Source organism: Macaca nemestrina, chromosome 4, assembly GCF_043159975.1.
Source record: "Macaca nemestrina isolate mMacNem1 chromosome 4, mMacNem.hap1, whole genome shotgun sequence".
Classification (NCBI taxonomy): Eukaryota; Metazoa; Chordata; class Mammalia; order Primates; family Cercopithecidae; genus Macaca; species Macaca nemestrina.
This window is the reverse complement of record NC_092128.1, coordinates 127,671,206-127,815,384: the sequence shown is the minus strand read 5'-3', so window position 1 is coordinate 127,815,384 and position 144,179 is coordinate 127,671,206. Positions and strand designations below refer to the sequence as shown.

General features: G+C 40.6%; 1 protein-coding gene, 2 long non-coding RNA genes and 2 pseudogenes across 4 annotated transcripts; 4 read left to right on the top strand and 1 right to left on the bottom strand.

Annotated features, from left to right (window-relative positions):
- The first annotated feature begins 27,959 nt into the window (after positions 1–27,959).
- LOC105495928 (heterogeneous nuclear ribonucleoproteins C1/C2-like) lies at positions 27,960–29,217 on the top strand (annotated as a pseudogene).
- Positions 29,218–33,532: 4,315 nt separating this feature from the next.
- LOC105495927 (zinc finger protein 680) lies at positions 33,533–95,496 on the bottom strand. The gene is made up of 4 exons (XM_024797336.2): positions 95,316–95,496; positions 73,791–73,917; positions 73,193–73,288; positions 33,533–50,060 (listed from the first exon to the last, which is right to left on the bottom strand). The coding sequence occupies exons 1-4, from the start codon at positions 95,343–95,345 to the stop codon at positions 48,727–48,729; spliced, it is 1,587 nt and encodes a 528-aa protein (XP_024653104.1). The 5' UTR covers positions 95,346–95,496; the 3' UTR covers positions 33,533–48,726.
- Positions 79,631–88,288, top strand: LOC139362886 (uncharacterized). Of its 2 annotated transcripts, none has more exons than XR_011622419.1 (3): positions 79,631–79,767; positions 87,973–88,055; positions 88,159–88,288. It is a non-coding gene; the product is annotated as an uncharacterized lncRNA (long non-coding RNA). The 2 variants fall into 2 exon arrangements; XR_011622418.1 differs by lacking the exon at positions 79,631–79,767 and adding an exon at positions 80,655–80,792.
- A 21,040-nt stretch (positions 95,497–116,536) lies between the features above and the next one.
- On the top strand, positions 116,537–143,170 carry LOC112429218 (uncharacterized). The gene is made up of 3 exons (XR_011622416.1): positions 116,537–116,762; positions 141,380–141,504; positions 142,621–143,170. It is a non-coding gene; the product is annotated as an uncharacterized lncRNA (long non-coding RNA).
- LOC139362561 (glycine cleavage system H protein, mitochondrial pseudogene) lies at positions 122,431–123,091 on the top strand (annotated as a pseudogene).
- Positions 143,171–144,179: the final 1,009 nt, after the last annotated feature.

Genomic DNA, 144,179 nt, shown 5'->3' with positions numbered 1-144,179 from the left:
TTCAGGCACTTTGTGTCCCTTGGTGGCTAACTCTTTGAGTAAATATAGGCTATCTTCCTGAGAGAGAGACAGTGTGTCTCAACAAAGGAGAAGGTCATCTACTGAATTGAGTGTTGAGCCATGGGTCTTTCCAAGTAAAGGCAAACAAATACTGGCTGTCTGGATTTACAGGAATACTAAAAAAGGCACTACAGCGATCCACACTGAGAAACACTGGCTGGTAGTGGGTATAACTGGTAGAAAGGTATGTGGTTGGAGACTATTGGGTACCTGGGTAATACGACATGTTTATTGACCTCAAGTCCTGCACAAATCTCCATCCTCTCCCACTTGTTGTTTTTTTTTTTTTTTTACTGGGAATATAGGGTTGTTGCAGGGGCTTGTGCAGGAAATAATGAGCCCCTATTTCAGAGAATTGTGTATTATAGGGGCTTGTCCATCTATGGCTTCCTTTCATAGAGGATACTGTTTAAGTTTGGGTAGGGGTTTTGGGGGGTTTATCTCTACCTTTATTGGAGTGGCTCAGAATACTTTTTTCTATATCTGTATTTGACTGAGACCATAAGTGGGAAGGGACATCCTTGAGCAAGTGTTCCACTTCTGGGGGTAACAGAAAAATTAGAGAAGCTAAAAGGAGTTTTATTGTTTCCTGCTCTTTATTCCAATATTTTCTCTTATCCCCTAATATTTCCTCCTCTGTCTCATTTTTTATTTGCCTGGTTAAAAGATGATGTTTTAACATTACTAGTACTAAATTGTGGTACATTGTCAGGACAATTTTTGATTTGATATTTTTGGTCCCCTGGCTCCAATTATTTAAAAAAAGTTTACCTTTTGATGAAAAAGAGATATGGGCATCATGGATGTTGAGAATATCATAGCCCAAAAGATTGACAGAGACTGCAGAGCATATAAGAAACATATGCGGGGGCGGAGCAAGATGGCCGAATAGAAACAGCTCCAGTCTCCAACTCCCAGCGGGAGCAACACAGAAGACCGGTGATTTCTGCATTTTCAACTGAGGTACTGGGTTCATCTCACTGGGGAGTGCAGGACGATCGGTGCTGGTCAGCTGCTGCAGCCCGACCAGCGAGAGCTGAAGCAGGGCGAGGCATTGCCTCACCTGGGAAGCGCAAGGGGGAAGGGAATCCCTTTTCCTAGCCAGGGGAACTGAGACACACAACACCTGGAAAATCGGGTAACTCCCACCCCAATACTGCGCTTTAAGCAAACAGGCACACCAGGAGGTCATATCCCACACCTGGCCGGGAGGGTCCCACACCCACGGAGCCTCCCTCATTGCTAGCACAGCAGTCTGTGATCTACCGGCAAGGCAGCAGCGAGGCTGGGGGAGGGGCGCCCGCCATTGCTGAGGCTTAAGTAGGTAAACAAAGCTGCTGGGAAGCTCGAACTGGGTGGAGCTCACAGCAGCTCAAGGAAACCTGCCTGTCTCTGTAGACTCCACCTCTGGGGACAAGGCAATAACAAACGCAGCCGAAACCTCTGCAGACGCAAACGACTCTGTCTGACAGCTTTGAAGAGAGCAGTGGATCTCCCAACACGGAGGTTGAGATCTGAGAAGGGACAGACTCCCTGCTCAAGTGGGTCCCTGACCCCTGAGTAGCCTAACTGGGAGACATCCCCCACTAGGGGCAGTCTGACACCCCACACCTCACAGGGTGGAGTACACCCCTGAGAGGAAGCTTCCAAAGCAAGAATCAGACAGGTACACTCGCTGTTCAGAAATATTCTATCTTCTGCAGCCTCTGCTGCTGATACCCAGGCAAACAGGGTCTGGAGTGGACCTCAAGCAATCTCCAACAGACCTACAGCTGAGGGTCCTGACTGTTAGAAGGAAAACTATCAAACAGGAAGGACACCTACACCAAAACCCCATCAGTACATCACCATCATCAAAGACCAGAGGCAGATAAAACCACAAAGATGGGGAAAAAGCAGGGCAGAAAAGCTGGAAATTCAAAAAATAAGAGCGCATCTCCCCCGGCAAAGGAGCGCAGCTCATCGCCAGCAACGGATCAAAGCTGGACGGAGAATGACTTTGATGAGATGAGAGAAGAAGGCTTCAGTCCATCAAATTTCTCAGAGCTAAAGGAGGAATTACATACCCAGCGCAAAGAAACTAAAAATCTTGAAAAAAAAGTGGAAGAATTGATGGCTAGAGTAATTAATGCAGAGAAGGTCATAAACGAAATGAAAGAGATGAAAACCATGACACGAGAAATACGTGACAAATGCACAAGCTTCAGTAACTGACTCGATCAACTGGAAGAAAGAGTATCTGCGATTGAGGATCAAATGAATGAAATGAAGCGAGAAGAGAAACCAAAAGAAAAAAGAAGAAAAAGAAATGAACAAAGCCTGCAAGAAGTATGGGATTATGTAAAAAGACCAAATCTACGTCTGATTGGGGTGCCTGAAAGTGAGGGGGAAAATGGAACCAAGTTGGAAAACAGTCTTCAGGATATCATCCAGGAGAACTTCCCCAACCTAGTAGGGCAGGCCAACATTCAAATCCAGGAAATACAGAGAACGCCACAAAGATACTCCTCGAGAAGAGCAACTCCAAGACACATAATTGCCAGATTCACCGAAGTTGAAATGAAGGAAAAAATCTTAAGGGCAGCCAGAGAGAAAGGTCGGGTTACCCACAAAGGGAAGCCCATCAGACTAACAGCAGATCTCTTGGCAGAAACTCTCCAAGCCAGAAGAGAGTGGGGGCCAATATTCAACATTCTTAAAGAAAAGAATTTTAAACCCAGAATTTCATATCCAGCCAAACTAAGTTTCCTAAGTGAAGGAGAAATAAAATCCTTTACAGATAAGCAAATGCTTAGAGATTTTGTCACCACTAGGCCTGCCTTACAAGAGACCCTGAAGGAAGCACTAAACATGGAAAGGAACAACTGGTACCAGCCATTGCAAAAACATGCCAAAATGTAAAGACCATCGAGGCTAGGAAGAAACTGCATCAACTAACGAGCAAAATAACCAGTTAATATCATAATGGCAGGATCAAGTTCACACATAACAATCTTAACCTTAAATGTAAATGGGCTAAATGCTCCAATTAAAAGACACAGACTGGCAAACTGGATAAAGAGTCAAGACCCATCAGTCTGCTGTATTCAGGAGACCCATCTCACACGCAGAGACATACATAGGCTCAAAATAAAGGGATGGAGGAAGATCTACCAAGCAAATGGAGAACAAAAAAAAGCAGGGGTTGCAATACTAGTCTCTGATAAAACAGACTTTAAACCATCAAAGATCAAAAGAGACAAAGAAGGCCATTACATAATGGTAAAGGGATCAATTCAACAGGAAGAGCTAACTATCCTAAATATATATGCACCCAATACAGGAGCACCCAGATTCATAAAGCAAGTCCTTAGAGACTTACAAAGAGACTTAGACTCCCATACAATAATAATGGGAGACTTCAACACTCCACTGTCAACATTAGACAGATCAACGAGACAGAAAGTTAACAAGGATATCCAGGAATTGAACTCATCTCTGCAGCAAGCAGACCTAATAGACATCTATAGAACTCTCCACCCCAAATCAACAGAATATACATTCTTCTCAGCACCACATCATACTTACTCCAAAATCGACCACGTAATTGGAAGTAAAGCACTCCTCAGCAAATGTACAAGAACAGAAATTATAACAAACTGTCTCTCAGACCACAGTGCAATCAAACTAGAACTCAGGACTAAGAAACTCAATCAAAACCGCTCAACTACATGGAAACTGAACAACCTGCTCCTGAATGACTACTGGGTACATAACGAAATGAAGGCAGAAATAAAGATGTTCTTTGAAACCAATGAGAACAAAGATACAACATACCAGAATCTCTGGGACACATTTAAAGCAGTGTGTAGAGGGAAATTTATAGCACTAAATGCCCACAAGAGAAAGCAGGAAAGATCTAAAATTGACACTCTAACATCACAATTAAAAGAACTAGAGAAGCAAGAGCAAACACATTTGAAAGCTAGCAGAAGGCAAGAAATAACTAAGATCAGAGCAGAACTGAAGGAGATAGAGACACAAAAAACTCTCCAAAAAATCAATGAATCCAGGAGTTGGTTTTTTGAAAAGATCAACAAAATTGACAGACCGCTAGCAAGACTAATAAAGAAGAAAAGAGAGAGGAATCAAATCGACGCAATTAAAAATGATAAAGGGGATATCACCACCGACCCCATAGAAATACAAACTACCATCAGAGAATACTATAAACACCTCTACCCAAATAAACTGGAAAATCTATAAGAAATGGATAATTTCCTGGACACTTACACTCTTCCAAGACTAAACCAGGAAGAAGTTGAATCCCTGAATAGACCAATAGCAGGCTCTGAAATTGAGGCAATAATTAATAGCCTACCAACCAAAAAAAGTCCAGGACCAGATGGATTCACAGCTGAATTCTACCAGAGGTGCAAGGAGGAGTTGGTACCATTCCTTCTGAAACTATTCCAATCAATAGAAAAAGAGGGAATCCTCCCTAACTCATTTTATGAGGCCAACATCATCCTGATACCAAAGCCTGGCAGAGACACAACAAAAAAAGAGAATTTTAGACCAATATCCCTGATGAACATCGATGCAAAAATCCTCAATAAAATACTGGCAAACCGGATTCAGCAACACATCAAAAAGCTTATCCACCATGATCAAGTGGGCTTCATCCCTGGGATGCAAGGCTGGTTCAACATTCGCAAATCAATAAACATAATCCAGCATATAAACAGAACCAAAGACAAGAACCACATGATTATCTCAATAGATGCAGAAAAGGCTTTTGACAAAATTCAACAGCCCTTCATGCTAAAAACGCTCAATAAATTTGGTATCGATGGAATGTACCTCAAAATAATAAGAGCTATTTATGACAAACCCATAGCCAATATCATACTGAATGGGCAAAAACTGGAAAAATTCCCTTTGAAAACTGGCACAAGACAGGGATGCCCTCTCTCACCACTCCTATTCAACATAGTGTTGGAAGTTCTGGCTAGGGCAATTAGGCAAGAGAAAGAAATCAAGGGTATTCAGTTAGGAAAAGAAGAAGTCAAATTGTCCCTGTTTGCAGATGACATGATTGTATATTTAGAAAACCCCATTGTCTCAGCCCAAAATCTCCTTAAGCTGATAAGCAACTTCAGCAAAGTCTCAGGATACAAAATTAATGTGCAAAAATCACAAGCATTCTTATACACCAGTAACAGACAAACAGAGAGCCAAATCAGGAATGAACTTCCATTCACAATTGCTTCAAAGAGAACAAAATACCTAGGAATCCAACTTACAAGGGATGTAAAGGACCTCTTCGAGGAGAACTACAAACCACTGCTCAGTGAAATAAAAGAGGACACAAACAAATGGAAGAACATACCATGCTCATGGATAGGAAGAATCAATATCGTGAAAATGGCCATACTGCCCAAGGTAATTTAAAGATTCAATGCCATCCCCATCAAGCTACCAATGAGTTTCTTCACAGAATTGGAAAAAACTGCTTTAAAGTTCATATGGAACCAAAAAAGAGCCCGCATCTCCAAGACAATCCTAAGTCAAAAGAACAAAGCTGGAGGCATCACGCTACCTGACTTCAAACTATACTACAAGGCTACAGTAACCAAAACAGCATGGTACTGGTACCAAAACAGAGATATAGACCAATGGAACAGAACAGAGTCCTCAGAAATAATGCCACACATATACAGCCATCTGATCTTTGACAAACCTGAGAGAAACAAGAAAAGGGGAAAGGATTCCCTATTTAATAAATGGTGCTGGGAAAATTGGCTAGCCATAAGTAGAAAGCTGAAACTGGATCCTTTCCTTACTCCTTATACGAAAATTAATTCAAGATGGATTAGAGACTTAAATGTTAGACCTAATACCATAAAAATCCTAGAGGAAAACCTAGGTAGTACCATTCAGGACATAGGCATGGGCAAAGACTTCATGTCTAAAACACCAAAAGCAACGGCAGCAAAAGCCAAAATTGACAAATGGGATCTCATTAAACTAAAGAGCTTCTGCACAGCAAAAGAAACTACCATCAGAGTGAACAGGCAACCTACAGAATGGGAGAAAATTTTTGCAATCTACTCATCTGACAAAGGGCTAATATCCAGAACCTACAAAGAACTCAAACAAATTTACAAGAAAAAAACAAACAACCCCATCAAAAAGTGGGCAAAGGATATGAACAGACACTTCTCAAAAGAAGACATTCATACAGCCAACAGACACATGAAAAAATGCTCATCATCACTGGCCATCAGAGAAATGCAAATCAAAACCACAATGAGATACCATCTCACACCAGTTAGAATGGCGATCATTAAAAAGTCAGGAAACAACAGGTGCTGGAGAGGATGTGGAGAAATAGGAACACTTTTACACTGTTGGTGGGATTGTAAACTAGTTCAACCATTATGGAAAACAGTATGGCGATTCCTCAAGGATCTAGAACTAGATGTACCATATGACCCAGCCATCCCATTACTGGGTATATACCCAAAGGATTATAAATTATGCTGCTATAAAGACACATGCACACGTATGTTTATTGCAGCACTATTCACAATAGCAAAGACTTGGAATCAACCCAAATGTCCATCAGTGACAGACTGGATTAAGAAAATGTGGCACATATACACCATGGAATACTATGCAGCCATAAAAAAGGATGAGTTTGTGTCCTTTGTAGGGATATGGATGCAGCTGGAATCCATCATTCTTAGCAAACTATCACAAGAACAGAAAACCAAACACCGCATGTTCTCACTCATAGGTGGGAACTGAACAATGAGATCACTTGGACTCGGGAAGGGGAACATCACACACCGGGGCCTATCATGTTGAGGGGGGAGGGGGGAGGGATTGCATTGGGAGTTATACCTGATGTAAATGACGAGTTGATGGGTGCAGCACGCCAACATGGCACAAGTATACATATGTAACAAACCTGCACGTTATGCACATGTACCCTACAACTTAAAGTATAATAATAATAAATAAATTTAAAAAAGAAAAAAGAAAATGTGGCACATATACACCATGGAATACTATGCAGCCATAAAAAAGGATGAGTTTGTGTCCTTTGTAGGGACATGGATGCAGCTGGAAACCATCATTCTTAGCAAACTATCACAAGAACAGAAAACCAAACACCGCATGTTCTCACTCATGGGTGGGAACTGAACAATGAGATCACTTGGACTCAGGAAGAGGAACATCACACACCGGGGCCTATCATGTTGAGGGGGGAGGGGGGAGGGATTGCATTGGGAGTTATACCTGATGTAGATGACGAGTTGATGGGTGCAGCACACCAACATGGCACAAGTATACATATGTAACAAACCTGCACGTTATGCACATGTACCCTACAACTTAAAGTATAATAATAATAAATTAATTAAAAAAAAAAAAAGAAACATATGTGACCTACTCAGCATGTCACACTTAGAGCCTGCAGCAAGGGATCTGAACCCCATAAAATGATAAGGTATAGGTTTTGACTTAAAACATAAGATCCTTTATTAGACACACCTACCATGTTAATTCTTTCATTATCCAAGGAATGGGGTTTTTAAATAAGGTGGGATTTATCAGAGATATAGTCATGCCTGTGTAAATTAAGGCAGTTGTGTCAAAGGCCTATGAACCAGAACAACTTCATCTTAAATAAGAGCTAGGTAAAATGAGGCTGAGACCTACTGGGCTGCATTCCCAGATGGTTAAGGCCTTCTAAGTCACAGAATGAGATAGGAGGTCACCACAAAATACAGGTTGTAAATACTTGCTGGTAAAACAGATTGCAGTAAACGAGCTGGCCATAATTCACCAAAACCAAAATAGCAACAAGAGTGACTTCTGGTCGTCCTCACTGCTACACTCCCACCAGTGCCATGACAGTTTACCAATGCCGTGGCAACATCAGGAAGTTACCCTATATGGTCTAAAAAGGGGAGGCATGAATAATCCACCCCTTGTTTAGCATATCATCAAGAAATAACCATAAAAATGGACAACCAGCAGCCCTCGGGGCTAATCTGTCTATGGAGTAGCCATTTTTTATTCCTTTCCTTGCTTAATAAATTTGCTTTCACTTTGCACTGTGGACTGTCCCTGAATTCTTTATTGTGCAAGATCCAAGAGTTCTCTTGGGGTCTGGATTGGGACTTTTTTCCTGTAACTTATTCCTGGTGACCACAGAAGGGGCTATAGTGCAGAAACCCTGACCCAATGGCTACCTTTGGGTAAGTGTTGGGGTCCTGTAACATCTTTCTGGCAAACCTGGAAGGGACAATGCTGAAGAAACCTTCCCAACCCAAAGGAAATAGACTGCAGCACTGATTGGGTGACTTTGGGTTACCCGCATAAAGAATGGGTTTGGGTTAGAGGCCCAACTTAGGGGAGTTAGAGTCTCCCTAATACACAGTGGGTTAGAGGACCCTCCTAATAAAAGGCAAGGATGCTGGACTGACCTCAGGTTAGAGGCCTGACTTAGGAGGGTTAGAGTCCCTTCTAAGATTTAGGGAGTTAGAGGTCCTTTTCAGTAAAATTCCTCTCAGGTAAGAACAGGTTTGGCACTATAGGATGTTAACTACTATTCTCTTTGGATTGAACTGCAGTCTTTGCTGATGGCTGTGGGTGACAGGGTTAGGCATGTACAGGATTGTGGGACATAGGGAGCTTTTTCGTCCCTAAAAGGGGAAACTTGAGAGCTGATGGGACCGCTGGAAAACATCCCTTTGCTACCAACAAGCGGCTACCTGAACTTTTCATTGTCGACCCACATGAGTGGGTCTTTTCTCTGGCCTCCCTAAGCTGTTTGCCTTCCCCACCCTGCCACAGGCAATACTTTCCTTCTCTACTTTTCTTTTTTTATCTTTTCTGTTACTCAGGGCAACCTTCTTGTCCAGAGACCACGTGTTGAAATTCCAAGTTGGAGGTTGAATTAAAGATGATGAGGCCCATCTGGAGGAAAATTTAAGCCTTGTTAGTTGATAGCGGGCACTAAGCAGAATGGCTAATGGCTATTTTTATCACACGTATTTTGCTCTGGCCAGAATGAAAAAAAAAAAAAACTTGATGATGCGGCTTGGCCCCCAGGGCAATGGTACCACACGCCTGATCACTGGGGCCACTCAGGGTAAAGGAACCCAGAAGCCTGGCATGCCGGCAAAAGGGTAAAAATTTCTTACCAGATTTCTGGCTTCTCTCCCTCTGTGCAAATGGTTGAATGAATGGTTAAAAATAAAAATTAAAAATAAGTGTGGCTAGGTGCAGTGGCTCATGCCTGTAATCCCAGCACTTTGGGAGGTTAAGATGGGCAGATCACTTGAGGTTGGGAGTTCGAGACTAGCCTGACCAACATGGAGAAACCCCCATCTCTACTAAAAATACAAAATTAGCTGGGCGTGGTGGCGCATGCCTGTAATCCCAGCTACTCGGGAGGCTGAGGCAGGAGAATCGCTTGAACCCGGAGGCAGAGGTTGCAGTGAGCCGAGATTGCACCATTGCACTCCAGCCTGGGCAACAAGAGCAAAACTCTGTCTCAAAAAAAAATAAATGTGTGTTTATCTCCTCTGTAAAACTTTGACTAATGCAAAAAAGAATTCTAAGGCTAGTCTTAAGCTGGTGTATTTTGTGCTACAAATTTGTTTTTCTGTGTCAAGGGGTACTTCAGGATAAAACACGGGCTTAGAACACCTGGAAGCTGCTTTATTTTATTTATTTTATTTTTTTGAGATGGAGTCTCACTCTGTCTCCCAGGCTGGAGTGCAGTGGCACAATCTCGGCTCACTGCAACTTCCACCTCCTGGGTTCCAGCGATTTTCCTGCTTCAGACTCCTGAGTAGCTAGGATTACAGGTGCCCGCCACCATGCCTGGTTATTTTTATTTATTTATTTATTTGTTTGTTTTGTTTAGTAGAGATGGAGTTTCACCACCTTGGCCAGGCTGGTCTTGAACTTCTGACCTCGTGATCCACCTGCCTTGGCCTTTCAAAGTCCATGAGTCACCATGCCTGGACTGTAAGCCGCTTTTCAAGATGTGCCAGCAAGCTGGTCAGTAACAAACTCGGCTGCAGGTCCCTGAAACAAACAAAAAACTGGATGAAGTCTCCAACTTGTGTTTTGTCCTTGGGAGTGTTACCTTTTAATCATGTGGTGGTACTTTCTCCTTCCAGGGAACAGGAATTTTAGGGTTCACGTCATAGTTAGCTCTAAAAATCATATTAAATAGTTAAAAGCCTTTGCAAGCTCAAAATTAACTACTCTAGGCTCCTTCTGGGAAAGGTGATGAAGACTGCCTTGTACTGTAGCTCAGTAGCTAAGGTTTTTGCACTTTCACAGTGAAGGTCCGGGTTTGATTCCCCACTTAGGAAGTAAGTTGTTTTTGGCTTAATATCTGCATGCCCTTGTCTATTCTATTCTTCTCTGCAGACTGTCTTAAATTTTTCTTTGTCTAAGCACGTGGGCAGTTATCTTTGGTAAAGTTTAAAAAGCCAGAAATATCAGGCATTTAGCATAAAAAATTCTGAAAGGACTTTATTAAAGAGTGCTATGATTAATATCAGTTTAATTGAAAGTGAATGTTCAAGCTCTAACAGCCTGGACTCCTTGGGAAAAACAGGAGGCACCAGAGACCCCTTTCCTGGCCCTGTTCTTCCAAGGGCTCCACCCTAAAGTCAGTAATCCAATTAAGACTTAAAAACTGGCAAATGAAAAATCTTACAACTACTGTAGTAATCTTCTGTCTTTCTGTGTAGCTATATATGTGTTGTGTATAATGTTTATAAGGGCTGTAATTAAGTGGTTGAAACAAAAATAAGTGCTTAAATGCAATATTATAAAAGCAAAATAAAAACTGTAATGTCTTTTAGTTCATGTAACTTTAGTAATCTTTTGGAAATAAAAATTTACCAAATTTTTGTTTTTGTTTTTGTTTTTTGAGACAGAGTTTCATTCTTGTTGCCCAGGCTGGAGTGGAATAGTGCGATCTCCACTCACTGCAACCTCCACCTCCCAGGTTCAAGCAATTCTCCTGCCTCAGCCTCCTAAGTAGCTGGGATTACAGGCATGTGCCACCACGCCCAGCTGATTTTTGGGATTTTAGTAGAGACAGAGTTTCACCATGTTGGCCAGGTTGGTCTCAAACTCCCGACCTCAGGCGATCCACCCACCTTGGCCTCCCAAAGTGCTGGGATTACAGGTGTGAGCCACCATGCCCGATCTCAAATTTTTTTGGGGGGTGGAATTATTGATAAATAAAAATTATTGATAAGATAAAAACATTTAGTCTAAATTATGCCAGTCAGATATTGTTTGCTAAATGCTTTAAGGTTATCAACTGCTTCTTTAACTTTTAAAAATTGTTCAATTTACCTACCTTAAAGCCATTATATTCTCGATAAGGCCTGGGAACATGTGAAATTACCCATTCCCCCTAGCTATACAAAGAAGACTATAAAGAAAGAGATTTTAAAAGAAAGGGTCTTGTATAGTAAATTTTTGTTCTAAAGTAAAATGACTGCTTGTTTAAAAGGAGGATGTTTAGGGCAAGTCAAAAAATCCAAGAATGCCTCAAATAGTCTGTGTAACTCCTGAAAGGATTTGTGAAAGGGAATTTATGCAAAAAATGTTGTACAATTCAAAGGTTGTTAGGCCTCCTAAATGCTTAATAAAATGCCAATATAACTCTTACTGTACAGCTTGCCTGCTTAATTGAGATAAGGCCTGGGGACCTGTGGAGTTAGCCATGCCCCCTAGCTATGCTGGAGAGTCAGCCCTTATTTGCACTTCTGCCTGGTGTGTTCTAGGCTAGGATCCACACCTAGTACACAGTTAAAATCCCTTACCAAGGTTTTCACCAAAAATAAAAGCTCCTAAGAGTTAACATAATAACATGTAATTGAAACTACTAAAGAAACAATTCTACATACAAGGTGTTTTTGGTGAAAGACTATAAGAAGTCATGGAAATATGGGGTTTTTTTCTGCCTAGATTGAAGTGTTAAAAGATTGTTTTCAGTAAGAAAAAAAACTAAAGGTTTAAACAAGTTGTGGAAGATTTATAAAAATTAATTGTAAGAGATCCTGTGTGTGGACATATTGGCTAAAGTTAAAGGGGTATTATTCAGTTTTTCCATGAATTAAACATTGGAATAAAAGCACAATAGGTTTTTCTTAAAGTACTGATCTGCTCTTTCACACCAAACAATGTAAAGGTTTATAAAAGGTTTATAAGAATCTTACCTTATGGTTAAACATTAAAATTAGGTAAATATGTCTATAAGGTTTATTGGGTTTGACATTAATAGTACATTAATGTAAAGATGAAATTTGGCTTATGTAGTATAAAAATCTTACAGGAAGCATCAAATTCGAAATGGTGTTTTGCTTTTTTTGGACTATATTTGCATAAATTTGTTATTAGTATATGTTCCAAAGTTATGGGAAACTTCTATTATTCTAATATGACAGTGTATGTTATTAATAATTATACTTTTTATGTAAAATTTTGTGTGCCAAAGAGGTAACCAAATTTCCTTATCAGTTGTAGCTTTAATAGTGGCTATCCTAAAACTTTTTATTACCCATAGACAATTGTTTAATCCTTTTTAGAAGATGGCTTATAATCGACTATAGAACTCTAGCAGATGTTCTTAAATGCACGTTTCTAATAACTTTGGAAATTGTAACATTAGAATAAAGGAAACAACTTTTAGAACTCTCATTGAGAGGTGGAATGTTCATGAATGGAATGTTCAGTTAACAGCAGTTAACTGAATTAACTGAACCAATAGAAAACTGAAGTAATATTTTTAACTTTGATTAAAACACTTCTGATCTTTTGTTTTGTTTTTCAGAGTCAAGGAAACTTTTCTTTTGAGCTATTTATAGCTTTTAACAGTTGAGTTACTCCTGCGAACAAAATTTGGAACACATTTATTTCTGTCTACCTGATTTCTTCAGAATTTGGAAACTAGTTTTGAGTGCTCTTAACTTATAGCAATATAGTTATTTGCATAAGTGCAGTAAGAATTTGTTTTCTTTTACAACAGGACACAATTGGAGAAACTGGCTATTTTGCCAAGGCTTTGACTGGAATGATGTGCTTTCCCTTAAGGAATCAAACTTGACATGTAGAGCCAGTAAAAGCCCTTTGGGGAACTGGGCTGATACCTTGCCTACAACAGTCCCTGTACATAGTTTCTTACCTGTGGTAAGTAAATAATGTCTCTTTCTTACAGGTCCAGAAGCCCCAAGTTATCTTGGGACCCCAAGAGGAAAGGAATTTACTCAATCTAAGATTCCTTCTATGGAACAGAATTCCATCAAAGCCAATTTAAAAAGAGCCTATGTGAAAAATAATTATTCTTACTGCACTTCATACAAATAATCAGGCCAAGTATAATAAAGCAAATTAGTCTTACCATGATTTGTCTTTAGTAAAAATGGGAAACTGGAGAGACGGATATTATGTTTCAAAAACTATGGTATACTTGTTATTAGATTCTAGTCTCATTAGTTGTTTTTAAGTTTATTTCTGCAATTTAGGCTAACCCTTCTTATTCCTGTGAACCAACCAGTGATCTCTGACTGCTGTTCAGAAGAAACAAGAGGGATAGGTAATATAAAAATCTGGATCGGCCGGGCGCGGTGGCTCAAGCCTGTAATCCCAGCACTTTGGGAGGCTGAGACGGGCGGATCACGAGGTCAGGAGATCGAGACCATCCTGGCTAACACGGTGAAACCCCGTCTCTACCAAAAAATACAAAAAACTAGCCAGGCGAGGTGGCAGGTGCCTGTAGTCCCAGCTACTTGGAAGGCTGAGGCAGGAGAATGGCATAAATCCAGGAGGTGGAGCTTGCAGTGAGCTGAGATCCGGCCACTGCTCCAGCCTGGGTGACAGAGCGAGACTCCGTCTCAAAAAAAAAAAAAAAAAAAAATCTGGATCAATATTCTAATTCTGGGCACATTGCAATCAGCTAGCAACCCTATATAAGCTTGGTTTCAACAGTTGCCCAGTTCATGGAAAGCCTTCTAATGTAGTTTACTTGGAATAACTTTACTTATTTTGTCTCACTCCTATGAAATGTATTGCTGTTATACTCTGTGTAGAAATACAGGACAAGCTTACTGAGTGTTTTCTTAAACTAAACACTTCTTAATGTGCCAGATACCACCTTTTGTTGAAACTCAAGAGTTACGAAGGGATCTTACCATACTGATGCTTTCTTACTGAGTTCCTCTCTACCCTGAGTGCAAGAGACCCTCATAGTTAGGCAGGAATATTATCACCCCTGTTCAGCTGAAGAAGTTACAGAAGATGGCTCTTCATCCCTCTGAAACCCTTAGGGCTAACGGTTCTCTTATAAAAGGGAGGGGGGAAATATCAGAGGTGTGTGAACCAGAGCAACTCCATCTTGAATAGGAGCTGGGTAAAATGAGGCTGAAACCTACTGGGTTGCATTCCCAGATGGTTAAGGCATTCTAAGTCACAGGATGAGATAGGAAGCCACCACAAAATACAAGTCATTAAGACCTTGCTGATAAAAGAGTTTTCAGTAAACAAGCTAGCCATAACCCAACAAAACCAAAATGGCGACAAGAGTGACCTCTGGTCATCCTCACTGCTACACTCCCACAAGTGCCATGAAGTTTACAAATGCCATGGCAACATCAGAAAGTTACCCTGTATGGTCTAAAAAGGGGAGGCATGAATAATCTACTCCTTGTTTAGCATATCTTCAAGAAATAACCATAAAAATGGACAACCAGCTGGGCGCGGTGGCTCAAGCCTGTAATCCCAGCACTTTGGGAGGCGGATCACGAGGTCAGGAGATCGAGACCATCCTGGCTAATACGGTGAAACCCGTCTCTACTGAAAAAAAATACAAAAGAAAAAACTAGCCGGGCGAGGTGGCGGGCGCCTGTAGTCCCAGCTACTCGGGAGGCTGAGGCAGGAGAATGGCATAAACCCGGGAGGCGGAGCTTGCAGTGAGCTGAGATCCGGCCACTGCACTCCAGCCTGGGCAACAGAGCAAGACTCCGTCTCAAAAAAAAAAAAAAAGGACAACCAGCAGCCCTCAGGGCTGCTCTATGGAGTAGCCATTCTTTTATTCCTTTACTTTCTTAATAAACTTGCTCTCACTTTGCATTGCAGACTCTCCCTTAATCCTTTCTTGCACGAGATCTAAGAACCCTGTTTCAGGGTCTGGATCAGGACACCTTTCCTGTAACAGTTTAAAGCTCATGGTTTATTATTATATTAAGCTCTCATTTTGTTGGTCAGGATAAAATATTTGGAGAGATGAAACTTCTGTACTTCCTCAGAGCACCCCTAGTCTCCCTGAGTTGCATTTTACTGCCTTTTCTTTCATTTCAGCCTAAGAGAATCCCTCTTTTTTTTTTTTTTTTTTTGAGACGGAGTCTTGCTCTGTCACCCAGGCTGGAGTGCAGTGGCCGGATCTCAGCTCACCGCAAGCTCCTCCTCTCGGGTTCACGCCATTCTCCTGCCTCAGCCTCCCGAGTAGCTGGGACTACAGGCGCCCGCCACCTCGCCCGGCTAGTTTTTTGTATTTTTTAGTAGAGACGGGGTTTCACCGTGTTAGCCAGGATGGTCTCGATCTCCTGACCTCATGATCCGCCCGTCTCGGCCTCCCAAAGTGCTGGGATTACAGGCTTGAGCCACTGTGCCCGGCCAAGAGAATCCCTTTTAAGCTGTCCTGATCCTTTACAGTAGTAATAGACTGGGACAGAAAGAGTTCTCAGACCAAGGGAGCTTAAAATCTTTCTATGGCTGACAGCTTTGAGGACTTAATTGCTTTAGCTGTAAGTGCATAACTCAGGCACTCTTCTGTTTTTCTTTTTTTATCTAGTGTGGGATAATTGGTCAGCTAAGTTAACTAGTTTACTAGTTCTTACTGTGGCCCAGTTTGTTATGTGGCATTTTACAAGGCTGGTTAAATCATCACCTACTCCATTTAAGAAATTTACATTTAATAATGTATCATTTTATTGTTCTCAAAGCAATCAGCTCACATCCCACAATATTGTCTTAAATTTTTATCAAAATGTGTGAAATAATCTAAAACTGATTTATTTGGGTTCTGGTGGCGTCGTTGGATTTTATTCCAAACCACAACCCTTTGGAACACTGAAGGAATAACATTTAACAGAGCAGTCGCTCATTCCCATGCATCTTTACGCCTGTCTTCTGGATTTTGGGGGCTGGTTGCTGTGGCTCTGTTGGACCTTCAGGGGCCAAATCAGCTATAGGGTCTGACCATTGTGCTTTTTTCCAGCCATTCTTTACCTTTAGCTTCTGAGACCAACATGTGAACTAGCAGATAAAGGTCTGAATGACCTGGGTCATAGGTTCTGCTAATGGGCTCAAATTCTTGGGCACGCCTGATTGGAACTTTTATGGGGGTCAGGAAATTTTTTTTTTTTTTTTTTTTGACATGGAGTCTCACTCTGTAGCGTAAGCAGGAGTGCAGTGGAGCAATCTCAGCTCACTGCCACCTCCACCTCCTGGGCTTAAGTGATTCTCGTGCCTCAGCCTCCTGAGCAGCTGGGACTACAGGCACATGCCACCACGCCCAGCTAATTTTTCGTATTTTAGTAGAGATAAGATTTCACCATGTTGCCCAGGGTGGTCTCGAACTCCGAGCTCAGGTGATCCACCCATCTCAGCCTCCCAAAGTGCAGGGATTACAGACATGAACCACCGCACCCTGGTGGGAATTTTTAAAATTATGCTTCATAATTCAGTCTTTGACCAAGGTTAGTAAATAATAACCTGGGTTCCCCTACCTGTTACTGATTGTTCCTGAAATGAGGCAATCACGAGAGAAGGTCCTTCTTTTTTACATCTTCCAGATGAGACACTGCCATTGGGGATTTCAGGGAGGCCTTTTAAGTCAGATTCTGGATTGCCTTCTGTTGAGCAAGTGTGAAACATGCAGGAGAAGAAGGGACAGGTCTGGTCTGGGAAGTTCAGAGAGGACAGGGTAGAGTGAGGCTGTAGGTGGAGGAGGGGGTGGTGCCAAGGGGGAAGTAAGGGATTTTGAGTATTTTTTTAAAGAGAGAGATAAGATGAGAGAGTCCTTGATTAGTATTTCTAAGTTGCTTGTTCGCCTCCTGTAGGGAGGTGAGGCAGTCTGCCCCTTTTGCTACTCTCCAAATACCACTAAAAATAACTCTCCCATTCTGGCCGCTTAGATTTGTGCCTGAATTTTTCATCCTGGTTCACAGGTACACTAATTTAGGTATCTCAAAAGATCTCCATTTAGGCCATTGGAATTTAGAATCTGCTTTGTAGTGGTCCACTTGGTTAAATGCGATTTACCATAAGCATTTTGCATATACCCAGCAGAGTTTCTAAAGCCAGAACCTTATTTTCTGCAGCACCCGGGGTCTTAGAGGCCTCGTTCCCCATAATTTAGAGCTCCTCTTCGGATTTGATCAAGTAGAGACGTGTGTCAAACCCAAAATGTGCTGCTTTCAGACCTAGCTTTTCAGGGCCGTTACCCTCTGAACTGGTTCAGCCCACCTGTGTCGAAGCTAGTTGGCACCAGTGTGTCAGGGGCTCAAGGTGCAGTAGGGTTTGGCTCATTATATGCCCCTGCTAGATGAGGTTGGATCCTGAATATGTTCTTCTGAAAGGGGAAACCTATTTAGAACATCTGCACGTTTTAGGGAGCATCTCTCCTGGACACCCTCACATGATTCCCAGTCATCTGAGAATGCCCCAGAAGGCTGAGGGGAGCAAGGTGCTCTATTTCTTCAGAGTGGAAGATTACAAACTCATGAGCTAGAGGGTGCAAAGTTGGTCAGATCTGATAAGAGAAAGGACCAAAACACACACATATACAACACACACCAAAAAAAAAAAAAAAAAAAAAAAGTTAAGCATAACTAACAATGATCACACAAAATATACAGTTTCTGAGTGCTCTAAGTGTAGGCAGGAAATTAACACCAGCTGGTGATTAATGCTATTTTAGTCATTTAAAAGAATTTGCAGCTGGGTGTGGTGGCTCACGCCTGTAATCCCAGCAGTTTGGGAGGCTGAGGTGGGCAGATCACGAGGTCAAGGGATCGAGACCATCCTGGTCAATATGGTGAAACCCTGTCTCTACTAAAAATACAAAAATTAAGCCAGGCACAGTGGCTCACGCCTGTAATCCCAGTACTTTGAGAGGCTGAGGCAGGCAGATCACGGGGTCAGGAGTTCGAGACCAGTTTGGCCAACATGGCAAAACCCGTCTCTACTAAAAATAAAAATACAAAAATTACCTGGGCATGGTGATGTGTGCCTGTAGTCCCAGCTACTCAAGAGGCTGAAGCAGGAGAATTGCTTGAACCTAGGAAGTGAAGGTTGCAGTGAGCCGAAATTGCACCATTGCATTCCAGCCTGGGCAACAGAGCAAGACTCTGTCTCAAAAAAAAAAAAAAAAAAAAAAAAGCCAGGCGTGGTGGCATGCGCCTGTAATTCCAGCTGCTGGGGAGGTTGAGGCAAGAGAATCGCTTCAACCTGGGGAAGCAGAGATTGCAGTGAGCCCAGATTGCCCCACTGCACTCAAGCCTGGGCAAGAGAGTGAGACACCATCTCAAAAAAAAAAAAAAGTTCAACAACAAAACAGAAAGAAGAGGAAGAAAGAAAAGAACGAAAGGAAAGGAAAAGGGAGGGGAGGAGAGGGGAAGGGGAAGGGAGGGGAGGGGAAGGGGAAGGGAGGGGAGGGGAAGGGGAGGGGAAGGGGAAGGAAGTGGAGGGGAAGGGGAGGGGAGGGGAGGGAATTTGCAAGGCAGAAGGGAAGGGAAGGGAATTTGCAAGGCAGAAGGGGAGGGGAGGGGAGGGGAGGGGAGGGGAGGGGAGGGGAGGGGAGGGGAGGGGAGGGGAGGGAAGGGAATTTGCAAGGCCGAATCCCAAACCAGTTTCTTACCTATTGATGGGGCCCATGCTGGAGATGACTCTCTGCCCGATGCAGAAGCAAATGAGCTCACCTTCCTTGATGGAAAAACTCCTACCAAAAAAGGTTTTTTTAACAGCAAATAAACCTCAGACTCCCAGCTGAAAAACGTTGGAAAATCAGGGATCCCTGGAGAAAAGAAGTCCCAGACTTCTGCAAATTGTCCTGTCGGTTCGGGGTATAAGGTGCCCAAGCTGGTACCAAGCACTGAAAGGTGAACTGCCACAGGCCAGGTCACTTTCAGTCAGGATCCCTCTGTGGTTGCCAGATGTCAGTTGAAGTAAACAACGAGACACATCTCAATCATTTTAGGAGATTTATTTGCCAAAGTTAAGGACACACCCAGGAGACAGGTCTATGCCTTTTTCTGAAAATGATTTTGAGGGCTCCAAATTTAAAGAGGAAAGGGTGGGATATTGAGAAGCACAGTTTTTTACATAAAAGGGGACAGAGGAAAAATGTGGGGAATCTGCATTTTACATAACAGACAAAATGGGGTAGGAAAAAAATCAGATACGCATTTGTGTCTGGCGGGCCAGGGTGACTGCACCTGTAAAGATAAGTTATCAAGTTGCACTGCCATGGTGAAGTTTTAAGATCTCACCAGGAATTTTCTTGTGTGCAAAATATGGGGGAGGTGTGTAGCTTTTCATCTTGTGACCATCTTATTTAGGAACCAAAAGGGGGAGACTGATTTGTGAGACCCCGTTCCCAGCTTGACTTTTCCCTTCAACTAAATGAGTTTGGGGTCCCAAAATTTAATTTCCTTTCACATTATATATAAAATAAGTAAAACTATGACTAAGACTATCTCAGGAGTACAGGATAAGTTGAACACTGTAAAATCTATACGTGTATATAAAATAGGAACAGAAAATAGCTCGGTAAAAGCCTTCTAGCAGACTAGAAATAAAAGATGTTATTTTATTTTGTAAATATACAGGGTATCTAAAATAAACTATAGCAAATGTACATAAACTATTAAAAGCTTGTTTTTTAATGTCATAAACATGATAATGATGCTGCTGTAAACATTTTTGTTAACTATTGCATCTGTGGTCCCAGTCAACAGATTAAAATGAGAAATTAGTTATACAATTATACTTGCAAAGAAGAATTAGTCAATAAACTAGTACCTAAACAATTGGTTCTACCTAGGTAGATTGGATACCTGAAGAGCAACTCACACAAAAAAATTGTTCACATAGATTAAGAAATTAAAACTTTTAGGAGAAAATACAGGAAAATATTGTATTATAACTGGGGTAAAAATTTTCTAAACATGGCACAAGATAAAAATAATGCATAAAATATGTTAGACTATATCAATTTTAAACTTTTGATTATTAATAACATAAATGTTTTACTACAGATGATGCAAAGGCAAAGCATAATTGGGAGAAAATATTTTTAAAAGACATAAAAGATTGGTATTTTAAAAATATATATTACAGACTGGGCATGGTGGCTCACACCTGTAATCCCAGCACTTTGGGAGGCCAACACAAGTGGATCACCTGAGGTAAGGAGTTCAAGACCAGCCTGACCAACGTGGTGAAACCCCATCTCTATTAAAAATACAAAAAAATTAGCCAGGTGTGGTGGTGTGCTCCTGTAATCCCAGCTACTTGGGAGGCTGAGGCAGGAGAATCACTTGAACCCAGGAGGTGGACGCTGCAGTGAGCCAAGATCGCACCATTGCACTCCAGCCTGGGCAACAGGAGAGAAACTTCGTCTCAAAAATAATAATAATTATTTTATATATATATATATAAACAGACTATGTATGAATTAAATAAGAAAAAGACATTAAATATAGGAGAGATGGTAAGTCTTGGAATACAAATGATCAATAAACTTACGGAAAATTCCAACTTCATTGGTAACTATGAAATGCTAATTAAAACTATAAATGATACACCTTTCTAATTCACCATTTTGTCAAAAAATTATGTCTAGTAATGCAAAGAGTTGGTAAAAATATGGAGTAATTGGAATTCACAAATATCCACTGGCAATAAGACTGATTTATAAATTGATGTATATTTATACTATGCAGCTGTGAAAATGGACAACTACAGCTATGCTAAGCAACATGAAATAATAAAAAATTATAAAGGAAGTCACAGATACAAAATGGTAAAATTTATATAAACGCAAAAAACAGGCAACACTAAAATGTATATGGTTTATAGATAAAATTGCAAAAATTAATAACACAAAATTCAGATGGTGGTTACATTGGAATAGGAGGTTAATAGGAGACTTCAGAGGTATTCACTTCTCAGGAGTGTGTGAGGGTTTTATGAAGCCAGACTCAAAGTTTTATGAGAGTAGAGAGCAATACTTTCTTCATTTTATTTCCTAAGCCTAGCAAAAAGGATGACACATTGTGTGTGCTCAACACACATTTATTGGTTAAATGAATAATTACATGCCCTTTGTAAACTGTCAAGCTATGCAAATTAAGACATTATTATTAGTTACCATAGCTTAGTTAATAGAATCAAAGGGGAATAAACCGTAGCAGTCAGCACTATTAAAAGTTTAATGTTAACCCAGCACTCTTGGGTAAAATAAATTGAAATTTTTCTGTAATCCTAGCACTTTGGGAGGCCAAGGTGGGCGGATCACATGAGGCCAGGAATCTGAGACCAGCCTGAACAACATGGCAAAACCCCATCTCTACTAAAAATACAAAAATTAGCCGGGCGTGGTGGCGCATGCCTGTAATCCCAGCTACTCAGGAGGCTGAGGCCTGAGAATTGCTTGAACTCGGGAGCCGGAGGTTGCAGTGAGCTGAGATCGCGACACTGTACACCAGGCTGGGCGACAGTGTGAGACTCCGTCTCCAAATTTTAAAAAAAAAAAATTTTTTTTTAAGTTGTGACCATTACAATTACATGTAAATTGCCACATGAAGATGGAACATGAAATCTGACTTCAGGTGAGCATAATTTGAAAGGATAAGGCAAAAAGAGAGAAAAGAGATAAAAAGGATGAAAACTTAATTGGGTCAAATCTGCAAGTTCTACCCTGCGCTTCTTTTTAGGAAACAGTTTTCTCCTCTCCTGGCGCAGAGGGAGGCTGCCTGGGGGAGCCTGGGCCCCTCTGTTCTCCTCGCGGTGGCAGTGGCTGTTTGCTTAGGCATGAGGCGCGCCGCAATGCCCTGGGCCTGAAGCTGCCGGGCCCCGCCCCTCCTTCTTCCCCTGGACTCTTCCACGGTGTGTCTGTGGCCTTGTGTCTTCCTGTGCGTCCCTCTAATGAAAGGGGCGGTGGCAGCATGAAGCTGGTAGCAGGAACTGGCTCCGCAGGTTGAGGAGGGCTCGCCCAGCTGTGGGAAATACTCTAGTTGACATCGGCTTTCTGTGCACCGATCTGGGCCTCGACCCAGGGTTACAGACGAGGCGTCCCTGGCCTGGGCGACCCCGGGGTCGGGCGCTCCGGCTGCTGCTGCGGTTCCTGCTGTGCTTGGCTGGGCCGCGGCTGGGACCAGCGCCCACCAGAAGTGCAGGAGCCGCCCCGCAGGCGGGAGGAGGTGGTAGCCATGGTCCCTGAAAACCAGGCTCTGCTGACAAATCTCAAACGCCAGGAACAGAAGAACCGAGAGAGCTGCAAGAGTTTGAGCCAAACGGACGGACTGTGCTGACAAATCTCAGACGCCAGGAACAGAAGAACCGAGAGAACTGCAAGAGTTTGAGCCAAACGGACGGACTGTTGGAGTAGCTGAGGGTGAAGCTGCCGGAACTCCTCAAAGTGGAACAGCAAAGCCAGCACCAGAGATGGACAAGAAAAACAAACTATCAACGAAAATTAGCAGAAATCAAAGTTAGATGCTAAAGCAGGGAAAAACCGTTCACGCCATGATAGAAACGGAGTTGATGATGGAGTCTGAGAAACGAACTTAGGGAGAGAAAGGACAGCAGTGAACATGGTCAGGTGCTAACAATTCTAGTCCACTGGACCCCCACCATCCCTAGGATAGTAAATACCATCCCAGTCATCACCCAGCAAGTTACCACCGCAGCATTTCCAGTGTGTTCCAAAAAAAAAAAAAAAAAGGTGATTCTTAACACAAGTGCAAATAAAGTCATTTATCATATTTTTAATCCAAACTGTCATAGTTTACATTTTAACGTTCTGTATTGTGCTAAAACCTTTGGTTTTTAAATTTAATTTATTTTGGGATGGAGTTGTTGCCCTATTGCCCTGGCTGGACTGCAGTGACCTGATCTCCGCTCACGGGAACCTCCGCCTCTGGGGTTCAAGCAATTCTCCTGCCTTAGCCTTCCGGGTAACTGGGATTATTGGTGCCTGCCGCCACTCCCAGCTAATTTTTGTATTTTTAGTGGACACAGGGTTTCATCATGTTGGCTGGGCTGGTCTCAAACTACTGACCTCAAGTGATCCGCCTGCCTTGGCCTTCCAAAGTGCTGGGCTTACAGGGATGAGCCACCATGCTCGGAAGAACATTCGTTTTTTAAAGTGGCAGCCACAATTTTTGTCTGTCTGGATATATTTTGGACTTTTGTATATTAAATATAATGTAAAATACAAACTTTATTATGTTTTAGGTAATCTAACATTGATGTATACAAACTTTACAGATTACTGTAGGATTCAGCAAACGATGTATGACATTTATGTCTAGTTTTTGATGTATTAATTTTATTTTAGAAAAGATTGGCTTCTTTAAAAATGTCTCCAAAAATGTTGGCTTATTTTATAAAATGCCAAAATAGTCAAAAAATGTAAAATACCATTTTGCCATTTTATACAATAAGCCTGAATTTGCCATACTGTATGAATACTGGTACTCAATTAAAACACCAAATACTGTAATCAAAATTATTTAAACAGTATGTTTATATCTCAATTTTTAACTACAGTGATAGACATAAATATTTCATAAATCAAACCTATTAGTATTAGGTTTTATTTAGAAGTAATATATATAAAAGATCTGTTCAAAATGAATATTTTTCAAAATAATTTGGTGTTTTCAAATATGCTAAAGTCTTATTTTGATCAGAGTAAGCCTGGGGATAGTTGACTTATTTCACTTTTTTGTATAGTATGTTCCAAATTTTCTAGTTTAACTTAATATTGATTGATGATGGGTAAACATTTTTAAAAATATTATAGGCCTGTTAAATTGTCAATGTTTTTAATTTTAAAATTCTGTCTTTTAATATTGTTTCAGGGATTTAGGTCTAGTTGAATCCACACAACCTGTTAATCATTGTCACCTGCCAGATTCCAATTCACTGTCAGTGTGCCTGTATGACTCTTCTTTCCATATTCTTTGAATTAAATTTGTATTACTCATTTGAAAGTTATATAATACAGCTCATACATTTCAAATAAAATCACCATGTAAAATGAATTCTGGCTTAGTATAAAGAAGCTGTTACAATCTTAGTGTTACATATATAGATGGATGTGGCTCAACAATTTAAACAAAAATATTGAACTATAACATGTGTTGCCATGAGTCAGCCTCTAATGAGTTTATAGATAAATCCAGATATCATCATATTTATCCAGTTGTGTTCAATACCTCTAAAGTTGGTGTATCAAGAACTCTTACGCTGTCTGAGAAAACAGATTCTACTGTTACCTAAGAAGTCAGCTGGAAGGCATTTTTACAATCTTGCACCACATAAGGAAAAACTGAAAGGTAGTACTAATAAATGCAAACTACATCACCTGGAAAATGGGAATCCAGAATATCACTTTCAATATTTAAGTGTTGGAACTTTTTGTAAAAAATTAAATATGATAAAATAAACCTTTTGGTAAGTTTTGTGTAGCTTAACATCAGCATAAAATAGAAAAAAAATCTTAAAAATAAAAACAATAACCTACACTAAAAAACAAAACAAAACTAGCATCCAATTCATATATATTGATCTTTGTGTTGGGAGAGTCTAAAGCAGAACATTTGATGGACTTGATACAGTTATTTTTACCATATGGGCATACTGATAAAATCATCTATATTTAATTAGACTAAAACATGTTGGCTGGGCGCAGTGGCTCACACCTGTAATCCCAGCACTTTGGGAGGCCGAGGTGGGCGGATCACCTGAGGTCAGGAGTTCGAGAACAGCCTGGCTAACATGGTGAAAACCCGTCTCTACTAAAAAAAAAAAAAAAAAAAAAATTAGCCGGGCGTGGTGGCGCATGCCTGTAATCTCAGCTAGTCTACTCAGGAGACTGAGGCAGGAGAATCGCTGGAACCCAGGAAGCAGAGGCTGCAGTGAACCGAGATCATGCCAATGGACTCCAGCCTGGGCAACAGAGCAAGACTCTGCCTCAAAAAAAAAAAGTCTGTATCTTAAAAATACTACTTTGTACTATGAATAATAAATATAAAGTCTTTATTCTCAAAAGGATCCTGATTCTCAACCCAACATATATGGCAACCCATTCCTCTGGTTCATCCCAACTGAGGCCTCATTGAGGCTCAAATATGGAGTGAGAGAAACACAACAGAGCATGTGAAATAAGACGGCTAAGGTAGACTGTTCAGCTCTGAGGCTCAGGAATTGCCTGGAGCATCCCAATATAATGATGGTCAACTGTGAAGCTTACTATGTAAAAATAAACATAAAATGAACATTGGTGAAAGTCTCTGGAATTATAAAGAGTTGTGCCAAAAGGACTGAGCCAGGATGACAGGTATTTAAGAAGTAAGGCAAATGTTTACTAGCACATAAATATTTGTTCCAAAGTTTATTACAGTAGCAATATTTTCAGTAATGTCAGCTTTCTCAAGCTAAGGATGCCATAGACAAACTAAGACAAGTGCCTAATATATTGTAGGCAATTAGTTTCTAAATTCGACAAACTTGCAATAATTTTATAAATTTCACTGAACTCTGTTTCATGTATATATCTCACTGAAAGGCACTATCTAGTAGCTGTGTCCTTCAGTTTTTTCTGGGATTTTCTGTTGCTGGATTCCAAATCAAATCAACTTTATTTGAATCCTAGTCATTTCTAAAGTTCCAGATTTAATAACAGAAAGAAAGGAGAAATTAAGTTACCCCAAACAGTCCATATTTAATGTATGTGATTCCCCAAAAGAACCAAATATTACACAAAACAACAGTGGGTTTAAAATTCAACCTAAATTCAAAGGTAGCAGTTAACACCATATGCAAAAATTAGCAAAGTCACAATGTAGAAACTCTTAGTCTGTTATTCCAGAAAAAATAATAACATTTTTATTTTGGCATTTTTTGGAAAAAATAAATACATTAACTATGACAAAATATACCCACTAAACTATAATATAGGAACTTTGAAATATAAATGATTTTGTTCTTATTTTTAAACATTTACTGTAATATTTTCAGACAAGGCTTTCAGTGAAAAATACTTATAGCTACCATGTATGAATTAAAACAGTCCTGGGGGAATAGTACTTTTTATTAATAATGAAGATTGAAGCTCCAAGTGATACAGCAGGAGCACCGTCAACTCAAACACCGCCACTTTAAGTTCTAGCTCCCTTTCTAGCCTCATGCATTTCAAAGAAATCACTTCTCTTCTAACTACAAGCAGCCAGAAAGAGCAGACGGTAAAATACAGGTAAGACAGCTCAGGGAGGGCACAGTGGCTCACGCCTGTAATCCCAACACTTTGGGAGGCCAAGGCGGGTGGATCACGAGGTCAGGAGTTCAAGACCAGCCTGGCCATCATAGCAAAACCCCATCTCTACCAAAAACACAAAAAAATTAGCTGGGTGTGGTGCACGCGCCTGCTCGGGAGGCTGAGGCAGGAGAATCACTGGAACCCAGGAGGTGGAGGTTGCAGTGAGCAGAGACCACGCCATTGAACTCCAGCCTGGGTGACACAGCAAGACTCCCTCTCAAAGAAAACAAAAACAAAAACAGCCAGCTTGGGCACAGAGGGAGGTGGGGGGAAAGTCTCTTGAGTAACTGCCAAACTTCACCTTCATACAATGGGCCCCAGTAACACAGTGGGCCTTAATAAGCACATTCTTTCCCCTTCGGGTGCACTAAGATAGGGAAGCTAAAAGCAGACTGGGGGGATATGCCTGCAGCTGCAGAAAGATGTATGGGAACAGACACACAACTCTCCCTCCCACATAAGCAAAACAAAGAGACACAGAAGCTGTCCAAGCCTCCAATTAACTCTCCCACCCTGAATCCTTAAAAATTTTTAGTCTATAAAAGAATGTGGCTCTGACCTAACTCAGCCAGCTGCCCCTCTAGGTTTATTCAAAATAAACCTGTCCCTGTTGACTGTCAAGCCACCTTTCGTGTTTCTCTCCTCTTTCTGTAATTCTTACACCAAGGATGTAAAATAGTTTCCCCTGGGAACACAGCTAATGACCTAAATGAAGCTCAAATGAAGGCATTTAACATTCATAACTTATATCTTAAAAATAAAATACTCCTGAATGTAAAAAAAAAAAAAAAAAAGGAAAAAAGATATAAAAACAAATGAGAGAAAAGGAAGGAAATGGATTACTCACAATATCTAAGGTATGGAATCAACCTAAGTGTCCATCAACAGGTGAATGAAAAAAGAAAATGTGGTATATTTACACAATGGAATGCTACTCAGCCCTGTGGGGGAAAAAAAAAAAGGAACTCTTGTTATTTGCAACATTGATGAACCTGGAGAACATGATGCTAAATAAGACGACACAGAAAAAAACTTTCATAATATAATTTCTCTATAGAGTGTAAAAAGGTTTAAACTCATAGAAGCATAGAGTAGAATGATGATTGCCTGGGGCTGGGAGTGGAGGAGATGTTGGTCAGAAAAAATGGGTCTGATTTTGTGAAGAGACAAAGACTGAGCGGTTGTGGCTACATTGCCGACCTCAAGCAGCAGTCGGCTTCTCCTCGTAGAACCTGGGAGTAGGAGACTCAGAATTGAATGTCTTCTCCTTCCTTCCTCCTGTTTTTGGCTTTGTGGAAACCTTATCAAACACAATGGCCAGCGATGTTACCAACAGAACAGATCCTCGCTCCATGAACTCCCATGTGTTCATTGGAAATCTCAACACTTTTGTGGTCAAGATGTCTTATGTGGAGGCAGTCTTTTCCACGAACAGCAAAATTGTGGGTTGCTCTGTTCATAAGGGCTTTGCCTTCGTTCAATAGGTAAATGAGAGAAATGCCCCGGCTGCTATAGAAGAGAGAAGGGCATAATAATTGCTGGCCAGGTTTTACATATTAACCTGGCTGCAGAGCCAAAAGTGAACAGAGGAAAAGCAGGTGTGAAATTATCTGCAGCGAAGATGTATGGGTCAGTAACAGAACACCCTTCTCCATCGCTTCTATTCAGCTCCTTTTGACTTGGACTGTGACTTTCAGTCGGATTATTTTGAAAGGATGTACAATTACCCAGCACATTTTCCTCCTTCTCCTCCTATTGCTCAGCCTGTAGTGCCCTCGAAACATCAGCGTGTATCAGAAAACACCTCACGAAGGGGCAAAAGTGGCTTCAATTCTAAGAGTGGACAGCAGGGATCTTCCAAGTCTGGAAAGTTGTAAGGAGATGACCTTTAGGCCACTAAGAAGGAACTGACCCAGATAAAAAGTGGATTCACTCCTGGAACTGGAAAAATGAAAAAGAGCAGACAAGCAGTAGAGATGAAGAATGATAAGTGAGAAGAGGAACAGAGCAGGAGCTCAGTGAAGAAAAATGAGATTAATGTGAAGTCTGAGGGGGGCGCAGATGACTCTGCTGAGGAGGGGGATCTACTGGATGATGATAATGAAGATGGGGAATGGCCAACTGGGGTTGACCAAGGATGATTAAAAAGAGGCTGAGGGGCCGGGCGCGGTGGCTCAAGCCTGTAATCCCAGCACTTTGGGAGGCCGAGACGGGCGGATCACGAGGTCAGGAGATCGAGACCATCCTGGCTAACACGGTGAAACCCCGTCTCTACTAAAAAATACAAAAAACTAGCCGGGCGAGGCGGCGGGCGCCTGTAGTCCTAGCTACTCGGGAGGCTGAGGCAGGAGAATGGCGTAAACCCGGGGGACGGAGCTTGCAGTGAGCTGAGATCCGGCCACTGCACTCTAGCCCGGGCGACAGAGCCAGACTCCGTCTCAAAAAAAAAAAAAAAAAAAAAGAGGCTGAGGAAGTGGAGGATGACAGTCAGTGCCAATGGCAAAAATGACTCTTAAGCACATAGTGGGGGTTAGAAATCTTATCCCAATATTTGTTTACCTATGTGCTTCTCTAAGATCAAATTTTTTACCAGATCTCCTCTAGTATCTTCAGCACATGCTCACTGTCCTTGTCCTTCCCATGTTAATTCATATTGCCCTGCACCTAAGTCCCATTTTCACCTCCTTTGACACTCCTAGTAGTTTTGTTAAGTCTTACCCCATAATTTTTGCTTTTAATTTTGAAACCTCTTTATGACTTAACAATAAAAAGGATGTTTTTTTTTTTTTTTTTTTTTTTTCCTGAGATGGAGTCTTGCTGTGTTGCCCAGGCTGGAGTGCAGTGGTGCAATCTCGCCTCACTGCAACTTCTACCTCCCAGGTTAAGCAATTCTCCTGCCTCAGCCTCCGGAGTAGCTAGGATTGCAGGCACGCATCACCACGCCTGGCTAATTTTATTTTGTAATTTTAGTAGAGACGGCGTTTCAACATGTTGGCCAGGCTGGTCTTGAACTCCTGACCTCGTGATCCACCTGCCTCAGCCTCCCAAAGCGCTTGGACTACAGGCATGAGCCACTGTGCCCGGCCGGATGCATGGTTTTTATCAACTGTCTCCAAAATTATCTTGTTATGCAGAAAGTTTTTTTCATTCATACATAATTTCAGTAGTTGCTTCCCTAACTGCAAAAGCAATCTCATTTAGTTGCGTAGCTCCTAAAAGCAGCTTTGAGTTAGAAGTATGTGCGCTACACCCCCACATAAGTGTGATTTGTGGGGCAGTTCAACACAAATATAACAATGTGTTTTTGTGAATGAGTTGGCATGTTAAATGCATCCTCTAGAAAAATAGTGTTATAGTCTTAAGATTTGCTTTTTAAGGTTGATACTGTTGGTTATTTTTGTGAGTAGCCTGATGTTTGAGACCTGTTTTTCTCAAAATAAACAAGTTCTTACTAAACCAGAAATTTGGAGGAAAAAAAGCAATGTTTTCCCTACATTTCCTACCTTAACAAATAAGTTATTCTCCTCTCAGTTTTGATTCACCAGGGGATTGAATCATATCCTGAAGAATCAAAACCGAATAATGTATCTGTTAAGGCAATGCAGGTTGTACACTAAAATTTCAGATGCTTAGAATAATATATTTTTTGCTCACATCACCATCGTCTGTGAGCCTTTTTTTTTTCTTTTGAGATGGAGTCTCGCTTTGTTGCCCAGACTGGAGTGCAGTGGCACTAGATCTAGTTGAATCTGCTCAACCTGTTTATCAGTGTCAGGTGCCAGATTCCAATTCACTCTCGGTGTGCCTGTATGACTATCAGTGTGCCTGTATGACTCTTCTTTCCATAGTCTTTGAATTAAATTATTACTTATTTGAATGTTATATAATACAGCTCATACATTTCAAATGAAACCACCAGGTAAAATGAGTTGTGGCTTAGTATAAAGAAGCTGTTAGCAACTCAGTATTACATATACAGACGGATGCGGCTCAACAAGAATTTACACAAAAATAATGAACTATAATGTGTTGCCATGATTTAGTCTCTAATGAGCTTATAAATAAATCCAGACTTCAGCACATACATACAGTTTTGTTCAGTACCTCTAAAGGTGGTATATCAAGAATTCTTATGCTACGGAGAAAACAGATTCTGCCAATACCTGAGAAATCAACTGGAAGTTTTTTTTTTTTGAGAAGGAGTTTCACTTGTCGCCCAGGTTGGAGTGTAATGGCACGATCTTGGCTCACTGTAACCTCTGCTTCCCGGGGTTCAAGCGATTCTCCTGCCTCAATCACCTAAGTAGCTGGGATTACAGGTGCGTGCTACCACACCCAGCTAATTTTTGTATTTTTAGTAGAGATGGGGTTTCACCATGTTGGTCAGGCTGGTCTCAAACTCCTAACCTCAGGCGATCCTCCCACCTTGCCTCACAAAGTGCTGGGATTACAGGGGTGAGCCACCACACCTGGCCATCTGTGAGTTTTTTGTCTGCTTAAGAAGCCTTAATCTTTCAAGGATTGTATCTTCTTTCATTTTCTTTTTCTTTTTTTTTTTTTTTTGACGCGGAGTCTTGCTCTGTGCCCCAGGCTGGAGTGCAGTGGCGCGATCTCGGCTCACTGCAAGCTCCGCTCCCCCGGGTTCACGCCATTCTCCTGCCTCAGCCTCCCGAGTAGCTGGGACTACAGGCGCCCGCCACCTCGCCCGGCTAATTTTCTTGTATTTTTAGTAGAGACGGGGTTTCACCGTGTTAGCCAGGATGGTCTCGATCTCCTGACCTCATGATCCGCCCGTCTCGGCCTCCCAAAGTGCTGGGATTACAGGCTTGAGCCACCGCGCCCGGCCTCTTCTTTCATTTTCTATCTGCATCTTCCTTTTTCTTTAGCCAATGGATGAAAACAATGTGTCAGAGAAGACACATTTGCTTCTTATCCACACATCACTTCCACTCATTACTAGTCAATATGGGTAGAGCTGAGAATAGCAGTATCCTGGCAGGACAGCCACTTCCTAGCAATAAAAACACACTAAAAAAATCATAAATCTTCTTTAAAAAGCTAACATATTTTAAACAAAATAAGTATATGCCTCAATAATAAAGTGCTTGTGGTAAAATATTACTTTTGTTGATCTCTATTGAGCTCGGGTAATATTTGACCAAAAGATAGCAAATATACAGCAGAAAAATATTATTTTAAATAAGAATGTTGTGAAGTTATTCTGTCAATACTATTATGACCTCATACTAAGTCTCATCTATAGTTGTGCAACATCAAATGCTACTTTTTATTAAAAGTTGTATTTTATATAAGTATTTCATTTATATCACCCTCTTTCACTATTTCAATGTCTTCTTCTGTTTATATCAGTAGAAAACAGGCCAGCTGGTGTCAGGAAAGAACATGCTGCTATCGCTGTTTTAACGATGACGATGAAGAGCACTTGTTTGGGTGGTATTCAAGTGCCAAACACTGTTATTTGGCTTAAAGTACTGGTTTTCTATTTTCCCCTAAATTTATTGATAATATACAATTTTTTAGCTAAGAAGATTTTATCTCATTCATATGTTTTATGGAATTTGGTTTATGTTTAACTGTTTCTGATTTATCTGGAATGTGAAAATTTCCCATGAATCCAAATTGAGTACTAAAAACAATCTTTTACTAAAAGCCTTTGAGGCAAAGATTCATACTTTTTTTGTAATATGGAAGAAATGTGTTAACCATGTACACAGTAATCACTCTGAATACAGCACTCTCAGTGCCCAGTATTCACCCTGAGTCACTCAGAAAAAATTGGTATCTCTGCAAAGACACAGAAAAAGGTGCCAAAAGGACGTGCACCACATTGCACATAAATGCTTTTCACATGCACCTATTAGGGTCTTAATTTAATGGGCTGTTATTTGCATGTCCAGATACTTCCTGAATCTAGTCATACAATTTTTTGGCAGCTAATGGCATCTTTTACCCATTAGTTTTATATAATTATTTGTCTGGCTGGAAAATAAATTTTTTGTCAGTTTACTCTAAATTGAGAGACTAGATTTACAATCTTTAATCTTTCAGTGTTAAGGTACATCAGAGAAGAGCAATGTGTTATGTAGCATGCATTTTTCTGCCCATCAAAATTCTTGTATTGCCTTGGAAACCCGAGGGAGCCATCTAAATTACACTCCCTTTGAATCCTTTAGCCAGAATTTTAGATTTTAAAAGGTCAAGAACATAATGATGGAGTAAAGCGAAAATCATGTCTTTGCTCCGTGTTAGTAATCAGGCCATTTCAAAAAGCATAGCAATTATGCCAACCCATTGAAAAAATGTGGTTTTGATGAATTTTATTCTACTTCAAATGTTTCATCCAATTGTTACTTTTATCATGTTAAACTAAGAAAAACTATATACATAACTCCATGCATTCTAGACATAATCATATTGTTTAAAGTACAATATTGTATTACAGTATAGTAAAATCCTCTGTAATTAGATATCAATTATTAATAAATTTATTATGTCTTCAAGGTATTTCAATTGTACAAATAATTAGGTATGCTTTTTCATAATAAGTTCAATTCTAGGAGGGTACACACTAGTCTCCATGGTATGCTTGTAATGAGTAGTGTAAAACTGGGCTACCAGAATGGTGCAGACATGCTGATTTAATTATAGTAAGAATGAGATACCTTGTTGGTAGACTGTTGATGAGTTCTATCAGTTCCAGAGGCTGATCATTCACTACGGCTTACTAAATGTCATTCCATAGTGCCAGTGAGCTCTTTCATCCAGGTTGTTTCTTCCTCCCATTGATGTAATCATGTGTTGTCTTCTCTGTTTATCTTAGGTTATCTCAGATGAGAGGTGATTTTTTTTTTTTTTTTTTGCATAAATTAGACTCCTTTTTTTCCCCCTCTGCCATGAGATCCTCCTGTCCTCCCTACTGGAAGCACCATGTGGGAGGCAGGAATGATACCAATATACAAATATATTTCCTGCCGTATGGCTACCATAAGCAGCTTACAGCATGGCCCAGCTAGAAATCACTTACTTCCAGGCCAGCTGAAGTGTTTTTCTATTATGTATCCCTTTCTCTTAAAAGCATCTCTGATTCAGTTTAGCCCAATCATGATAATCTCCCTTTTGATGGCCACAAAGGCAACACATTAGTGACGTAATTTTATGAGTAATTTCACACCACAGTGACAGTTTTACACTCAAGAGGAAAGGATTACACGGCAGGTGTGAAACAGACTGGGAATCTTGAGGATCATCTTAGAATTTTGCCCATCCACCTGAATAGACTTTTAAAGTAGTCTTTTAGTTTTTTTTTTTTTTTTGAGACAGAGTGTCGCTCTGTGGCCCAGGCTGGAGTGCGGTGGCACGGCGCGATCTCGGCTCACTGCAAGCTCCGCCTCCCGGGTTCACGCCATTCTCCTGCCTCAGCCTCCCAAGTAGCTGGGACTACAGGCGCCCACCATCACACCTGGCTAATTTTTCGTATTTTTAGTAGAGACGGGCTTTCACCATGTTAGCCAGGATGGTTTTGATCTCCTGACCTCATGATCCACCCACCTCGGCCTCCCAAAGTGCTAGGATTACAGGTGTGAGCCACCGCACCCGACCTAGTCTTTCAGTTTGTTATCTAAGTAAACACAGATAATACCTGCAAACAATAATTAATTACTTTCCAATTTTATTCACGACAAATATTAACTAATTTTTTTCTGGCTTAAATTATTTCTTTTTAATGTACTATTTTATACATTCATGCACAGATATAACAATGAAAATGTATCCAATTATTCAATTTCTAAAAATTTTGTATTTAAAATGAGTGTTTAAAACAGTTACTTTCTGTTTGAAGTTTTTTATTGTTGTACTCAAGAGTGTTATCTCTGTAGACAAAGTTGCCTGTGGTTTAATATTGGCTCTGCTATTGTGAGCAAGTCATTTCTCTCAGTGGCTCTGTTTCTTCCTCTGGTAAAATGAGGGTAAATAATGTTATCTATGTTATTAAGTTACTGTGAGAATTAAACTTATTAACACATATATACTGTTATGGTCAGTACTCAGTAGAAATTAGCTAATTTTAATAATATATGCTGAATTACATTAATACATGCTTTAACACAGAAATATTTTTCCATAAGACATGACTTTTTCAACCAATAGACAAATATATGTTTATATTAATTATTTTAAAAATGTGGTATAAACAATGAAATACTATTCAGCATTAAGAAAGGGTAAATCCCATTATTTGAAACAAGATAGATAAATTTAGAAGACACTATGATAGATGAAATAAGCCAGATACAGAAAGAGAAATACTGCATAATCTCGTTTATATGTAGAATTTAATAAAGTTTTACTCAAAAAAGTAGAAAGTGGAGTAATGGTTACCAGAGCCTGGGGGTGGTTGGAAGGAAACAGAGAGTTGTTCATCAAAGGGTACAAAGTTTCAAATAGGGTAAATAGGTTTTGAGATCTATTGCACAGGAGAGTGACTATAGTAAACAACAATATATTGTGTATTTCAAAAGAACTAGGAGTACATTTCAAATGTCTCACCACAAAGGATAGGTAAGCGAGGTGATAGATATGTTATTCAACTCAACTTAATTATTCCTTTTTTTGTTTTTTCTGAGATGGAGTTTCGCTCTTGTCACCCAGGCTGGCGTGCAATGGCACGATCTCGGCTCACCACAACCTCTGTCTCCCAGGTTCAAGTGGTTCTCCTGCCTCAGCCTCCTGAATAGCTGGGATTTACAGGCGTGAGCCATCCATATTATATGCGTATATTAAAACATCACATTGTACCCCATAAATGTATACAACTCTGATTTGCCATTTAAAAATACTATTAATACTTTTCTTAGAAAAAAGAGAAATAAACTAAGAATTTGGGCCAGAGAAAAAAGTATTTTTTCATCTTAAAATTCCAGGAAATATATATATATAATATAAATTTTATATATATATATAAAATTTCAAATGGCTCGCTCATTTAGTGATATGGGTTAGTAAACTTTTAATGTTATGAACAGTATGAACCCAACACTCAAGAATAAATTTTCTTGATTTTTAATGTCCAAAATAATAAAATACTTTAAAAGGCTATAAAGCAACTGTTTTGAGTAAAATTCTCTCTAAATGTCTAAGTAAATGATTTCCTTCACTTGTTAGAGAAACAAGTTATTTGAATATATATACACACACACACATATATACATGCACATACTTTTTTTTGAGACAGAGTCTCGCTCTGTTGCCGAGGCTGGAGTGCAGTGGTGCAATCTCAGCTCACTGCAACCTCCGCCTCCTGGGTTCAAGCATGAATGTATATTTTTAAACTACATTTAAATTTACTGGAGTCCTAAAGAGCAATACTCAATAAGAAATGTTTCCATAATATTTATATTTATGCTGTATATGAATCTGCCAAGAATAGTATTAAAAACATTTAACTACTCTTATAGCCCCAGACTGACTGATTAGAATTAACATGGGTTACAAACTACTGATGTGGCTAGCTTGTTTTCAGGCTTAATATTAACCATGATCTAACAGAATAAAAAACGAGAGCTAATAATTTCCTGTATACTCGCTACGTGACTAAAAATGAAACAGACTGGAATTACTAATCAGTCACTTACAACATAGTTTTAAACGTTTAAGAAACACGTGAAGTTTCTTTTAAACTCATTTAACAACTTATTTTTATTGATTTTTCACTTCTATTAGAAGACTAATTAAAATGTCTGTTACTACAAACCTATGAATTTTATTCATATCTAAACACAGTGGCAATCTTAAAAGATCTGTATGCTTAAACTTAAGGAAAGCCTGTTTTTTATTTACACTAAGAAGATAACTGCTTTCCAGTAAACCCAATGTGGTAATTATGACTCACAAAAATAAGATCCCCATTCCCAATTAAAATAAAACAATGCCCCTTAAAAACCCTAATTAAAGTCTTGGGAATCCCATCAATAAGTAATTTAAAAAAAAAACACTTTCTAATGTGCATTTTAAAAAGCTTGCAAAAAACCAAAACCAAACCTCTTAGTAACTCCAAACTGTCCTTGCTAAATCAAATACCAAATAATGCTCCCCCACCACCGCCTTTTTTAAATAGCCTAAAAAAAGCTTTCGTAAAAACATCTACTACATCCCAACTCAATAAAAAATAGGTTTATTATTCAGGCAGTCCCTAATATTAAAAACAAAAACAAACAAAAACAAATTGCAAAAACAGACAGTTTCCAAAAATCTAATTTTGCTCAACCTCAATTTAAAACTTTGCAGTTTGTAAACAACACTCTCCTCTGTGCCCCAACTGAGGGGGTCTTTCAAAAAGGCACTAAGGTTCTTTTTAATTTTCTAGCAGGTAAAAAATACTAAATATCCAAATCTAAAGCTCAGCTCAAACTTCAGTAAGGTACTTAAGTCTAGTCTTGTCAAAAAACACTAAAGCAGACAGGCGCCGTGGCTCACGCCTGTAAACCCAGCACTTTGGGAGGCTGAGAAGGGCGGATCACGAGGTCAGGAGTTCGAGACCAGCCTGACCAACATAGTGAAACCCTGTCTCTACTAAAAATACAAAAATTAGCCAGGCATGGTGGCAGGCGCCTGTAATCCCAGCTACTCGGGAGGCTGAGGCAGGAGAATCGCTTGACCCTGGGAGGCAGAGGTTGCAGTGAGCCAAGATCACGCCATTGCACTTCAGCCTGGGAGACAAGAGCAAGACTTGGTCTCAAAAAAAAAAAAAAAAAAAAAAAGCACTATTAAAAATAAATATCCAAGCTATAAATATATTTTTTCAAAAAAGCACTATTAAAAATAAATATCCAAGCTATAAATATATTTTAAAAGCTTTTATGTTTTTCTCTTCATAAATCTTTTCTAAAAAAAGTTTATTAAGGGGCTGGGCACAGTGGCTCATGCCTGTAATCCCAGCACTTTGGGAGGCCAAGGCGGGCAGATCACAAGGTCAAGAAATCGAGATCATGCTGGCCAAGATGGTGCAACCCCATCTCTACTAAAAAAAAATACAAAAGTTAGCTGGGTGTGGTGGCGTGTGCCTGTAGTCCCAGCTACTCAGGAGGCTGAGGCAGGAAAATCATTTGAACCTGGGAGGCAGAGGTTGCAGTGAGCCGAGATTGTGCCATTGCACTCCAGCCTGGGCAACAAGAGCAAAACTCTGTCTCAAACAAACAAACAACAAAACAAGAAGTAATTTAGTTTCTTCTCAGTCAACTAAATTAATTTTCTCCACTGTGCCCCGTCATTCTTGGTCCATTCCTAAAAGGCCCTAAAGTTATCTCTGGTGGCCTAAAACTTCTTAAAAACAAGAAAAGCACAAATCTCATTTTTTAAAACTTTTTCTCATAAAATCCCTAACAACTGTATTCCTAGACCTGTAAATAAAAACTGTATTTCTAGTCTTGTCCCTAAAAGGCTTTACCCAGAGGCCAATAATCCAGTTAAAAGTTGGCAAATAAAAAATCTTATAACTACTAAATCTTTTTTTTTTCCTGTGTGGTTATACACGTGTTGTGTGTGTAATGTCTATTTTAAAAAGCTCTAATTAAAAATAAGTGCTTAAATCAATTTTAAAAAAATAAAGGCTGTGGTACCTTTCAGTTTATGTAACTTTAATCTTTAAAAAATAAAATCAGTCTCAAAAATTATTAATAAAGTGTAAATGTCTTCAAAATGTAAATAGGTAACCAAAATTATTCTGGTGAAATATTAAATTTGCTAAATGTTTTAAGGTTGTAAACTGCTCCTCTGGCCTTTAAAAACTGTTCTATTTGCCTGCTTCACAATGAGTAAGGCCAAAAAGCATATGCGCCCCTAACTATGCAAAAAAAATAGTCAAAATCTATCTGCACCTAGCACATAACTAAAACAATTTACCAGGTTTTACATTCAAGTTAAAAACTGCTGAAAGTTACCATTATAACATATAATTAAAACTACTAAAAATAAATTTACAAGGTATGCAAACACAGTAAAATGTTTTTAGTAAGATCTTTTTTAAAAGTACATTTTGCCTAAAAATAAAAAAGTCTTAAAGCAAAAGCTTTAAATTGTAAAAAAAAAAAAAAAAAAAAAAAAAGAATTGTAAAAATCTTGCAAAAAACTTCTGTATGTAAACATATCAACTAAATTCAAAAGGATATTATATAGTTTTTCAAATTAAGCATTAAAATACAAACACAAGGTTTTATTAAAGCACTAATCTATTCTTTAGCAAAATTTGTAAAGGGTTATAAAAGGTTTATAAAACTCTCACCTCATGGTCTAATTAGTTAAAATTAAAGAAAATTGTTTATAAGGTTTCATTAAAATTGGGGTTAACATTAACAGTATGCAAAAGTAAAATTTAGCTCTCTTTCTTTTCATCAAATTTTTTTGTTGTTGTTGTTAAGATACAGTCTCGCTCTATCACCCAGGCTGGAGCTCAGTGGCATGATCTCAACTCACTGTAATCTCCGCCTCCTGGGTTCAAGCTACTCTCCTGTCTCAGCCTCCTGAGTAGTTGGGACTACAGGCGCCTGCCACCACACCTAGCTAACTTTTGTATTTTTAGTACAGATGGGATTTCACCATGTTGGCCAAGATGGTCTCGATCTCCTGACCTTGTGATCCACCGTCCTAGGCCTCCCAAAGTGCTGGAATTACAGGTGTGAGCCACCACACCTGGCCAATCAAAATTTTTGTGTAATAGTAAGAGCTAATAAAAAGTTTTGCTTTTTCAAATTTTAAGTCATCATTTTAGCAAAACAAATAACTTATGGTAATTTAAAATTTTATTTCAGAATATCAAGTGTTTTAAACCTCCAACATCTTCAACAAACTTCACAAAATCAAATTTCAGTTTCAAAGTTGTCTTTTCTAATGTCTAGCTCTTGAGTGCTGCAAGGGGCTCCTGGGGCATCCAAAACAGAGGTTAACAAAATTATTTAACAAGTTTGGGTATATAAAACTGTCAAATTAATATCTTCCTCAGGTCATATTTTAGTAAATATCATTAACATATGTTCCAAAACCATATAAAATGTGTAAGATTCTAATGTCTAAATGTGCACCATCAATCACAATTAAGGTTATGTTATTATAAGCTACAAAAATAACCAAATTTCTTTGTCAATTGTGCTTCTAACTGTAACCACCCTAAACATTTTGTCATTTGTAAACAAATCGTTATCTTAATTTACTTCAAAAAATGGTTTATAATTAGCTGTAAAACTTTAACAAATGCTCTCCAATGCAGGTTTCTCATAACAAAACAAAAATTATAAATAGCTAAGATATTTATAAATATCACGCAAAACAAAAGTTAACAAAATAAACTAATAAAAAACAAAAGCAATGTTTTGTTTTTGTTTTTTTGAGACGGAGTCTTGCTCCGTCGCCCAGGCTGGAGTGCAGTGGCACGATCTCGGCTCACTGCAAGCTCCACCTCCCAAGTTCATGCCATTCTCCTCCCTCAGCCTCCCGAGTAGCTGGGACTACAGGCACCTGCCACCACGCCCGGCTAATTTTTTTTTGTATTTTTAGTAGAGAGGGGCTTTCACTGTGTTAGCTAGGATGGTCTCGATATCCTGACCTCGTGATCCACCTGCCTCAGTCTTCCAAAGTGCTGGGATTACAGGCGTGAGCCACCGCGCCCGGTCAAAGCAATGTTTTTAACTTTTTCTTAAACCGTTGCTAATCTTGGCCGGGCACAGTGGCTCACACCAGCACTTTGGGAGGCTAAGGCAGGTGGATCACCTGAGGTCGGGATTTCAAGACCAGCCTAACCAACATGGAGAAACCCAGTTTCTACTAAAAATACAAAATTAGCCGGTCGTGGTGGCACTTGCCTGTAATTCCAGCTACTCGGGAGGTTGAGACGGGAGAATTGCTTGAACCCAGGAGGCGGAGGAGGTTGCAGTGAGCCAAGATCGCACCATTGCGCTCCAGCCTGGGCAACAAGAGCAAAACTCCATCTCAAAAAAAAAAAAAAAACCTAATCTTTATTTTGCTTTTCAAAGTAAGAATTTCTTAAAACCTTTTAACAAGCAAGGTATACTCCTGTAAATAAAATTTAAAATGCATCTGCTTCTCTCAGCCTAGTTCCTCTAAAATCTAAAAACTAAATTATTCTTGACTCACAACAATATAGTTGTTTCCATCAGCGCAACAAAAATCCATTTTCTTTTGCAACAAAACACAATAAAAAAAAAAACTTGCTGTTTTACCAAAGCTTTAAATAAAAGAGTGTATTTCTCTTTTAAAAAATCAAGCTTAACTTACCAATAAAATCCCCTTAAAAGAAACTGGCCACGTACCTTATCTACACAGTCTCTGTATAGGGTTCCTAAGCTGTGTTAAGTAAAAAATCCTAAAATCCCTGTGCTTCTAAAACCTTAAAAAAAAATTACCCAACTCTTAAGTATTTAAGGGTACAAACCCATGGCTAAGCTTGGCTATAAGAAATCCTATGTAAAATTTCTCATAAAACAAAGTTCCATCAAAGCCAATCAAAAAGCCTCTATGTAAAGGTAATTACTTTGTTGCACTTTATGCAAATCATCCCAGTCAAATATAAAACTAAAGTCTATTTTACAAATAACTCATTCCTATTATACATTTTAACAAAAATAAAAACTAAAAAAAAGTCTTAAAACTTATAATACATCTATCATTAACTTCTAGTTGCATTAGTTATTTTTACATTTCTGCCTGTATTTGAAACTAACTATACTTAGTTTAGTTAGCCAACCAGCAATCTCTAGCTGTGGTTCAAAGAAAACAAAACAAAAAAAAAATTGAATTAGGTAAAAATCTAAATAAATATTCTAGTTCTAAACAATAATACTGCAAATCCTGCTAAGTAATAAAAATAAATAAGGTGCCCATAACCCAAAGGTTTCCTTTTTAAAAAAGCAAAATCAAAAAAGCTAACCAAAGCCAAGCCTCATGCACCCAAATCTTAGAAAGCGTAACTATTGCCACCAATTATCGGGGTATGTCAGTAGCTTCAAAATTTTTAATCTGTCCTTACCCACCTTCTCTCATTTTAATACGTATCTTCTACTAACCCAAATTGTTTCTTTCCACCTAAAGGCTATCAAGCTCCAAACAGCAATGCAAACACACACACACACACACACACACACACACACAAATGTGCACCTCTTCCAAAAACCCTTAAACTAGCATCCCCCCAAAAAAAATCCTAGCTACTGTTCCCTTTGCCCCTTTCCAGCAAAAAGTAGCCCAAAAAAATCCAATGCCTAATCTCTGTAAAAGTAGTTAGGGTTTCCACTCCTGAGTGGGGACTCAAAGAAGTTTGCTTGCCTTAGGTATACAGCAAGAGAAAGGTCCCTGAAAAGTCCCCAGCCCATGAGTTATTGCCTCATCCCCACAAATGTAAAATGCAACCTGGAAAAAAAAATTCAAGCTGCAGGCATCAATAAAAAAACTGGCACAAAGTATTGTGCCTAAAAACATGCCCACAGCTGCACAAATAAAAAAACCTCCAGCCTATTTAAATAAAAGCTTGCACTGCCCGGCGCGGTGGCTCAAGCCTGTAATCCCAGCACTTTGGGAGGCCGAGACGGGCGGATCACGAGGTCAGGAGATCGAGACCATCCTGGCTAACACGGTGAAACCCTGTCTCTACTAAAAAAATACAAAAAACTAGCTGGGCGAGGTGGCGGGTGCCTGTAGTCCTAGCTACTCGGGAGGCTGAGGCAGGAGAATGGCGTAAACCCGGGAGGCGGAGCTTGCAGTGAGTCAAGATCCGGCCACTGCACTCCAGCCCCGGAGACAGAGCGAGACTCCATCTCAAAAAAAAAAAAAAAAAGGCTTGCACAAACCTCTAGCTCACTCAAATAAAAAGCAAGGCCTGGTATAAAATGTCTTTATCCTTTATATAATCAGAGGGCTCCACAAAAAGTTTCTACTCCTTCTGTGGGCATAAACACAGTGGGCTCCAGTGGGCACTCACCTTTATTTAAACTCTACGGCGGCTCCTATAAATCATCACTTCAGCCCCTAATTGGTCCCAGGCCAAAGTCCCAGGCCAAGCTTTCACTTCAGCTTCTAATAGGTCCTGGGCCAAGCTAAGCAGCATCTATATATCATCATTTCAGCTTCTAATTGGTCCTGGGTCAAGCTAAGCAGCATCTATATATCATCATGGCAGCTTCTAATTGGTCCTGGGCCAAGCTAAGCGGCATCTATATATCATCATTTCAGCTTCTAATTGGTCCTGGGTCAAGATCTCAGCCCAAGCTTTCTAATTAGTCCCAGGCTAAGCTAAGTCACATGTTCTCCAAAACAGCCCACAAAACTAAGCACATTTCTTTTTATTCCTAGACCATAATAACCCTGAACTCCAGCCTCATAGGGGGAACCCCTATTCAGAAACCCCTCTCTGCTAGCAAAAAGCTTTCTTCTTTTGCTTATTAAACTTTCACTCCAACCTCACTTTTGTGTTCGTACTTTTTAATTTTCATAAAAATAAAACAAAAACCCCTAAGTGTTATCTCAAACAAAAGAAAACCTGTTAAATCTTGTTGCATTGCTAAAACTACAACAGAACTACTCTAGGAATATACCAGGAAAGGCAGGAGAATTCATAGTCCCTTTAAAGGAAGCAAATTGCTCCTGCAGGACCTGGGAGACAGCCCAAATATTCTGAGTGCCCAAACTGTAAAAGTGGAAAAAGGGGCTTTTTAAGCTCCCAAATTTATAAAACAGTAACTATTAGACCTAAGAAATTAAATAGACAGAAACATAATAATCATGGGGGACTTCAATACTCCACTGACAGTACCAGACAGGTCATCAAGAGAGAAAGTCAATAAAGAAAAAATGGATTTAAACTATACCGTGGAACAAAGGGGCTTAACAGCTATTTACAGAACATTCTAGCCAAAAACCACAAACTATGCATTTTATTAATCAGGACATGAAACTTTCTCCAAGACAGAACATACGATAGGCCACAAAACAAGTCTCAATACATTTAAGAAAACTGAAATGTTATCAAGTACTTTCTAGGACCGCAGTGGAATAAAATAGAAAATTAACAACAACAAAAACCTTTAAAACCAGTCAAATACATGGAAATTAAATAACCTGCTTCTTCAACAATAAAATCAAGATAAAAATATTTTTTAAATTTAATGGAATGATATGGTGACAAAATCTATCAAAACCTCTGGGATACAGCAAAGGCCATGCTAAGAGGAAAGTCCATAGCTTTAAATGTCTACATCAAAAAGTCTGAAAGAGCACAATAGACTATCTAAGGTCACGCCTCAAGGAACTAGAGAAACAAGAACAAACGAAACCCAAACCCAGCAGAAGAAAGGAAACAATCAAGATCAGAGCAGAACTAAATAAAATTAAAAAAAAAAAAAAGATAAATGAAACATAAATCTGGTTTTTTAAAAGATAAATAAAATTGATGGACCATTAGCAAGATTAACTAAGAAAAAAAGAGAGAATATCTAAATAAGTTTAATTTGAAACAGGAAATATCACAACTGACATCACAGAAATATAAAAGATCATTCAAGGCTACCATAAACACCTTTACACACATAAACACAAAAATCTAAAGGAGATGAATTAATTCCTGCATATGTACAACCCTCCTAGCTTAAATCAGGAAAAATCAGAAACCCTGAACAGTGAGTAAAAATCGTAATTTAAAAAATTAACAATAAAAAAAGTACAAGACCACACAGATTCACAGCAGAATTCTACACTATTCCACAAGACAGATTAAGAGGGAACCTTCCATAATTCATTGTATGAAGCCAGCATCACCCTAATACCAAAACCAGAAAAGAACATAGCCAAAAAAGAAAACTACAGACTGATATCCCTAATGAACACAGATGCTAAAATCCTTTAAAAAAATACTAGCTAGGCCGGGCGTGGTGGCTCAAGCCTGTAATCCCAGCACTTTGGGAGGCCGAGACGGGCGGATCACGAGGTCAGGAGATCGAGACCATCCTGGCTAACACGGTGAAACCCCGTCTCTACTAAAAAATACAAAAAACTAGCCGGGCGAGGTGGCGGGCGTCTATAATCCCAGCTACTCGGGGAGGCTGAGCCAGGAGAATGGCGTAAACCCGGGAGGCGGAGCTTGCAGTGAGCTGAGATCCGGCCACTGCACTCCAGCCCAGGCAACAAAGCGAGACTCCGTCTCAAAAAAAAAAAAAAAAAAAAAACTAGCTAACTGAATTCCAACAACATATCAAAAAGGTAATCCACTATGATCAAGTGGGTTTTGTATCAGGGATGCAGGGATGATTTAACATACACAAGTCAAGAAACATGATACACTACATAAACAGAATTATAAACAATGATCATCTCAATAAACACAGAAAAAGCATTTGACACAATCCAGCATTCCTTTATAATTAAAACCCTCAACAAAATCTGCATACAAAGGACATATCTCAATGTAATAAAAGCCATCTATGTCAAACACACAGCCTACATAACACTGAACAAGGAAATTTTGAAAGCATTCTCTCTGAAAACAGGAACAAGACCAGGATGTGTACTTTCATCATTTTTATTTAACATAGCACTGGAAGTCCTAGCCAGAGCAATCAAATAGGAGAAAGAAATAAAGGGCATCCAAAGAGGAATCTAAGCTGTCACTATTTGTTGATGATATGATTGTATACCTAAAGAACCATAAAGACTCCTCCAAAAATCTCCCAGAACTGACCAGCGAATTCAACAAAGTTTCTAGATACAAAATTTACGTACACAAATCAGTCACTCTGCTATATACCAGTAGTGACTGGGTTGAGAATTAAATCCAGAATGCAACTTTTTTTTACAATAGCTGGAAGAAAAATACTTAAAAACATACCTAAACAATGACATGAAAGACCTCTACAAGGAAAACCACAAAACACTGCTAAAAGAAATCACAGACAACACAAACGAATGGAAACACATCCCATACTCATGGATTGGTAGAATCACTATTGTCAAAATGACTACATTGCCAAAAGTGATCTAGAAATTCAATGTAATTCCCATCAAAATACCAACATCATTCTTCACAGAATGAGAAAAGACAATCCTAAAGTTTACATAACTTTATACTATAAAGCCATAGTCACAAAAACAGCATGGTACTGATCTAAAAATAGGCACATAGACCAATGTAACAGAATAGAGAACCCAGAAATAAAACCAAATACTTACAGCCAACAGATTTTTGACAAAGCAAACAAAAACATAAAGTGGGGAAAGGAAACCCTATTGAACAAATAATGCAGGAATGTTTAAGCAAGCCCATGTAGAATAAAACTGGAAACTCATCTCACAACTTACACAAAAATAAACTCAAGATAGATATAAGACCTAAAACAGTAAAAATTCTAGAAGATAACATTTGAAAAACTTTTCTAGACATTTGCTTGGGCAAAGACTTCATGAACAAGAACCCAAAAGCAAATGAAACAAAAACAAATATATACAGATGGGGCTTAATTAAACTAAAAAGCTTCTGCAGAGCAAAAATAATCAGCAAAGTTAACAGACAACCCACAGAGTGAGATCAAATCTTCACAATCTATACATCTGTCAAAGAACTAAGATCCAGAACCTACAAAAAACTCATACAAACCAGCAAGAAATAAAAACAATCTCATTTAAAAGTAGGCTAAAGATATGAATAGACAATTCTCAAAAGAAGATATACGAATGGCCAAGAAACATACGGAAACATGCTCAACATCTCTAATTATCAGAGTAATGCAAATTAAAACCACAATATGATACCACCTCACTCTTGCAAGAATGGCCAAAATTTAAAAATTTTAAAATATATAAGAGGTGTTGGTGGGGATGCAGTGCAAAGGGAACACTTTTACACTTCTGGTGTGAATGTAAATTAGGACAACCACTCTGAAAAACAGTGTGGAGTTTTTTTAAAGAAGTAAAAGTTGATCTATCATTTGATCTAGTAATCCTACTACTAGGTATCTATCCAGAGGGAAAAAAGGCATTATATGAAAACAGACACTTGCATACCTGTTTATAGTCTATGTGCCTATTTGTATACTAGCACCATGCTGTTTCAGTGACTATGGCTTTATAGTATAGTTTAAAGTCAGGTAATGTGATGCCTCCAGATTTGTTCTTGTGGCTTACTCTTGCTTTTGCTATGTGGAATCTAAAAGAAAATTTTATTACTTTTGATCACATCAATTAACCTGGAGGACAGCATATTAGCTGAAATAAGCCAGGTACATAAAGAATAATATCTCATGACCAAATAACATATTATTACTCCCTTTTACCTCCCTCGAGTAAAGTGAAAAAGGTTAAAGTTAATGGTATAATAACACTTCATTGAATGCACAATAGTCTTAACATGTTAAAGAAATGTTTAATTACAAAATTAAGCTTATACATAATCTAAAAATTTTCAAACGTACTGCATTTATAGCATAAAAGTACAATTAGTAAAATGACTCACTAGTAATTTAATTACATTTAATTTAAAGTAAAATTAAAAATGCTTTTCTCTCACTATGATGCAAAATATTACTCTGAACACCTACCTCATGTATCACTCAACATGAAAAGTAAACTAACAAGGGCCTCTGCACTTAGATTTTCATCATGAACCTACATTTTCATGCCCATACTCTTCCACAGAAAAAATCATAAATAATGCCCATCTAATAAAAAATAATCTCTCCTATACCTGACACAGCAACAATTTATCACATGCTTTCACATGTGAATACAATAGGAATGAAGATAAAGTAATTTGAGGGTTGAATTTCATTATTTACTTTTCAAATAAGCTATATTTTTTTCAAGAAAAAAAGTATACTTTCAATGTAATTATAACTCTCCAAAGAATCTTCTACTCCTTCTAAAGTTATTTACAAATAATCTAACAACTTATAGATTTTTTAATACTTAACACTCTGTTTTAGTGTAATGTCTAAAGTGTCAGTGCCTTAGTTATTTCTACTGTAAATTCTTTAATATTTACAGACTCAATTTTGGATTAAATATTTTTCATATTTACTGCATCTGCAAAAACACATTTCTTTTTTTTTTTTTTTTGAGACGGAGTCTCGCTGTGTCGCCCAGGCTGGAGTGCAGTGGCCGGATCTCAGCTCACTGCAAGCTCTGCCTCCCGGGTTTTTACGCCATTCTCCTGCCTCAGCCTCCCGAGTAGCCGGGACTACAGACGCCCGCCACCTCGCCCGGCTAGTTTTTTGTATTTTTTAGTAGAGACGGGGTTTCACCGTGTTAGCCAGGATGGTCTCGAACTCCTGACCTCGTGATCCGCCCGTCTCGGCCTCCCAAAGTGCTGGGATTACAGGCTTGAGCCACCGCGCCCGGCCAGAAAAAAACACATTTCAATATAAAAACACATTTCAATATAAACTCGTGTTTTCTACTCTGTAGTTTTCAAAAAAAAAAGTTTTTCAAAATTCATTACATTTGCAGGATTTTTCTCCAATATAAATTCCCTGATGTTGAACAAAGTTTGAGCAACTGCTTCCGCATTTTTCTCTAGCACAAAATGTGTACAATAAGACTTGTAATACAAGTAAAGGTACTACAACCCTTCTACGCTCCTTATATTTGTTATGTTTGTCTTCAAAATAAATATGCTTCTTCACTTTAAAGTGTTATATTTTCTGAAATTTCCTGACAGTAATTGCATTTATAATGCTTTTATTAAGTATAAACTCTCTGGTGTTAAGATGTGAAAAGATATCAATGACTTTTTCACATTCTTTATACTTGTACAATCTTTCTCAAGTAAAAATGCTTTCCTGTGCAATAAGATGTGAGTATTGGTTAAGTTTTGTCACATTCTTTACACTTATAAAATTTTCTCCAGTATAAATTATCTTACCTACAAGCAAGTGTAACAATCATTGGAAGGCTTTGTCAAATTCTTCACATTTTTAGGATTTCTCAACAGGATGGTTTCTTTTATGTTTAGAAAGGTTTTAGGTATTGTCAAAATTATTGTCACATCTTTCAGGTTTGTAGAGTTTCTCACCAGTATGGATTTTCTTATGTCTAGTAAGGTGTGAGGACCGGTTAAAAGCTTTGCCACATTCTTCACATTTGTAGGGTTTCTCTCTAGCATGAATTCTCTTATGATTAGCAAGAGTTGCAGGCCAGTTAAAAACATTGCCACATTCATCACATTTGTAGGATTTTTCTCCAGTATGAATTACCTTATGGTTAGTAAGGGTTGAAAATAAAGTAAAGCCTTTGCCACATTCTTCACATTTGTAGGTATTCTCTCTAGTATGAATTCTCTTATGTCGAGTAAGGCTGGAGCACCCATTAAAAGCTTTGCCACATTCTTCACATTTGTAGGGTTTCTCTCCAGTATGAATTCTCATATGTTCAGTAAGGTTTGAGGACTGTATAAAAGCTTTGCCGCATTCTTCACATTTGTAGGATTTCTCTCCAGTATGAATTTTCTTATGTCTAGTAAGGTTTGCAAACTGGTTAAAAGCTTTGCCACATTCTTCACATTTGTAGGGTTTCTCTCCAGTATGAATTTTCTTATGTTTAGTAAGGTTTGAAAACTGGTTAAAATCTTTGCCACATTCTTCACATTTGAAGGGTTTCTCTCCAGTATGAATTCTCTTATGGTTAGTAAGGGTTGCAAACCAGTTAAAGGCTTTGTGACATTCATCACATTTATAAGGTTTGTCTCCAGTATGAATTATCTTATGTTTACTAAGGATTGAGAATAAACTAAAGGCTTTGCCACATTCTTCACATTTGAAGGGTTTCTCTTCAATATGAATTTTCTTATGTTTAATAAGGGTTGAGGATTGGTTAAAGGCTCTGCCACATTCCTCACATTTGTAGGGTTTCTCTCCCATATGGATTCTCTTATGTTTAATAAGCTCTGAGAACCAGTTAAGAACTTTGCCACATTCCTCACATTTGTAGGAATTCTCCCTAGTGTGAATTCTTGTATGCTGTGTTAGGTGTGAAAGCATACAAAATGATTTGCCACATTCTTTACATTTGAAAAACTTCTTTCCAGTATTTCTTATCTTATGACTGTTTGAAAATTTACGAAAGACTTTCACATATTTATCACACTGAAATATTTTGCACTGGGTAGTTGTCAAACATGGGTTAAGTTCATTATAACCTTCTTTGAACACCTTAGACTCATCCACACTTTTACAGCTTATTCTTAATTGTAAATTCTCATGTCCACATTTTCCGTATCCTCTCAGTATCACTTTTTGAAAAGAATCTTTTATACTGTGCTCTGGCCAAAGGTCTTCAGTGAAATGAGAATATATAACTGAAAGACATAAAAATAACAAATTACTCCACTTCCTAGACTCCGATGAATATATTTTACAAATCAAATCTATAAAATTACACAAACTACATAAGCAAAATATAAAAATAAATAACCAAAAAATCCTAAAAGTAAAAAAAAAAAAAAATGTACAAATGAAGCTCAACAAATTAGGATACACACAATGATATTTATAACAAACACATATATAAACACAATTTCAAAAGTCACAGACAAGAAGAGAATCTTGTGAGTTGCAGTATAAAAATGGTATATCATTTACAAACACAGTCTTTTTAAATAACCAGTGAATTTGTCAAGAAAATTTTGCAGGCAAGAAGAGAAGTGTGTGATATAGTCAAAGTCATGAATACCAAATGAGAAAAATACCATCAGCAAATCTGTCCTACAAAATGGAGGAAAAAAAAAAAACTTCCAAAATAACCACATACTGAAAAAGTATATTGGCACTGCAAATTCCCTACATATAAAAGATGCTGAAAGCAGTTTCTTCCACTGAAAATAACATGACAGAAAACAACACATTATTATATAAAAATATGTAACTTTATGAAAAAGATATGCATATACACAAATAGAATTCCTTAACATTATTATAATGGTGCAGAAAACGTTAATTATTCTCTCAAATTTGAAAGATATTAATAAATATACAACATAAAAGAAGAACTAGCAGCATTAATAACATAAAAGAAATAACTAGCAGCATTAATAACAAAGTTTGTATATCTGTATAGATATACAAAAGAAAATAGGAAGGAAGTGAAAGCATTTCAATACAAAAATCAACAAGACACCAAGAATGACAGAAAGAGAAAGTCAGAGACAAAGGTAAAAGAATCAAATAAAACAATAAAATAACATTAGTAAGTCTTTCTCTTTCAGAAAATTATCCAAATATATATATATGTAAAATATATATGCAAAATTAACTTTCCAATCAAGAGACATACTTTCATTAAAGGGATTATTAAAGAATTTTAAGGCCAGGCATGGTGGCTCATGTCTATAATCCCAGCACTTTGGGAGGCTGAGGAGGGCGGATCAAGAGGTCAGGAGATTGAGGCCATCCTGGCTAACACGGTGAAAACCCGTCTCTACTAAAAATACAAAACATTAGCTGGGCGTGGTGGTGGGCGCCTGTAGTCCCAGCTATTTGGGAGGCTGAGGCAGGAGAATGTCGTGAAACCGGGAGGCAGAGCTTACAGTGAGCCAAGATTGCGCCACTGCACTCCAGCCTGGGCTAAGGAGCTAGACTCCGTCTCAAAAAAAAAAAAAAAAGTTTTTTAAAAACCAAGATCCAACATGCCTTTTCACAAAAGTCAGGAAAGATCTAATGATAAACAGAGACTGAAAGTGGCAAGACAAAACTAGACATTTCATGTAAATATGAATCAAATGAGAGAAGAGGTCAAAATATTACACAAAACACATCTTAAGTCAACTGTCGTATTTTATGAAATATACTTGAAGTCAAACTCCAAATAGACAAAGAAGAATTTTATTTTATTTTTTTGAGATGGAGTTTTGCTCTTGTTGCCTAGGCTGGAGTGCAATGGCGAAATCTCGGCTCACTGCAACCTCCACCTCTCGGGTTCAAGCGATTCTCCTGTCTCAGCCTCCCTAGTTGCTGGGATTACAGGCGCCCGCCACCACACCCAGCTAATTTTTTGTATTTTTAGTAGAGACGAGGTTTCACTATATTGGCAGGCTGGTCTCAAACTCCTGACGTCAGGCGATCCACCCACCTCAGCCTCCCAAAGTGCTGGGATTATAGGCATGAGCCACCACGACTGACTCACAAAGAAGAATATTAAACAATAATAAGATTCATTTGCCGGGAACCAATGACAAATCTGTATATAGGAGATTTTGTGTGTCTCTGTGTGTGTGTGTATCTCACATTAAGTTTCCAAATATATAAAGCAAATATTGTCAGAATGAAAGAAACACATAGAGAGCAATATAACTATAGTAGAATATTTTAATACTTCACTTTCTGTAATAAAGATTTTAAAAAGACAAAATATTGGTAAAGAAACAGAGGACCTGAAGGGAGTATAAAACAATTATTTATAACAGAGGCATAGAGAACACTCCTCAACAACATCACAATAAACAGCCTTCTCAATACCTCCTACAACATTCTCCTTGATAGACAACCTGGTAGACCAAGAAAGAAATTTTAACAAATTATTTAAAGCTAAATTTTTATAGATTACTTTCTATGACCAAAATGAGAGTATAGAACAGTAAGAAGAAAAAACTGAAAAATTCACAAATACATAGAAATTAAACATTACATTCTTGAACATGCTTGTTGAAATGTTAAAATAATTCATGCTGTGAAGATGTCCATCCTGCTCAATGTAATTTACAGACTTAATGCAATGTTGTTCAAATTTCTCATTGCATTTTTGAAGAAACAGAAACAGCAACCCCCAAAGTATATAAAGTCTTAAGAGATAAGAGTACCCAAAAATCTGCAATAAAATAAACAATTTTAAAGGCATTACAGTTTCTGATTTTGAAACACATTACAGAGCTACAGAATTATAACAATTTGGTATGAGTACAGAAGTAAAAATGTATACTAGTAGAGCAGAATGCGGCACATATATAAACTTTCTCATATATGATCATATAGGTCATTTGCATACCTGTAATTATTGCAGCATTGTTACTGAGAGCCAATAGGTAAAAGCAGTGCAAATCTGTCACCAAATTACTCAGTAGATATAATTTAAAATATAAAATACTTAAATATCACCTAGTATTTAAAAAGCACAAAATATTCTAACAACTATAAAGCTTGATGACATTGTGCAAAATAAAATGAGCCAGTCACAAAAAGAGAGATTGTATGAGATATACGAAGCAGTTACACTCTTAGAGAAAACAGAGTGGTGTTTGTAAAGTGCCAGGAAATGGGTAAAATTCATAGTTTTTTAATGGGTATTGATATTTAGCTTTGCAAGATAAAAACATTCTAGGAATATGTTGCATAACAATGTCAATATAATAGGACTAAAATAAATATTTAAAAATATTCTATTGTAAATGTTATATGTTTTTGACAAGTAAAAATAGACAATATCTAAAAGAGACACAGAGTTATGACAGTTTCTACATTATCTTTAAATAGAAAAGTTTTTCTCCCATACAAAAATAATACAGATTCATGAATAAATAGATGTTGAAACTAGGAGAATTTCTATGACTGCTCACCTAGACAAGATTAAATAACCATTCGCAACAAACCTATACCAGAAATATAAAAAGAACAGGGAAAATATTTACACGGGTAAACACAGAGATTGTTATATTGGTGGTAGACATATGGCTGATTCATATTTGACTTTGTTCCATACTGTCTTAAATTTTACAGAGTTAAATATTGGCATACTCAATTATAATATAAACCAAAAAACTAAAACAATTAACTCATTTGAGGTGGCATATCCTAAAATATGTAACACAAAAATATAAAATTCCAAAAGAAAATTAAAACATGAAATGTAAAACTTATTGGACACCATCAAGTACATCAATATATTCATTTAAAAACTCTTAGAAGAAGAATGTAGGGAAAAAGTAATGTAGAGGTTACTTGTAGACAAAAAAGCCTGAGAACTTCCCAAATTTTGATGTAGCAATAAAATTCCTAACCAATAATACTTGATTCAAGATTAGTTTACTTTAAAAACAGATAAAAATAAAGACTTTTCAAAATAAAAGGTGACAGTGTTATGATTCATTATGACTAGCACAGTTCTACATGAAGGGCTACATAGTGACCTGGCAAAGTGGATTATGCCTGTAATCCTACATCTTTAGGAGGCCAAGGCAGTAAGATAACTTGAGACCAGGATTTCAAGATCAGCCTGAGCAACATAGTGAGACTCTGCATATAAACACACAGAAATGCTAAAATGACTACATTATTTTGAAGGAAAAAAATGATGCTGGACAGCATCATAAAACTATATATAAATATAAAGCTATTAAATGTCAATATACACACACATATAGAATTCTTTACTCTCATAATGATGGAGCATAAAACCTTTAAAGTTATTCTATATAAAGAGAAACTAAAAATAAATCTGCATAAATCGGTCGATACCCAATAAAAAATAATACAGTTTTTAACATCAATAAAAAAACTGGAAAATATAATAGTTTTTGTATTAAATTGAAGTTGTTATGAAATTAAAATATATTGTTTTAACTTTAAGATGTTTTATGTAATCTCCACTTTTCAAGATAATTACATTGTACTGTAATACCTAACCTTGTTTTTAGACTCTCCCTTAATCACCTAGCCTTGTTTCCACGTGAATAGGCTGTCCCTTAGCTGAGAAAGCCAGACCAACTCCATTTGGCTCCTTCATTTACAAGGCTTCAAGGACTCCTTACCCACCCCCGTCCTCAAGGAGTTAACTTGTGTAAGCAGACTCTCAACATATCAGAGTCCAATTAACTGATAAGGTACTGAAGCAAGCCACGTACTAAGTTCCCAGGATTTTGCTCAAGAGATAACACCATAAAGCCTTGAGTTTGTGTCCGGCAGAATCCCCATATATAACATCTTATCAAATATTTAGAGCCCCTGCACCTGGAAACTGTTGCTCTGTAACCATTTGTCTTTTTAACTTCTTTACATGTTTTTACTTATGTAGAATTGCTGCAACTGAGCTCCCCCTCCCCTTCCTAACCCGAAGTATAAAACAAAATCAAGCCCCTTCCTCAGGGCCAAGAGAATTTTGAGCAGTTGGCCGTCTCTTGGTCGCCGGCTAATAAAGGACTCTTAAATTTGTCTCAAAGTGTGGCATTTCTCTCACTCACATACAACAGTATTTCCAGAAAGTATGTGAAATAAAATTTGAAAATAGTCAAAGCATGTCACAATAAACTTAAACAAAAATTAGCAGGGCATGCTGGCTCACGCCTGTAATCCCAGCACTTTGGGAGGCCGAGGCGGGTGAATCACCTGAGGTCAGTAGTTCGAGGCCATCCTGGCCAACATGGTGAAACCCCTTCTCTACTAAAAGTACAAAAATTAATCGGGTGTGGTGGCAGATGCCTGTAATTCCAGCTACTCAGGAGGATGGGGCAGGAAAATCACTTGAATCCAGGCGGCAGAGGTTGCAGTGAGCAAAGATCGCACCATTGCACTCCAGCCTGGGCAACAAGAGCAAGTCTTTGTCTCAAAAAATAAATAAATAAATAAAACATACAAAAATAAGCACTAAAATGAACAATGAAAAAGAAAACATATCTACAAGGAACACATAAAACAACAATAAACTGGTAATACTAACTTCATTTCTTTAAGCAATCATTTAAAAAATACATTAATTAAACTAATTAATAAAAAAAGGTGCCAGGCACAGTGGCTCATGCCTGTAATCCCAGCAGTCTGGGAGGCCAACACGAGTGGATCACATGAAGTCAGAAGTTCAAGACCAGCCTGACCAACATGGAGAAACCCCATCTCTACTAAAAACACAAAATTAGCCAGGCATGGTGACACATGCCTGTAATCCCAGCTACTAGGGCAGCTGAGGCAGGAGAATCACTTGAATCCAGGAGGCGGAGGTTGTGGTGAGACGAGATCGCACCACCCGCCATCACACTCCAGCCTGAGCAAGGACAGCAAAACTCTGTCTCAAAAAAAAAAAAAAAAAAAAAAAAGAGGAATCCCAGGACTCTGAGACGCTAAGGTGGGCTGATCAGTTGATCTCAAGAGTTTGAGGACAAATCTGGGGCATCATGGTGAATGGGAAGCAGGACTAGATTGCAGCTCCAACTCGGGCAAACAAAGTATTGTGTGGAGGCTTGCATCATAAATTTTAGCTTCATAATAACTGCAGGAATAAATCAGGAAACCTGAAATGACCCACAGATCCTCTGAATGAAGCAGACTGCTCCTACAGGACTCAGGAGACACCCCAAATACTGTGAGTGCCCAAACTGCAGAAGTGGAAAAGGGAGATCCTCCACCTCTGAACATGCACCCCCACTGGGAAAACTGAAGGTCTAGTTTGTGGGAGAAGATGCCGACCTTACCTGGAGGTGAGTCAATTGAGAGCCAAGTGAAATATGGGGGTGGAAGAAGCAGCAGAAAAGGCCCTAGGAGCTCACTGGGTCCGCAAGCAGGCCATTCCTTCCTGGCATCACAAGGATCTTTTTGGAGGGCAGCCACAGGCACAGGAAAAACATCACAGGGAGAAGAAAACCTCCAGCTGAACTTTGTGACAATTTGAACCAGCTGAGAAGCCTCTGGGCCAGAACTTGGCAAAGGGCCCAAATTCATCAGATCAATCCTGCAGACTCCACAGGTCACAGGCCGGGGAAGAACTAATGCCCTTTTCTTTCACAGCCAGGTGGGTGGCCTGGGGCAAGTTCTTAGCCCTGCTTGCTAACTGCCTGAAAACAGTCTTGGTGCTGTTAGGTGGGGCACAGTAGGAGTGAGACCAGCCCTTTGGACTGTGTAAAAGTTGGGTGAGGCATGTGACTGCCAGCTTTTCCCCACTTCCCTGACAACTTGCATGACTTGCCAGAGGCAGCCATTATCCTCCTAGGTACATAAATCCATTGACCTGGGAACTTCACCCCCATCCTCAAAAGCAGCCAAAGCAGGACCCACTCAAGGAGAGTCTGAGTTCAGACACACCTAGCCCTGCCCCTACCCAATGGTCCTTCCCTACCCACCCTCGGATCTGAACACAAAGGGCATACTCTAAGAAGTTGTAAGGCCCCACCCACTGGGTTGTTCTCCATACTACCACAGCGGATGCTCTCTGGAAAGCACCACTTCCCAGAAGGAGGTCAACCAGCACAGTAAGAAAGCATTAAATCACCAATGCTAAGAACACTAGAAGAGTCCATTTCACCCCCCTGCCACCTCCACTGAAACAGGTGCTGGTATCCACAGCTGAGAAACCCACAAACAGTTCACAACACAGAACTTCGGGCAGACAACCCTTAGTTCCGGCCCAAAGCCTGGTACACTTGCTGGGTGGCTAGACCCAGAAGAGAGATAACAATCAATACAGCTCGCTCTCACGAAGCCACATCCATAGGAAAAGGGGAGAATACTAAATCAAGAGAACAAAAGAATCTGAAAAACAGCCTTCAGCCCTAGACCTTTCTTCTGACAGAGCCTACCCCAATGAGAAGGAACCAAAAAACTAACTCTGGTAATATGACAAAACAAGGCTCTTTAACATCTCCAAATTATCACACTAGCTAACCAGCAAGAAATCCAAACCAAGAAGGAATCCCTGTTTTACCTGAAAAAGAATTCAGGAGGTTAGTTATCAGGCTAATAAGAAAGGCATCAGAGAAAGGCAAAGCCCAGTGCAAGGAAATTCAAAGAACAACACACAAAACAAAGGGAGAAATATTCAAGAAAATAGATAACATAAAAAACAATCAAAACTTCAGGAAACACTGGACACACTTATAGAAATGCTAAATGCTCTGGAAAGTCTCAGCAATAGAATTGAATGAGTAGAAGAAAGAAATTCAGGCCAGGCGCGGTGGCTCAAGCCTGTATTCCCAGCACTTTGGGAGGCCGAGACGGGCGGATCACGAGGTCAGGAGATCAAGACCATCCTGGCTAACACCGTGAAACCCCATCTCTACTAAAAATACAAAAAACTAGCCGGGCGAGGTGGCGGGCGCCTGTAGTCCCAGCTACTCCGGAGGCTGAGGCAGGAGAATGGCCTAAACCCGGGAGGCGGAGCTTGCAGTGAGCTGAGATCCGGCCACTGCACTCCAGCCCGGGCTACAGAGCAAGACTCCGTCTCAAAAAAAAAAAAAAAAAAAAAAAAAAAAAAGAAATTCAGATCTCAAAGACAAGGTCTTCAAATTAACCCAATCCAACAAAGACAAAGAAAAAAATAACAAGAAAATATGAACAAAGCCTTCAAGAAGTTTGGGATTATATTAAATGGCCACATCTAAAAAACATCTTAAGAGTTGTGAGACAAAAGTACCAGGTAACCTATAAAGTAAAAACTATCAGATTAACAGCAGATTTCTCAGCAGAAATCCTATAAGCTAGAAGGGACTGGGGCCCTATCTATCTTCAGCCTCCTCAAACAAAACAATTATCAGCCAAGAATTTTGTATCCAGTGAAACTAAGCATCACATATGAAAGATAGTCTTTTTCAGACAAATAAATTCTGAGATAATTCATCATTACCAAGCCACTACTATAAGAACTGCTAAAAGAGCTTCAAATCTTGAAACAAATTTTGGAAGTACACCAAAACAGAACCTCTTTAAAGCATAAATCTCACAGGACCTATAGAACAAAAATACAATTTAAAAAGCAAAAACAGAAAAACAAAAACCAAGGTACACACACAACAAATGGCTCGATAAATGAAATGGTATCTCACATCTAAATACTAACATTGAATGTAAGTTGCCTAAATCCTCCACTTAAAAGATACAGAATGGATAAGAATTAACCAACCCTCTGATGTCTTCAAGAGACTAACTTAACACATGAGGACGCACATAAAATTAAAGGGGTGGAAAAAGACATTTTATGCAAATGGCCACCAAAAGTGAGCAGGAGTAGCTATTCTATCAGACAAAACAAACTTTAAAGCAACTGGAGTTAAAAAAGGCAAAGAGGGACATTATATAATAATAAAAGGCCTTGGCTGGTTCAATCCCAGCACCTTGGGAGGCTGAGGCGGGTGGATCACAAGGTCAGGAGTTCAAGACCAGCCTGGTCAAAATGGAGAAATTCCATCTCTATTAAAAATACAAAAATTAGCCAGGCATGGTGGCAGGCACCTGTAATCCCAGCTACTTGGGAGGCTAAGGAGGAGAAATGCTTGAACCCGGGAGGGGGAGGTTGCAGTGAGCCAAGATTGCGCCACTGCACTCCAGCCTGGGCGACAGAGGGAGACTTTATCTTAAAATAAATAAATAATAGTAATAATAATAAAAGGCCTTGTCCAACAGAAAAACATCACAATCCTAAACATTCATGCACCTAACATTGGAGCTTCCAAACTTATAAAACAATTACTAATAGACCTAAAAAATGTGATAAACACAGTAAGAGTGGGGAACTTCTTCAAAAGCCCACTGACAGACCTAGACAGATCAAGACAGAAAATCAACAAAGAAACAAAGGACTTAAACTATACCTTGAAACAAATGGACTTAACAGATACATACAGAACATTCCATCCAAAAACTGCAGAATACACATCCTACTCAACAGCAAGTGAAACTTTTTCCAAGACAGACCACATAGGCCACAAAACAAGCCTCAATAAGTAAAAGAAAATTGAAATTATATCAGACACTCTCTCAGACCACAATGGAATAAAACTAGAAATCGGCCGGGCGCAGTGGCTCACACCTGTAATCCCAGCACTTTGGAAGGCCGAGGCAGGCAGATCACGAGGTCAGGAGATTGAGACCATCCTGGCTAACACAGTGAAATCCCATCTCTACTAAAAAATACAAAAAAATTAGCCAGGCATGGTGGTGGGCACCTGTAGTCCCAGCTACTCGGGTGGCTGAGGCAGCAGAATGGTGTGAACTCAGGAGGTGGAGCTTGCAGTTAGCCAAGGTCATGCCACTGCACTCCAGCCTGGGTGACAGAGTGAGACTCCGTTTCAAAAAAAAAAAAACTAGAATCAACTCCAAAAAAACCTTCAAACCCATGCAAATACATGGAAACTAAATAACCTGCTTCTGAATGATCATTGGGTCAAAAATGAAACCAAGATGAAAATTTAAAAATTATTCTAACTGAATGACAATAATGACCCAACCTATGAAAACCTCTGGGATACAACAAAGGTAGTGCTAAGAGGAAAGTTCATAGCCCTAAACACCTACATCAAAAAGACTGAAAGAGCACAAACTGAGACTGTAAGGTCACACTTCAAGAAACTAGAGAAACAAGAACAAACCAAATCCAAATGCAACAGAAGAAAGGAAATAATCAAGATTAGAGCAAAACTAAGTGAAACTGAAACAAAAAAAATACAAAAGATAAATGAAACAAAAAGCTGTTTTTTTAAAAAGATAAATAGGCCGGGTGCGGTGGCTCACGCCTGTACTCCCAGTACTTTGGGAGGTCCGGGTGGGCGGATCACAAGGTCAGAAGACTGAGACAATGCTGGCTAACAAGGTGAAACCTCATCTCTACTAAATATACAAAAAATTAGCTGGGCATGGTAGCGGGCACCTGTCGTCCCAGCTACTCATGAGGCTGAGGCAGGAGAATGGCATGAACCTGGGAAGCAGAGCTTGCAGTGAGCTGAGATCACGCCACTGCACTCCAGCTTGGGCAACAGAGCAAGACTCCATCTCAAAAAAAAAAAAAAAAAAGAAAAAGAAAATAAGAGAGAAACTCCAAATAACCTCAATAAGAAACAAAATGGGAGATATTACAAACTGATACCACAGAAATACAAAAGATCTATGTATACAAAATACAAGGCTACTATGAATACCTTTACACACATAAACTAGAAAACCTAGAAGAGATGAATAAATTCCTGGAAAAATAAAACCCTCCCACCCTGAACAAATCAAAAACAAGTAGCCAGACTTAAATAGTAATTTTAAAATTACCAACCAATAAAGTCCAAGACCAGAGAGATTCACAGCAGAATTCTACCAGACATTCAAAGAAGAATTGGTACCAATCCTATTGACACTATTCCACTAGACAGAGTAAGAGGGAACCCTCCCTAATTCATTCTATGAAGCCAACATCACGCTAATATCAAAACCAGAAAAGGACATGATAAAAAAGAAAACTACAGACTGATATCCCTGATGAACACAGATGCTAAAATCCTTAACAAAATACCAGCTAACTGAATCCAACAACATATCAAAAAGATAATCCATCATGATCAAGTGATTTTCATACCAGGGATGCAGAGATGGTTTAATATATGCAAGTCAATAAGTGTGATACACTACATAAACAGAGTTAAAAGTCACATGATCATCTCAATAGATGCAGAACAAGCATTTGACAAAATCCGGCATCCTTTATGATTAAAACTCTCAGCAAAATTGGCATACAAGGGACATACCTCCATGTAATAAAAGTCATCTATGACAAACCCACAGCCAACATAATACTGAATGGAAAAAAGTTAAAAGCATTCCCTTTGAGAACTGGAACAAGACAAGGATGTCCACTCTCACAACTCTTCTTCAACACAGCACTGGAAGTCCTAGCCAGAGCGATTAGACAAGAGAAATAAAGGGCATGCAAATCAGTAAAGAGAAAGTCAAACTGTCACTGTTTGCTAGTGACATGATCATTTACCTTGAAAATCCCAAAGACTCCTCCAAAAACTTCCTAGAACTGATAAAAGAATTGAGCAGTTTCCAGGTACAAGATTAATGTACATAAATCAGTAGCTCTTCTATACACCAACAGTGACCTAATGAAGAATCAAATCAAGAACTCAACCCCTTTTACAATAGCTGCAAAAATAATAAAATACTTAGAAATATACCTCATCAATTACATGAAAGACCTCTACAAGGAAAACTACAAAACACTGCTGAAAAAATCATAGACAACACAAACAAATGGAAACGTTTTATGCTTATGGATGCGTAGAATTAATCTTGCGAAAATGACCATACTGCGAAAAGCAATAAACAAATTCAATGCAATTCCCATCAAAATACTATCATTCTTCACAGAATTAGAAAAAAAATTCTAAAATTTATAAGGAACGAAAAAAGAGCCCACATAGCCAAAGCAAGACTAAGCAAAAAGAATAAATCTGGAGGCATCATATTACCTGATTTCAAACTATACTGTAAGCCATAGTTACCAGAACAGCACGTTACTAGTATAAAAATCGGCACATAGACTAACGGAACAGAATAGCGAACCCAGAAATAAACCCAAGTACTTACAGCCAACTGATCTTTGAGAGAGCAAACAAAAACATAAAGTGGGAAAAAGAAACCCTTTTCAACAAAGGGTGCTGGGGAAAATTGGCTAGCTACATGTAGGAGAATAAAACTGGATCCTTACCTCTCACCTTATACAAAAATAAACTCAAGATAGATTAAGGACTTAAATCTAAGACCTGAAACTATAAAAATTCTGTAAGATAACATTGGAAAAACCCTTCTAAACACTGGTTTAGGCAAGGATTTCATGACCAAGAACCCAAAAGCAAATGCAATAAAAACAAAGATAAATAGCTGGAACTTAATTAAACAAAAGAGCTTTTTGCATAGCAAAAGGAACAGTCAGCAGAGTAAACAGACAACCCACAGAGTGGGAAAGGATCTTCACAATTTATACATCTGACAAAGGACTAATATCCCGAATCTACAATGAACTCAAATCAGCAAGAAAGAAACAAACAATCCCATCAAAAAGTGGGCTAAGGACATGAGTAAACATTTCTCAAAAGAAGATATACAAATGGCCAACAAACATATGAAAAAATGTTGGCTGGGCGCAGTGGCTCAAGCCTGTAATCCCAGCACTTTGGGAGGACGAGACGGGTGGATCACGAGGTCAGGAGATCGAGACCATCCTGGCTAACACGGTGAAACCCCATCTCTACTAAAAAAAAATACAAAAAACTAGCCGGGCGAGGTGGCGGGCGCCTGTAGTCCCAGCTACTCGGGAGGCTGAGGCAGGAGAATGGCGTAAACCCGGGAGGCGGAGCTTGCAGTGAGCTGAGATCCGGCCACTGCACTCCAGCCTGGGTGACAGAGCGAGACTCCGTCTCAAAAAAAAAAAAAAAAAAAAGTTCTGCATCACTAATGATCAGGGAAATGCATATCAAAATCATAATGCAATACAACCTTACTTTTGCAAGAATGATCATAATCAAAAAACCATAAAACAGTAGATGTTGGCATAGATGTGGTGATCAGGGAACACTTCTACACTGCTGGTGGGAATGTAAACTAGTACAACCACTGTGGAAAACAGTATGAAGATTCCTTAAAGAACTAAAGGTAGAACTACCATTTGACCCAGTAACCCAACTATTGGGTACATACCCACAGGAAAAGAAGTTACTATCTGAAAAAGATACTTGCACACACACATTTATAGCAGCACAATTTGCAATTGCAAAATTGTGGAACCAACCCAAATGCCCATCAATCAACAATGGGATACAGAAACTGTGGTATATATATAGGATAAAATACTACTCAGTCATAAGAAGGAATGCATCAATGGCATTTGCAGTGACCTAGATGAGACTGCAGACAATTATTCTAAATGAAGTAACTCAGGAATGGAAAATCAAACATCGTATGTTCTCACTGATACATAGGAGCTAAGCTATGAGGATGCAAAGGCATAAGAACGATACAATAAACTTTGGGGACTTGGGAGGGTCGGGTGGGGCAGGGGGTGAGAGATAAAAGGCTACAAATAGGGTGCAGTGAATACTGCTTAAGTGATGGGTGCACCAAAATCTAAAAAATTATCGCTAAAGAACTTACTCATGTAACCAAACACTAATAACCTATAGAAAAATAAAATTTAAAAAAAATAATAAGAATTTGAGACCAGTCTGGACAACATGGTAAAACACTGTCTCTACCAAAAATACAAAAAAACTGGATGTGATGGTGCTTACTTGTAACCCAGCTACTGGAGAGGTTGAAGTAAGAGAATTTTCTAAGTTTAGAAAGTTGAGGATGCAGTAGGCCATTAATTATCACGCCACTGCAAACCAGCCTGGTTGACAGAGTGAGGCCCCAAGAAAGAAAGAGAGAAAGAGAGAAAGAAAGAAGGAAGGAAGGAAAGGAAGAAGGGAGGAAGGGAAGGAGGGAGGGGAGGGGAGGGAAAGGGCGGAGAGAGTGGGGGAGAGAGAGAGAGAGAGAGAGAGAAAGAGAGAAAGAAAGAAAGAGAGAGAAAGAAATAAGTCGCCTGAATGGCTTAAGTAAAAAAGCATAGATTTTAGCATTGAGTCAAATAGGCTGAAAGTAACAAAATGAAAAAAATCTTATTTCATGCCAATAGTAACCACAATTGGGTGAGATGGTCATCATTATATTACATATAATATGCTTTAAATCAAGTACTTGGCCAGGCATGGTGGCTCACGCCTGTAATCCCAGCACTTTGGGAGTACAAAGCAGGCGAATCACTTGAGGTCAGTAATTCGAGACCAGCCTGGACAAAACGATGAAATCCCATCTCTACCCAAAATACAAAAAGTAGCCCGGCATTGTAGCACACACCTGTAATCCCAGCTACTCAGGAGGCTGAGGCAAGAGAATTGCTTGAACTCAGGAGGCAGAGGTGGCAGTGAGTCGAGATCACACCACTGCACTCCAGCCTGGGCAACAGAGTGAGATTCTGTCTCATAAAAACAAAAACACAAACAAATCAAGTTGTAGCATTAATTAAAGACTGATATTATATAATGGTAAGTAAAATGGGTCAATTTACCAGGAATCTATAACTATCATATTTATCTATCTATATGTATGTGTATTAATAACATCAGGTCTCCAAAATATATAAAGCAAATATTGACAAAAGTGAAGAAAGAAATACATAGCAACATCAAGACCCTATTTTTAATAATAGAAAATTAAGATAGAAGATCAATAAGAAAACAGAAAACTTAGATATTATAGACTGTACTGATTATTTTGCATATAGAAGAATAGCTGAGAGTGGATGATTTATAAAGAAACATGTTTATTTGGCTCACATTTTGGCAGACTGTACAAGAAGTGTGTGCCAGCATCTGCTTCTGGTGAGGGTCTCAGGAAGCTTACGATCATGGTGGAAGGCAAAGAGTAACTGGACATATCACATGGTAAGAGACAGAGCAAGTGTGAGGTGAAGGAAACGCGTTCTTTTAATGAAGCAGCTTTCATTTGAATTAACAGAGTGTAAACTTTCTGATTACCAAGAGGATGGCGTCAGGAATTTGCCCCCATGACCCAAACACCTCCTACCAGGTCCCACATCCAACATTAAGGATTACATTGCAACAAGAGGTCTGGAGAACATGGACATCCAAACCATAGCATAGACCAACTAGGCTTAACAGACTCATAAAAAAACTTCTCAGTCAAAAGCAAGAGAATATATAATATTTTTATTTGCACCTAGTGTATTCTGTTAAAACACATAATGGGTCTTACTAAATTTAACAATAACATCTAGGTGCAGTGACTCATGCTTATAATTCCAACACTTTGGAAGACCAAGGTGGGAGAATCACTTGGGACAAGAAGTTTGAGACCAGCCTAGGTAACACAGTGAGGCCCTATCCCTACAAATAATAATAAAAAAACAGCTAGACATGATAGTGCATGTCTGTAGTTTCAGCTACACGGGGAGCTGAGGTGGAAGGATCACTTGAGTCCAAGAGGCTCAGGCTACAGTTAGCCAAAATTATGCCACTGCACTCCAGCCTGAGTGACAGTAAGATTCTGTCTCAAAACAACAATGATGAATAAATCTAAGAACACCAAAATCATACACTATGTGTTTTCTAACAAAAACTTAATAAGGGCCAGGCACGGTGGCTTACGCCTGTAATCCCAGCACTCTGGGAGGCTAAGGCGGGCGGATCATGAGGTCAGAGGATTAAGACTATCCTGGCTAACACGGTGAAATGCCGTCTCTACTAAAAATACAAAAAAATTAGCCGGGCATGGGGGTGGGCACCTGTAGTCCCAGCTACTCAGGGAGGCTGAGACAGGAGAATGGCATGAACCCAGGAGGCGGAGCTTGCAGCAAGCTGAGATCACGCCACTGCACTCCAGCTTGGGCCACAGAGCGAGACTCCGTCTCAAAGAAACAAAACAAACAAACAAAAAAACTTAATAAAACTAGGAATTAAAAGCAAAGGAAAAATTGGCAAATCCAAAAATATATGAAAATGAAACACACAGGCTGGGTGTAGTGGCTCAAATGTGTAAACTTAGAACTTCAGGAGGCCAAGGCAGAAGGACTGCTTGTGCCTAGGAGTTTGAAAGTAGCCTGGGCAATGAAGTGAGACCCTGTCTTGATTATGTCTATAACTAGCTAAACAACCATGAAAAAAAAGCATTATACTTCCTGATTGAAAAACATATTAAAAGCTACAACAGTAAAAACAATGTGGCGCACGGACACAATGACATATAAAGAGATAAAAAACAGAATAGACGGCCAGGCACAGTGGCTCACGACTGTAACCCCAGCACTTCGGGAGGCTGAGGCGGGTGGATCACGAGGTCAGGAGATCCAGACCATCCTGGCTAACATGGTGAAACCCCGTCTCTACGAAAAATACAAAAAAATTAGCCAGGCGTGGTGGCGGGCACCTGTAGTCCCACTTATTTGGGAGGCTGAGGCAGTAGAATGGCGTGAACCCGGGAGGCGGAGCTTGCAGTGAGCTGAGATAGCGCCACTGCACTCCAGACTGGGCGACAGAGTGAGACTCCAAAAAAAAAAAAAAAACAAAAACAAAAACAGAATAGAGAGCCCAGAAAAGAACCCTTTTGTGTATGATCAAATGATCTTTCACTAAGTCACAACGCATAATAGAGAAAAGATAATCTTTTCAAAAACTAACGTTGAAATCAGGTTATCTACGCTGATAAAGCTGAATCCTTTCCTTGAACTATATACAAAGAATATTTGAAATAAAATATTTAGAAATTTAAAAAATAACTATCTCTTAGAAAAAATATAGGGAAAAACATGACATTCATATTGGCACCATTTTCTTAGATACGACATTAAATGCATGAGCAACAAAGAGAAGAGCAGAATAACTGAACTACACTATACTTCAAAATTTCTGCAAATCAAAGAAAACATTCAAGAGTAGTGATGTCTCTTAGGAAATGGGTGAAAATATCTGCAAATCACATGTGATAGGAGTTAATATTCAGAATATATAAACAACTATTAAAACTGAATTATAAAGTTGAATAATGACTTAGAATTGGACAAATAATTGAACTAAATTTTCATCAAAATGATACAAATGCAAAAAAGCATTTGAAAGGATACACAAAAATACTAATTTGTAGACAAATGCATGAAAGTCACGATGAAAAACAGAATCCTCTCACATCCATTATAATAGCCACTAAAAGTTTTCTAGAAAACACCCAGTTGATGATGCAATGAAAATAAAATCCATGTTAATTGTTGGTGCAAAACAAGGATGCAACCATTATTGACAAATGTTATAAATGTTCCTCAAATAATTAAAAATTGAATTATTATTAAACACAGCAGCGGCCGGGCCCGGTGGCTCAAGCCTGTAATCCCAGCACTTTGGGAGGCCGAGTCGGGCGGATCACGAGGTCAGGAGATCGAGAACATCCTGGCTAACACAGTGAAACCCCGTCTCTACTAAAAATACAAAAAACTAGCCGGGCGAGGTGGCGGGCGCCTGTAGTCCCAGCTACTCGGGAGGCTGAGGCAGGAGAATGGCGTAAACCCGGGGGGCAGAGCTTGCAGTGAGCTGAGATCCGGCCACTGCACTCCAGCCTGGGCAACAGAGCGAGACTCCGTCTCAAAAAAAAAAAATAAATAAAATAAACACAGCAATCCCACTTATGGATCTACATCCAAACTATGCAACACAGGACCTGGAAGACATATTTGAACATTTATGCTTCTTGTACCAGCATTCACAAAAGCCAAAACATGGCCAGGCACGGTGGCTCACACCTGTAATTCCAGCACTTTGGGAGGTCGAGGCGGGCAGGTCGCCTGAGGTCAGGAGTTTGAGACCAGCTTTGCCAACATGGTGAAACCTCGTCTCTACTAAATACACAAAATTTAGCCAGGTGTGGTGGCAGGTGCCTGTAATCCCAGTTTACTCAGGAGGCTGAGGCACGAGAATCGCTTGAACCTGGGAGGCGGAGACTGCAGTGAGCCGATATCTGATCCTGCCATTGCACTCCAGCCTGGGAGGCAGAGCAAGACTCCATCACAAAAAAAAAAAAAAAAAGGGCCAGTCGAGCACAGTGGCTCATCCTGTAATCCCAGCACTTTAGGAGGCCGAGGGAGGAGGTGGGCGGATCACGAGGTCAGGAGATTGAGACCATCCTGGCTAACACGGTGAAACCCCGTCTCTACTAAAAAAAATACAAAAAACTAGCCGGGGGTGGTGGCGGCCGCCTGCAGTCCCAGCTACTTGGGAGGCTGAGGCAGGAGAATGGCGTGAACCCGGGAGGTGGAGCTTGCAGTGAGCCGAGATCGCGCCACTGCACTCCAGCCTGAGCAACAGAGCGAGACTCGGTCTCAAAAAAAAAAAAAAAAAAGCCAAAACGCTGAAGCAATCCGGGTGTGGAATATTATTCAGCCTTAAAAAAAAAATTGGGAGGCTGAGGGAGGAGAACTGCTTGAACCTGGGAGGCAGAGGTAAGACAAGATGGCACCATCGCACTCCAGCATGGGCAACAGGAGCAAAACTTCGTCTCAAAAAAAACAAAGAAAATCTTGTCCCATTTTAATGTAAATGTTGAGAGAATTATCTCACCTAAAATGAGCCAGTAACAAAATGATGGATACTGTATGATTCTACTTCTATGAGATATCTTAAGTAGTCACACTCATAAAAACAGAAAGTGGAAGGGTGTTGTCTGTCAAGGGCTGAAGAGAGAGTAAAATGGGCAGTTGTTACGTAATGTGTACTGAGTTTTAGTTTTACAAGATGTAAAACTTTTAGAAGTATTTTGCCTAACAGTGTGAATACACTTAACAGGCTTGAAATGTACAACTTTTATTCTGACAGGATCTCACTCTGTCACCCAAGTTGGAGTGCAGTGGCACAATTATGGCTCACTGTAGCCTCAACCAGGTTCAAGCAAATCCTCCACCATCAATCTCCCAAGTAGCTGAAACCCCAAGTGCACACCACCATGCCTGTCTTTAAAAAACGTTTTTTTTTTTTTGTAGAGACTGGGTCTTCACATGTTGCCCAAGCTGGTCTCCAAATTTTGGGCTTAAGTGATCCTCCTGTCTTGGCCTCTCAAAATCCCCGGATTACAGATGTAAGCCACCACCATGCCTGGCCCTGAAATGTACACTTCAATGAATTTAAGATGGTAAATTTTATGTTATATTTTCACAATTTTTTAAAAGAAAAACTGAAAAAATACAGAATTATGTATCTTTTCAAAAATTATCTTCAAATCACAAAAGTGTTTCTCTCATGCAAAAGAAATACATATTCATCATTAAACACATGATGAAAAGAAGGCGATTTCCATGACTACTCACTTAGAGATGATAGGACAACCACTGAAAATCAGCTAAGAAAGAATATATACAAAATAAGCCATAACCAAAATTGAGGTCATATTTGTAGATAAAAGCACACACATATATAAACTGATTGTGATAGACATATGGCTGATTTATCTTTTTTTTTTTTGGAGATGGAGTCTCACTCGGTCACACAGGCTGGAGTACAGTGGCGTGATCTCAGCTCACTGTAACCTCCGCCTCCTAGATTCAAGAGATTCCCCTGCCTCAGCCTCCCAAGTAGCTGGGACTACAGGCACCCGCCACCATGCCAGGCTAATTTTTGTATTTTTAGTAGAATGGGGTTTCACCATATTGGCCATGCTGGTCTCAAACTCCTGACCTTCGATCCGCCCACCTTAGGCTCCCAAAGTGCTGGGATTACAGGGCTGAGCCACTGCACCCAGCTGATTTATCTTTTAATTAAACCTCATTTTGACTTAAAGTTTATAAACAGAATTGCAAAATGTCTAAATATATAAGTAAAACAAAAAATCACAATAAACTGATGTTTAAAAACCTACACTAAATAAAACACTAATATGGAACTACAAAACAATAACTAGAGAAATGTTTACTCACAAAATCCGGTTTGCAATATTTATGTACCATTAAAAAAGAATTTGTCTAGATAATTACAATATTTGACTGTGTGTACTCATGGAAAGCAGGTATTTCAAATCATTGGCATGTGCTGTGTTGCAATAAAATTTCAGAAAAAAACAGTACAATTATAAATAAAAGATTATAACAATAAATTTATAATAAAAATTTAAAAGAAATTAATAAGTTTTTTGTTTTAAATATATGCTATTCTTACACAAAATAAAACTGCTGTAATTCAACCTTCAGAGCAAAACAATAGCCTTGCATTGCTAAATTTAAAAATTATATATTTTGCAGAATATGGTTAGCACTTCTTATATATAAAACAAATGCGGCCGGGCGCGGTGGCTCACGCCTGTAATCCCAGCACTTCGGGAGGCCGAGGCGGGTGGATCACGAGGTCAGGAGATCGAGCACATCCTGGCTAACACAGTGAAACCCTGTCTCTACTAAAAATACAAAAAAAAATTAGCTGGGCGTGGTGGCGGGCGCCTGTAGTCCCAGCTACTTGGGAGGCTGAGGCAGGAGAATGGCGTGAACCCGGGAGGCAGAGCTTGCAGTGAGCCAAGATTGCACCACTGCACTCCAGCCTGGTAGACACAGCGAGACTCCCTCTCAAAATAAAATAAAATAAAATAAAAAACTTAGAAATTAGTTATGTTGTTATTTAGATATATGCTTAAGAAAGTGGATGAAAATACTATAATTCCTGTTTGCCTGCAGCAAACTTAAATTTATAAGTAACATCAGCCATATCATGTAAATTCTAGCATATTGTCCTAAATGTCTGAACCTAAAGTACAGAAAAATTTGAAATAGAAAATAGAAAGTAATATATATAGAGAGTGACATCAGTAAGATGGATAAATAAAAGGTTCCCTATTTGCTTATCATCCCACAACAAGAAAATTTATCAGCCATCCCTGACAAAAATGCGTTTATGTGAGCCATGGCTCACACCTGTAATGGAAGCTACACGGTACATTTAGGTTGGGGAACTGCTTCAGGCCAGGATTTCAAGACCAGCCTGGGTTATGAAGCCAAAACCCATCTCAAAAATAAGTGCCTTTAAGAGAGCTTTGAGATCCAGAGAAGGTGTTGTGAAACTCTGCTACAGTCTAAGATTAAGGAGCGTTCTTTTCAGAAGGCAAGCCCTCATTCAGGTGGAAAAATACAAGACCCCTGTTCTAAGCTACAGACCAGGAAATGGCCCACCAAATTTAGTCCCACTGAGAATTCTGAACTTACTCTCTAATCATCCCAAACTCCTCCCAGCCACAGACTGGGAGAGACCTGCCCTCCAGAAGCCTGTAGGAAGACACCCATTTATAGCCACGCAGGCAGGCCCGCAGACCTTGTCCTTTACTGTGGTTTCTGAAGCAGTTTAATGACTCAGTTCCAGCTCCCTGAGCTATAGTTCATGGCCTATTCTGCCTATATAGGAACCCACAGTGATCTGAAAAAAACCTCTTTGATACTCGGTGAAAGCCATACTCATCCACATTCTGATATAAGGCCCACCATATATAGACCCAATTACGAAAACGTGCCCTACTGTCTGCCCTACAGAGCAACATCCAGAAAAATATTTAGTCTGTTCCAAAATATAATGGAAATTACAATTACCCAAGCCCCTGTTAAGCCAACTAAAGGTGAGCCCTAGTGCAGACCCAGCAGCCTGGTGACCAAGCTACACCGCTCTCTACTACAAACCCAGAGGGCATCTCATCACCCTGAGAACCCAACAAAAAAAAAAATCTTTACCTCCTGAAACCAGTTTATAAAAACTTAAAGAGGTGTTTGCTCCTTTAAATTCAGACACCAATGCAAAACTATATTGTACCCACTGTAAATACTTTTAACATAGAACTGCAAGTATGTGGCAGAAGAATTAATCAAAAAGTTTTAAAACTCATTGAAATTGAAGACAAATGAGTAAAAACTTGCTGCTTATAGATCACATGCTCTTGTATATAAAAAATTATAAACTATACTAAAACCTGTTTAAATTAATAAATACACTAGGTAATTTGGCAAAATATAAAATTAACATACAAGTTTAAGTTCCATACACTTAAGCAAACTGATTAAGAAAATAATCTTATTTATAGTAGCATTAAAATCATTTCTGAGAACAAAGTTATATAAGGAGGTAAAAAAATCTTTACAATAAAAATATATTAATGAAATACATTAGAGAAGAGGCAAATAATTACATTTTTTTGAGACAGAGTCTCTGTCACACAGGCTGGAGTGCAGTGGTGGAATCTCAGCTCACTGCAGCCTCCACCTCCTGGGTTAAAGCAATTCTCCTGCCTCAGCCTTTTGGGTAGCTGGGATTACAGGCACCTGCCATCAGGCCAGGCTAGTAGAGATGGGATTTCACCCTGATGGCCAGGCTGATCTCAAACTCGTGACCTCAATGATCTCCCTGCCTTGGCTTCCCAAAGTGCTGGGATTACAGGCCTCCCAAAGTGCTGGGATTACAGTTGAGCCACTGTGCCTGGTCAACACAAATACATTTTAAAATACTTTATGTCTATGGATTGAAAGCATAAATACTGTTAAAGTGCCATATTATCCAAAATAATCTATGGATTCAATGAACTCCCTATCGAAACTCCAGTGGCATTTTTTTACAGCAATGAAAAATAAAATCCTAAAATTTATATGAAACTACAATAAACTTTGAATAGTCAAAGCAATCTTGAGGAAAAAGAACAAAGAAGGACATTATACTTTATAATTTCAAACTATATTTCAAGACTATCAAAAAAGACTAAATAAAAACAAGACAAAGTGTGCAGAAAAATGAATCAAAAAATTGGAAAAGAAACCACTAATCACACATATTTCAGACATGATGTAAAAAGAGAACTTAAAAAATAACAGAGTTTCTCAAAATTTTGCAGATATTTGTGTGTCCCTAAAACAATGGAACATCAGTCAGATTGTGCAGTCTCTTATAAGCCACAAAGAGGATTCTGGCTCACAGTAAACTTGAAGGAAGATCACTGATGGGGAAGTAGAATTTTTAGAGAATTTAAGAGCATAAGAAAGAAGATGCCCCTATGTGAGAACAAGAGAAAAGAAAACAAGAGCTTCCCAGAAACTACTTTCTCTGGAACATAGCTTCCCAAATTCCATGTCAAGAACTGACTTTCTCTTTGACCTTTGGACCTCTCATCCGTGTCATCTGTTGTATTCGCTATCATTTTCACCTACCTGGGGGTTTGGCTACCATCTCCTGTCTCTTCCTATTCCACGGCTCTTTTCCTTGCTCCAAACAGGTTATCAGGTGAGGCTTAGAGACAGCAATACCTGTTTTATTAAAAATAAATAACATGAATCTTGCTCATCTCCTCCAATTACTGACCTACTAATGTGCTCAGTAAAGAGAATGTCATAGCATATTCTAGTAAATTAATCCCAAATTACTAATTTATAAGACATTTCTAAATAGTGAGAAAATACTTAAAATTTGTAGGTCTTTAATTTCACTACCCAGTACTACTGAATCAAAAATTGGTGGTGGCAATTAAATTTTAAGGTGTGGGCAACAACATTTTATGCCATCACATTTCTGTAATTACCACTAATCTAAAGTGAAGGATACAGATCAGCTCAGGAATGTGTAAAGTTCAGGTCAAGATGAAACATAATAAAGAAATTTTCTTTCTACACGGACAAATCTCAAAGGTTTTCTTGAAAACAGGGATCTGAAACTCATTTATGCAAAGCACAAATTACCACAAGTTATACAAAAACAGAGAAATAAAACTTTTAAGGCATATTAGGAATTGTGTGTTGAAGTTATCCTCACCCAGGAAGACCAGGTTTCGGTAGTTCTCAAACATCACTTTCCTGTATAAATTCCGTTGTGCAGTGTCCAGGCATTGCCACTCCTCTAGAGAGAATTCTATGGCCACATCCCTAAATGTCAATGGTCCCTGAAAAACACACACACACACACATATATATTTACTAAATAACCATGGGCAGAATTTTTATTTTGGCTCAAGGCAAAGTAAGACAATATAGAAAACGGATTCTGACTTAAAGGAGTGACTAAAATTATACAATAAAATAAATTTAAATGCAGAAATATTATCTAATGTATTCTTTAACTCAGATAACAGAACAGCACAAGATCCACAACATCAGTGTATATATACTTTTTTGAATGAAAAAGTATAAAAAGACATGAATACAAACGTGTAAATTTTTGAATGCTATATTTACATCATACACGAGTTGTATATATTTTTTCAGATGGAAAAGACACGTTGAGTTAGAAGGTACATCTCAAATTTTAATGTGTACAATAAACTGAAGATCTTATTATGCCTATTTTTTTTAAGGATCTAGAATAAAGTTTGAATTTCTGAATTTCCAACAAGCTCACCAGTAATGCCAATGTTTTTGGCCCAAGAAGAATATTTTGTCAAACATCCACTAAGTACAAGAGTCTGTGTTAGCTGGGCACAGTGGCTCACGCCTGTAATCCCAGCACTTTGGGAGGCTGAGCCAGACAGATCATCTGAGGTCACGAGTTCGAAACCAGCCTGCCCAACATAGCGAAACCCCATCTCTACTAAAAAAAATGTAAAAATTAGCCGGGCACGATGGTGTGCATCTGTAATTCCAGCTACTTGGGAGGCTGAGGCAGGAGAATCGCTTGAACCCAGGAGGCGGAGGTTGCAATGAGCTGAGATTGCACCAGTGCATTCCAGCCTGGGCAACAGAGCAAGACTCCATCTAAAACAAACAAACAAACAAAAAAGAACCTGTGTTTTTCCCAGTTTTTCTGGCTTGTAAATAAAGATGAGCGCCTTCATCTTCCAAAGACATATATGCAAATAAAACCTAAGAAAAAAAGGCAGCTGCCCAATCAAATGTGATAATTTATGCACATCAGCTGTATGAAGATACTTACTAATGAAGAGAAAAGTAATTAACTCTATAAAAAAAAACACTTGTCAGAGAGCTCTTTAGCCAAGTGAATCATTAACATCAACTGCACTAGGAACAAATTTTTATGATGTGCTGATGCACAAAGAACACAGCATCACTGCTGGAATACTGCTCCCGAAAAGTAAATTATAATCTAAATTTAACCATAAAGAAACATCAATTTTATGCAAAGTTCAAAATACAGATGTCTCCTATTTACTGTACTGTTAGTGATTTTAAGTAGTCTTTCTTCAGCACCCTAGAGAGCAGGAATCTCCTAAAAAATTTTTTCAGAACTTCCTGGGTAATAAATGCCATTCTGTTTAAATAAGCATTTTCTTGGTCCTTTTCTGTATAGAGCTAATGGAGAACACAGGTGGATCCTCAACATTACATGTTCTTTTTCTTTACTAAGGACCCCAGCTTTTCCCCAGTAGAAATCTTGAGTATCCACACATTCCCATAATTCAACAGCTACAAAGGAAATATTTTTAATATTGCAGATTATAAATTCATAATGAGAATTCTGCGTGGCACATAAGAAGCCACGATGCAGAGAATATAAAGGCGGCTCTGGTACACAGGAAAAATATTTTTCAGAGACCCTTGACTATTATAATGAATTTTTAAAGTAATTGAAACTAGCTCATTAGGGAGGAAAAGATCAAGCAGAGAAGTAAAGGTTTGCAAGTACTAAACACATGGTATTCCAGGAGGAAGAGTGGACACAGCTCTTGATCTGAGACAGGTTTAAGTAAAAAAAAAAAAGAACCAATTCTTCCTCTTTCTCCTTTTTTGGAATTCCTTCTCAGATGAGATTCTCTGGACAAATTACACTCGTATCTTGAGAACATGCCTCTAAAGGTATCAGCACCCCCTGTTTACCTGCTACCGCCACACCCACAGGCAGAAAAACCAAAACCTGGAGAAAAAGTCCACCCACTTCTGTCCTTTATACAAGAAGGGATTCAGGAACAATGAGACACTCCATGAAGATAAAAATATAAGTTTCTCGGCCAGGCACAGTGGCTCAGGCCAGTAATCCTAGCACACTGGGAGGCCAAGGCTGGTGGATTGCCTGAGCTCAGGAGTTCGAGACCAGCCTGGGCAACATGGTGAAACCCCATCTCTACTAAAATACAAAAAAATAAGGTGGGCATGGCAGCATGAGCCTGTAATCCCAGATATTCAGGAGGCTGAGGCAGGAGAATTGCTAGAACCCGGAAGGCAGAGGTTGCGGTGAGCTGAGATAGTGCCACTGCACTCCAGCCTGGGCGATAGAGTGAGACTCCGTCTCTTAAATATATATATTTTCCTTTTCCTTTTCCTGTTCTCAGGTGCCCTCCCCTGGCACAGACACCACCAATTTCTGCTACAATAATGGCAATATGGGCCACACTGACCTGTCTCTACCAAACCTGAACAGAACAGGCCCTGTGACCAACCCTGAATGCAAAGGTGGAACTTATCTCTCATGAATGTATCCTGAACCCCTCATACTTGACTCTGTCCTCATTTTAAGAGTCACATGAGGCCCTTACTTAGAACAATATGGATGCTTCCACCAAGAACAATTAACAGAACCTGTGGAAAGGGCACAAGTAAGATTTTTTAAATTAGCCATGTAATCCTAATTAGAAGCCTGGGCTGATAACCACTTAGCTAAGCATTGCCTCTCAAGCCTTAATGAGCTTATAAATCACTTGATAGTTTTGGTCCCACTCTATGTAATGTGATTCTGCAGGTTTGGAAAGGGTGCATGAATGGGTGTTTTAAACAAATCCCCTGTCAATGCTGATGTTGCTCTTCCTGGGCTCATTATCAGCATTAGCTGGAGAAAGCAGGCACAGCACAGACTCCCTTAAACTCAGCACTCTCATCACAACACAAAGACAACCAATCTCCATCCTCAAGTATCATATTCTTTGCTGGTCCTTTAAAGTTTACAGAGGAGCCGGGCGCGGTGGCTCACGCCTGTAATCCCAGCACTTTGGGAGGCCGAGGCGGGCGGATCACAAGGTCAGGAGATCGAGACCACGGTGAAACCCCGTCTCTACTAAAAATACAAAAAATTAGCCGGGCGCGGTTGTGGGCGCCTGTAGTCCCAGCTACTCGGGAGGCTGAGGCAGGAGAATGGCGTGAACCCGGGAGGCGGAGCTTGCAGTGAGCCGAGATCGCGCCACTGCACTCCAGCCTGGGCGACAGAGCGAGACTCCGTCTCAAAAAAATAAATAAATAAATAAATAAAGTTTACGGAGGAAACAAAAGGGAGCAACGTTTGAATGAGTCTGCATTCGGAAAACAACATGTACACATGCACTAGCGTAACGTTTATTAAGCAAGTGCTATGTCCTCAAGTGTTACAGAGCATTGTGCTGGGAAAAATACATTATTTGATTTAATCCTCATAACACCCTGGGAGTTGGTATGAGGTGTTCAATAAATCTCAGGATAAAGAGCCCAGGATTTTTATTTCTTCTGTTTCTGTCATTGATTTTTTTTTTTTTTGAAGATGTATAAAATAAAAGCTAAATATAGACAGATGAGAGGGATACAGAAAAGCTTAATGTAGTTTAGAAAAATTTTTTATTGTGTTTATATTTACTTTTTTGTGGCTTATGGAGCAACTACTAAATCTGCAGTAACAGAAAACAAGTTGCTACATGGAACATCTCAGCAAGTCCTGGTTTTGATAAAAAAATTAAAAATAAAAACTTAAGGCCTCAAAATAAATACTTTATTTTTCCCATTTATCTGCTTCTGAGTTTCAAAGAGTTATGGGCACCAGTTCTAAAAAGGCTGCAGGACTCACCAGCCAAAACTAATTTCTTCTAATCAGTTTGGTGAGGCAAGACTCCACAGTGGGGCCAGACCTAAATAAGGCCTCCAAAAAGAGTGAATCTTAGAACTGGGGGAGGGAGTGGACCCTATGTAGAATTCTGCTCTCTACGCTATTGAGGTATTTCCAGTTCTGATTTTTTTTTAGCTTACCTAAGAGAAACTTACATTATAGAGTTTGTGTAACTCTAATTTCTTTTAGTCACTGCCATGTCAATAAGTAATTTAAACAAATTCCTTAAGGTTTTCTAGGGTAATTTTATTAGAACATAAATATGTATTAACAGGAAAGTAAAAAAGAATACAAACAATAACAACTCTTCTGTTCATAAATATCCCTTCAGGTGATGACATCAGAAGTCACAACAATATAAAGAAAGTGGCCAAAGGCCAAGTTTTTTTTTTTTCCACACATTGTACCAACCATATAATGCTTCATTCAACCATTTATCCAGTTACTAGTCTAGACTTAAAGTTCCTGCATGGTAGGCCGGGCGCGGTGGCTCAAGCCTGTAATCCCAGCACTTTGGGAGGCCGAGACGGGCGGATCACGAGGTCAGGAGATCGAGACCATCCTGGCTAACACCGTGAAACCCCGTCTCTACTAAAAATACAAAAAACTAGCCGGGCGAGGTGGCGGGCGCCTGTAGTCCCAGCTACTCCGGAGGCAGGAGAACGGCGTAAACCCGGGAGGCGGAGCTTGCAGTGAGCTGAGATCCGGCCACTGCACTCCAGCCCGGGCTACAGAGCAAGACTCCGTCTCAAAAAAAAAAAAAAAAAAAAAAGTTCCTGCATGGTAGGAACAATGATTGCTTCAACTATTTTCTAATGGCCATATAAAATGGAAGCAATTAGTTTATCTATTTGAGTCTCCAGACCCTTTCTTTTCTTTTCACCCAAGTACCAGGAAACTTGAGAAACTCTCATCTGGGTACCAACCAAGACATCTCTTGTATGAGGGGAGGAACAAATGCAGACTGACTCATTTCTCTTACACTGAGACAGAAGCATAATTAACCACTCTTGTCAGCCTGACACAGTTCTGCTCTGGACAACCTCAAATGTCTCAAAGATGCCTAGGTGATTGTAAGAGGGTTCCCAATGACCCTGGGCTGATGACCCAATGATGTGCCAGGCAGGAGAGACTCAGGGTGATCCTATGTAAAAAACGAAATTAGCCGGGCGCGGTGGCTCATCATGCCTGTAATTCAAGCACTTTAGGAGGCTGAGGTGGGCGGATCACAAGGTCAGGAGTTTGAGACCAGACTGGCCAACATGGTGAAACCCTGTCTCTACTAAAAATACAAAAATTAGTGTGGCATGGTGGCATGTGCCTGTAATCCCAGCTACTCGGGAGGCTGAGGGAGGAGAATCGCTTGAACCTGAGAGGCAGAGGCTGCAGTGAGCTGAGATCATGTCATTGCACTCCAGCCTGGGCAATGGAGTGGGACTCCGTCTCAAAAAAAAAAAAAAAAAAAGAATGAAACTGCCCTGGTGGAGCTCCAGAATTTGGATCACCTGTCCTGATGAGCTAGCTCTTGGGTTAGAGGAAGGACAAGAATACTCTACTCCAGTACCACATTTTACAGGTAGATATAGTTGTGGTCATGGCTTTGGATACTCTGTGGCCTTGATCTCTCACTCCTAAGATGCTTGTTTACACTTACGGATTCTCCCATGAGATTCTATTTATACCTGGTGCCTCTCACAAAACTGTAGCAGGTCACTGAATAAGATCAGAAAAGCTCAAGCAGCCATACTCTCAGAAGGGAACTTTAGAATGTCTATGTTGACATCTCACAATGCAGAACATGCCTCCTGTTGGTTTTCTGTACGTTCTCAATCCTAAGTCTGGCCCTGTATCGTAAATCCCAGGCAGAGGCCAAACCTTATTACGTGCAGATTCTAGGTGGGATTAACCTAGCTCTGCGTTCTTGGGTGTTACAGCAAATGGGGTACAACCAAAGGAGACTTCCCCTCACAGAGGCTGTTTTAGCACATTCTAAATGGTATGTCTACCTAAAAAAAAATTTTTTTTTTATTAAAAAAAAAAAAAACTGAGACACTGGACATGGTGGCTCACATCTGTAATCCCAGCACTTTGGGAGGCCAAGGCAGGTAGATCACCTGAGGTCAGGAGTTCAAGAGCAGCCTGGCCAACAAAGTGAAACCCCGTCTCTACTTAAAATGCAAAAAAAAAAAAAAAAAAAAAAAATAGCTGGGCGTGGTGGCACGTGCCTGTAATCCCAGATACTTGTGAAGCTAAGGCAGGAGAATTGGTTGAGCCTGGGAGGCAGAGGGTGCAGTGAGCAGGGATTGCACCATTGCACTCCAGCCTGGGCAATAAGAACAAGAGTCCGTCACAAAAAAAAAAAAAAAACTGAGGCAAAATGAACATAAGTAGACAGTTTATTTGGGTCAAGCTTGAAGACTGTAACTTGAGAGCAAAGATTCAAATTGTCAAAAATTTACACTTTGATTAGCAGCAGTTACAAGTAGATTTGTACAGGCAAAAATAGAGGGATAGAGACTGGACTGATACAAAGTTGTTAGAAATTCTTATTTACAAAAATAAAATTGATTACTAATTGGCTATACATTGTTAAGCTATAGGGTGTGGGTTATAGTATCCAGCGTGGAATTATTAGTTTAATTTATAGCTACTTATGGCTATAGTAAGCAGTTTTAAGAGATAAATCTTTCTTGCTAAAAGAAGCAAGAAAGACATAATTGTGGTCTCATTTAAATGTCTCTGAGTCTTATAAGTAAATGGACATGCATTTTTCAGATAAAATGTTTTATTTTTTTCCCAAAATCTCAAGATCCAGATTCAGAATTTGGAGTCCAGATTTAGGTCCTGAATAAATGGAGTAGTAGCTGGTGTTACCTGCAGATTTATGGACATTTTAGCAACACGAGGAAAGAGAAAGCGGAGATTCTCATTTCTACTCACTGCACACATGTTACTAAGTTTGTGAGCCTTATGGTCTCTGAATCAGTTTCAGGTCTGAAGATACAAGAGTCACTGAAAGAGGTAAAATGGTTGATTGCTGCCCTGTGAAATTTGGTCTAACCTCTTTAAAAGTGACTATAGAGGACTACAGATTATCAAACAGGCAGAGAAACAATTCTGCCTGCATATGTAGGGGAGAGCATGCATTCTGCAGCACAACTGTGAATGGACTGGAAGCCTGAGAGGGAAAGGACCCTCTAGAGTAAAGCTTGGTTGGCACCTTATATGTTTATGTCATGTCTGGTAATTCTAGACAGTTCTTGGGAAATATAATTAAAAGACAAATTTTCTCCAGCCTTAGAGCAACTCCACAATGACTGAACAGAGATAAAACTGTTACATTACACAATTAATCCAGAATTTGACATGCATCAAGGTCAATCTGCTTAACAGATTGCAAAGACAGAAAGATGGTCACCATAATTAGCCCAAGAGTAGAAAAACTTACAGCACCATGTCATGCATAGTTCATTCTGAATTCACCTGGTAATTGGGGAGGCCATCTGTGTATGTCAATTTGTTACATATAATTACAAAATAAACTTTTAAGATCTTCATGACAGAGGGTAGTTTTGCAATATAAAACCAGGTGCCTGCTGAAGGTAGGCTCTCAGTCTCCTACAGAAACATTTGAAAAGGGTGCTATCATTTTGGCTATTTACATTTTGAAGCAATGGCTCTCTACTCCCCGAGCGTTGGACTACAGAACTTCTGCATGCCCTCTCCTGGTGGCTGGAGTTTTCTCTTGACTCCTACCCTCTGCCACTGAGGTACAACCCACAATACAGGGTGAACAGCTGGCAGGTCACATCTCACATGAACCCCAATTGCCACAGCAGCACTCCAGCACCACATCAAAGAATGAAGCCTGAGCTGCAGAGGGAGAGCCTGCAGGCTTCCTGGGTAGGATCGCACCTTCACAATAAGGAGAAAGGGAACAGTGTTTTAGGCTGTTTCTATTTATAATGGTGACATGGAAAACGTTCTGCTGGATTTCCAGCATGAGTCTGGAAAAAGATAGCTCCAAGAGTTCCACTATGACAGCCCACCTCATTCATGGACACTGTGAAATGCTAAAATGGCTTCTGAAACAGACACTCAAAGCACTGGAGAAAAAAACAGCTCTCAGTCTCAGCAAGATTATATTGAGAGAAAAAAATAAGTTAAATGTATCTTGAGAAAACACTCAGATTATATGTAAGATTGATGAAGTCAGCCAGAAAATATTTCACTATAAAATATTTATCTCTAAATACCCAAATTACACAGCTACTCTCAGCATGAGAAACATGAGCATTATGAAAAAGGGAGCATATTCTCAGTAGAATTTTATAAGATTCCTCCATCTCTGCTGCTCTCTCATCTTTTAGCCATTGAAAGGGGGATTCTATCGGAATACATCTGACTACATCCACCAGCACTTTTTTTTTTCTGAGATGGAGTCTCATTCTGTCACTCAGGGTAGGGTGCAGTGGCATGATCTCAGCTCACTGCAACCTCCGCCTCCCAGGTTAAAGCAATTCTACTGCCTCAGCCTCCAGACTAGGTGGAATTACAGGCACCTGCCACCACACCTGGCTAATTTTTGTATTTTTAGTAGAGACGGGATTTCACTATGTTGGCCATTCTGGTCTCGGACTCCTGACCGTAAGTGATCCACCCGTGTTGGTCTCCCTAAGTGCTGTGATTACAGGCATGAGCCATTGTGCCCAGTCACCACCAGCACTTTTTGATGAAAAATTAGAATCTGATTTTGTTTATATAGTAGAATATATTTGAGCTTGCAACACAGTTAAGAGGAGAGCTATTATAGTTTTTTGGTGGTCAGATCATTTGTGTTTATTTGTTCTTTAATAGCAGCATTCTAACTTACTGAAATGAAAGACACAAAAATGGCCGGGCGCAGTGGCTCACGCCTATAATCCCAGCACTTTGGGAGGCCAAGGCAGGTGGATCACCTGAGGTCGGGAGTTCAAGACCTGCCTGACCAACATGGAGAAACCCCGTCTCTACTAAAAATACAAAATTAGCCAGGCATGGTGGCACATGCCTGTAACCCCAGCTACTCAGGAGGCTGAGGCAGGAGAATCGCTTGAACCCAGGAGGCGGAGTTGCGGTGAGCTGAGATGGCGCCATTGCACTCCAGCCTGGGCAAAAAGAGCAAAACTCTGTCTCAAAAAAAAAAAAAAAAAAAAAGACACTAAAATCATGCTTACTTATTGTTATCCCTACTGGATAAGTAATAAGTATGTAAGACTAACATCTACTGTAACAATATGGTACTAAATTTTATTTGGATGTTAGAGATAAGTATCTAAATATAAATAATTTTAATGTACTGGTCATAATGTAAGATTCGTGAAAATTTTCTTTAACCATAATTCAGTTAAAACACTTTTTATTCAAAAAGTAGAAATAATAATATTAAAATGACTAAGGGTTTCGTTCAAAGTAAATATTGTGGCCTTATATTTATATTATTGTAGAAAATATTCTTTAATTTATATTAATGTTGACCAGACGTGGTGGCTCACGCCAGTAATCCCAGCACTTTGGCAGGTCGAGACAGGCAGATTACCTGAGGTCAGGAGTTCGAGACCAGCCTGGCCAACATGGCAAAATCCTGTCTCTACTAAAGATATAAAAATTAGCCAGGCGTGGTAGCACATGCTGGTAGTCCCAGCTACTCGGGAGGACGAGGCAGAAGAACTGCTTGAACCTGGGAGATGGAGTTGCAGTGAGCTGAGATTGCTACTGCACTCCAGCCTGGGCAATAAAGTAACACTCTATCTCAAAAAAAAAAAAGTATATGATTATAGGTTGTCTACAAATGCTTCACCTGACAATGTTAATTGTTCTGAAGTAATAAATAGAAACCAAGGCTCAATTCCAACTCCACTGTTATATACTGAACCGTTTATTTAGCTACACCTAGGTTAATATGATTTATATGATTTACATATATTTCAATAAAGCAGAGGAAAAAGTACATATAATCCAAATGCTTTAAGAAAAGAGAGATGAGGATAATAGCCTTCCTTATTTTCAGGCAGGAAAATAAAGCCTCTTATTTTTATTTTCTCCTATAACAGCCAAGTCTTTAGACATGCTCTTGAATATCTGAATTTCAGTAGACACTGGATTCAGGCATCTAAGGAGTGGCCCTGGGCACACTGTGTGCCCTTGAAAGTTTACAGAGAGAAAAAGCAGAATACAGAAAGGTGTCATAAAAAAAATCTATGGATGCCCATGAATAAAACAAGTTCTCAGAGACCTATGAAGAGACTTAGATTCTGACACAATAATAGTGGGAGACTACAACACCCCACAGACACTCTTAGATTCTTAGGGCAGAAACTTTACAAAGATCTCAGGACCTAAACTCAACACTTGGACAAACAGTCCTACAGAACTCTTAATCTAAAAACAACATACTATACATTCTTCTCATTACCATGTGACACACACTCTAACATTGACCACGCAATCAGAAATAAAACAACCTTCAGCAAATTCCAAAACTTACACCAACCACACACACAGAGCACAGCTTGATAAAAATATAATTCAGTACAAAAAAAAAAAAACACTTGAAATGATATAAGTATATGGAAATTATGCCACCTGAGCCTGAATGACTTTTGAGTAAATAATGAAATTAAAGCAGAAATCAAGTTCATTGCAAAAAATGAGAGCAAAGATACAACATACCAGAATCTCTGCAACACAGCTAAGGCAGTGTTAAGGAGAAATTTATAGCACTAAAAGCTCGCACCCAAAAGTTAGAAAGATCTCAATTTAACAACCTAACACCATGAATAAAAGGAGAGAAAGCAAGAGCAAACCAACCCCTAAGCTAGAAGACAAGAAATAACCAAAATCAGATCTGAACTGAAAATTTAAACAGAAAAAAATATACAAGACCAAAAAATCCAGGAGTTAAATCTTTGTAAAAAAAAATAATAATAAGATAAACCACTAGCTGCAATAATAAAGAAATAAGGTCCAAATAAACACAATTAGAAATGACAAAAAAAGACACTACCACTGACCCCACAGAAATACAAGTAACTATTGACTATGAACACTTCTATGAACATGAACTAGAAAATCTATGCACACAAACTAGAAAGTAGAAGTTTCAGGATACGAAATAAGTGTACAAAAATCAGTAACATCCCTGAACATCAACAACATTCAACCAAAGGCCAAATCAAAAAAAATCCCATTCATAATAACTACAAAAATAATAAAATGTTTAGGAATACAACTAACCAGGGAGGTAAAAAATCTCTATGACAAAAATTACAAAATGCTTCTTAAAGAAGTCAGAGATGACATAAGCCAATGGGCAGCCATTTAATGCTCATGGATAGAAAAAACTGATATCATTAAAATAGCCATACGGCCAGATGAAATTTACAGAATTAATGCTATTTCTATCAAACTACCAAAACCATTTTTCATGGCACTAAAAAAAAAAAAAAAGGTATTTTAAAATTTATATGAAACCGAAAAAAAACCTGAATAGCCAAGGCAATTACAAGCAAAAAGAACACAGCAGGTGGCATTACGTTACCTGACTTCAAACTATACAACAGAGGTACAGTAACCAAAGCAGCATGATACTGGTACAAACACAGACTCATAGAACAACGAAACAGAATAGAGAGCCCAGAAATAATGCCACACACCTACAACCGTCTGATCTTCTACAAATCTCACAAGAGCAATGCAGGAAGAATTCCCTATTTAATAAATGGTGCTGGCAAAACCAGCTAGCACTATGTAAAAGACTGAAACTGGATGCCTTCCTTACACCATATAAAAAAAAAAAAATCGACTCCAGGTGATTAAAGACCTAAATGTAGAACATAAAATGGTAAAAAAAATTCTGAAAGAAAAATCTAAAATACCTATGTCAACTGGATAAAGAAAATATTATTGACATAGGAACTGGCAAAGAGTTTATGATGAAGATACCAAAAGCAATTGCAACAAAAGCAAAAATAAGACCTAAAGAAACTAAAGAGCTTCTTCACAGCAAAGCACACTATCAATAGAGTAAACAACCTACCTACACAATAAAAAGAAAATATTTGCAAAATATGCTTCTGACAAAGGTCTACTACTCAAAATTTGTAAGGAATTTTAAAAATTTTACCATAAGGCAGTCCGGGCACGGTGGCTCACACCTGTAATCCCAGAACTTTGGGAGGCCAAGGTGGGCAGATCACGAGATCAGGAGATTGAGACCATCCTGGCAAACATGGTGAAACCCTGTCTCTACTAAAAATATAAAAATTGTCCGGGTGTGGTGGCTCATGTCTGTAATCTCAGCACTTTGGGAGGCTGAGGCGGGCAGATCACGAGGTCAGGAGGTCAAGACCAGCCTGGCCAACATGGTGAAACTCCGTCTCTACTAAAAATACAAAAATTAGCCGGGCATGGTGGCGTATGCCTGTAATCCCAGCTACTTGGGAGGCTGAGGCAGGAGAATCACTTCAACCCAGGAGGTGGAGGTTGCAGTGAGCCAAGACCACGCCACTGCACTCCAGTCTGGGCGATACAGCAAGACTCAGTCTCAGGAAAAAAAAAAAAAAAAAAAAAAATTTACCCCAAGGCCGGGCATGGTGGTTCATGCCTGTAATCCCAGCACTTTGGGAGGCCGAGGCAGGCAGATCACTTGAGGTCAGGAGTTTGAGACCAGCCTGGCCAACATGGTGAAACCCATGTCTACTAAGAATACAAAAATTAGCCGGCCATGGTTGCATGCACCTGTAGTATAGGAGGCTGAGGTAGGAGAATTGCTTGAACCCAGGAGGCGGAGGACAAGAAGAGGAAAAACAGACACAGGCCGAGTTGAGGGTGGTGGGTGGGAGGATAGAAAGGACTAGAAAAAATACCTGTTTATGCTATGCATAGTACCTCAGTAACAAAATACACCAAACCCCCATGCCACAATTTTGCTTATATAACTACTCGCACGTTTACCCCAACCCTGAAACAAAAATAAAAGTTAAAAGGAATAAAATCCATGGGTGGGGGAGAGTGCAATGTAGGTGGAAGGACTGGTTTGTCCTACAGATAGCGGCCCACGTGGGGCTGTACTCGTTTATTTCTGTGTCTGGGCAGGCAGATGAAATTATGAACAGGTGGTACAGAACCGTTGGTCGTGGAGGAAGCAGGTTGCTGCTGCAGATTCAGTGTCTGGGGGTGGGGATATGCAGGAGACTGTAAACACTTTTGTGGATTTTTGGCAAAAAAACACACTAGGATAAAAAATGCTGTGGTGAAATTCCTGACGGTGGTGCCTAGTCCTGGGAGGAGTGTGGACACATCAATTTCCAGTGGGTATGTTTGTGAGTGGGTAGGAATCCTGGGGTGGCAGCTGTGGGAAAAGGGGGCCTGTTATCACAGCTAATTTCCTCTAACTTTTCAGTTCTCTCTCACCCTGGGAAGAGACCTGGAATTCCAGGACAATGGCGTAGTGTGACAGCCTGTGTACAGGAGAGCAGAGCTTCTCATTTCCAGACACCCAGAGTTCCATTCCAGGCCAAGCCTCTGTGATATTTTCCTTCTGGCACCAAATCTGTATTTGCTGAACACAAAGTAATTCTCCAACACCAACTAATTGTCTAACATTTGAATTCTGACACCATGCAGTCAGCACAGACCCTGATTCAGGGCTCAGTCTCACAACACTATCCTCACTCCAGAGGCCAGTCACAAACCTCACGGGTCCATCTATGCTTCTGACCTACTGTTCAAAAATTGGAAACTCTTATAAACTCCCTCCAATTACATAATTTGATAGAGCTACTCACAAAACTAAACAAAACACTGTAGTTATGTTGACCAGTTTATTATAAAAGATACCAAAAGGCCCAAAAAAGTCAATGGAAAAAGGTACAGGACGACAAAGAATAAAGGTGAGGAAGGATGAAGCACATAGATAATCCTGGTAAAAAGTTGTGATTAATAAAATTCTTTTATTCTTTGAGTTCTCCAGGAACAGTTTATGAAAAGAAACACCCTTCCCATTATGACTTAGATGGTGGGTGCTCTCTTTTCTTACCTGACACGTAGCCAGAAGCAGACTCCGCACATTATTTTCGTTATAAAAAATTAGCTGAATTTGCCTTCAGTTTTCAAAATAAAATACTTTTTAATCAAACTTAAGTTTCTCTCCTTCCCACAGGCTCCTGAACATTGAGCTACCTTCAGTCTGAGCCAACACAGAACCCCATTTTATGTCCCTCCTAAGAACATGCTGACTTCAGGGTAAAACAATTCTCTCATCTAGAATTGAATTTTTTGTCCTTCAATTTGCCATTCCCCTCCCACCTTGTTTTTAATCTTGTTTCCTCCTCCCTATGGAAAAAAGCCCTTGTCCTGAGGCCCTAGAAGGTAACGGGGGCTGCTGCTGAAGCGGCTGGAGTGGCCATTCTGATCAGCACACCAGGGCTGCCTCTCAGGACACTCAGAGCAGCCAGGGCCTTCCGGATGGAGCCTCCACTTGCTGCTTCTTGAGTTCCACCCAGCTTCCAGCACTTAGATGCTGACGACTCAGAATGAAAGGGCTTTAGGGGTCCCAGGTGAGCGTCTCTAGTGCTGCATTGTTCAACAGTAGCCCCTAGTCTCATGTGGCTGTTTAAATGTGCATTTGTTAAATAAATTCAATTTCCCATAAATCTAATTTAAATCAGTTCCCTAGTTGCACTAGCTACATTCAAGTGCGGGTCAGAAGCCAGAAGTACTTTATTGGACAGTGCAGACACAGAACATTGCCATTATCACAGAAAGTCCTACAGGACAGTGCTATGTAGACACTATTTCCAGCCCCAGGCAGTGGGTCAAATCCTTGACCTAAGCCTGGATCTCTCCAGCTTTATCCCTGCTCCCTATACCCAGCAGCCTCTGGCTGGGGCCTGCTTCCCCACAGAAAACAGTCTGAGACAGTTCTGCCATCTGCACCATTCTCCTGACACACTCCCTCATCTCAGTGACTGTTTCATTCAGCAGTTATTCACTGGGCATCTCCTATGTGCCAAAAAGTACACTAGAGCTACAGTGATAAACCAGACAGAGCTTCCAACCTAAAGAAGCATATGTTCCAGAGAGAGGAGACAACAAAGCTTGGATAATTACAAGGAAACAAAACATGGTAGTAACATGCAAAGTGGCGGTGATTTGTTTGAGTGGTCAGGGAAGCCCTGCCTGAGAAGGGGACATTTCAGCTGATTTTTAAGTGGGGAGAAAATCTGGGAATGCACATTCCAGGTAAAAGGAACACCCAGTAGAAAGGCTCTAAGGTGGGAATGAGCTTGTCAAGTTTGAAGAAAAAAGACCATTGTGCCAGGGGCTTAGCAAGTGGAGGGAGAGGGTTGGGAAATGAATTTGGACAGAGAGGCAGGAACCAGACTGTGTGGGTACTGGAGGCTGGGGCCAGCAGGCAGGTTAATTGTATTCTTCAATCAGTAGGATGGTTTCCAGGAAGGAATTGACATGATCTTGTGCAAGGATGCCAGCCCATATCAAACTGGAATTTTCTGTCTCCCCCACCAAACATTGGCTTCCCAGGGCTACAGGTCTCTGTGACCTCTCTTCGCTAAGCCCAAGTGACATGCAGCAGAGAAGCAGGGACTAAGTCAGTCATGCCAGGATACAATAAAACCTCAGGGTCTCTAAAAGGCTCAGAAGCATGAGAGCACAGAGCCTGGAAAACAAGAGACTTTTGAGGACTTGAGCCCACATTTAAATGATGCAGTAGTTTTGGTGTCTGCGGAAAAATCAGTGGACACCTTGCCTGCCTGCCTTTTTGATTAAACATATTATGTATCAAGCTGAATGAAAAAACAAAAGTACTTTTGCAACCTGAGATGGATCAAAGTGAGCAAGCATGCCCACTCTAACACCAGCCCCTGTCATGCCAAGAGTCAGATTCCAGCCCATGCTGAGGTCCCAAGGGAGTGTGGGTGGATGGGTGGCAGATAGCTGAAAGAACAGACAGAGGGCCATAGGCAGATGAAATATGGTTTTATTCAGCAGCTCTCTTACACCGTCTGTCTCTGCCTGCTCGGGCTCTGGGACTCCTGCCGCTCCCATGCCTGCAGCTGCATTCCCTGGCCTGCAAGGCTGGCTCTCCCTTACAGGGTCAAAAACTTCACTCTCTCTCTTTGGACGTCAGGCGTATGCACAGTATCACCAGGGCAGTTATACCTTTTACAAACAAACAACAGTGGCTCTGAGTCAGGTGATAAACCTTCCCATGTTATGGTTACATAACTGTGACTATATAATAAGTCCTCCCTGGCTGGACACAGTGGCTCAAGTCCATTAATCCCAGCACTTTGGGAGGCCAAGGTGGGTGGCTCACTTGAGGTCAGGAGTTTGAGACCAGCCTGGACAACATGGTGAAACCCTGCCTCTACCAGAAATATAAAAAATTAGCCAGGTGTGGTAGTGGGCGCCTGTAATCCCAGCTACTCACGAGGCTGAGGCAGAATTGCTTGAACCCAGGAAGTGGAGGTTGCAGTGAGCTGAGATCGCACCACTGCATTCCAGCCTGGGTGACAGGGCAAGACTCCATCTCAAAAACAACAACAAAAATCTAAACAAACAAAAAAACCAAGTGGATTTATATGCCTGTGCTCCAAACTTGCTGAGTCACTCTGGCCCGGATGTCTGCCTCGGCCTATTCCTGACCAAAGCACATCCATGTACCTTACAGCCCCTCAAATGAATAAAGCCTTTTCTAGAAGTTGCCAACTTCCTAATGAAAACTTTGCCCTTGACTTTGGTAACATCAAAAATTATAGATACATGTGCAAGGAAAATAAACTCTTGGGACGCTGAACTCACTATGCCAAAAGTTAAGCTGGGGACTGGGTCATGCAAAGATTGGCTTCCTTTTATTCCCAAACAGATAGCTGTAATTTCACATGCTTACTTTATCTTGTATAAAATGTAGATTTACTGAGGGAGAGAGAGAAAGGGGAATGCATGATTGACTTCCCATGAACCCTTTCTTTGCACATGTAAAATATAGATTCACTGAGTGCTAATCAGAGCCTCACGGCCCTCCCACTTGCTCTTTCCTCTTTAAATACTGAAGTTCCCAAAACACTCTTTGGAAAAAGCACAGGACACAGATCCTATTGTGACTTGTCTCTCTTTCTCCCCAGTGTGTCCTCAACATTACCAAAATAAATCTCAAAATTGAAAAAAAAAGAAAAAAGAAAGCAAGCTCTAGTCTGCCTAAACTTTGCAATCTTTAAAGATTTATAGTTGGTGCTTCCTCCTTTGAAATTCTAAATTTTTTTTACATAAATCTGCGTTTTATTTTACAAAGTCCAGAAACTACCTCAAAAAAACAACTTCATCTTCAGTAAGACCCTCCCAATCCCCTTCCATCTTAACCTTAACTGCATCTGCCTGTGCGTCCCCAGCTTTCCAGGGCTCTGTAGCTTTTCTCAGTACAAAGGCTTCTTCTGTGGCTGGGGTGAGCAGCCTGAGACATCTGCAGGGGAGGCTCCCCAAAAAGAGCTAGGCCTTTTGCAGGGTCAATATTAGCCTTAGCTTGGAGTCACTGGGCTCAAGCTTTAATTTTCATGTCTGAGTTATTCATTTCGCTTTTGAAACTAACAGTTTGAACATTCAGCAAAATTACTTGAACACAGTGCTCAAGTAAGGGAAGGAATTTTTTTTTTTCTTTTTTGAGACGAAGTCTCACACTCTCACCCAGGCTGGAGTGCAGTAGCGAGATCTCAGCTCACTGAAACCTCCACCTCCTGGGTTCAAGCAATCTCCCTGCTTCAGCCTCCCTAGTAGAGCTGGGATTACAGGCGCCTGCCACCACACCCAGCTAATTTTTGTATTTTTTTCTTTTTCTTCTTTTTTTTTTTTTTTGAGACAGAGTCTCACTCTGTCCCCCAGGCTGAAGCGCAGTGGCGCAATCTCTGCTCACTGCAAGCTCTGCCTCACGGGTTCACACCATTTTGCCTCAGCCTCCCCAGTAGCTGGGACTACAGGTGCCTGCCACCACGCCTGGCTAATTTTTTTGTATTTTTTTTTAGTAGAGATGGGGTTTCACCATGTTGGCCAGGATAGTCTCGGTCTCCTGACCTCATGATCCGCCCGCCTCAGTCTCCCAAAGTGCTGGGATTACAGGCGTGAGCCACCGCGCCTGGCCAATTTTTGTATTTTTTTAGTAGAGATAGGGTTTCGCCATGTTGGCCAGGCTGGTCTTGAACTCCTGACCTCAGGTGATCCACCCGCCTCAGCCTCCCAAAGTGCTGGGATTACAGGCTTGAGCCACTGTGCCTGGTCAGGGAGGACTTTTCTGAAGATGCTTACATTTTACATCTCAATAGGAAAAGCAAAAGTATTCCTTTTAGATAATAAATGTATTATTTTATTATTTCCATTAAAAATTATGTAGTAAACAATTAGTCATATGGAAACACTTCTAGGAGGTACCAAGTTTTATCTCATAAAATTTAGCATGAAACTCAGAAATCAAGATAACAGGGTATAGACTAGAAATATTCAATGTCACAAATTCACCTTGCAAAAAGAGGTACTAATGTTTTCTTTTTTTTTTTTTTTTTTTTTTTTGAGACGGAGTCTCGCTCTGTCGCCCAGGCTGGAGTGCAGTGGCGCGATCTCGGCTCACTGCAAGCTCCGCCTCCCGGGTTCACGCCATTCTCCTGCCTCAGCCTCCCGAGTAGCTGGGACTACAGGCGCCCACAACCGCGCCCGGCTAATTTTTTGTATTTTTAGTAGAGACGGGGTTTCACCGTGGTCTCGATCTCCTGACCTTGTGATCCGCCCGCCTCGGCCTCCCAAAGTGCTGGGATTACAGGCGTGAGCTACCGCGCCCGGCAAGAGGTACTAATGTTTTCAAGAATCTATGTACCTTCACCAATTATCTACCACATTTTCTGGTGGAAATGTATTCATTTTCTTTTCTTTTCTGTTTTTTTTTTTTGAGATGAAGTTTCACTCTTTCGCCCAGGCTGGAGTGCAGTGGTGCGATCTCGGCTCACTGCGACCTCTGCCCCCCCAGGTTCAAGCAATTCTCCTGCCTCAGCCTCCCAAGTAGCTGGGATTACAAGCATGTGCCACCATGCTCGGCTAATTTTTGTATTTTTAGTAGAGACAAGGCTTCACCATGTTGTCCAGGTTGGCCTCGAACTCCTGACCTCAAGTGCTCCACCCCCCCACTTGGCATCCCAAAGTGCTAGGATTACAGGCGTGAGCCACTGCACCCAGCCACCCAGCCGGAAATGTATTCATTTTCTAAAGCCAAAATGGAAGAGAGATGTTCTCTATTTTTTTCCCTAGATAGCTAGCATTCTAAAAGTTAAGGCCTGGAATTCTCCATGAAATTACCCAGCTAGGCTGGATGCGGCACGCCTGTGAACCCAACACTTTGAGAGGCCAAGGTGGGTAGAGCACCTTGATTAGGACTAGGAGTTTGAGACCAGACGGGCCAACATGGTGAAACCCCCCATCTCTACTAAAAATACAAAAATTAGCTGAGCGTGGTGGCTAGCGCCTGTAGTCTCAGCTACTCAGGAGGCTGAGGGAGGAGAATCGCTTGAACCCGAGAGACAGAGGTTGTAGTAAGCCAAGATCGTGCAACTGCACTCCATCCAGCCTGGGTGACAGAATGAGACTGTCTCCAAAAAAAAAAGAAAGAAAGAAAAAGAAAAGAAATTACCCAGCCATAAAAAAAACTATCTGTGACAATTACTAAACTCGGTCTGGAAAACAAAATAGTACATGAGAATTTTTAACAAATGGAATATACGTAGATATTAATTTTTTTCTGAAACTCACCTCTTCTATACCATTTGTAAATGTTTTCTTACTTTTTAATTTCCTCTACAAATGTTTCACTATTTGTCTTTCACTCTTTTTTCATCATTTTTTTCACTATTTTTCTGCCCCCTTAGAGAATCCCAAAGGCAGAAATTATTTCTATGTTTTTCCCTTAATACCAGCATCTGATTGACCAGCAATGTGTCCCAAAGAAACAGAAGCTGAGTTGGGTGAAGACAATCGTAATGTCTCAAGGGGTCAGCTTTTCCAAGGAAGTGTACACCAGAAGATTTCTCTCAGCCCCAGGGCGTCCACCTGCTCCCTGGAGAGGCTACACTTTGTACCTCAGGCAGTCCTACGGGAGAAAATGACCCACCAGCTGATATTCATTAGGCACTCTGGCAGACATAGCCACAGTGGGTATCATGGTTTATTCCCAGACAGTACTGAAACCCAGGACCAGGAAAAATCTGAAGGGTGGCCGAGGACACATCACCCCATAAAGTTTCCAAAGGGAAACCCTGACCCCCCCAAAATTCTGGTAAGATCTCTGTGACTAGGGAAGATAAAAGGAAAAGAGGCACAGAGATTTTTTACAGTAGTGTCCGGGGATTACTCTTTGCTTTCTTCTTATAGAAAATTTTTACAAACGGAAAACAAACCTTTTAAAAAGTATCATCCAATGATTTCTCACACAATGATTAATTAAAACACAGTATCAAAAATGTACACTAGGACCGGGCGCGGTGGCTGACGCCTGTAATCCCAGCACTTTGGGAGGACGAAGCGGGCGGATCACGAGGTCAGGAGATTGAGACCATCCTGGCTAACACGGTGAAACCCCGACTCTACTAAAAAAATACAAAAAACTGGCCGGGCGTGGTGGCGGGCGCCTGCAGTCCCAGCTACTCGGGAGGCTGAGGCAGGAAATGGCGTGAACCTGGGAGGCGGAGTTTGCAGTGAGCCGAGATCGCGCCACTGCACTCCAGCCTGGGCGACAGAGTGAGACTCCACCTCAACAACAACAACAACAAAAAAATCTAACTCAAATACATTTTTTTTTGTAAATTGTTACACTGGGGGAAATAAAATTTATGCTTAACCAACTGTAAACTGCCAAGTACCCTCCGATTACATAACCAGAAAATTTCCACCTTGATCTTACAAATTAAGAAGCTATGTAACTGTACCTAACCGATTATTCAATTTGGTTTTATTTATCACATACCACTTAAAAGTCTTTCCTTCAAGCCCCTCCCATGGACCACAAATTACAAATCATAGCTGGGTGCTCTACGATTTTTGAACCACTCTTCTATTACATTTTTAAATATTTTTGCGGTGACTTCCATGAATTTTTAATAGAAAAAAGGAGGGACTGGGACCCCACGGACCAAAGCTCTTCCCATTCATGAACCCGGTACTGCGAGTTATCAGGCAGAGATGCGGCACTGCGGCTGCAGAGCTGCCCAGCGAGGGCTCCAGGCCAAGGCACAGTCACTGCACAGGGAGGAGACAGGACGCCCGGGGTCCGGCTGTCAGCCCAGCCGCCATCTTATGGCTGAAGGGGACCGAGGGCCGAGCTGCGCCAAGGACAACTCGGGCCGCGGATTTTGGAGCCCAGTGCTGGGAGGCTGGAGTCCTGCCACAGTCACTTCCGACCGGTTCCAACCAGCCCCTCCCCCTCTCTCGGGGTGTCGGACCCGGCACTCTCACCATTTCTAGGCTTCCAGGTGGTTCTGGCATCTTAGCTGTGCATCTCCCAATACCTGCAGGTAACGGGGCCACAAAGGCTGGGCCTCTAGGAGCAGAAGACAGAGCAGTGAAGACTAGACCTGGAGCTCCCGCTGCAGCTAGAGACAAAGGCCCCGCCAAATCCCGGAAGCCGTCCTGTCCGCTCCAGCTGCGTGCCTGATTGGACGGGTCCCATTCCAGCGTCCCTGATTGGATAATGTTTAGGGCCCCACCCCCTAATGCCCTGAGTGACAGAATATGTGCTCAGCTGCTGGGCTGAACGAAGAAAGAGTGAAATTCAAGCTGCAGCGTTCTCATGCAGGGCTTCCTCCCTGAGTGGAGCCAGGCCCACCCCAGAGGGTATTTGCATATAACCTTGCGTATAAGGTCGTTTGCCTTTATAAATAATATATTATGTGGCTATTCACACATAAAAATAATGCAATAACAATTGTTTAAAATTTTCCAATTTTATGAGCTCCCTGGCTTCTTGTCCTTTGAGCGGGTAGCCTGACATTTTTTTTAAAAAGGCAATCCTCTGAAATTGAATGTGAGCCACATGTGAATTCTAAATTTTCTAGAAGGAAAATTTTAAAAAGAAAAAATAAACAGAAGGAATTCATTGTAGGAATTTAATTAACCCAATATATCCAAAATATTATTTTAATATGTGACCAGTATGTAATTATTAATAAACTATATATATTTTGGGAAAAAACATTAAAACTATGTATTTTACCTTACCACATCGTAGTTCGGACCAGCCACATTCCATGCACCCAGTAGCCACACGTGGCCAATAGCTGCCACATTGAAGTGCAGCTCTGACAGCAGAAGATGAAATCCTGAACATCCCTTTGCTGTTTTCTTTTCTTTTTATTTCCTTTCTCTTCTCTTTTTTTCTTTCTTTTCCTTTCTCTCCTTTTCTTTTCAGAGTCTCGCTCTTAGGCCCAGGCTGGAGTGCAGTGGTGCAATCTCGGCTCACTGCAATCTCCACCTTCTGGATTCAAGTGATTCTCCTGCCTCATCCTCCCCGGAGGAGCTGTGATTACAGGCATGTGCCACCATGCCTGGCTTATTTTTGTATTTTTAGTAGAGATGGAATTTTCCCTTGTCAGCCAGGCTGAACCCCTGACCTTAAGTAATCCTTCTGTCTCAGCCTCCCAAAGTGCTGGGATTACAGGCATGAGCCACCACACCAGGCTTGAACATCCTTTTCCTGCCATAAATAAGGAGAAAGTCTTTCCCTACCAACATCTCTCTTCAGTTCCAAGGGTAGAACAGATAGTGGCCATAGAAAGAGCAGAGGATGGCAGGAATAAAATCACAACAGGAAGACCACCTGTTGTCCACCTTTCTTCCAGAGATCAGACAGTGAACAAAGGAAGATGGGGTGACAAAATAAGAAAGCTCTATGTCTACAGATCCCTCCCTGGTCTTTCTTTCTTTCTTTTTTTTTTCTTTTTCTTTTTTAAGACAAAGTTTTGCTCTTGTCAGGCTGGAGTGCAATGGCATGATCTCAACTCACTGCAACCTCTGTCTCCCGGGTTCAAGCGATTCTAGTGCCTCAGCCTCCCGAGTAGCTGGGATTACAGGCGCCCGCCACCATGCCCAGCTAATTTTTGTATTTTTAGTAGAGATGGGGTTTCACTGTGTTGGTCAGGCTGGTCTCGAACTCCCGACCTCAGGTGATCCACCCGCCTCAGCCCTCCAAAGTGCTGGAATTACAGATGTGAACCACCATGCTAGGCCATGTCCCTAGTCTTTACCTCGAATTAAAAACAGACTAATTTTGCTATTTGCCCTTGACCCTAATTGTCAAGCTGTGGTTACCTGTTTTCTCCTGTGGTGTGGGGAACTGTGTGAGTATAAGCACCAATCACATGCATACATGTCTACATGTATTTCTGCATTATGCAATATTCTCTTACAAGACATCCAACTTTGAATAAGGAGAAAAATCAGTACCTTTATGGGGCCCACTGTTGGAAGGTAACTAGAAATCAACTTTGTCATTAAATCCTGGCATCCTGTCTGCACCGGGTGCATGTATTAATTAGCTATTGCAGCATAACAAACCAGCCAAAACTTCTTAGCTCATAATTGAGATGATCACCAATTTAGACTAAGTTCAGTGGGCCATTCTTCTGTTTTCAGCTGAGCTCCTTCAGACATGTGTCATCAGCTGCTTGTTGACTGGGCAGCTGTGATTCTTAGGGGGCTCTTCTACTTGTAGGGCTGAAGCACACCTTGCTTCTCAAAATCAATGCCCAACAACACATCTTTATTTTTCATCACAAAAACAAATCTAAAACTTAAAAGAAAGTTAGAGAAATTAAATTTAACAAAGTTTAATTGAGCAAAGAATGATTTGTGGATCCAGAGTAGGTTCAGAGAGACTCCAGTACAGCCACATGCTGGAAAAAGATTTATAGACAGAAAAATCAAAGTGACACACAGAAAATGAAAGTGAGATACAGAAACAGCCAGATTGAGTACAGCTTTGAATTTGCCTAATTTGAACATGATTGGAACAGTTTATGTTATTTTATTGTCAAACACAGTGATTGGTACAAGAATGGGTTACAGCCTAATTACATATATCTAGTTAGGTTTCAGTTTACTATGTACAAAAAGCCCTACTGACCAAAATTAACCATGGAAGTGGGCAGCTTTAGGCTATGATTAAACAGTTTCTCTCATTTGTTCATCTTCTCAATTTTGAAAGTTAGACCAGCCGGGCGCGGTGGCTCAAACCTGTAATCCCAGCACTTTGGGAGGCCGAGACAGGCGGATCACGAGGTCAGGAGATCGAGAACATCCTGGCTGACACGGTGAAACCCTGTCTCTACTAAAAAATACAAAAAACTAGCAGGGCGAGGTGGCGGGCGCCTGTAGTCCCAGCTACTCGGGAGGCTGAGGCAGGAGAATGGCGTGAACCCGGGAGGCGGAGCTTGCAGTGAGCTGAGATCTGGCCACTGCACTCCAGCCTGGGCCACAGAGCGAGACTCCGTCTCAAAAAAAAAAAAAAAAAAAGAAAGTTAGACCAAAATTTTAGACATTGATACCAATCTAGCACCATCAAAAATGTACTTATTGCCCAGGTGTGGTGGTTCATGCCCGTAATCTCAGCACTTAGGGAGGCCAAGGCAGGTGGATCATCTGAGGTCAGGAGTTTGAGCCCAGCCTGGTCAACGTGGTGAAACCTTGTCTTGAAATCGTGCCACTGCACTACAGCTTGGGTGACGAGAGTGAAACTCCATCTCAAAAAAAAAAAAATTACTTAATTAGTCTCAAATTCCACTGTAAAATAGCAGAACTGTGGGTTTGTAAAGTGGAAGGAAACAAAGACGTCAAGTTCTTATTTTTTTAAAAGGCTTACAGTAGGCCAGGCACGGTGGCTCACGCCTGTAATCCCAGCACTTTGAGAGGCCGAGGTGGGCGGATCATGAGTTCAGGAGATCGAGACCATCCTGGCTAATGCGGTGAAACCCCGTCTCTACTAAAAATACAAAAAAATTAGCCAGGGGCGGTGGCGGGCACTTGTAGTCCCAGCTACTCGGGAGGCAGAGCCAGGAGAATGGTGTGAACCCGGGAAGTGGAGCTTGCAGTGAGCCGAGATCGTGCCACTGCACTCTAGCCTGGACGACAAAGCGAGACTCCGTCTCAAAAAATAAAAATAAATAAAAAAATAAAAAATAAAAGGCTTACAGTAAAGGGGAGCTCTTCAAGTTGAAATCTGCTGTTTACAGAAAAAAAAACAAAATCTGGTCTGTTTTAGGATCTATCTATTTATTTAAATTTTTACTTTGATTATGTTACTTCATTATGGAGTCACTTATGCTAAAGTGACTCCACTTTAGTTTGATTTGGTCTGTTTGGACCTATTGCACAAGTGCAGTCCAGAATGGTGGACTCTAATAATTTTGGTTAAAAAATATCCCCTTTTCGGTTAAGTTCTCATATAGGTCAGAGTGTGACCAAAACTCAGGGCCTTAGTGCAACTTTAAGTTTTTATTATTTTGGTTTTTTTCCTTATCATGTCATTCATAGGTTATGATGTCCTCATGGTCACATATGTCTTTTAGTTTTCGTCATTCCAGTTAAGGAGAGACTATTTGACATTCTACAGGAGACCACATGCAAACATTTAAAACTTTTGAGAGAATACAGTGTAGTAGGGAGATTCCTATTTTGACTATCAGGGAGGATAATAACAGGAGTTTGAAGTATGCTGTTTAAAAAGCCAGTGTCTCCATGAACCAACCAACTAAAATTAAATAGATCAAATAATTAGCTAGATAAATGGTCTACTCATTTTAACCAAGCAGCCTGTTAAGTAATCCCCTACAACGGAATCTCTGTAACATCTGATGTATTTCTCCATGTGCAACTACAAGTATTAGCAACTGCTAATGCTTTTCTGTTTATCCAGTAAGTAATCTAGATAAATTCTACTATTTGGCACAACTTTAGTAAGAAAATTTAAAGTCTATTGTGTAACCATAGCCTTTACAGTAGAATCTGCTATAGAGTCTATTATGGGGGATAAATTTTTCACCATTTCCTCATTTATTCTAAACCATAATAAAATGATGCCCATTCAGAAGAGTAATGGCCTCCTGACAATGCTCTTGAACCTATTCTGAATAAATTCTCTTTAACTTGTGAAGTAAGGTAAGAGCAGTGGATGAATATTCTGTTTCTGATATTATGAGAAAACAAATATTTCATAAAAATTTCTCACCCACATTGGCCCTTCATCTTTTGCCTATCAAGGCATAAATTTGTTCATATATATAAGCTTGGCTGCAAAATCCTCTGCATGTAAAACTATACTCTATGAATGCACACAAGAAACCCCCTTTTAAAAAATTTTTTAAATATATATATTTCAAAAATATTCTGAAAGTAAGATCACTGGGAAGAAAAAAAAAATGAATACAATAAAATTTAGGAACAAAAATGCAAGAGAAGCTGCTTAATCCTGCCCCTTCCACCCCAAGTGGCACAGCACAGAGATGCGATTTATTTTGTGATCCCAAGTACATGCTTCTGGTCGACTAAGAATGATTTTTAAGGCCGGGCACGGTGCCTCACACCTGTAATCCCAGCACTTTGGGAGGCTGAGGCGGGCAGATCACAAGGTCAAGAGATTGAGACCATCCTGGACAACATGGTGAATCCCCATCTCTACTGAAAATACAAAAATTAGCTGGGCGTGGTGGCACGCACCTGTAGTCCCAGCTACTCAAGAGGCTGAGACAGGAGAATCGCTTGAACCCAGGAGGCAGAGGTTGCAGTGAGACAAGATTATGTCACTGCACTCTTGGGCAACAAGAGCAAAACTCTGTCTCAAACAAACAAACTACATTATAATTAAACCATTGGCTATGGGAATGGCTTTAAATGATGATAAACGAACAAATGAAAAGAAATTGATTATATCTGCGGCCTACAATAATTTATCATACTAACCATAATTATGATTAATAACATACACTCAGATATATTACATTTGCAGACATTTCATACAATTTTGGAATAATTATTAATAACATTTATTAAAATACAAGATAAAGAAGATCAAACATTATTTTATTTATTTATTTATTTATTTTTGAGATGGAGTTTCGCTCTTGTCACCCAGGCTGGAGTACAGTGGCACAATCTTGGCTCACTGCAACCTCCACCTCCCAGGTTCAAGTGATTCTCCTGCCTCAGCCTCCCAAGTAGCTGGGATGACAGGTGCATGCTGCCACGCCCGGCTAATTTTTTGTATTTTTAGTAGAGACAAAGTTGCACCATGTTTCTCAGGCTGGTCTTGAACTCCTGAGCTCACACAATCCACCTGCCTTGGCCTCCCAAAGTGCCAGGATTACAGGTGTGAGCCACCGCACCCAGTCGAGCGCCTTTTTTTTTTTTTTTTTTTTTGAGATGGAATCTTGCTCTGTTGTTCAGGCTGGAGTGCAGTGGTGCAATCTCAGCTCACTGCAACCTCTGCCTCCTGGGTTCAAGCAATTCTCTGCCTTAGCCTCCTGAGTAGCTGAGATTACAAGCGCCCACCACCATGCCTGGCTAATTTTTTTTTTTGTATTGTTTGTAGAGCTGGGGTTTCACCATGTTGCCCAGGCTGGTCTTGAACTCCTGACCTCATGATCTGCCCACCTTGTCTTCCCAAAGTGCTGGGATTACAGGCATGAGCCGCCGCGCCTGGCCCAAACATCGTTTTTAATCTGACAATGCTTCCTATTAATTTAACATAGCATATAATCCTGTTTATCACTCTTTTGGATGCTGCATTGGCTCTCTGTAACATCCAAAAGTTAGGGGTCATAAAATAAGAAAGTTTTTTATTTTTGTTTTTTTAGATGGAGTCTCACTCTGTCACTCAGGCTGGAATGCAGCAGCCCAATCTCAGTTCACTGCAACCTCCGCCTCCCCTGTTCAAGCAATTCTTCCGCCTCAGCCTCCCAAGTAGCTGGGGCTACAGGCACCCGCCAGCACACCCAGCTAATTTTTGTATTTTTTGTAGAGACGAGGTTTAACCATATAGGTCAGGCTGGTCTGGAACTCCTGACCTTGTGATTCGCCTGCCTCAGCCTCCCAAAGTGCTGGGATTACAGGCATAAGCAAGCGTGCCCAGGCCCCAGTTGTTCCTTTAATATATCAGTGTTTCATACCACATTTTTTTTTTTTTTTTGAAACGGAGTTTCGCACTTGTTGCCCAGGCTGGAGTGCAATGATACGATCTCGGCTCACTGCAACCTCCGCCTCCCGGGTTCAAGCGATTCTCCTGCCTCAGGCTCCCCGAGTAGCTGGGATTACAGGCGCCCGCCACCACGCCGGGCTAATTTTGTATTTTTAGTAGAGACGGGATTTTCCCATGTTGAGGCTGGTCTCGAACTCCTGACCTCAGGTGCTCTGCCCGCCTTGGCCTCCCAAAGTGCTGGGATTACAGGCGTGAGCCACCGCGCCCGGCACACCACATTTTATAATATTCATAGTATTTCTGCACTTAGAAACAAAAGGGTTTTAATTACTTTTTAAGGATGGATTATAGCCTTTCCAGTTTGTGTAAGAAGAGCAGCAATATATTAATAACAAAGAAGTTTTTCTGGTATTATTTAATGCCTATTCCAAATATTTTTATCAAAGTGTTCAGTAAATAATTATAAAGCAGCCGGGCACTGTGGCTCACACTTTGGGAGGCCAAGGTGGGCGGATCATGAGTTCAGGAGATTGAGATCATCCTGACTAACACAGTGAAACTGCGTCTCTACCAAAAATACAAAAAATTAGCCGGACATGGTGGCATGCTCCTGTAATCCTAGCTACTCAGGAGGCTAAAGCAGGGGACTCCTTTGAACTCAGGAGGCTGAGGTTGCAGTGAGCCAAGATCACTGCACTCTAGCCTGAGCGACAGAATGAGACTCTGTCTCAAAAAAAAATAAGAATAATAATTATTATTATAATGCGTTTATGGTTAAATGTTGTTGCTATTACTATAATATTAATGATTTAAAATTTGTGTTCTTCATGCATTTCCAGTCATAGTTGAAAATTGGCCGGGGCACGGTGGCTCACGCCTGTAATCCCAGCACTTTGGGAGGCTGAAGCAAGTGGATCACGAGGTCAGGAGATCGAGACCGTTCTGGCTAACACGGTGAAACCCCGTCTCTACGAAAAATGTAAAAAATTAGCAGGGCGTAGTGGTGGGCGCCTGTAGTCCCAGCTACTCGGGAGGCTGAGGCAGGAGAATGGCGTGAACCCGGGAGGCGGAGCTTGCAGTGAGCCGAGATCGTGCCACTGCACTCCAGCCTGGGTGATAGAGCAAGACTCCGTCTCAAAAAAAAAAAAAAAAATCACAGTTATCTAGAAAAATATTTGTTTAGTAGTATATTATTTTTATTCAGGATTTTATAGGTTAAAGTTTCTTTTCAATTTGTCTTGCAATTTTATATTTCTGTTTTTCAAATTTCAGGATAGGTCAACTTACATAATTTGATTGAGTTTTAGTTTTTATTTATGTATTATAATTTTAATAGGAATATTCAACTTTATACACTTTAAGAAAGTGTGAAAAAAGTGAAATGTGCATGTCATATATCACTTAACGTATGTTGCTTGACTCAAGTTGTCTGTTGGCAGTTTATCTATGTGTTTGTTTGCCTGTATAAATATCACCTTTTTTTTTTTCTTGAGACGGAGTCTTGTTCTGTCATCTAGACTGGAGTGCAGTTGCACCATCTTTGTTCACTGCGATTTCCACCTCCCTGGTTCAAGAGACCGTTGTGTCTCAGCATCCAGAGTAGCTGGGATTACAGGCACGTGCCACCATGCCGGGCTAATTTTTGTGTTTTTAGTAGAGACAAAGTTTTACCATGTTGGCCACGGTGGTCTCAAATGCCTGACCTTGTGATCTGCCCTCCTCGGCCTCCCAAAGTGCTGGGATTACAGGCATGAGCCACCACGCTCGGCCCACCTTTTTTTTTTTATTATGTGTATTGATTTTGGTTGGTGATCAATGGTTGTTTTATCCTCTCTAGACTAGTAGAAATAAAAGTTGTCCCAATTTCTACATCTGTTTATTGGTGAATCCATATATCATTTTTGTGGGAAGAAAATAGTTTGTGATTCAGAGTAATTTTAGAAAAGTTTTATAATTCTGCATTTTTTTAGGTTTTGTTTATCTTCAATAGTGATGAAAACTCTATAAATTTTAGTCTTAAATATTTTTAATGTATAGTTCAGTCATTTTAAGTATAGTGACATTATTATGCAACATATTTCTAGAACATTTTTGTCTTTTTTTTTTTTTGAGATGGAGTTTCGCTCTTGTTGCCCAGGCTGGAATGCAATGGCATGATCTCCGGCTCACCACAACCTCTGCCTCCCGGGTTGAAGCCATTCTCCTGCCTCAGCCTCCCGAGTAGCTGGGATTACAGGCATGTGCCACCAAACCTGGCTAATTTTGTATTTTTAGTAGAGAAGGGGTTTCTCCATGTTGGTCACGGTGGTCTCGAACTCCCAACCTCAGGTGATCCACCCGCCTCGGCCTTCCAAAGTGCTGGGATTACAGGCATGAGCCACCGCGCCTGGCGAACATTTTTATCTTCTAAACCAAACTCAATGCCCCTGAAACAACTGCCCAATTTCATATTATTTATCTTTTTCAAAATATCATTTTGGTTTCTGTTTCTAGCTATCTCACATAAGTGGATTCAGACAGTATCTGTTTTTTGTGATTGTATACTTTATTTGTGTTGTTAAGATTCATCTCATTTTTTAATGTTACATTTCCTGATTTTCTTTTTTTTTTTTTTTCTTTTTTGAGACGGAGTCTCGCTCTGTTGCCCAGGCTGGAGTGCAGTGGCCGGATCTCAGCTCACTGCAAGCTCCGCCTCCCGGGTTCATGCCATTCTCCTGCCTCAGCCTCCCGAGTAGCTGGGACTACAGGCGCCCGCCACCTTGCCCGGCTAGCTTTTTGTATTTTTTGGTAGAGACGGGGTTTCACCCTGTTAGGCAGGATGGTCTCGATCTCCTAACCTTGTGATCCGCCCGTCTCGGCCTCCCAAAGTGCTGGGATTACAGGCTTGAGCCACCGCGCCCGGCCTACATTTCCTGATTTTCAAAAGTTGAGTTTAATGCCTTCACTTGTATCTTATTGTACACAGGAGAATCTATACTGGAGAGAAACCCTCAAACAGTTGTTGACACTTTCTTCAACTTTAGGAAATTTGTATTTCAGACAGACCCTATGAATAATTTAATAAATAGAGAAAAACCATTTGTTCTGAGAAGCATACCTTAGAAAACACCAGAGTGTTCACATTAAATAATATTCTTCAAATTCAGTAAATGTAAAAAAAAATTAGAAATCAAGTAGAAGTAATCATCAGATAATTCTCAGTAGAAAGCACTAAGGCACTAACATTTTCAGACATTACTCTAAACAGTGTTTATTATACAGAGGAATCCAAAGTTAAAATATATCATTTACTTTTATGTAAGACTAAAAGAAGCAAGAGTTTGATCTTTTGAGGCGCTATAGTTATATTTAACTTTTCTTGTTTTGCGTTAAAAGCATTTTAAATTTTTAAAATATGAATGTTGAGGCCGGGCGCGGTGGCTCAAGCCTGTAATCCTAGCACTTTGGGAGACCGAGACGGGCGGATCACGAGGTCAGGAGATCGAGACCATCCTGGCTAACACGGTGAAACCCCGTCTCTACTAAAAATACAAGAAAATTAGCCGGGCGAGGTGGCAGGCGCCTGTAGTCCCAGCTACTCGGGAGGCTGAGGCAGGAGAATGGCGTGAACCCGGGGGGGCGGAGCTTGCAGTGAGCTGAGATCGCGCCACTGCACTCCAGCCTGGGGCACAGAGCAAGACTCCGTCTCAAAAAAAAAAATTAATAAATAAAATAAAATAAAATATGAATGTTGAGGTAATTTAACTCTCAAATCACTTGATGTTATGCCGTCATTTGTGGCATTATAAAAAAACATTTGATCAATTGTTGGCTGCATTAAAACTATGAAAAGTTCTTTGTTAGATTTGCTTTATTTATTTATTTATGAGATGGAGTCTTGCTCAGTCACCCAGGCTGGAGTGCAGCGGAGTGTTCTAGACTCACTGCAACCTCTGTCTCCCTGGTTCAAGCAATTCTCCTGCCTCAGCATCCCGAGTAGCTGGGGGCCACAAGCGCACACTACCATTCCCAGCTAATTTTTATATTTTCAGTACAGATTGGGTTTCACCATGTTGGCTAGGCTGGTCTTGAACTCCTGACTTCGGGTGATTCACCTGCCTCGGCCTTCCAAAGTGCTGGGATTGCAGATCTGAGTCACCGCGCCCAGCCTCATTTTTTTTTTTTTTTTTTTTTTTTTTGAGATGGAGTTTCACTCTTGCCCTCCAGGCTGGAGTGCAATCGTGCAATCTCAGCTCACTGCAACCTCCGCTTCCCGGATTCAAGAGATTCTCCTGCTTCAGCCTCCTGAGTAGCGGGGATTACAGGCGCCTGCCACCATGCCCAGCTAAGTTTTGTATTTTTACTAGAGACGGGGTTTCACTACATTAGCCAGGCTTGTCTTGAACTCCTGACCTCAGGTGATCCACCCGACTTGGCCTTCCAAAGTGCTGGGATTACAGGCGTGAGCCACCACGCCCAGCCTCTCTTTTTTTTTTTTTTTTTTTTGAGACGGAGTCTCCCTTTGTTGCCCAGGCTGGAGTGCAGTATCCCAATCTCAGCTCACTGCAAGCTCCGCCTACTGGGTTTACTCCATTCTCCTGCCTCAGCCTCCTGAGTAGCTGGGACTACAGGTGCCCGCCACCTCGCCCGGGTAGTTTTTTGTATTTTTTGGTAGAGACGGGGTGTCACCTTGTTAGCTAGGATGGTCTCGATCTCCTGAACTCGTGATCTGCCCGTCTCGGCCTCCCAAAGTGCTGGGATTACAGGCTTGAGCCACCACGCCCAGCCTATCATGTTCTTTTTTATGGAGAATTATAGATACTGAAATTTAAGATGCAAGGAGAAAATTTAAGTGTAGATTCTCTTTGTGATTGACTTTATAATAAGTCATAATACCCACAAAATGCATAGGGAAATGTTTAGAGTCATAGTCTACTGCATTATAGTCAGAAAAATTTGAAATTTAAAGAAGTAAATTGGTTTTACCAATTGTACTTTAAGACAATAAAATACAGTTAATTTTAAGATACTAGTTTTTTTTTTTGCTTCAGCGAAAACTCAAACTTAATTGAGAGTATTTTCAAAAATTCAGTCAAATTTTCAATGTGACGTCATCCGTGTGTGTGCTGCTTCTTTTTTTTTTTTTTTTTTTTTTTTTTGAGGCGGAGTCTTACTCTGTCACCCAGGCTGGAGTGCAATGGCATGATCTCGGCTCACTGCTACCTCTGCCTCACAGATTTAAGCAATTCTCTGCCTCAGCCTCCTGAGTAGCAGGGATTGCAGGTGCCCGCCACCATGCCAGGCTAATTTTTGTATTTTTAGTAGAGACTGGGTTTCACCATCTTGACCAGGCTGGTCTTGAACTCTTGACCTTGTAATCCACCTGCCTTGGCCTCCCAAAGTGGTGGGATTACAGGCGTGAGCCACTGTGACCAACCACTTTGTCTTCTTTTTAACTTATGGCTGTCCATCTCCTGCTTCTGTAATCTTAGCATGCTTCAGATTAGGTGGAGTCTTCCCTTTTACATCAGGGCCATCTTTGCACTCACTCCCAGTCTTTTCCAGACCCAATTTCTGGCAATCACCTTCTAATTTATGTTGCTCAATCACAGGTGTATATTGTATTCTCTCTCTTGTCCAAGTTCAATATCCTAATTCTCAATTAGTGGATTTTTGCTTTGTTTTGTTTTGAGACTGAGTTTCACTTGTGTTGCCCAGGCTGAAGTGCAATGGCGTAATCTCAGCCCACTACAACCTCCACCTACCGGGTTCAACTGATTCTCCTGCCTCAGCCTCCCAAGTAACTTGGATTACAGGCATGCACCACCACACCCGGATAATTTTTTTGTGTATTTTTAGTAGAGACAGGGTTTCTCCATGTTGCTCAGGCTGGTCTCGAACTCCTTTTTCTTTTTTGAGACAGAGTCTTGCTCTGTCGCCCAGGCTGGAGTGCAGTGGCCGGATCTCAGCTCACTGCAAGCTCCGCCTCCCGGGTTTGTGCCATTCTCCCGCCTCAGCCTCCGGAGTAGCTGGGACTACAGGTGCCTGCCACCTCACCCGGCTAGCTTTTTGTATTTTTTAGTAGAGACGGGGTTTCACCGTGTTAGCCAGGATGGTCTCGATCTCCTGACCTCGTGATCCGCCTGTCGGGGCCTCCCAAAGTGCTGGGATTACAGGCTTGAGCCACTGCGCCTGGCCCGAACTCCTTACCTCCGGTGATCTGCCCACCTCGGCCTTCCAAAGTGCTGGGATTACAGGCGTGAGCAACCGCGCCCGGCAGTGGTTTCTTTTATTGAGATTGATGGTGCTTCTGAGAAGTCATGAATGCAACCAAATCAGATTCCTCTTGACCATCTCCTCTTCCTCTGAATCTTGATCTTACTCGTGCACTTATCACTGCAACTAGAAGATGGTGAACTGAAGACCACCAAGTCTCAGTCTCAGGTGAAAGAGTCCCAACCATTGGAATGCAAGCCACATCTAGTCCGTATGAACATAATTTTTAAAATCAAACAAAAGTGGCTTTAGTGTGTTTAAATAGTTGTGCATTGAATGAAGTATATCCTGCCACCATCCGTAACCTATCCCACCTTAATCAAGGTTGCAGGTAACAAATGGTAATAATACATTATTGGGAAACATAGTAAAATGACATCTCTAGTAATCCCTTTTCCCAGTGCCTTTAAACTTCAAATAATTTGAAGAACATTGTTCTCATAGATTACAACTTCATTTTTTCTATTATTTTTGTAACTACAGGGCTATAATCTTAGTTATTATAAACATTTGTTCAGAAGGATTTAATCATTCTTGGATCTTTCAAAGTTGAAAATACTTTAGTATGTTTATACTGATTGGAACCATTTACACTTAACATGTCATAAAGCATAAAGTCATTATCCAATTTTTCTAATTAATTAGCTTGTAGCAGATGACCATAAGAAATATTTATTTAATTCTGTTATGGCAATTGCTAATTGCCATAGTACATAGTACCATAGTAAACTGTACATAGTAAACTGAAACTTAACTGGATATGTAAATAGACTGTAACCCATTCGTGATTCGTGTACCAACTACTGTGTTTATGCCAATAAAAGGACATCAACTTTTCAAGCTATGTTCAAATAAGACATATCTCAAGCTGTAATCAATCTGGCTGTTTCTGTACCTCACTTTCATTTTCTGTATGTTACTTTGCTCTGTCTATAAATCTTCTTGTACTATGTGGCTGTGTGGCTGTGTTAAAGTCTCAGAGCCTACTCTGGGCCCACAGATTGCCTGATTTGCAAATAATACTTTGCTCAATTAAACTCTGTAAAATTCAATTTCTCTATTGAAAAGTATTCAAATTTTTTTCTATAAAAAAATAAGTACTGTGTTTCGGACTTTGATTTCTAAACTCATCTCTCAGCTATTTTCTCCACATTATTCTATGTCCCTTTTTTTTTCTTTTTTTTTTTTTTCTTGAGAGGGAGTCTCGCTCTGTCGCCCAGTGAGCGCCATCTCCACTCACTGCAAGCTCGGCCTTCTGGGTTCACCCCATTCTCCTGCCTCAGCCTCCAGTAACTGGGATCACAGACGCCTGCCACCACGCCCGGCTCATTTTGTGTATTTTTAGTAGAGATGGGGTTTCACCTTCTTAGCCAGGATGGTCTCGATCTCCTGACCTCGTGATCCGCCTGCCTCGGCCTCCCAAAGTGCTGGGATTACAGGCATGCGCCACCGCGCCAGGCCTATTGTCCTTTCAAAAGGCTTCTCTGCGCGGGCCTGTAATCCCAGCACTTTTCCAAGCCAAGGCTGCTAGGTCACGAGGTCAAGAGACAGAGACCATCCTGACCAACATGGAGAAACCCCGCCTCTACTAAAAAATACAAAACTTAGCCAGGCCTGGTGGCCCTCACCTGTAGGCAGAGGTTGAGAGGTTGCAGTGAGCCGAGATCGTGCCATTGCACTCCAGCCTGGCGAGTGAGGCTGGCGAGTGAGGCTGGCGAGTGAGACTCCATCTCAAAAAAAAAAAAAAAGTATGATTTTAAGTATCAATTTTCTGGCTGAAGGGCCCTGTCCAAAATCAGGATTAGAAATAGGTCAGCTGGGCGGGACGCGGTGGCTCATTCCTGTAATCCCAGCCCTTTCGGAGCCCAGGGCAGGCGGATCACTTAAGGCCTGGGGTTTGAGACCAACTTGGTCGACATGGTGAAACCTGGTCTCTACTAAAAATACAAAAATTAGCCGGGCGCGGTGACTCACGCCTGTAATCTCAGCACTTTGGGAGGCCAAGGCAGGTGGATCACGAGGTCAGAATTCGGGACCACACTGACTAACATGGTGAAACCCCGTCTCCACTAAAAATACAAAAATTAACCGGGGGTGAGGTGGCGCGTGCCTGTAATCCCAGCTACACAGAAAGCTGAGGCAGGAGAACCCAGGAGGCGGAGGTTGCAGTGAGCTGAGATCCTGTCACTGCACTCCAGCCTGAGAGACAGAAGGACTCCACCTCAAATAAAAAAAAAAAGAAAGAAAGAAAGAAAAGAAATAGGTCAGTTGGTCTGGTAGTTAGACAAGATCAAGGGTTTGTTTTTGTGAGGGAGACTTCTGAATACTCCCAAATGTATGAAGTCCTCGTCACCAAGGTACATCTTGATGAAGCAGTTTGTCCTCACAACCCTCTTGAACGACACAGCCTTAAACACAGGGAACTTCTTTTCTTTCTCTTCAAGCTGGGCCCTCACCTGGTCCACGATGTCCTGGGTCTCCCGGCTGGCCAGCTGCGTGCCTAAGGGCGCCCAGCACTTCGCCTTGGTTGCCAGGGAGGGGACCTGGTGAAGAACCCTTTTTTATTTCTGTTGTTTGTACAGCCATGAGAAAAACACTTCGAATTAAGAGTGTCATGATGGCAGAGATGGCTTTATTTTTGATCTTGTGAAAAAAAAGCTACCTACATCAAGATTGCTGTCTGCTTTTAAGGAGAAACTTCGCTGGTTAGCTTTACCTTAAGATCTCCAGTTTGGTGGGGCCCTTCTGAGTTGTAAGATTATGATCCCAAGGTTCAAGATCCTAAAGTTTTTCCGCAGTGTAGATGGCAAGCAGACTCAATCTTTAGGTTCTAGATTATAAAGGATTACACTGTTCTTAGTCATTAGAGTATTAAAAGCTTTCGTTACCTTATGACAATATATTTTGCCATAATGCATTAAAACCTTGCTGCATTTAGTCATATTAGACTTCAGTAGCAGAAGATGCATGAGGTTCTATCATGGGGTGCATAGGCCTTCCAATTACTATTTTATAAGGGTCAACACATTTTTCCCACTCTAAGTGGATCTGATTGTCATCAACCTGCAATTACAAGAGCAATCCAGTCAATTTAGTTAGCTTTGCTCAATACTATTGTATCTGTAATACCTTATTTAACAGATTTACAGCTTGTCTAGTGAAATAAGTATTTTTATTATTGAAGACTTTTTTAGAAATGTCCCATGAGGAATACATATTTCCTCATATCTTTTTAGCTAGTATTATAACATCAGCCTTCTTGTGTGAGAAAACTATTATATTACCATAAAATATGCATTATAAATGATAACTGAATAAAATTTCTCTGTAAATGTTTAAATGGCCCATCAGGTAGTAGAATGTACTTCAGTAGTACATGAAGTTTTGATTGTCTTCTCAGGATACTATGTTCGACCAAAAAAAATTAATGTATTTTAGTAATTTAGAATAGTCACCACACACATGCACACACTCATCTAATTTATATATAACTTGTTACCCAGGCTGGAGTGCAATGGTGTGATATTGGCTCACTGCAACCTCTGCCTCCCGGGTTCCAGCTATTCTCCTGCCTCAGCTTCCCATGCCCAGCCTTTAATTTTTATTTAATTTATATTATTTTATCTCTTTTGTGATGATTAATGGAATACAGAGTTTTCAATAATGGAAACATTAAGAACTCATTAATGAACAGTGGCTATTGATTGTCTAGATTCTCCATGAATCCACACTTAACACTGAATTTATGTCCTGTTTAATACCAGACTTATTTCTCCAATTTAGGTCCATAGCACTGATAACTGAAGGATTCTCACAGGTAATTTGACTTGAATGACAGAGTTTATTCAAATAGCATATCTAAAAAATTTCAGTTGTAGCATAAAATTGTGGCAGACTATTTTCCTGATGTTTAATTAATTTTTGTTTTGCCTAAATTAGTAGTTTTATAAGTCCATCTCTTCTTTATAATTCTTTTTTTTTTTTTTTTTTTTTTTGAGACGAAGTCTCACTCTGTCCCCCTTGCTGGAGTGCAGTGGCCAGATCTCAGCTCACTGCAAGCTCCGCCTCCTGGGTTCAGGCCATTCTCCTGCCTCAGCCTCCCGAGTAGCTGGGACTACAGGCGCCCGCCACCTCGCCCGGCTAGTTTTTTTGTATTTTTTAGTAGAGACGGGGTTTCACTGTGTTAGCCAGAATGGTCTCGATCTCCTGACCTCGTGATCCACCCGTCTCGGCCTCCCAAAGTGCTGGGATTACAGGCTTGAGCCACCGCGCCCGGCCTTCTTTAGAATTCTTACGATCCCTACCCGGTCCAAACAATACAATCCTAAAATTATCAGAAACCTGTACTCACCTTGTCTGGACTTTTTCCATCTTTTCATGAACCTTCTTAAAGACACAATACTCGGCCAGACACAGTGGCTCACGCCTGTAATTCCAGCACTTTGGGAAGTTGAGGCGGGTGGATCACAAGGTCACGAGTTCGAGACCAGCCTGACCAACATGGTGAAACCCATCTCTACTAAAAATACAAAAATTAGCTGGGGATGGTGGCGGATGCCTGTAATCCCAACTGCTCAGGAGGCTGAGGCAGGAGAATCGCTTGAACGTGGGAGGCAGTGGTTGCAGTGAGCCAAGATCGCACCATTGCACTCCAGCCTGGGCAAGAGTGTGACTTCGTCACACACACACACACACACACTCAAAAAGAAACATAATACTCTAGGATTGTGCATGTTTTTGAAGTTTTTAGAAACTTGGCCAGGCGTGGTGGCTCAGGTCTGTAATCTCAGCACTTTGGGAGGTCAAGGTCGGCGGATCACCTGAGGTCAAAAGTTCAGCCTCCCAAAGTGCTGGGATTACGCCAACATGGTGAAACCTCATCTCTGCTAAAAATACAAAAATTAGCTGGATGTGGTGGTGCGCACCTCTAATCCCAGCTACTTGGGAGGCTGAGGCAGGAGAATCGCTTGAACCTGGGAGGTGCAGGTGGCAATGAGCCGAGATCGTGCCACTGCATTCCAGCCTGGTGACAAAGCAAGACTACATCTGGAAAAAAAAAAACAAAAAAACAAACAAAAGAAAATCTTCTGTAATTTTCTTTTTAATTTAATTAATTAATTTTGAGATGGAGTTTCGCTCTTGCTGCCCAGGCTGGAGTGCAATGCCGCGATCTCGGCTCACTGCAACCTCCACCTCCCGGGTTCAAGCGATTCTCCTGCCCCAGCCTCCGGAGTAGCTGGAATTACAAGCATGTGCCACTACGCCTGACTAATTTTCTATTTTTAGTAGAGAGGGAGTTTCTCCATGTTGGTCAGGCTGGTCTCGAACTCCCGACCTCAGGTGATCTGCCTGCCTCAGCCTCCAAAAGTTCTGGGATTACGGTCCTGAGCCACCATGCCCGGCTATTTTAATTTTTTTTTGAGACAAGGTCTCAAAAGGTTAATGTGCAGTGGTGTAACCAATCATGGCTCACTGCAGCCTTAACTTTCCAGGCTCAAGCAATCCTCCTGCCCCTGCCACCCGAGTAGCTGGGAATAAAGGCATGCATTATCATTCCTGGATAATGTATTTTTCATGGAGACAGGATCTTACTATGTTACCAAGGCTGTACTTTAACTCCTGATGTCAAATGATTCTCTCATCTCAGCCTGCCAAAGTGCTACAATTACAGGTATGAGCCACCATGTGCTTATGCAACTTATTGAGATTATTTCCAATAATAAACAGTACTATTTGGGCACAAATCTAAAAGGAATCTGGCTTCTATTTTAGAAGTGTTACTCTCCAGGATTTAGAGCCCTGGGGAGTGAGTCTCAGCCCAGTCACTTAATAGCTGTGGGTGTTTGGGCAATTTGTTGATGTGGAAGAGTTCTATAAGCCACATATACTCAAAAACAAAACAAAACAAAAAACCAAAAAACAGAATGATTCTGACTGCACAAGTGGTAGCAATTTTTTATTCTCCCTCTTCTATGCCCATTGCCAGGTGCTTTTACAGGCGTTCCCATCGAGATCCAGAATCTGTTTTCCAAACTCCAGATCTGGCTGGCTTTATTTGTTCAAGGTGGTAGAAACCTGTGAACATGACAGTGTGCTAGTTTGAGGCCTAGGCTCAAATGGTTTTAAATGCTTCTAATTGTTTTTCAGAATGCTACCATCTCCATGAAAAAAGCCCATGTTCGCCAGCTAGAGGATAAGATACATGGGGAGGAGAAGCAAGGTGCCCCTTGTTGACAATCCCAGAAGCAGAAGCTCATGCCCAGAAGCACAGCTGCCTAGTTGACAGGCAGCTGATGATACATGTCTGAAGGAGCTCAGTTGAGGCCAGAAGAATGGCCCCACCAAGCCCTGCCTAAATGGCTGACCATCACGATTATGATCTAAGAAGTTTTGGATGGTTTGTTATGCTGTAAGAGCTAACTAATACAGGTATCCAGTGCAGATAGGATGCCAAAATTTAATGGCAGGTTGATTACTACTTACCTTCTAACAGTGGGTACCCTAAAAGTGCTGACTTTTTTTTCTTGATTTAAAGTTGGATGTTTTGTAATATTGAGAAATAAATAAATACATGTAGACATGTGTGCATGTGATTGGTGCTTATACTCACACATTCCCACAAACCACAGGAGAAAACAGATAACCACAGCCTGACCATTAGGGCCAAGGCCAAATGGCAAAATAAGTTTACCTTTCATCTGTTTTCTCTGTATTTATACATTAGAAGTCAAGACTGTGAACATATCTGAAGACACAGAGTTTTTTTCTGCTGTGGACCCATCATCCTTTGTTCACTGCTTGATCTCTGCAACAAAAATGGGAAACAGGTGGCCAGCAGTGGTCTACCTGGGGTTATTTTATTTCTGCTGCCCTCTGTTCTTTCTTTTTTTTCTTTTCTTTCTTTTTTTTTTTGAGGCAGAGTCTTGCTCTGTTGCCTGGGCTGAAGTGTAGTGGCATGATCTCGCTCACTGCAACCTCCGCCTCTGGGGCTCAAGCCATTCTCCTGCCTCAGCCTCCCAAGGAATTGGGATTACAGGCACCAGCCACCACACCCATCTAATTTTAATATTTTTAGTAGAGATGGGTTTTTGCTTTTGCCGTGATAGCCAGGCTGGTCTTGAACTCCTGACCTCAAGTGATCTGCCCGCCTTGGCCTCCCAAAGTGCTGGGATTATAGGTGTGAGCCACCGTGCCCGGCCACCTTCTGCTCTTTCTATGGTCATTATCTGTTGCACCCTCGGAACTAAAGAGAGATGTTGGTAGGAAGAGGCTCTTCCTTCACCTCTGGCAGAAAAGGGATTTTCAGGCCCTTCACCCACCCTGACATCACAGCTGCACTTCAATGTAACAATTATTAGGTATATGTAGCTACTGGGTGCTTGGAATGTGGCTGGTCTGAACTGCGATGTGCTAGGAAGTTAGAGTGAAAATTAAATATACTTCATTAATAATTACACATTGCTCACACATTAAAATGATAATATTTTGGATATATTGGGTTAATTAAATGGTTGCCATTTATTCCACCTGTTGCTTCTTTCTTCTTAAAATTTGACAACTATTGCCAGGCGCGGTGGCTCACGCCTGGCTGTAATCCCAGCACTTTGGGAGGCTGAGGCGGGTGGATCACGAGGTCAGGGGTTCGAGACCAACCTGACCAACATGGTGAAACCCCGTCTCTACTAAAAATACAAAATTAGTTGGGCATGGTGGCGGGCGCCTGTAATCCCAGCTACTCAGGAGGCTGAGGCAGGAAAATTGCTTGAACCCAGGAGGCGGAGATTGTAGTGAGCCGAGACCGCACCACTGCACTCCAGCCTGGCAACAGAGTGAGACTCCCTCTCAAAAAAAAAAAAAAAAAAAATTGACTACTAGAAAATTTAGAATTCACATGTGGCCCACATTTTATTTCAGAGAATTGCCTTCTTTTTAAAATCTCAGGCTGCCTACTCAAAGGACCAGAAGCTGGTAAGTTAATAAAATCTGGAATTTCAAAATAATTGTTATTACATTATCTTCACTTGTGCATAGCCATATATTATTTATAAATGCATATGATCTTATACGCATGGTTAAATGCAAATACCCTCTGGGGCAGGCCTGGCTCAGCTCAGGGAGGAAGCCCTGCCTGAAAAAGCTGCAGCTTAGGTTTCACTCTATTTTCATTCAGCCCAGCCCCTGAGCACGTCTTCTGTCACTCAGGGCCTGAGGGGGTGGGATGTTAAACGTTATCCAATCAGGGACGCTGGGCTGCGATCCATCCAATCAGGAACGCAGCTGGAGAGGACGGGACGGCTTTCGGGATTTGGCGCGGTCTTCGGCTGCAGCCGCAGCTCCAGGTCTTGTCTTCTCTGTTCTGTGTTTTCTGGTCCCACAGGCCTAGCCTCTGTGTCCCTGTAACCTGTAGGTATTGGGAGATCCACAGCTTAAGATGCCAGGACCCCCCAGGAAGCCTAGAAAGGGTGAGTCGGCCGGGTCCGACGCACCGAGAGACGGGGAGGGGCTGGTTGGAACCAGTCTGAAGAGGCTGTGGCTGGACTCCTGCCTCCCCGCTGTCGGCTCCAAAATCCGTGTCCCGAGTTCTCCTTGGCCAGAGTTGTCCTTGGCGCAGCTCGGCCCTCAGTCCCCTTCAGCCATAAGATGGCGGCTGGGCTGACAGCCGGGACCCCGGGCGTCGTGTCTCCTCCTTGCGCAGTGACTGTGCCATGGCCTGGAGCCCTCTCTGGGCAGCTCTGCACCCGCAGCGCCGCATCTCTTCCCTATTGTGCCGGAACCACTGGACGGTAGTCAAGGGAAAATCGTGACTCGGAGTGTGGGGTTCTTGAATGAGAAGAGGAGCTTTGGTCCGTGGTGTTTCCAGTCCTCCCGCCTTTTTTTTTTTTTAATTAAAAATCTATGGGAGTCGGGCCGGGCGCGGTGGTTTACACAGTAATTCCAGCACTTTGGGAGGCCGAGGCAGGTGGATCACTGAGGTCAGAAGTTCAAGACCAGCCTGGTCAACATGGTGAAACCCTATTTCTACTAAATATACAAAAATTAGGCTGGCGTGGTGGCGGGCGCCTGTAATCCCAGCTACTCTGGAGGCTGAGGCAGGAGAACCGCTTGAACCCGGGAGGCGAAGGTTGCAGTGAGCCGAGATCACGCCATTGCGCTCCAGCCTGGGCAGTAAGAGCGAAACTCCGTCTCAAAAAATAAATAAATAAATAAATAAAAATTAAGCGAGTCAAGGCAAAAATATTAAAGAATAAAATCAAAGAGTAATTCAAGAATTGAAGAGCACCCAACTAGCTATGGTTTGTAGTTTGTGGTCCATGAAAAACTTTATATATAAAACTTTATTTTTCTTTATAATGAGATTTTACTGCTTTTCTTATAATATCTCTACATAGCACTTTCTATAACGATTACTTTATTTTTTAGGTTTAGAAAATTTTTTTTTTTATACTTTCAAGTTCTAGGGTACATGTGCACAATGTGCAGGTTTGTTGCATATGTATACATGTGCCATGTTGGTGTGCTGCACCCGTTAACTTGTCATTTACATTAGGTGTATCTCCTAATGCTATCCCTCCCCCCTCCCTCTACCCCACGACAGGCCCCAGTGTGTGATGTTCCTCACCCTGTGTCCAAGTGTTCTCATTGTTCAGTTCTCACCTATGAGTGAGAACATGCGGTGTTTGGTTTACCGTCCTTGCGATGGTTGGCTCAGAATGATGGTTTCCAGCTTCATCCATGTCTCTAAAACTTTATATATAAAAGAAAAACTATATATATATAGTGCATGATGGAAAAAACTTTATATATAAAGTGCATTATGGAGAAACCCAAATTCAATAATTGATTTAGTAGAGTTATGTAGTTTCTTAATTTGTATGATCAAGGTGGAAATTTCCTGGTTGGGTAATCATGGTTAATTGGCAGTTTATGGTTGGTTAAGGCTGAATTTTGTTTCCCCAAAGAGTAATTTACAAAAAAAATGCATTAGATTGCCGGTCACGGTGGCTCACGCCTGTAATCCCAGCACAATGGGAGGCTGAGGCGGGTGGATCATGAGGTCAGGAGATCGAGACCATCCTGGCTAACAAGGTGAAACCCCGTCTCTACTAAAAATACAAAATTAGCTGGGCGTGGTGGCACATGCCTGTAATCCCAGCTACTTAGGAGGCTGAGGCCGGAGAATGGCTTGAACCTGGGAGGCGGAGGTTGTGGTGAGCCGAGATCCCGTCATTACACTCCAGCCTGGGCAACAAGAGCGAAACTCTGTCTCAAAAACAAAACAAAACAAAACAAAAGCATTAGATTTAGAATGCATTTAAATTTTTGTCATTCAGTGTGCATTTTATATTCTGTATTTTAATCATTTTTTGCTAAAGTGTTGAATGGCACTTTCTGTTTGAAAATATTTTCCATGAGAAGAAAGCAAAGAATAATACCCCTGACGCTTTATTGTAAAAATCTCTGTGCCTCTTTTCCATTTATTTATTTATTTATTTATTTATTTATTTATTTAAAGACGGAGTCTCTCCCTGTCGCCCAGGCTGGAGTGCAGTGGCCGGATCTCAGCTCACTGCAAGCTCCGCCTCCCAGGTTCCCGCCATTCTCCTGCCTCAGCCTCCTGAGTAGCTGGGACTACAGGCGCCCGCCACCCCCTCCGCCAATTTTTTGTTTTTTTGATAGAGACGGGGTTACACCGTGTTAGCCAGGATAGACTTGATCTCCTGACCTCGTGATCCGCCTGCCTCGGCCTCCCAAAGTGCTGGTTACAGGCGTGTGCTCGGCCTAATTTTTGTGTTTTTAGTAGAGAGGGGGTTTTGTCATGTTGGCCAGGCTGGTCCCAAACTCCTGACCATAGGTATTCTGCCCATCTCTGTCTCCCAAAGTGCTGGGATTACAGGTGTGAGCTACCATGCCCAGGCTTTTTTAGATACTGATTGTCTTCACCCAACCCAGCTTATTTCTTGGAGACACATTGCTGGTTAGCCAATCAGATGCTGCCATTGAGGGTAAAGCACAGAAATAATTTCTGCCCTCTGTATTCTCTAAGATTTGTGAAAGAAAAAATAGTATCCCCAAAGACAAAAAACCCAAACACGACCCCAGTGAAATGGTACAAGAACTTGCAAAGTAAAAAGCACCTGGGGCACTCACTGAGGCACAGGGCAGTGTCTCCTGAGAGGGTGGTCTTTGAGAACTTAAGCAGGATGGAGTGGGAGAATCAAGTGATTAGATGGCCTGATTTGACATGTGAGTCAGACACATTTGTTTCCTTATTAGTACTGCGGCTCATTAGGTTTGTTACCTTGAGAAAATTTATTCACTTATTTTGACTTCAGCTTTTAAACTGTAATTGGCATTTTATTAGTAGGACTTAAAAGGTAAGAAAATGTTCACAAAGGGCATCAAAGAGGTGGGTTTCAGAGTAAATTAATATCTGATTTCATACTCCATTTGTTAACAATTCTCATTTACCTTTTTCTTGCCCAGAGTGAGTTCTGGAATTTTCTCAGGTGTGTGTGTCTTTTTTAAATGGCTGGGTGATTACAAACAGAATTCCAAGACTTAGCTTTTAGAATGCTACCAAGGAAAAGAATAGAAAAAATGTCTTTCATTTTGACTGCAGAAAATAAATACAAGAAAATGTGGTAAATAATTGGTGAGTTTCGTAGATTTATTTAAACATCACTTCCTCTTTTGGCAGAGTAAATTTGTGACACTGACTATGTTTTATATCCTATCATCTTGATTTCTGAGATTTATGCTAAATTTTATGAGCTGAAACTTGGTACTCCTAGAAGTGTTGCCATATGACTAGTTGTTTACTACATAATTTTTATTTTATTTTATTATGAGACAGTCTCGCTCTGTTGCCTAGGCTGGAGTGCAGTGGCACAAGCTGGACTCACTGCAATCTCTGCCTCCCATGCTGAAGTAATTCTCCTGCCTCAGCCTCCTGAGTAGCTGGGACTACAGGAGAGTGCCACCACGCCTGGCTAATTTTTTTTTTTTTTATTTTTAGTAGAGACGGGTTTTCACCGTGTTATCCAGGATGGTCTCGATCTCCTAACCTTGTGATCCACCTGTCTCAGCCTCCCAAAGTGTTGGGATCACAGGTGTGAGCCACCGTGCCTGGCCTACTACATAATTTTTAATAGAAATAATAATGGGTTTATTTTCTGAGAGGAATATATACTTTTGCATTTCTTATTGAGGTATAAAATACAACTGTTGGCCGGGTGTGGTGGCTCATGCCTGTAATTCCAGCACTTTGGGAGTCCAAAGCAGGCGGATCACCTGAGGTCAGGAGTTCAAGACCAGCCTGGCCAACATGGTGAAACCCTGTCTCTACTAAATATACAAAAATTAGGCGTGGTGGTGGGTGCCTGTAATCTCAGCTACTCAGGAGCTTGAGGGAGGAGAATCGCTTGAACCTGGGAGGCAGAGATTGCAGTGAGCTGAGATTGTGCTACTGCGCTTCAGCCTAGGCGACACAGCAAGACTCTGTTTAAAAAAAAAAAAAAAAAAAAAATTCTTATATTAACACCATGTTTGAGTAATTTTGCTGGATTTTTCAAACAGTTTCAAAAACCAAATGAATAACTGACATGGAATAAAGGCTTGAGCCCAGTGACTTCAAGCTAAGGCTAATATTGAGTCTGCAAAAGGAGGTTATTAAAGGCCCAGTTAGTTCTTTCTGGGGAGCCGCCCCTGCAGATGTCCCAGCTTGCTCACCCCAGGCATGGAAGAAGGCTTTGTACTGAGAGAAGCTACAGAGCCCTGGAAAGCTGGGGACCCACAGGCAGATGCAGTTAAGGTTAAAATGGAAAAGGAATGGGAGGGTCTTACTGAAAATAAAGTTGTTATTTTGAGGCAGTTTCTAGATTTTGTAAAATAAAACAAAATTAGGTTTATGTTAAAACATTTGAATTTTAAAAGAGTATTGCAACAGAAGGAAGTACCAACTATAAAATCTTTAAGGATTGCAAAGCTTAGGCAGACAAAGGCTTTCATAGGGAGGAGCAAACAAGATTAGAAAGAAGGTGGAAGGGGAATGGCAAATGGAGTGAGAAAATATCAGATTTTGGATTAGAAAGTGTTGTACCCTGAAGTCAGCATGTTTTTAGGAAGGGCATAAAATGGAACTGTATGTTGGCTCAGACTGGTGGGAGGCATCGGGGCAGTATGGCTTGCTGCCTGGATGGATGTTGATAAGATGTTCTTGTGGCCGGGCGCGGTGGCTCAAGCCTGTAATCCCAGCACTTTGGGAGGCCGAGACGGGTGGATCACGAGGTCAGGAGATCGAGACCATCCTGGCTAACATGGTGAAACCCCGTCTCTACTAAAAAATACAAAAAACTAGCCGGGTGATGTGGCGGACGCCTGTAGTCCCAGCTACTTGGGAGGCTGAGGCAGGAGAATGGCATGAACCCGGGAGGCGGAGCTTGCAGTGAGCTGAGATCCGGCCACTGCACTCCAGCCTGGGTGACAGAGCGAGACTCCGTCTCAAAAAAAAAAAAAAAAAAAAAAAAAAAAAAAAAGATGTTCTTGTAATCAGGCAGTTTGGCCGTTTTTCCAGCAAGATGTAATAAGGAGGTTGCTTGGACTTTTACACAGACGGGTGTGATAAGAAAGTCCGGTGGTTGGGCAGGATGTTTGTCACGGCCCGAACCCCTGTGGAATGTTTCATTCTGACCATTGTCTGCGAAATGGTGGGGCTTACAAAATGGTGCAGCTTGGACTAACAGAATTCAAGTTTTAGACAGTGCATTGGTGTTGGAGAATTACTTGATATTTAGCAAACTACGGATTTGGTGCCAGAAGAAAGATATCTCAGAGGCCTAGCCTGGAATGGAACTCTAGGTCTGGGAATGGGAGGCTCTGCTCTCCTGTACACAGGCTGTCACACTGCCCAGTGTCCTGTGATTCCAGGTTACCTCCCAGGGTGAGAGAGGACTGAAAACTTAGAGGAAAGGAGCGCTGATAACAGATTCCCTTTTCCCCACAGCTGCCACCACAGGATTTTCACCCACTAGCAAAGATACCTACTAGAGGCCCCACCACGCCCCGCCCCTCCCCCCCTCCCCGCGCAGTTGGCGGAGGCGTAGCGCTGCGACCCCCAGCACCCCTGCGAACATGGCGCTGAGCATGCGGGCTGTGCTCTGCACCCTGCGCGGCAGTCCTGTCGCCTGCCACGCCCTGCCCGCCTAGGCCCTGGCAGCTGGGGGTGGGCGCCGTCCGGAAGCTGCGCACGGGACCCGCTCTGCTCTCGCTGTGTAAATTCACAGAGAAACATGATAACAACAGAAAATGGTATTGGAACACTGGGAATCAGCAATTTTGCACTGGAAGCGTTGGGAGATGTTTACTGTAGTCTGCCTGAAGTTGGGACAAAAGTGAACAAACAAGATGAGTTCGGTGCTTTGGAAAGTGTGAAAGCTGCTAGTGAACTCTATTCTCCTTTATCAGGAGAAGTAACTGAAATTAATGAAACTCTTGGAGAAAATCCAGGACTTGTAAACAAATCTTCTTATGAAGATGGTTGGCTGATCAAGATGACACTGAGTAACCCTTCAGAACTAGAAGAACTTATGAGTGAAGAAGCATATGAGAGATACATAAAATCTATTGAGGAGTGAAAATGGAACCCCTACATAAACTAGTGTGAAATAACGCAACCCAGCAGAGTTGTCCTGAATTAGTAGTGGATGGAAGACTTAGAATAGCAACTTTTAGCATTACCAATGGGGATAAAAAACTGTTAACACTGCTAATGAAAGAAAATGCCCTGAGGCCGGGCGCGGTGGCTCAAGTCTGTAATCCCAGCACTTTGGGAGGCCGAGACGGGCGGATCACGAGGTCAGGAGATCGAGACCATCCTGGCTAACACGGTGAAACCCCGTCTCTACCAAAAAAATACAAAAAATTAGCCGGGCGAGGTGGCGGGCGCCTGTAGTCCCAGCTACTGGGGAGGCTGAGGCAGGAGAATGGCTTAAACCCGGGAGGCGGAGCTTGCAATGAGCTGAGATCCGGCCACTGCACTCCAGCCTGGGCGACAGAGCGAGACTCGGTCTCAAAAAAAAAAAAAAAAAAGAAAATGCCCTTTAACTTTCTAATGATTATGGATAAATATATTACGTGTCTTTTTCACAATATCCTATGATTTTTAGTCTAGGCTCTAGTATTCAGAAGTCATGAAATTATCCATGGTAAAAACTGGCTATAAAAATTACATAATTCAAAGATAACGTTATTATTCTTAAGCCTTATATAATATTGTAAATTTGGGCTGAAATAATGATCTTTCTACTGGAAATAACTGAGAGTGAAGAGGTTTCTGTTGCTTGTACAGTGTCAGATGAGGAACAACACTATCTTAATTTTGCAATACACTGCATTTGCTGATGGTATTTTTATACAGTGAAGCAACAGCTTTGCAGCAAAATAATAAAATACTTCTTAATCATGTTTTTTGTTTTGATGTTAATAGTTCATTTAGTGACTCTGCTAGTATTTGTGAAAGTGCTAACTTTAACTTATGGAAAGTTACTTTTTAAAAGAAAATATAAGCCAGAACAATGAAAAGCTCCAAGAAAATGTTTCCTTTAGTCACAAATCTGGTTTTTCTTAAGCCAAGATCTGTCACCTTTAACATAATAAAAAATAAAAATAAATCACCAACTTTGATTTTCTAAAAGAAAAGATACTAGACATTGACGTGCTCACACCCCTTCCAGGACTAGGCACCACCTGCAGGAATTTCGCCACAGCATATTTTATCCTGGTATTTCTTGCCAAAACCCACAAAAGTGTCTACAAGACTCCTGACATATTCCTGTACCAAGACACTGAATCTGCAGTACGAACCTGTTTTCTCCACCAGCCTAGGATTCTGGACCATCAGTTCATAATCTCGTCTACCTGCATGGACACAAATCAGAGGACAGCCCTACCTGGGCCACTGTCTGTAGCACAGACCAGTCCTTCCACCTACATTGTACTCTCCCCAACCCATGGATTTTGTTTTTTCTTTTTCTTTTCTTGTCTTTTTTTTTTTTTTTTAAGATGGAGTTTTGCTCTTTTTGTCCAGGCTGGAGTGCAATGATACAATCTCAGCTCACTGCAACCTTCACCTCCCGGATTCAAGTGATTCTCCTGCCTCAGCCTCTCGAGTAACTGGGATTACAGGCGTGCGCCACCACACCCGGCTAATTTTGTGTTTTTAGTAGAGATGGGTTTCACCGTGTTGGCCAGGCTGGTCTCGAACTCCTGACCTCAGGTGATCTGCCCACCTTGGCCTCCCAAAGTGCTCTGGGATTACAGGTGTGAGCCACCATGCCTGGCTGATTTTTTTTTTTTCTTTTAACTTTCATTTTTGATTCAGGGGTACACGTGCAGGATTATTATATAGGTAAAATTGTGTCACGGGGTTTTGGTGTGCAGATTAGTTTGTCACTGAGGTACTAAGCATAGCGCTAAACAGGTATTGATTTGATCCTTTTTGTCCTTTCATCCTCCACCCTAAACTAGGCCTCAGTGTCTGTTGTTCCTCTCTTTGTGTCCATGTGTTCTTCTTATTTAGCTCTTATAAATGAGAAAATGCATTTGGTTTTCTGTTTCTGTATTAATTTTCTAAAGATAGTGGTCTGCAGCTCTATCCATGTTGCTGCAAAAGAAAATAATCTTGGTCTTTTTTATGGCCACACAGTATTCCATGATGTTTATGTGCCATATTTTGTTTTTATTAAGTCTTTTGTTTTATTTATTTTTAGAGGCAGGGTCTCATGCTGTACCCCAGGTTGGAGTGCAGTGGTGTGATCTTGGCTCGCTGCAGCCTCAACCTCCTGGGCTCAAGAAATCCTCCTACCTCAGCCCCCCAGGTACTTGGGACTACAGGCATGCACCATTATGCCTGGCTAATTTTTCTTTTCTTTCTTTCTTTCTTTCTTTCTTTCTTTCTTTCTTTCTTTCTTTCTTTCTTTCTTTCTTTTCTTTCTTTTCTTTCTTTTCTTTCTTTTCTTTCTTTTCTTTCTTTTCTTTCTTTTCTTTCTTTCTTTCTTTCCTTTCTTTCCTTTCTTTCTTTCTTTCCTTTCTTTTCTTTTCTTTCTCTTTCTTTCTCTTTCTTTCTCTCTCTCTCTTTCTCTCTTTCTTTCTTTTTCTCTCTCTTTCTCTCTTTCTTTCTTTCTTTTCTTCTTTCTCCTTCCTTCCTTCCTTCCTTCCCTCCTTCCCTCCCTCCCTCCCTCCCTCCCTCCCTCCCTCCCTCCCTCCCTCCCTTCCTTCCTTCCTTCCTTCCTTCCTTCCTTCCTTCCTTCCTTCCTTCCTTCCTTCCTTCCTTCCTTCCTTCCTTCCTTCCTTCCTTCCTTCCTTTCCTCTTTCAACAGAGCCTCCCTCTGTTGCCAGGCTGCAGTGCAGTGGCGCAATCTTGGCTTACTGCAACCTCCGCCTTCTGGGTTCAAGTGATTCTTGTGCCTCAGCCTCCTGAGTAGCTGGGATTACAGACACACCACACGACACCCAGCTAATTTTTGTATTTTTAGTAGAGACAGGATTTCACCATGTTGGCCAGGCTGATCTTGAACTCCTGACCTTATGATCTGCCTGCCTCAGCCCCCCAAAGTGCTGGGATTACAGGCGTGAGCCACCGCACCCGGCCTAATTTTTCATTTTGTATTTTTTGTAGAGATGGGGTTTTTCCACATTTCCCAGACTGGTCTCGAACTTTTGAGCTCAGGCAATCCAAATCCCTTGGCCTCCCAAACAGGCATGAGCCAACATACCCTACTATATTATATTTTCTTTATCCAGTCTGTCATTGATAGGCATACCAGGTGATTCCATGTTTTTGTTATTGTGAATAGGGCTGCAGTGAACATGCATGTGCATTGTCTTTACGATAAAATATATTACTTTGGGTATATATCCAATTATGAGGTTGCTTTGTCAAATGGTAATTCTCTTTTTAGTTTTGTGACAAATTGTCACACTGCTTTTCACAGTGGTTGAACTAATTTATACTCCCACTAATAGTGTATAACCATTCCCTTCTCCAACCTTGCCAGCATCTGTGATTTTTTGACTTTAATAATAGCAATTCTGACTGATGTGAGATGGTATCTCATTGTAGTTTTTCTCTGCATTTCTCTGATAACTAGTGATGTGCATTTTTTTCATATGCTTGTTAGCCACATGTATGTCTTTTTTGAAAAGCATCTGTTCACGTCTTTTGCCTATTTTTTAACAAGGTATTTTTTTCTTATACATTTATTTATGTTCCTTATGGATGCTGGATATTAGACCTTTTTCAAAAGCATAGTTTGCAAATATTTTCTTTTGGTTTGTGGGTTGACTGTTTACTGTTGATAGTTTGCTGTGAAATAGCTCTTTAATTAGGTCCCATTAGTCAATTTTTGCTTTTGTTTCAATTGTTTTTCTTATCTTCATCATAAAATCATTGCCAGTTTCTATGTCTAGAATGGTATTTTCTAGGTTGTCTTCCAGGGTATTTTTTTAATATATATATATATATATATATATATATATATATATATATTTTTTTTTTTTTTTTTTTTTTTTGAGACAGAGTCTCGCTCTGTCGCCCAGGCTGGAGTGCAGTGGTGTGATCTCGGCTCACTGCAAGCTCCTCCTCCTGGGTTCACGCCATTCTCCTGCCTCAGCCTCCCCAGCAGTGGGGACCACAGGTGTACGTCACCATGACCTGCTAATTTTTGTATTTTTAGTAGAGACAGGGTTTCACCGTGTTAGTCAGGATGGTCTCAATCTCCTGACCTTGCGATCCACCTGCCCCGGTCTCCCAAAGTGCTGGGATTACAGGCGTGAGCCATTGTGCCTGGCTGGGTATTTTATAATTTTAAGTTTCACATTTAAGTCCTTAATTTATCTTGAGTTGATTTTGGTACATGGTGTAATAAAGACATTTGGTTTCAATTTTCTACATAGTGTTAGCTAATTATTCCAGCACTATTTATTAAATAGGGAATTCTTCCCACATTCCCCTTGTCAGCTTTGTTGAAGATCAGATGGTTGTAGATGTGTGGCATTATTTCTGGGCTCTATACTGTTGCATTGGCCTATGAGTCTGTTTTTTGCACTAGTGCCATGCTGCTTTAATTACTATAGTTCTGTAGTATAGTTTGAAATCGGATAATGCCTCCAGCTTTGTTCTTTTTGCTTAGAAGTGCCTTGGCTATTTGGGCTCTTTGTTGGTTCCATGTGAATTTTTAACTAGTTTTTGTTGTTGTTGTTGAGCATGTTTTTGGTAGTTTGGTAACAATAACGTTAGCTCTGTACATTTCTTTGGGCAGTATGGCCATTTTAATTATGTTAATCTTTTATATCCATGAGTACAAAATAACTTTTTATTTTTGTCATTTCTGACTTCTTTGTTTTTCTTTTTCTTTTCTTTCTTTCTTTCTTTTTTTTTTTTTTTTTTTTTAAGAAGGATTTCTACTTTGTCTCCCAAGCCAGAGTGCAGTGGTGTGATCTTGGCCCACTGCAACCTGTGCTTCCCAGGTTCAAGTGATTCTTCTGCCTCAGCCTCCAGAGTAGCTGGGATTACAGGTGCCCACCACCACACCCAGCTGATTTTTGTATATTTAGTAGAGATGGGATTTTGCCATGTTGGCGAGGCTGGTCTTGAACTCCTGACCTCAAGTGATCTTCCTGCTTTGGCCTCCCAAAGTGCTGGGATTATAGACATGAGCCATTGTGCCCAGCCCATTTCTGACTTCTTTAAGCAGTGTTTTGCAGTCTTTGTGGTAGTGATCTTTCACCTCCCTGTGTAGCTGTATTCCTAGATATTTTATTCTTTTTGTGGCTATTGTGAATGGGATTTTTTTTTTTTTTTTTTGGCTTTTGGCTTTTGGCTTTTGGCTTAGATGGTGTTGATGTACAGGGATGCTAATGATTTCTGTACATTTGTTTTGTATCCTGAAATTTTGCTGCAGTTGTTTCAGTTTAAAGAGCGCTTCTTCTGAGACTATAGAATTTTCTAGATATAGAATCATGTTGTCTGAAAACAGGAATAGTTTAACTTCCTCTTTTCCTGATTAGATGCCTTTTATTTTTGTCTCTTGCCTGATTGCTCTGTCCAGGACTTTTTTTTTTTTTTTTTTTTGAGATGGAGTCTCACTCCATCACCCAGGCTGGAATGCAGTGGCACGGTCTCAGCTCACTGCAACCTCTGCCTCCTGGGTTCACACGATTTTCCCACCTCAGCCTCCCGAGTGTCTGGGACTACAGGGACATGCTACCACACCTGGATGGTTTTTGTATTGTTATTAGAGATGGGGTTTCACCATATTGGCCAGGCTGGTCTTGAACTCCTAACCTCGTGATCTGCCTGCCTCGGCATAGGAGTGGTGAGGAAAGGCATTCTTGTCTTGTGCCAGTTTTAATGGAGGAATGCTTCTGGCTTATGTCCATTCATTATGTTGGCTCTGGGTTTATCATAGATAACTCATTATTTTGAAGTATGTACCTTCAATGCCTAGTTTTTTGAGAGTTTCTAAGAGAATGTTAAATTTCATTAAAAGCTTTCTGCATCTACTGGGATACTCTTGTGGTTTTTGTCTTTATTTTTGTTTATGTGATGAATCATATTTATTAATTTGTGAATGTTGAATCAACCTCATATCTCAGGGATAAAGCCTGATTGATTATAGTGGGTTAGCTTTTTGATGTGCTGCTGGATTCGATTTGCCAGTATTTTGTTGAAGATTTTTGCACCAGTAGTCATCAAGAATATTGACCTGAAGTTTTCTTTTCTTTCTGTTTTTTTTTTTTTTTTTTTTTTTTTTTGAGACGGAGTCTCGCTCCATCGTTCAGGCTGGAGTGCAGTGGTGCCATCTCGGCTCACTGCAACCTCCGCCTCCTGGGTTCATACCATTCTTCTGCGTCAGCCTCCCGAGTAGCTGGGACTACAAGCACCTGCCACCATGCCCGGCCAATTTTTTTTGTATTTTTAGTAGAGATGGGGTTTCACTGTGTTAGCCAGGATAGTCTCTACCTCCTGACCTTGTGATCCACCTGCCTCGGCCTCCCAAAGTGCTGGAATTACAGGTGTGAGGCACCGTGCCCGGCTGAAGTTTTCTTTTTCTGTTTTAGCTCTGCTAGGTTTTGGTATCAGAATGATGCTATTCTTATATAATATGTTGGGGGAGGAGTGCCTTTTTAGTACTCTGGTAAAATTCAGCTGTGAAACTCTCTGGTCCTGGGGTTTTCTTGGTTGCTTGGCTAGTTATTAGTAATTCAGTTTTGGAGCTTGTTATTGGTCTATTCAGGGATTCAATTTTTGTTGTTGTTCAGTCTTGTTAGGATATATTCAGAAATTTATTTGTTTCTTTTATATTTTCTAGTTTGTGTGCATAGAGATGTTCATAGTAGATTTCAATAGTTATTTGTATTTCAGTGGGGTCAGTGATAAGGTCCCTTTTGCCATTTCTAATTATGTTTATTTGAACCTTCTTCATTAATCTAGTTAGTGGTTTACTAGCTTATTAAATTGTTCAAAGATTTACTTCCTGAATTTCTTGAATTTTTTTGGTATAGTTTTTTTTTAATGTCTAAACCTCCTTTAGTACAGATCTAGTTTTGGTAATTTCTTGCCTTCTGCTGGCTTAGGGGTTGGTTTTCTCTTGCTTCTCATTCTTTTATTATGTTAGATTGTTGAGGGCTTTTTAACTTTTTGATGTGAGCATTTAGTGCTATAAATTTTCCTCTTAACACTGCCTTAGCTGTGTTGCAGAGATTCTAGTATGTTGTATTTAGTTCTCATTTGTATCAAATAACGTTTTGATTTCTGCCTTAATTTCCTTATTTACCCAAACGTCATTCAGGTGCAGCTTATTTAATTTCCATGTAATTATATGGTTTCAAGTGGTTATCTTTGTATTGAATTACATTTTTATCAGTCTGTCATCTGAGTGTGTGGTTGGTATGATTTTGGGATGTTTGAATTTGCTCAGTGGCTCAGTGACTCACATCTGTAATCCAAGCAGTTTGAATTCTCAGTCTAAGCTCAGGAGTTCAAGACCAGCCTGGGCAACATGGTGAAACCCCATCTCTACTAAAATACAAAAGTTAGCTGGGCATGATGACACGGGTCTCTAATCCCAGCTACTAGGTTAGGCCGAGACAGGAGAATCGCTTGAACCTGGGAGGCAGAGGTTGCAGTGTGCCGAGATCGTGCCATTGCACTCCAGCCTGGGTGACAGAGTGAGACTCTGTCTCAAAAAAAAAAAAAAAAGATTAACTCCCACTCTAACCACATGTGTTATCTATAGATTTCAGACATAGTATAGAAAAACATTCTTCAAGAAGCATTGTTCCTGCTCACCATCCCCACCTGGTCATGTACCTCATGCTTGCTTAATCTATCACAAGCTTTTCACATAGACCCTTTAGAGTTGTAAGCCCTTAAAAAGGGCCAGGAACTGCATGGGGGGAGCTCGGTTCTTGAGACGCAAGTCTGCCGACGCTTCCGGCTGAATATAAGCCTCTTCCTTCTTTAACCCGATGTCTGAGGGGTTTTGTCTGTGGCCCGTCCTGCTGCTGGTATGATTTTGGGATGTTTGGATTTGCTGAGGATTGTTTTATTTCTGATTGTGTGGTCAATATTTTAGAGTATGTGCCACATGGTGATGAGAATAATGTATATTACGTTGTTTTTAGATACATTTCTGTAGATATCTATTTAGGAGAGTTTTGTGGATGTCTGTTAGGACTATTTGTTCAAGTGTTGAGTTTAGGTCCTAGTATCTTTGTAAAATTCTTGCCTCAATGATCTATTAGTGTTTCTGGGGTGTTTTAGTTGTCCCTTGTTACTGTGTGAGAATCCAAGTTTCTTCATAAATCTCAAAGAACTTGCTTTGTTATGTGCAGCCATATATTTTAAAATAACACCTTTCTCTCTTCTGCTTTTTTCCCCACAAACATTCTTGCAGTGTGCAAAATTCAGATGTCCTGGAGTTCAATAATATGTCTAGAGACCTGGCTATTGTAGGAGAAAATATAAATCAGAAACAAGAGGCTTTGGCTGGGCGTGGTGGCTCATGCCTGTAATCCCAGCACTTTGGGAGGCTGAGGCGGGCAGATGACAAGGTCAGGAGTTTGAGACCAGCCTGGCCAATATGGGTGAAACCCCGTCTCTACTAAATTACAAAAATTAGCTGGGCGTGGTGGCGCGCGCCTGTAGTCCCAGCTACTCGGGAAGCTGAGGCAGGGGAATTGCTTGAACCCCGGGAGGCAGAGGTTGCAGTGAGCCAAGATTGGGCCACTGCACTCCTTCCTGGACTACAGAGCAAGACTCTGTCGCCCAAAAAAAAGAAACGAGGCTTTATTCTCCTTTGTAAAAATAAGAGAGGATATTTTGCCAATTTCTCTTTTCTTAAAGCATTCAGATTATATGTAGATTTTTTTCTTTGTTGTTTTGAAAGATATGTAAATCTTAGTAACCACTGTAGAAACCTTTTGTTATTATTTTTGACTCAGGATTGTCTTTATCGAGGACCTCAGATTAGTTTTTGTTTTGACAAAGGTTTTTTTTTTTTTTAAATTTTTAGTCTTTTAGACAGATTTGTTTAGATTAAAGCTCATTTCAAGAGCACACAAAAATTGAGCACAAAGATAGGATTAAATTTAGCAGTACAGAATGATACACTTTAATATACTCAGTTCCTTTGACAAAAAATACTGATTATCCAAAGTAATTATGTAATATTTGCAGGCTGATGTACTTACACTGCAAAAGGTTCAGTGTATGAAAAGTGAAGTCTGTAGTTGTACTTTGGTTTCTGTTTATTACTTCAGAACAATAAGAATAGTTATGTGTAGTGTTTGTAGAAAAAAATTAAACAGTATTTTCTATAATAGTATAAATATAAAGCCACAGTATTTACTTTGAATAGATCCCTTAAATAGTCATTTTAATATTTTATTCATACTTTTGAAATATAAAGGGTTTTAATTGAATTATGGTTACAGACAACTTAAAAAATGTTTATGTACATTATGGGTAGTATACAAATTATTTATACTTAGATATTTACATCTAATATCCAAAGAAAATTCACTACCAAATTGTTACAGTAGATATTAGTCTCACATGCTTATTAATTTATCCAAAGGCATAATTATAGGTAAGCGTGATTTTAGTGTCTTTCATTTCACTAAATTGGAATGCTGCCGTTACAGGACAAGGGTGATGTGGGCACCCAAAAACCATAATACCTTGTTAGTTAGCCATGTTGCAAGCTCAAATATATGCCACCAAATGAACAGTCATATTTCAATTCTTCATCAAAAAGTGCTGATGGAAATGGCCAGATATATTTCAATATAAATCCCCTATTCAATGGCTAGGAGATGAGAGCCCCAGAGATGGGAGAGAAACCACATTACATTCTGGTAAGAATATGCCCCATTTCTTCATAATGTTCATGTTTCTCATGCTGAGAGTAGCTGTGCACTTTGAGTGTTTAGAAAGAAATTTCATTTAGGGGAATAGTTTCTGGTAAACTTGATCAATCTTATATCTAATCTGAGTTTTTTAAAGAATGCTTTTAACTTCTTTTTCTCAAGTAGGCTGAGACAGGAGGATCACTTGAACCTGGGAGACAGAGGTTGCAGTGAGCTGAGATCGCGCCAACCCCGTCTCAAAAAAAAAAAAAAAAAAAAAGAAATCAGCCTTGAGTCTCTGCTCTCTGGCTTATCATTGGGCCATCAGCCCAGGGTCACTAGGAATCCTCTCACTGTCACCTAGACATCTTCGAGACATTTGAGGATGCCAGGGCAGAACTGTGTCAGGCAGACAAGAGTGGTTAATTATGCTTCTGTTTCAGTGTAGGAGAAATGAATCATCCTGTGTTTGTTTTTCCCCTCATACAAGAGATGTTTTTGGTTGGTATCCAGATGAGAGTTTCTCAGTTTCCTGGTATTTGGGTCAAAAACAAGGAGGAGGCCTGGAGACTCAAACAGATTAACTAATTGCTTCTGCTTCATATGGTCATTAGAAAAATAGATTAAGCAGTCATCATCCTTACCATTCAGAAACTGTTAGTCTAGACTTGCTACTAAATAAATGGGTAAATTCAGCATCATGGTTGGCACAATGAATAGATGTGTGCAAAAAAACTTTACTTGGGCCACTTTATGTTGTTGTGACTTCTGAAGTTGTCACCTGAAGAGATATTTATGGACACAAGAGTTATTTCTATTTATTTTACCTTGCTAAGAATACATATTTATCTTCTAATAAAATTACCCTAGAAAACCCTAAAAACATTAAAATTACACAAACGGTGGGATTTAAGTTTCTCTTAGGTAAGCTTAGGGAAAACAACTGGAAATACCTCTGTGGCATAGAGAGCAGAATTCTACATAGAGTCCACTACCTGCCCCCAGCCCTGTTCAAATTTACTCTTTTTGGAGGCCTTATTTAGGTCTGGCCCCACCCTGGAGTCATGCCTCACAGAACCCTCATTAGAAGAGATTAGAGTATGAATCCTGCAGCCTTTCTAGAGCCAGTGCTCACAATTTCCTGAAACCTAAAAGCAGACACATTTTTAAAAAAGTATTTATTTTAGGGTCATAATTTAAAAAAATGTTTTTTTAAATTAAAACCAGTACTTGCAGACATTCCATTTAGCGACCTGTTTTCTATTTCTGCAGATCCTGTAGTTGCTTCACAAGTCACAAAAAAGTAAATATAAACACAATTACACTTTTTCTAAACTACATTAACCTCTTGTGTATCCCTCTTTCTATATTTACCTTTTATACATTATTTTAAAAATCAATGACAGAAACAAAAGAAAACATAAAAATACTGGGCCCTTTATCTGAATTCTAGGAATTTTTGAACACTTAGTACCAGCTCCCAAGGTGTTATGAGGATTAAATTGCATAATGTGTAATTTCCAGCAATGTGCCCTATAACAATCTCTTCAGCACATGGCACCTGCTTAATAAACATTGCATTAGTACATGTGAAAATGTTGTTTTCCCAATGCACATTTATTCAGACATGGCTGCTTTTTGTTTGTTCTGTAAACTTTAAAGAGCCAGCAAAAAATGTGAAAATCAGTTGTCTTCATTTGTCCTAAAGTTGGCTTATTGAATTCACTTGTTCTGCCTTGGTTGGGAAGAAACATGACCTCTGATCTACTTCTGAGGCTTTATTACCAAACATATGCATATATGGGCATTACCTAAACAAACCCATGAAACACATTTTGTGTGCATACGTCTTTATTTATTATTATTATTATTTTTTTGAGACGGAGTTTCGCTCTTGCTGCTCAGGCTGAAGTGCAATGGCGCAATCTTGGTTCACTGCAACCTCCACCTCCCAGGTTCAAGCGATTCTTCTGCCTCAGCCTCCCAAGTAGTTGGGATTATAGGCACCCGCGACCACGCCTAGCCAATTTTTGTATTTTAAATAGAGACAAGGTTTCACCATGTTGGTCGGGCTGGTTTTGAACCCCTGACCTCAGGTGATCCACCCACCTCGGCCTCCCAAAGTGCTGGAATTACAGGCGTGAGCCAGCACCCGGCCAGTGTGTATCTGTTTATCCACAATCTTATATTTAAATGTAAATTTAAAAATCCCCCACGAATAACTAAGTCAGAGGTTCTTTCCATAGCCTTTACCTCCAGGCCAGGTGAATCCAGTCAGCCAATTCACTTTGTGAAGATTTATGTATTCCAAGCCAAACACCAAACCACATTTTTTAATGTGAAAATGTCCTTGATACTGGCTCCAAGTGTTTCACATTTAGTTTTTCATTAAATGAGCCCGCTTGTGGTTCTAACCATTCATCTATAAACAGTCAGAGATGCCTAACAACAGTGGGCCTAGACTTTCTCACAAACAAGCTCTGACCTGCTTAATAAAATCCACCTTTGACACTTCAGCACATGTTCACTATTACCTGGTAGAAATGTGGTAAGGTATGCTGGGCACCATGGCTCACACCTGTAATCCCAGCACTTTGAGAGGTGGAGGCAGGTGGATAAACTCAGGTCAGGAGTTCGAGACCAGCCTGGCCAACATGGTGAAACCCCATCTCTACTAAAAATATAAAAATTAGCTGAGCATGGTGGTGCACACCTGTGATCCCAGCTACTTGGGAGGCTGAGGCAGGAGAATCGCTTGAACTTGGGAGGCGAAGGTTGCAGTGAGTCGAGATAATGCCACTGTACTCTAGCCTGGGTGACAGAGTGAGACTGTGTTTCAGAAAAAAAAAAAAAGTGGTCAGGTACCATATACCATAATTTTAGTAACACAGTGTATCTTCTGAAAACAGACTTAGACTTTCTTTTCTTTACCATAAAGACCCTACTCTAGTCACAAAGATGTAAATACAAAAGTGTACTTTTACATCCCACACTCATAGAAACAAATTAGCCCCTATCTTGACAGAAGCTATAAGAAGAAATAAGCATTCTCAAATTTGGGTGAGTGCCTTTATGCTCAGGCTGGTTCATATGCGAGCCCATTTTTACCAGAAAAAGAAGAGTCAACCTTGACCTGGCAATGAATGATTCCCACGACCTTTTATTTTCAACTTTAGTCTCACATAATTGAGCAAAATGGACCAATGCTTCGTTCATATATATTAAATGCAACAGGATGTTGTACTATTGTAGATATAGTTTTTAGGGTATAGAAGTTTATACCTGCATGAAAGTTTTAAAAATTAATTTCGGTATCAATACCTATCAAATACTTCTACCACCTATATCTTTATTCTGTATAAATATGGTTACAAAATTGCATCGAATACATCTGCATATAGACGTATTTAGGTAGATAAACACAAACAGGATTATGTGGGTATGTTTATATAAATATGTATACAAAGCATGTTTCCAAAAGACATTTTTAATACCCAACTATATACTAAAAATGCAGATGTACACTTGCTGTTCTACTCTGTGGCACAATAGCATCCCAGAATGAAACACAGCCATACAATGTTGTTTGTATAAAACATAAGCAAAGTTCACCTTCAAGGGCAAGGTCTGGAAAGGAAGCTGCCAGTATAGAAATGTATTGCTTTATGTCCAGGTTAACACTTCAGGGTCCTGCTTTCTTTCTAGGTGTGTGAATGTGCTATTCACATCTAGCATTTGGGGTCTCAGTTGAGGAATCTGCAGTTCCTATTTAGATAATTGACTGGATGTACCCACCTAGGCTGAGTTGATTGGCTGATAGAAATCATCTAAGGTGAGCTAATTGGCTAATAGATACACCTGGGCTGAGGTAACTGGCTAGTTGAAGTCACCTAATTTTACTCCCTTTGAAAGTCAGGTGCCGGGCGCGGTGGCTCACGCCTGTAATCCCAGCACTTTGGGAGGCCGAGACGGGCGGATCACGAGGTCAGGAGATCGAGACCATCCTGGCTAACACGGTGAAACCCCGTCTCTACTACAAAAATACAAAAAAACTAGCCGGGCGAGGTGGCGGGTGCCTGTAGTCCCAGCTACTCGGGAGGCTGAGGCAGGAGAATGGCTTGAACCCGGGGGAGCGGAGCTTGCAGTGAAGCCAAGATCCGGCCACTGCACTGCAGCCTGGGTGACAGAGCCAGACTCTGTCTCAAGAAAAAAAAAAAAAAAAAAAAAAGTCAGGTGCCTACTTAGGTTTCTCCCAAGTGCACTTTCCTTCTTGCCCACTCCTGCTCTGGGGGGCGGGGGGAAGAACCTAATTTTTTGTTTTTTTTTGAGACTGAGTCTCGTTCTGTCACCCAGGCTGGAGGGCAATGGCGCGGTTTCAGCTCACTGCAGCCTCTGCTTCCTGGGTTTAAGCCATTCTCCTGCCTCAGCCTCTTGAGTCCCTGGGATTATAGGTGCCCGCCACCACACCCAGCTAATTTTTTTTTTTTTTTTAAGTAGAGACGGGGTTGTGCACTTTGGCTAGTCTGGTCTTGAACTCCCGACCTCGTGATCCGCCCATCTCGGCCTCCCAAAGTGCTGGGATTACAGGCATGAGCCACCTCGCCCCGCCTGAAATAACCTATTTTTATAATTTATAATTTTTATAATTAAATTATAATTTATACTTTATAATTAAATTTTATAATTTGCTGATTGGAATTACCTGGGCTGAGATAATTTGCTAATTTTAAAAAAACTGTCCTGGCCGGGCGAGGTGGCTCACTCCTGTAATCCCAGTGCTTTGTGAGGCCTAGGCGGGTAGATCACCTGATGTCAGGAGTTTGAGACCAGCTGGCCAACATGGTGAAACCCCATCTCTACTAAAAATACAAAAATTAGCCAGGTGTGGTGGCCCATGCCTGTAATCCCAGCTACTCAGGGGGCTGAAGCAGGAGAATCGCTTGAACCCGGGAAGTGGAGGTTATAGTGAGCTGAGATCGCGCCACTGCACTCCAGCCTCCGAGACAGAGGGAGATTCCGTTCCCTTCCCCGTCCTCCACCCCCACTCAAAGAAAAACCAACTGACCTGAGCTAATTAACTGGTTGGATTTACAAGTACTGAGTGGCTGGGATGAGTAGAGAATTCACATCTGACTCAGTTTTATTTCAAGGCTTTATTACAAGACATAATAGACATTTATATAACCCTGTGTGTTTGTATTTTTAGTCTATCTACATTTTTATTACTGTATCTAAATCCGTAGAGTAAAACTTCCAAAATAAACTGAAATGTGCTTTTAATATCATAGTCAAAGTAACTGCTCTTGGCTTTTCTTTTTTACCCCATAGGTTCACTTTTCCAGCCAAAAAATCCCACATAAATATGATATGGTATTCCTATGTCACATTTTCAAAAAAATAGCATAAATTGATGAAAGCTGTAAAGAAAAATTTCTGGCACTTTCAAATTTAACAGTAACACAGCCCACCACTGAGGCTCTGAATCTCACATGAGGAAGTTGTCAAAAGCTTGTTGGAGAGCTTTTAAGCTGAAGCTACTTTATCTTTAGTTCTGTGTTCACCAGAATTAGAGTGGTCAGCCTTGACCTGGCAGTAAATGTTTCTCGTGGCCTTAGTGCATTTTCTTTTTGTTTTAAATCTTATTTTACTTTAAGTTCCTGGATACATGTGCAGAACGTGCAGGTTTGTTACATAGGTATACATGTGCCATGGTGCTTTGGTGCACCGATCAACCCGTCAACTAGGTTTTAAGCCCCACATGCATTAGGTTTTTGTCCTAATGCTCTTCCTCCCATTGCCCCTGACTCCCCTGACAGGCTCTGATGTGTGTTGTTCTCCCTGTGTCCATGTGTTCTCACTATTCAACTCCCACTTATGAGTGAGAACATGCGGTGTTTTGTTTGCTGAGGATGATGGCTTCCAGATTCATCCATGTCCCTGCAAAAAACATGATCTCATTTTTATGGCTACATAGTATTCTATGGTGTATATGTATCGTTTTCTTTATCCAGTCTGTCATTGATGGGCATTGGGTTGGTTCCATGTCTTTGCTATTGTAAATAGTGCTGCAATAAACATACATGTGCATGTATCTTTATATTAGAATCATTTATATTCCTTTTGAGTATATATCCAGTAATGGGATTGCTGGGTCAAATGGTATTTCTGGTTCTAGATCCTTGAGGAATCATCACACTGTCTTCCACAATGGTTGAACTAATTTACACTCCCACCAACAGTGTAAAAGCATTCCTATTTCTTTACAGTCTCACCAGCATTTTTTATTTCTTGACTTTTTAATAGTCACCATTTTGACTGAATCCTGCCTATTCCTGCTTCAAGCAAACCTCCATGACCCAGATGAACCCAGGTTCTGCCTGTCCCCAAACCCTAGCCTTGGCCTCTTTCTCTCTGGGCTTAGCATCCTTACCTGGCACAGAAAGCTCAAAGCTCCTGGCTTGCTTACATCATTAAAGTGCTACATTATGAAGACTCAGTGAAAGCATGAAACTGTATAATTGTATGTTCGAATACTTTCAACAAGTGCAAATGTATAGGCTTAAAGAAATAGAACTGGCCAGGTGTGGTGGCTCGTGCCTGTAATTCCAGCACTTTGAGAGGCTGAGGTGGGCGGATCACTTGAGGTCAGGAGTTCGAGACCAGCCTGGCCAACATGGTGAAACCCCATCTATACTAAAAATACAAAATTAGGCTGAGCTCGGTGGCTCATTCCTGTAATTCCCAGGACTTTGGGAGGCCGAGGAGGGTGGATTACCTGATGTCAGAAGTTTGAGATGAGCCTGGCCAATATGGCGAAACCCCGTCTCTATTAAAAATGCAAAAATTAGCTGGGCATGGTGGCACATGCCTGTAGTCCCAGCTACTAGGGAGGCAGAAGTTGCAGTGAGCTGAGATCGTGCCACTGGACTCCAGCCTGGGTGACAGAGCGAGACTGTCTCAAATTATATATATACACACACACAGACGTACATATGTATAAATATGTATATGTGTATGTATGAATGTGTATATATGTGTGAATATGTATATATATGCAAATATATGTATATATGTGTATGTGTCTGTATATGTATCTATGTATATGTGTGTATACATGTATATGTATATATGTATGTATACATATGGGTTTATATATATATGTGAAATAAAACAATTATGTGCATTTTTTAGACCCAAGAGTTGAATCCCTGGAACTTACCAGCACAAGGATTTTTCAGGCAATACAGAGAATTGCATGAATACAATAATCTTTTTAAATTCGTAATTTGAGTTAACTTTTAGATAACTCTTGAATTAGACAAAATTATTCATTTTTCAATGAGAACCCATGTTTTTGGCACATTTAATATAAACCTATGGAGCAAAAATGTTTGAACTGCCCATCAGATGAGCATTTCATAGATGAGGACCATTCCACAATTTCGAAATAGATTTTCAAAATACTACTTTGTATCTTATCTATGTACCCAGTGTTTTCATTTTTAGCCATTTATTTAGACTACTTCTGAAAGCTGAGATATTACACAAAGGTAATTTAACATTATTTGTTAACCATTTTAAAGCTTGAGAACATTAGGTGTTTATGTAAAAATCTTTAAGTTAAATACATGGACATTTTGTTGATAACTCAAAATGTGTAGCTTTTTTAATACACCATACTAAATGTCTCATTTATTAAAAATCACAAAAAAATTATTCTACCTTGAGCTGGGTTTATAGTTTTATAATTTTTATGCTAAATGTTGACACCTAATGAAATATGGCACAGAGGTGATATTGTGACTGTTGCACACCCAGATGACAGTAAAGATTGTCATTCTTTAACAGTAACACAGTCCACCACTGAGGCTCTGAATCTCACATGAGGAAGTTGTCAAAAGTTGGAAAATTGCCTCTCATAGGTGAATCTGGTCCACAGGTGGGTTGGTGACTCTCAGACCAAGATTCAGCACAGCTGTGAGGCTGTGACTTCACTAAGGGTACACAGTCTGCAAGAGGGACTGAGGCTGTCATGCTTGGTTCCAGTCCACTGTTGAGATTGTGAGTCATATACTGAGACCCAACATGCAGGAAGTGTTACCTCTCATACCTATAACTGGGAAATGTACAGGATTGTTCATTTTATCCCTGGACTTCCCTGCAGGTGTGACTGAGAAATAAACCTCTGCCCAGCCTTTGACTTATTTGACTTTTCTGCCTCAGACAGCCCACCTATGGGATTGTGACATGTCACTAGACCCCACAACTAGGTAATGTGACTCTCTTCTCCTGCCTTGGCACTGTCTAAAGGGGGCATGTGATATATTGCTTGTCCTTAAACTCAGGTGATGTCACTCTCTCCTCCTGCCTTGGCACTGCTTATAGGGGGCATTGTGACGTATCACTGGGCTCCACACCTATAACCCACATTATGTAACTCTCCACTCCTGGGCCCTGCTCATAGTGGCCATTGTGACATATTGCTGACTCCAAAACCCAGGTGATTTAACTCTTTTGCCTTGCCCCAGCCTGCAGAGGGCATTGTGACACACCTCTGCAAACATCACCAAGGTGATGTAACTCTCTTCTGACAATTCCGTGTTCTAAAAGGTGATTGTGACATATCACTGAGCTTAGCACCTAGCTGATGTGACTCTTTTTTTCTTCCTAGATTCTGCCTGCAAAGAAGATTGTGACATATTGCTGGTTGCAGCACCATGGTGATATTACTCTTTTGCCTTGGCACTGCCCCCAGAAGGCATTGTGATATGTTGGTGGTCCCAGCTTCAAGGGAATGTAAGTATCCTCTCTGGACCCTACCCACAGAGGGCATTGTAACATATCTCTGGGCCCATTAACTGTTTGATATGACTCTTCTCTGACCTGGGCTCTGCTCACAGGGCTCATTGTGACATGTTTCTGGGACCATCACCTAGTTGATGTGACTCTCCTTCTCTGCCTAGGCCCTGTCCATGATGGGGATTGTGACATACTGCTTGATCAAGCACCTAAATGGTGTGACCCTTTTCTCATGCCTGGACCCTGCCCCATAAAGCAATTGTAACATATTGCTGAACCCAGCTTCTAAGTTATGTGACTCTCTGCCTTGATTTAAGCCCTATAAACAGAAGGCATTGTGACATATCTCTGCTTTTCTCACCTGGATGAGGTGACCCTCCTACCTGGGACCTCCTCAGGGAGTATTGTGAGAATTTGCTTGACCCAATACCTGTGTGATGTCACTCTCCTCTACCGCTTGGCTTCTTTCCACAGAAGGAATTGTGATCTGTCACTGGGCCCAGCATGCAGGTAATACAACTCTCCTGCATGGGCCCTGGCCACAGGAATGATTGTGACAGATTGCTGATGTCAGCCCCCTACGTGATGTGACTCTTCTGCCTGGATCTTATTTTCTAAGCTCATTGTGACATAATGCTGAGCTGACAATCAGATTAATGTCACTTTTCCTTTTTTTGTGGTTTGTTGAGATTTAGGGTCTAATTATTATTTAGTTTTTAAAAAAGAATTTACAAGATACAAAGGTCTCACAATACATTATCACTGATGATTGCTGTCTTTTTCTTTGTTTGTTTGTTTGAGACAGGGTCTCCCTCTGTCGTCCAGGCTGGAGTGCCGTGGCAGGATCTTAGCTCACTGCAACCTCCGCCTCCTGGGCTCAAGCAGTTCTCACACCTCAGCCTTCTGAGTAGCTGGGATTACAGGCACCCACCACCACAGCCTGGCTAATTTTTGTATTTAATAGAGACGGAGTTTCACCATGTTGGCCAGGCTGGTCTCAAACTCCTGACCTCAGGTGATCTGCCCGCCTTGGCCTCCCAAAGTGCTGGGATTACAGGCATGAGCCACAGAGCCCAGCCTATTGATGATTGCTATCTTGACACCTTAACACAGGCCCTGATAGAAAGAACATGGACAGCGTGAGTCTGTTGGAGACTACCCCATGGACAAGCAGAATAAACTACAATGGGTTTGATGACAAATGATGTTGGGCCAACCTGTTCCAAAAGCAAGCCAAGACGCAGTAGAAACCAATACGGCCTTTCTGTGGGGGAGGCATGAGTGTACTCCTTCTACCACAGGGACTCCCCAACACTGGCAGTGTCCATGCCTTATTCCACCACAGCAACAACAGAAAATGGTAAAATGGTCTTTTGCTGCTTTTTGCAGAGCTATTCGGGTTCCCAACTTCTTATTTCTGTCTTCCTCTTTATGTTTCAGTTCCAAATTCTTAAAGCAGTGTGGGTACTTACCATCTTGAATTTTTCAAGATCCAATTCTGCCCAGTGATAACACACTGAACTCTGCCTCCCAAGCCTATGGCTCTTGTTCAGAGGACATGTTGCCCTAGGCCCGACTGCCCTCAGCCCTGCTACTGGCACTGCAGTTTTCTTTTTGGGGTGTGTTTCTCTCCTGGCTTGATTCAGAAGGTACCTTAGCTCTGCTCTTTTCTCTGCTGCTCTTTTTCAAGCTTTGACAGCTGCTTTGGGTCAGAGGTAGCAGCACGGGGAGCTGATGATTCCAGGTCTATGGTCACAGGCCCTGGATTCTGAATGTGCACCTGCATGTGGGCCCCAAACTTGCCTGTATATCTTATGCAGCTGCTCCAGGAAGCCATTGTACAAGCCTTCTGCCTGCTCTGTGGGCATTGCCAGGTGGGCCTTTTTTTTTTTTTTTTTTTTAAAAAAAAAACCCTGTCTACTGGTAACATTGTGACATGCATCTAGATGCAACACCTAAGTGTGTGTGTGTTGTTTTTTTTGTTTTTTAATGTAGTGTCCCTTTGTTGCCCAGGCTGGAGTGCAGTGGTGCAATCTCAACTCACTGCCACCTTTGCCTCCCAGGTTCAAGTAATTCTCCTGTCTCAGCCTCCTGAGTAGCTGGGATTACAGGTGCCCATCACCATGCCTGGCTAATGTTTTGTAATTTTAGTAGAGATGGGGTTTTGCCGTGATCTCGAACTCCCATCGTAGAGTGATGGGATAGGCCTCCCTGCCTCGGCCTCCCAAAGTGCTGGGATTACAGGTGTGAGCCACCACGCCCGGCCAACCAAAGTGATTTAACTCTCCTGTCTTGCCTGGGATATATCGCTGGGTTCAACATTCAGGTAATGCGACTTTCCTGCAAGGACCCTGTCCACAGAGGCATTGTGACAGATTGGTAAGTCTATCACCCAGGGGATGTAACTCTCTTCTTTGAGACCTGCCTACAGGGGGCGTTGTGACTTATCTCTATGCCTATCACTCAGGTGATGTGATTCTCTTTTATTGCCTTGTTTTTGCTCACAGAAGAGATTTGGAACTATTACTGGCCCAGCACCCCTTTGATGTGACTCTTCCATTTTTCCTATATTCTGCCCACAGAATAGATGTGACATATGGTGGGACCCAGTACCTACATGATGTGACTCCTCTTCTGCCTGGGCCTTGCCCTCAGGAGATATTACAATATAT

Bases quoted from the DNA above. Each gene is read 5' to 3' on its own strand.
- LOC105495927 (XM_024797336.2), bottom strand. From the start codon at position 95,345: ATGCCAGAACCACCTGGAAGCCTAGAAATG. The intron at 73,289-73,790 runs GTGAGGATAACT...TTAATAAAACAG, and splicing joins CCGAAACCTGGTCTTCCTGG to GTATTGCTGTCTCTAAGCCT. The intron at 50,061-73,192 runs GTAGGTGAAAAT...TATGTCTTTCAG, and splicing joins GATGGTAGCCAAACCCCCAG to TTATATATTCTCATTTCACT.